Here is a 144,179-nt window from a genome sequence, read left to right as displayed (position 1 = left end):
CATTTTGGCGACCAGTATGCTTATAATAAGGTGCTGTGAGGGTTATGCAGGCAGGAGAGCAGCACTTCACACTTCCATCCAGCTCAAGCGCAGGCTCCGCACCCTCCCCATGGGTAGTTTTTAACCTCATGTGTATATAGACGCAATAGGCATCCCAAGAGGGGTCCCCGATGAATTCAAGGCCAGAGGTCAGGTGGCAGCAGGATTTGAATCCATAATTCCCCACATAATAATCAACAAAAATGTAGACTGGATCAACTATATTTACTATAATCAACATAGGTTTGTAAACTAGACCAGGGATGCGTTACAGGGTGTAGCAGAACAGTTACAGACGGATTCCATTATGGCATTTCAAAACCGCATGGTACTCAATATGATACTTGCAGAAAGAGGTGGTGTCTGTAAGGTATTGACGGACCCCTCATCCTGCTGCACGTTCATAGCCCTCAACACGGGCCCTAATGGTAAGGTCACACTGGCAATAAAGAAACTCGAGGATTTATCAATCGAGCTCAAAAGAAACTCAGGTATCGATAACCCTTGGGATCAGTATTTTGGCTGGTTCACTAACTGGAAACAGGCTCTTGTACAGTTGGGAATCATTATCCCGATAATTATTATAGTAATAGCAATAATTGCAACATGTATCATACCATGTGTACGGAAACTGATAATGAAAGGAGTATCAAATATGTCATTTAATGAGACTCTGCTGCCTAATCCTGAAGACAACTCACATGAAGGATATAGAAAATATCTGGCGGTATACAGGGAAAAGGGCAAGGGTAAGAACCATATTATGTAAGAAATTTGGTTCTAAGAGGGGATTGAAGAGAAATGTGTCTCCATCTTGTCTTCTCTAAATATGTAAAGAATTGTTATAACATCTCACCCACGCACTGTTTCACCTTCCCCCACTGTGAGTTAGGTTCGCTAATCTGTGTCCCAGGACAAGATTCTAGGAATCTCTTAGAACTAGAACAAACATTCTTGCTTTATTCAGAGTCATTCGGCACAACTGCGTACATTCTTATATGTGACTGATTAAAACCTATTCTTTTTACTTACTGCACGTATACATACCATAAAAGGATTTTCCGGTAGTATGTGTGTGAGCACCAATGTTTGTCTTTTATGATTGGTTAAAATGCTGTTGTTATGCAAACTTTTCTACTGCCTATATAAGGCCAAGTGATAGCATAATAAAGTTAGAGTATTTCTCAGTGATACCTGTGTGTGTCTGTTATTGCCAACTGAGAAACATCTCTCCTGACGTCAGTGTCTCAAACCAAGGTTGTCGTAGAGGTCCAGAAAGGTCCAAATCCTTCAATGTGCATGAGCCCTGAAGGTGGGGAACAAGCAACTAAAACAGGGTTAAAACAGGACTGGGCAAAACATTATCATGGCGAAAATCTGTCCTGCCAACAGTGTTTTGCTTCCTGCCACTTATGAATCTGTTGGCTGGGTATCTAGCTCCACCACACCCTGCAGAAGCAATCAGAGGCCACTCCTGCAGGGGCATTGAGTACAAGGCAGCTATCATACAAGGTCACATACATTTTAAGACCCATGCATCCTCGATAGCAGAACGCCTGTTTTTTTTTTAATGTGCAGTAATTGCTCCTCATCTGAGTTGTGTAGATTCAACCTTGCAACATCAATTTGCTGGCTCCAAACTTCTGGAGCTGCCTCCTAGATCTAGATTTGGCTGGATCTGATTTAAGAGCCTGCTGTTGGCACTAACATGTCTCAACTCTATTTAGTAGTAACTCTCTTTTATCCACATTCTGATTGTCCATATTTTTTTTACGTATCTTTTAGATATTATATATTACATATTTCTCTGAATAACACCATCTAGAGTGGTTTTTGCCTTTATCTGGATCAACTGGTGTTTGCAATTAATAAATGGTTAAACTGGATGGACTTAGGTCTTTTTTTTAGCCAACTACTTGTGGAGCTATGTAACTCACAAACTGTTCAGTCTATACATTAATATACTGTATACTAACTTCTAAAAGTTCTATTTCTAACTACATTTGGCTGGTCTAGTTCAGTTCTGCTACCGTTGAATAAAGTGCATTGAGTACCAACGGCGACTAAGTATGTTAATATAGCTGCATGTCACAAAACTTGGTAAAAAAACATGTGGCCCTTACTATTTCTCCACATCGATCTGATTTCAGACAGTTTTCTGACCTATTCAGAAAAAAAGCAACGGGAAAAAAAACTGCATGTGCAGAGGCATCTCGGTACATACGTCACTTAGCATACTGTAGTATGTACATTATGATAGCACCTGAGGTGGTTACTCCTCAGTGTACTGATGTAGAGTCTGTGTGACTAATTGTCAAGTACATCTTACTGTCAGCAAATTACACTAATCACTTTGGTTTATCCTCAGAAGGAAAAAAATAACTATTCTACCTAAACATAGGTCACTAAGGAGCTCAGGACTTTTTCTAAGAATTAACATAAAGCAAATAACATCTTCACATAATAAAATAAATAAACTCATAGCAGTGCTACTTACAAGATGACTTGCATCAGTTCCATACACATTACACATTCAAAACAGTATATCCATGTGTAGAGGCTTTATATAGCCGTTGCTCCAATGATAGACTGTACTGGATTTATATCAATGTAATTCACATAAAAAATGAAATCATCAAGTATAATTTTCCAGGAAACAAAGAGAAACAAAGTGAAAGAATGCAAATTACACAGAGTGCATGTGCAAACTGATGACCATGGGTCCTTGTTCTCGTGATCGGCGGTGGTCCCATCGGTTCGACCCCTGACGATCAGACACTTATGCCCTGTCCTATAGATAGGGCATAAGTTGTCTTATTGAGACAACTCCTTTAAATAAACCTGAAAGTAAAGTCTAAATATTACACTCTAAAACTATGATTCCAATATGTATTCATTTTCCTCCAGACTGTGGCCAGATGTTGTTTGCCAACTCTAGTCAGTGCCAGTGCACATGTTGCAGCTAAATATTCATTACCCTGGAAGGGCAGCCCACATTGAGGAAATGAAAGCTGTTTATCCTGAATGCGTGCTAGTTAAGTAACTGTCAAGTGAGCTGAAAGCCTCTGCCTTTTAATGACAGCTTTTCTCTTGGAAGTGGACATCGTCTCTTCTTCAGAACTCATAATGTGGCTGTTGCAGTGTCTGAAAAGTGTCCAGAACAAAAGAGAGTGGAAAGAAATCTAGATCTGGAGATAAATGGTACAAATAGCTTCAAGAGCTGGCTGCATTTCCTCTGAGTCTTGGCCATAAAAAAATGTCTTGGAATAGCAAGAGGCTCCTTTCATATGCAGCTATTGCCAGGCTCTATGGCAGCAAGTTCGAATTTCCAGCTCTGCATTGGATAAAGATTGATGGAGTTCTGTGTTTCATGGAGGACATGAGCAGGGATTTATCAAAGTGTAACAAGCAGAAGAACACTTCATAATTTCCTTTATGTTCTAATGACCATTTCCATTGTTAAACGCAAAGCCTTAGGTACACACATAAGATATGGGACAATATACTTTAATAACATGAAAAGCTCTATATAACTAACCTGAGAATATAAATTTGACGTCAGACTGATGTGTTATAAACTACATTAACATATATTATACAGATTAAGTAGAGCTAAAATTGACTCTGATATCATGTCACAGTGTTATCTCGTGACAAAAGCCATCGAAATCCATTAAAAAGTCAGATAACATTTTCTTGCCATTTTTTACTTAATGCATTAACCATCAAGTTTAGCTCAGCTGCATCTGTAAGTTGCAGTCTCCTGACAAAAATACTACTACCCTGAGTGATTGCTCTAGGCAAGTTTTACCATAATATTAATGTGTTAATATACGGGAGAGTTCTTTTGCTTAAAATCACTTTTTTCAAGCAAACAAATCCATAGTAGATGTGCCATATATTTCTCCAAAGAAAAAGGGGGTCAGTAAGCACATCCCAATGCGCTGATGCACGCTGCCATGGCTAGAAACACAAAGAAAAAAACACAATGCAACAGCTCTCTGCAAACCAAATAAAGTACAATAATGCCATAATAATAGAAAATATTCTGGTGCTAATGCTGCGCTTATTTTGTAAATTTGAGATTCTTGGTAAATACATTTTGTACAGAATTATTTGAGCCCGTCTGCCACATGTCAAGGCGATCTCGGTAAGACGGGAACCTAACACTAAATGCTACCTGTTATGTGCTATAACGGGCACAATAAATTCAGGGAGTGTATGTTCCACATGCATGCTGGGTCCACTCTGCTTTTTTTCATTTTTGGTGCCAAAATGGTCTCCATTAAATTCAGGGGATATAGGTAACAACATGCATGCTGAACCCACTCTATACCTCTCCTGGTGCCAGACAGCTTCCAATTAATTCAATGAGAGTCCACTCTATACCTCTCCTGGTGCCAAAAGGGTTCCAGTGATTGAGGGAGAGCAGGCTAAGCTATATACTCACACTAATTAAAATCAGCCTATGAGGCAGACAGGCTGGTCAGGGGTGCAAGACTAAATGGAGTCAGCCACAACTCCAGTACAAACTGCAAAGAAAAAGAGGGTAAATCAGCACATCCCAATGCGCAGGTGCACGCTGCCATGGCTAGAAACACATAGAAAGAAAAAAAACACAATGCAACCGCACTCTGCAAACCAAAAAAAGTGCAATAATGCCATAGTAATAGAGAATATTCTGGTGCTAATGCTACGCTTATTTTGTAAATTTGAGATTCTTGGCAAACACATTTTGTACAAAATGTACTTGGTTTGCAGAGTGCTATTGCATATATTTCTCCAAAGCATGCAGTGCTGAGAAAAAAGCATTTTACCCCTTCCCAATTTCTACTATTTTTGCATATTTGTCCCACTTGAATGTTTCAGATCATCAAACTACTTACATCCCTATCAAGCCATATATCAAAAAGTAATTGCCCCCAAAGCTACTAAATCAACCAGTTAACGAAATCCAATTGAGAATTGGGTTCAGTTTCAAAAGGCACACCGAGTCTTGATTACTGCCAGACCTGTTGACTCTAATACTTAAATAAAACTTGTCTGGCAGTGTGAAGTAGACTGAAAGGTCTCAAAAAGCAGCATACGATGTCACGTTCTAAAGAGCTGAAAGTGGTTTTCCAAGTATTTTTACTGGTGACCTATCCTCTGTATCTGATCAGTGGGGTCTTACACCTGGGAAATACCCCGATCAGCTGCTTGAGAAAGCAGCAGAGCTCATAGTAGCACCACGGCCTACTCTCTGCTCACCAATCACAGCGCTGTACATTGTATAGCAGCTGTACTTGGTATTGCAATTTAGCCTTATTCACTTCTATGGGGCTGAGTTGCATCTAGGCCATGTGACCGATGAACGTTCTGTCACACGACCTAGAAAAAGCTGGAGAAGGCCATGGCACTACTGCAAGAGCCACTGCCTTCTCAAACAGACCTGTTACAGGCATAGCACTCTGACATAGAGGTGCTGTGTCAAGGAAAAAGGCCTCATTCACACTTCATTGAATCATGGATGGGTGCTGTACTTGTTCTCCACGGACAGCACACATACTTGACTTTTAATGTATTTGCTCACAGGTCAGTAGTTTTCCACTGACCATGAGTAAGTGGAAAAATTACGAAGTCATGCCCATTGAAGTCTTTAGATCCATGAACAACTACTGACACAACAAAGATGTCATCTGGTTCTGTCAGTGTTTTTTCACCGATCATTGGTAGGAGATGCTCTGGAAATAAATTTTCAGCTAGGCTATGTCCGTGGAATATGCATGGAAGGCAAAAAATGGACCAAACACAAATTCTTCAATGATGAAACAGGTATGGATTTTCTGCGAACATCAAAAGGACATGGAAATGTGAACGAGGTGAAACTCTTGGTCAAGTCTGAGAGTAATGAACAGAATTTTTAACAAAATAAAAGCACAAATGATTAGTAAAGCCTTCAGACCCTTTATGTTTTTTAACATTTTGATATGTTTCGGCCTTGTTCTAAAGAAAAAAATAAATAAATCTTGTTGTCCCCCATCAATTTGGACTTAATACCCCATAATGAGAAAGTGAAAACAGAATTTTGGACATTTTTGCTAATTTATTAAAAGGAAAAACTAAAATTTCACATGGACATAAATATTCAGACCCTTTACTATGACACTTGAAATTTAGCTCTTGATTTCTCTTGATTGGAGTCCATCTGAGGTAATTTCAGTTGACTGGAAATGATTTGGAAAGACACCCGCCTGTCTATATAAGGTCTCACAGCAGACAATGCATATGTATACACCACTGTCTACATAATGTCTTACAGCTGACTAATGCATATCAGAACAAAAACCAAGCCATAGGAAGGAAAGAACTGCCTTGTAGAGAACAGAGACATAATCTTGTGGAGGCACAGATCTGGAGAATACTATAAAAAATTCTGCTGCACTGAAAGTTCCCAAGAGCACAGTGGCCTCCATAATTCTTAAATGGAAGAAGTTTGGAACAACCAGGACTCTTCCTAGAGCTGGCTGCACTTTAAACTAAGTAATGAGGGGAGAAGTACCTTGGTAAGAGAGGTGACTATCTTGCTTCAACCATCACTGCACCACTCTACTATCAATCTGGGCACCTAAAAGACTCCTAGGCTGTGAGTAACAAGATTCCCTGCTCTGATGAAACAAAGATTGAACTTTTTGGCCTTAATTCTAGGCATAGTATCTGGAAAAAACTAGGCTGGGACATGGAGACTTGTCAGTGTTGAGGGAAATCTGAATGGAGCAAAGTACAGAGATATTCTTAATGAAAACCTGATCTAGAACGCACTGGACTGTGCCAAAGTTTCATCTTCCAACAAGAAAATAGCCGTAAGCACACAGCCAAGACAACACAGGATTGGCTTAGGGATAGGAATCAGCGGACCTGTGGACGTGGAACTTTGACCCGAACTCGAACTTGAAGTCAATGGGGGCCTAAACTTTGGTGAACTAAAATGGCTGTAAAATAGTCGTAGTAAGGGCTGGAGGGCTGCAAAAGGAAGCAAAATGGGGGTAAGAGCAGGACAGTTGCCCTGCAAACAAATGTGGATAGGGAAATTACTAGGAGGAGGAGGTCAAAGTGGAGTAGAAGGTTGAGGAGGCGGTGGACGTGGTGGTGTAGGTAGAAGTGGAGGAGGTAGCTAACACAGTTTTTTTTTTTTTTCCTTTATTTATTTATTTTTATAAATTTGGGAAGACCCCAAAACATTGGGAAATAGAAAAGAGAATCCAAAGAGAAAGTGCGCTGGAGTATAACAATAGCTGGGTGCGGCCGGTATACTTGTCTACTCAGCACAAGGTACGGACAAGTCTTGTGGTTCATTTTAATGAAGTGAGCTTGTCCACATTGGCTGTGGACAGGCAGCTGTGCTTGTCTGTGATAACCCCCCTGTCGTGCTAAGCACACGTTCGGACAATACACTGGCCGCAGGGCAGGCCAGCACCTCCAAGGTGTAAAGGGCAAGCTCAGGCTATGTGCCCAATTTGGAGACCCAGAAGTTGAATGGGGCAGACCCATCAGTCAGTAGGTGTAGGCATGTGCACACGTACTGTTCCACCATGTTGCTGAAATGCTGCCTCCTGCTAAGACGTTCGGTATCGGCTGGTGGTTGTTGTGGCGTGCTGACAAAGCTTTTCCGCATTTCGGCCATGCTAACCCTGCCTTCTGAGGTGCTGGCGGTGCCCCAGCTGCGTTGGCAACTTCTTCCTCATCTGCCTTCGCCTTGTGCTTTCACTGAACCCTCGCTGTCAGGTGTAAATGCCATCAGCAGTGCGTCTACCAGAGTGCGCTTGTACTCGCGCATCTTCTGATCACACTCCAGTGACAGAATTAAGGACAGCACGTTGTTCTTGTAGCGTGGATCCAGCAGGGTGGCCACCCAGTAATCAGCACTGGTTAAAATGTGGGCAACTCGGCGGTCGTTGCGCAGGCACTGCAGCATGAAGTCGCTCATGTGGGCCAGGCTGCCTAGAGGCAACGACAAGCTGTCCTCTGTGGGAGGTGCATTGTCTGTGTCCTCTGTATCCCCCCAGCCACGCTCCATTGATGCCTATAAGCTGCTTTGGGTGCCACCCTGCTGTGAACAAAGTTCCTCCTCCTTATCATCCTCCTCCTCCTCATCCTGCAGAACTGTGCCCTGGCTGGACAGTTGTGTACCTGGCCTCTGTTGGTGCAGGAACCCACCCTCTGAGCCACTTGTTAATGACTGGCCTGATAACCGTGGAAATGATCCCTCTTCCTCCTCCTATTCCTCCTGTGCCTTATCCTCTTCCATCATCGCCCGAAGTGTTTTTTCAAGGAGACATAGAAGTGGGATAAAATTAGAGAAGAGGTATAGTGGCTCACCCGTCTCAATTTCTGGTATTAGGTGCACTGTTATAGGCCTACCCCTCGGCCTTTTAATAACAATGGTCTATATTGCAAAGTATTAACAGGCACTCAATCACTTAGGACTGCGTTGAGGATTCGTTCTTTAATACTTCAAATATATTGAATATAAATGAACAATAAGGTCAAATATACACTACAAAAACAATAAAAAATATGTAAAAAATCTTAGAAAAAAAAAAAATTTCAAGGTAAAAAATGCAAAAGACGTGTTCGCATCAAAAGTTCATAAGGTGGTTAGTCAACTTTTAATTATATATATTTGTAATCCTTAATTAGGTAAGTATAAACATGATTCCTATTTTATATACAGTATATAATTGAGGTGTCTTCCCAGGTTTTGTCATCTGTGCGAGCGCTGTGTATTGCTCTCAGACGGATCTCCTGGCTCCCCGTGTATCTGCTTGTGCGATCCCTTTACTTGGCGTCTCACGTGGCGTCCCACTTGTTTAAGCTCCTCGCTTACCCTCCGATACTGCGTGCTGTTTGTTGAGGAGTATTAGATTCGGTGTCCAACGATTTAGTTCTGTTCTCATATATCGCAGCTATAATGATAATGGGGATGTCTTTTGGATTACAGTAATTACACCATACGTGTTTCGTAGCTGCCGGCTCCTTCTTCAGTGAACTATATAACTATATTAATTTCCCAGTCACGTATGCAGTGCAGGTGTACCCAACACCAAAAATGGGAATATGTCACCCACCGAACTCACAGATGGATTAACTATATTAATTTCTCTGTCACATATGCAGTGCATGTGTATCTCACACCAGAAATGGGTATATGTTACCGGCCGAACTAACATTTAGATTAACTATATTAATTTCCCTGTCACATATAAAATGCACGTGTATCTCACACCAAAGATGGGAATATGTCACCAACCGAACTAACAGACGGATTAACTATATTAATTTCCCTGTCACATATGCAGTGCAGGTGTATCTCACACCAAAAATGGGAATATGTCACCCACCGAACTAACAGACAGATTAACTATATTAATTTCCCTGTCACATATAAAGTGCATGTGTATCTCACACCATAAATGGGAATATGTCACCCACCGAACTAACAGACAGATTAACTATTAATTTCCCTGTCACATATAAAATGCACGTGTATCTCACACCAAAGATGGGAATATGTCACCAACCGAACTAACAGACGGATTAACTATATTAATTTCCCTGTCACATATGCAGTGCAGGTGTACCTCACACCAAAAATGGGAATATGTCACCCACCGAACTAACAGACAGATTAACTATATTAATTTCCCTGTCACATATAAAGTGCATGTGTATCTCACACCATAAATGGGAATATGTCACCCACCGAACTAACAGACAGATTAACTATATTAATTTCCCTGTCACATATGCAGTGCAGGTGTATCTCACACCAAAAATGGGAATATGTCACCCACCGAACTAACAGACAGATTAACTATATTAATTTCCCTGTCACATATACAGTGCATGTGTATCTCACACCATAAATGGGAATATGTCACCCACCGAACTAACAGACAGATTAACTATTAATTTCCCTGTCACATATAAAATGCACGTGTATCTCACACCAAAGATGGGAATATGTCACCAACCGAACTAACAGACGGATTAACTATATTAATTTCCCTGTCACATATGCAGTGCAGGTGTACCTCACACCAAAAATGGGAATATGTCACCCACCGAACTAACAGACAGATTAACTATATTAATTTCCCTGTCACATATAAAGTGCATGTGTATCTCACACCATAAATGGGAATATGTCACCCACCGAACTAACAGACAGATTAACTATATTAATTTCCCTGTCACATATGCAGTGCAGGTGTATCTCACACCAAAAATGGGAATATGTCACCCACAGAACTAACAGACAGATTAACTATATTAATTTCCCTGTCACATATAAAGTGCATGTGTATCTCACACCAAAAATGGGAATATGTCACCCACCGAACTAACAGACAGATTAACTATATTAATTTCCCTGTCACATATGCAGTGCACGTGTATCTCACACCAAAAATGAGTATATGTCACCGGCCGAACTAGCAGTCAGATTGTCATAGTGCAGTTCATGGGGACGTTTTCCGTGTCGGTTGGCTGCATGCACCCTTGTGTACTGGCTGCAGGCCGAAATCCTATGCAGGCTGGTTTGCTAGGGTCTGCGTCCTGGCTGCGGGGTCTGTTGTGAACCGCCTGTGTATGTTTGCTCTTCCCATTTCTGCGGTGTCAAGGGAGGTTGGTTCCCCGTGATGCTTCTGTTTGTCTGTGGTGCCGGGTTGGTTGTGCTCTGGCGTACTGACTGCGGGTGTTTCCGTGTATGCTGTACCCGAACCCAAACTTTTCTGGCAAAGTTTGGGTTTGGGTCCAGGTAACCGAACTCGCAAAGTTCGGTACAGATGTGAACTTTACAGTTTGGGTTCGCTGAACACTACTTAGGGACAACTCTGTGATTGTCCTGACTTGAACCTAATTGAACATCTGTGGAGAGACCTGAAAATGGATCTCCACTTACAGTCCCTATCCAACCTGACAAAGTTTGAGAGGATCTGCTGAAAAGAATGGAAGAAAATCTCCAAATCTAGGTGTGCAAACCTTGTGGCATCATACACAAGAAAAGTGAAGCTGTAATTGCTGCCAAAGGTTCCTTAACTAAGTCTGAATACTTATGTCAATGCAATATTAAAATTTTTCCTTTTCAATAAATTATTAAAGATTGCTAAAACTCATGGGGGAAATTTATAATGAGTGAGATATTTGAAATCAGTTTTGTTTGAGTCTGCGTTGGCATACTTTGTCACACTTATAAAATGTGATATTTTTTTTTTTTATAAATCCTTGAATCTTTGTCGAGAAAAGCTATTACAGTTTCCTACTACTGGAATGACATTGCAACTTTTTAAAAAAGTCTCAGTGATCGATCTCAAGTGCAACTCATTAGCATAGCTAACAACACCCAGTTTCCCACCCATATTTCAAAACTGTTAAATTTTTTTATGCACAAATCACAAAAACCTCATTTTGCAACTTTTTGAAGACAGAATTTTAAAGTGAAGGCATGGTAAATCAGGCCTCTGTTTTTACTTTATTGAGTACAGATTGATGGCGAAAAAGGTGAAAGGGTCTGAAGACTTTCTGAATGCAGTGTATAATATTTTGGCAGCCTTATTATGTTAGCCACTGGTCATCAAATAGTTTTTATTGATAATATCCAGTTCATTTACGAATTGGGAGATGCGGAGGAATGAACAGGGCCTCAGATTATGGAGGTCTGATTTACCCCCTCCCCTTATAATCCAACCCTGTAAGGTACCATGGAGTATAAATCTAAAGAGTGATAGATCAGGATCATGATAAAAAAAACTGCAAACAATCTTAAAAAAAAGCAGGCTCTATCAAAGTAATGCATGAAACAAATTTAAAGTTAATTTTTTAATGAGCGACAAAATATTTTTTTTTTTATATCAGTGACAAAAGAGAACAGGGTTGTTTGATAGACTTATTTGTAAAATAACAAAGGAACAAGCCTTTCAAAGCATATGATAGACAACTTCACACAATAAGACTAGAAATGAATACAATATTACTGAGCGTACACCGCTGAGGCCATTTATTAGCTGCAGCAGTATATGGAATGTCACTGCTGCAGGCAACACACTAGAGCACAGCCGGGGGCGTAACTACCATAGCGGCAGACAATGCGACTGCTATGGGGCCCAGGGCAAGAGGGTCCAGTTGGGATCATCACCTCTTCTACTGGGGCCAAAAATTTTAATCGGAAACCCTTCTGTCCTGTGTGGGGGGCCTGGTTTGATCTTTGCTACGGGGCTCTTACTTCTCTGATCACAGCTGTAGCTCAGCAAACAGAATGAAGGGGCAGGGTTAGATCAGATAGGTACGTTTTATATATTTTTTCTAGTTATTTTAGCTATCTCCCTGCAGTTTTGTTATAAAAAAAATCGAACTTCTGCAACCCCTTAAATGTTTTGCAACTATATTATCTGTGTAGCCCTAGCCTTCGTCTGCCAGTGACAACATTTTGCTATGCGTCAGCACGTCACATCACAGAAATATTTATTGGGTTAGCATAGAAAAACATATATTTTACAATCTCTCTTCACTACAAACATTAATGAAACGGTTCTTTGATTTCTCCCCAGTGTTCCAGGTGGATATAATTTATCCAAATTTTTATAGCGTATAGATTTGCAGATGTCTCTTCAATGACATATGTTTCTAGCAACTTGGCAAATAAACACGTACATACTCTGTTATCATCACCTCAGCATCATGAATGATGAATATTTCTGCACACTCTGATACCTTTTTGGCATGTACTCAGCATTCTATTCCCTAAGAGAAACCTTTGTTTATAGTCATTCTTTATAGATCGACACGCCTAATCATAGCAAGTGCTCATATTGCTGTTTTCCTGGATGAAATGTGTACCTAGTTATATATTGTACTTTTTCCCTAGTAACATTGTTTATAAGGCCGAAAAAAGACATTTGTCCATCCAGTTCGGCCTGTTATTTTGCAAGTTGATCCAGAGGAAGGCAAAAAAAACTGTGAGGTAGAAGATAATTTTCCCCACTTAAGGGGGAAAAAATTCCTTCCCGACTCCAATCAGGCAATCAGATAACTCCCTGGATCAACGGCCCATCTCTAGTAGCCATAGCCTGTTATATTATTACGCTCCAGAAATACATCCAGGCCCCTCTTGAACTCTTTTAGTGAATTCACCATCACCATTCCTCAGGCAGAGAGTTCCATAGTCTCACTGCTCTTACCGTAAAGAATCCTTTTCTATGTTTGTGTACAAACCTTCTTTCCTCCAGATGCAGAGGATGTCCCCTTGTCACAGTCCTGGGGATAAATAGATGATGGGAGAGATCTCTATACTGACCTCTGATATATTTATACATAGTAATTAGATCTCCCCTCAGTCGTCTTTTTTCTAAAGTGAATAACCGTAATGTTGATAATCTTTCAGGGTACTGTAGTCCCCCCATTCCAGTTATTACTTTAGTTGCCCTCCTCTGTACCCTCTCTAGCTCTGCTATGTCTGCCTTGTTCACAGGAGCCCAGAACTGTACACAGTACTCCATGTGTGGTCTGACTAGTGATTTGTAAAGTGGTAGGACTATGTTCTTATCACGGGCATCTATGCCCCTTTTGATGCAACCCATTATCTTATTGGCCTTGGCAGCAGCTGCCTGACACTGGTTTTTACAGCTTAGTTTGCCTTTTTAAGACTTAATTTTGTAGATCTCTTTAATTGAAATAATGGATTTTCATCATTAGTTTATTTAACCACTTACAGACCCCTTGATGACTTAAAGGGCATTTATAAGCACATTTGTACCTATTATTCTTGCTGACCTGTTACATGTGCAATTGGCAGCTGAAGCATCTGTGTTGGTCCCAAAACGACAAAAATAGGTTAAGTTCTATAATTTGTGGCACAGTCACACGGATGCAAACAGCACAAGGATTTAGAAATAAATGGGTCCGAATTCAATCCACAAAAATGCGGAGCGAAAATACAGTTCTATGCATGATGCCTTAAAGACATATCTGGATGGACATTACATACAGCGCTATGAAACATACAGGTTAATACAGCCCCACATACCTCTTACATTAAGTGATGTCCCCTCCTCTCAGACATTCTCTTTCCTCATCTTCTCCATTCGGAGATCAGACCGCCATGGTAACTTCTTTCATCTCATCTCTGCAGAGACTGTCACAAAGACAACTTAGGTTCCTCACTTTTCCATTATCCTACCCCTCCTGGTGACCCAACATTGTCTCCCCCCAATAGCTCAAAGACTTGACTCAATAGTAATAGTGCCCCCTACAAAACCCCTAATAGACCTCTATATTGTGCCCAATAATGATACCCTCATAGTACTCCCAATATTAATAATGCCCCCATAGGGTATTAATGGTACCATATAGTGCCCCCATCAGTAATAAAGCCCCTCTATAAGGCATCTCCTAGTAATAATAAAACCCCCATAGTGTCCCCAAAATTTATATTTATAATGTACCCTGTAGTAGCCCCAGTATTTATAAAGCCCTGATGCAGTACCCCCCCTGGGTTATAATAACCACCTGTAGTGTACTCTGTATTACTATACAATGCCCTCTGTAGTGCCAGTACATATAATACATCCTCTGTAGTGCCCATTTGTATGATGTCTCCTGTAGTGCTCTGATTTGTATTATAATGTGCCCTCTATAGTGCCTCCTGTATTATAATCCCCCATTTATTATAATAACCATTGTAGTTGTCTGGCCTGTATTATAATGCCCCCCATAATCCCCCCTGCAGTATATTATCCCCCTGTAGTGCCAGTATGTATAATAACCCCCATAATGCCCCCTTCCCCCCGTAGTGCTAGCATGTATAATGCTGTCATCAGGCACCCCCTCCTGGAATTATAATTCCCCTGGTAGTGGTAGTATACATAATGCTCCCTCCCCAATAGTGTTCCCATAGTATAATGCCCCCTTCAGCAGTAGAATATATATTCTCTCCCTTTGTAGTATAATACCCCCCTACAGTGGTAGTACTGTATATATAATCTTATCCCTCCTGCAGTATAATGCCTCCGTTTATATATTGTCCTGAATATAAAATGCTCCCCCTGTAGTATAATGCCTCTGTATATATAATGCTCTCTATATAACGACCCTTCTCTGTAGTATAATGCTTATATGTATATATATATATATATATATAGGCCTGAGGTCTGTGGGGCTCAATGGTGGCAACAGGAGACAGAGGCTTCCCTGCCCAGTGACAAACTGACACCCCCCTGAGAGTCAGGAATGCTGCTGTTGCCTGAGGCAAGATTCTCATCTGGCTTCATGGCTGAAACGGGCCTGCATCTAATGATGGGTTACAGTTGCAACGTATCCCAAGTACATGTTGGAGTATTGGCAGTAGGTTGCAAGTCACAGACAACTTCACCATTGCAGACAGCAATATAAGTGAAGTGCAAATGTAATTTGCCTGCATTCTGAGTTTTGGACTTTTTTTTTTAAAATATGGTTGAAGAAATCCAGCTCCACTCCACGGGTGTCATGAGTAAGGGCGCGAATTGTCTTCAGTAGCCCGAAACGCGTAGACAACGACTTTGTAACTGTAACTGGATGCGATTTTACCGCAAGCAAAATAAATTTTTTCTTTACCGAAGTGGAGCTGGATTTCTTCAACCATATTGCAATACGTTACCCGGGCCTGACACGGGTCCTCCGTGCTCACAGGTGAAGGTGGGGCAGGTGAGAGCTGCTGAACTTTCTTTTTTTTTTTTAAAGCCAAATTACAACTCTGAAACAATTGTTGCACAAATTGGTCGCTGAGATGTACCCTGTAGCCCAAGTCTAAGGCCCCTTTCACACGGGCGAGTATTCGGCGCGGGTGCAATGCGTGAGTTTCACTTGTGCGTTGCGTGAAAATCGCAGCATGCTTCTCTTTGTGCGTTTTACACGTAACACAGGCCCCATAGAAATGAATGGGGTTGCGTGAAAATCGCAAGCATCCGCAAGCAAGTGCGGATGCGGTGCGATTTTCACGCACGGTTGCCAGGTGATGATCGGGATGGGGACCCGATCATTATTATTTCCCCTTATAACATGGTTATAAGGGAAAATAATAGCATTCTGAATACAGAATGCATAGTAAAATAGGGCTGGAGGGGTTAAAAAAAAAAAAAAAATAATTAACTCACCTTAATCCACTTGTTCGCGCAGCCGGCATCTCTTCTGTCTTTATCTGTGAGCAATAGGACCTTTGATGACGTCACTACGCTCATCACATGATCCATCACCATGGTGCTGGATCATGTGATGGACCATGTGATGAACGCAGTGACGTCATCAAAGGTCCTATTGCTCACAGATGAAGACAGAAGAGATGCCGACTGCGCGAACAAGTGGATTAAGGTGAGTTAAATTATTTTATTTTATTTTTTAACCCCTCCAGCCCTATTCTACTATGCATTCTGTATTCAGAATGCTATTATTTCCCCTTATAACCATGTTATAAGGGGAAATAATACAATCTACACTACAACTAACCCAAACCTAAACTTCTGTGAAGAAGTTCGGGTCTGGGTACCTCAGTCGGTTTTTTATCACGCGCGTGCAAAACACATTGCACCCGCGCGATAAAAACTGAACATCGGAACGCAATCGCAGTCAAAACTGACTGCAATTGCGTACCTACTCGCGCGGGTTTGCCGCAATGCATCGGGACGCATCCGGACCTAATCCGGACACGCTCGTCTGCAAGGGGCCTAAATGTTGACCAATTGTTTGTACATAGCTACAGTATCTAGTTCAGTATCTGGTCCAAATTGAAAGATAGAAAGGAATAGTTAATGGTATATTTCTTAATCAACTAACTTTATATTGAACATAAAAAAACTTTTTTCTGATGCCAAAAGGTTCAAATCGCTGTTCACTGCCGTAACAAATCATCAATGTATCCTTATCTCCAGTGTTTTCAGACTCAGGTTCAGATTTTTCTGTAAATATACAGTACAGACCAAAAGTTTGGACACACCTTCTCATTCAAAGAGTTTTCTTTATTTTCATGACTATGAAGGCATCAAAACTATGAATTAACACATGTGGAATTATATACATAACAAACAAGTGTGAAACAACTGAAAATATGTCATATTCTAGGTTCTTCAAAGTAGCCACCTTTTGCTTTGATTACTGCTTTGCACACTCTTGGCATTCTCTTGATGAGCTTCAAGAGGTAGTCCCCTGAAATGGTCTTCCAACAGTCTTGAAGGAGTTCCCAGTGATGCTTAGCACTTGTTGGCCCTTTTGCCTTCACTCTGCGGTCCAGCTCACCCCAAACCATCTCGATTGGGTTCAGGTCCAGTGACTGTGGAGGCCAGGTCATCTGGCGCAGCACCCTTCACTCTCCTTCATGGTCAAATAGCCCTTACTTTCAAAGTTTTCCCAATTTTTCGGCTGACTGACTGACCTTCATTTCTTAAAGTAATGATGTCCACTCGTTTTACTTTACTTAGCTGCTTTTTTCTTGCCATAATACAAATTCTAACAGTCTATTCAGTAGGACTATCACCTGTGTATCCACCTGACTTCTCCTCAACGCAACTGATGGTCCCAACCCCATTTATAAGGCAAGAAATCCCACTTATTAAACCTGACAGGGCACACCTGTGGAGTGAAAACCATTTCAGGGGACTACCTCTTGAAGCTCATCAAGAGAATGCCAAGAGTGTGCAAAGCAGTAATCAAAGAAAAATGTGGCTACTTTGAAGAACCTAGAATATGACATATTTTCAGTTGTTTCACACTTGTTTGCTATGTATATAATTCCACATGTGTTAATTCATAGTTTTGATGCCTTCAGTATGAATCTACAATTTTCATAGTCATGAAAATAAAGAAAACTCTTTGAATGAGAAGGTGTGTCCAAACGTTTGGTCTGTACTGTATATGTTGGCTTTCACTTGTTGTTATTAATTCCATGGCCAACTCTTTCTTTTTGGATAGAGCTGTGCATGATTTCATATTCCAGCGATGAATTAGCTATGAATTTTATTAATGTCTTTTTTCATGATGCTCTAATTGTTTACTCAAACCATGACATTTCTGTATATAATACTACACTAATACTTGTATAGGACATTAAATACATTCCAAGATGAAGTCATTGTCAAAAAAACACTTGGAGAACCTTGTTATCAATGATCTTAGCCACAGTGGTCAGGACTCAGCACCTTTAGGTTGTAGTACTAGGAATTCTAGAAGTAGACCAGCATTGACATGAATCTTGTATGTTCTCCTTAAACTTGCTTGGGTTTTTCTCAGTTAATATAGTTTCCTTTTAAAGAGCATATGTACACTGCAAGCTCCATTCAAGTAGAACAAACATATTGTCAGTGACAAGAACTTATGCAGAAATAGACTGGCCATAGACCTTACAGGGAATTTTCCTGGTGGGGCGATGCCCCATAGGGTCACCTGAGCCATTGGCCAGGTATATGCTACTGGGTAACTATAGAGTTAATCATTAGAGGAAGTCCAGGCAGCATGCTAAAGGTAGGGCTGGCTTGGTTTTGTAGCCCACATCTCACCTCCTAAGCCCCCTGATCCATATCCATATTATTAGAGACAGTCGGAGGAGGTGAACAGAACATGGAAATGATTGATGGCCACCACAGAGGTACAGCTTCTGTGGCTGTATTTTGTGCTGCACTGTGGTATTTGGTTCTGTAGGATGGTATTCTGTGATGCACTATTGTATTACTTAACCTGTCAAGTTGTATTGGCCCCATCTACTTGTGTTGCCCCACCTTCTGTCAATTTGGAACCACCTACAGTACAACATTGGGTCTACTTTTATTTTATTTTTTTCCACTGGTCACTATTATTTGGTAGCTGAACATACTCTTTAAGACTTTTCTTACACATATTGGTATCATCAGTTGATGCCAGAAGGAATGGTATTGTCATAGAATTGGATGTGATGAATGTTTATCCACAGGTTCTGTCAAACACTTTATTCTGTTGTGTAAATCTGCACTTAAGAAATGATAATATGGCAGCAATAAAGAAAACATGAACAGACCTGGACAGAATTATATTCATTTAGCTATTAAACGTCACAGTACTTGGTAAAAGAAAAATCCAGTTAGTGTCATAACATAACGTAATTTATGCTCCACAGGATGCTGTAAATATTACTTATGAGTATAAATGCGTTGGTTTTAATGAGAATGCAGAGAAAAGGAACAAACCATGTCTGTTCAAATAAATTTGGAGGAAAGTTGGGCACGCAAATCTTTATTGAAGAGTTTAGCTAGTATGAGAGTAGAGGGGCCCAATTTATGTGGAAGCAATCTTCATCCTTTGACATCCTTAAGGTTGCACATCAACTGCTTCTGCTAAAAAGGGTGCCATTGGTTGTCTGATACCTACAGCTTCTGTTATAAGATTTATTTATGGGACTATGATTTTGTCACTGTATGTTGATATTATTTGACCACTGCATTGTAATATCTCCTTAGGTATTGTCTGGCAATGTACAGTATACTATTTTGAGTGTATAGTAGTGGCGGTACTGTATAGTATTGTTATTTAGAAAACTGTATGGAAGAGTTTTTGGATCCTCTTATGGCACTACTATGTAGACACTATACTATATGACACCTGTTATTAGGCACTGTATGGTCTAATCAGTTGTGCACACTGCATGACAATATAACCTTTCAGGGGTTCCAACAGAAGGTATCATACAGTGAATCATCAATCTTAAGGCTGGTAGTGTTCACATCTTAACATACACATAGTGGTAATGTTTAGTGAATTTAACAAATCCACAAATACGGTAGTTTGTCAGTTAACAGCTGCACAGGTGCGGATATCAGAGAAAGCCAGAAGAGAAGCAAAACATCCGGCAATGGAGGGGAAACAATAGCAGGCCATGACGGGGACGAGCCTCCCTAGCATCACCCGCGATTGTAGGGAGGCTCTTCTCTGACACGGCCTGGTATTGTCTGTGCCCCCATTGCCGGATGATTTGATCCGCGAGATGGGGGGATGCAGTGGCAGCTGTGCGGTGATCAGAAGCGAAGCGGGTGCCGGTAAGTGGGGTAAGTATAATCTATATGAGGGGCCCGGGCATTGCGGGGGCCATTATAGAGTTGGATAACTCTTTTCAAATGTGATTAGCTATTGAACAGATCTCAAGGAATAGCCTAACAAGAGTGAAGAATCAGGCTGTACGGCGCTTGTTTATAGTCTGTAAAAATAGACACAAATCTACATAAGAGACTGAAAATGGGAGCAGATTTATAATCAAACATTGGTTGGTTGTTCTGTTTTAAATATAAAGGGGCAAAAAAAAAAAATATGGTAGTAAATCAAGGTTCCTTTGTGTGAGCCCAGATAAACAAAACTTGTTAAACTTGTCCTAGTTCTGTCCTTGAGAAACTGATGATTTTCCGATCTGTGTGGCATCAGTTGTCATCATTTTTTTTTTACATGAGTTAAAACTGAAGAATGTACACCGAATCTCGCCTAGTAACCAACAGTGAAAAACGGTCTCTTCCTCATAGTCCCAAAACGCGTTATGGTACATCCCCCATGAAAGATTAAGAAGACCCACTCTTCAAGCATTCCTGGTCTCATTCATTAAGAACTCTTTGCGATTTAAAAAAAAAAAGCATTGGAAAGAAGCCTCCCTACTTCCTTAATATAGACTTATCTACGTGCAAGAAAGCTTCGGTCCTAAGTGAACCGGCACCGGAACATGAACCAAGGTCAAAGTGCGGTGCTAGCTAAGCGTGGGAAAAAGAAGTAGCGAGGACGCCAAAATTGTGAGTTAAACAAGTACACTTAAGTGTGTTATATATCTCTCACGAAAACATATATCACATGCTATATTATTCAAGAGTGTCTTCGATATTATATGAGAAGGAAACCAGCAAAAGGAATTTATTAAGAAAGAGTATTTGGAAATTAGGACGCCATTTGCATGTCTAGAGTAGCGGGACGCCGCTAACTCGTGTGAACTTTTTCTAATCATACGAACCTATTTCCTCACATAAATATCCTTGAATGTTGAAGATATTCTTTAAAGAACTTTCAAAAGGATTCAAATATTCTGAATATTCTTATGTACCCAGATACATGGTTCTGATGCAATTAGCCTTTGGTCCCTGTTTATCTTCTGTTGATTTACTTACTTTGCACAGACTTTCGAACTGCTTCAAGTAATAATCGATTTTATTTTATATCCGATTCTTGATTTTATTGATTTTTTGGGGAGTATTCTATGCTGCTAGTGATTTTTTGCACTTTAGAGATCCTCTTTTGAAGGACTGCTGCTATCTATTGTACCCTATTTTATTTGTATTTTACCTTATTTGTTCAGTGTTGAAATAAATTAATTGCTCTTAATCTTTCTCCATTTTCAGTGAGTGCCCAGTTTTTACTTTTAGATTTTTTAACTTGTGTAGAAGGGGTGATTCTATTTGACTGTGAGCACAACATCGTGACCCTTGACGCATTGGTGCAGCTTTATACCTTTTCAATTTTTACATAAATAGTATTAGTTATACACTAATTGGCTTTCACTTGCTCCCTGTTGACCCTTCCATCATTGCTGTTGTAGTTGAAAATAAATAAAAGAATCATCATAATGACATCATAATTGTTAATTTCAGCCAAACAGCTGAATGTGAGTCTGAACAAATGAACAAGTTGTTTAGACTATTAAGAAGTTTATAAAGTGCCTGTTTATCTTAAAAAAATATTTTGGTTATGGTTTATTTACGCTCAGAATTCTTTGTTCTGCTGACAAGGCAGTGTAACTTTAAAATATGCTCTCGACAGAATGGATTTTGTCAATTTTGACAATTTATCATTTGGTTATAATAATCTATATTTTGGTGGAACCAACGATGCAAAGAATGCAAATTGTTGCCAAATAAACATTTTGGCATCAGCTTGGGTCCCACTGAAATGAATGGAACACTAAACACAGAAAATGAAGAAAAGCATAAAAATAAATATCCAGACACGTCCCCTCTAGCTCTCATCCTTAGGCCTCCTGCACACGACCGGTTTTTTTCCCCGTTTACTGGCTGTTTTTTGCTTTCCGTATATGGTCCGTATACGGAACCATTCATTTCAATGTTTCCGCAAAAAAAACTGAATGTACTCCGTATGCATTCCGTTTCCGTATTTCCGTTTTTCCGTTCCGTTTAAAGATAGAACATGTCCTATTATTGCCCGCAAATCACGTTCTGTGGCTCCATTCAAGTCAATGGGTCCGCAAAAAAACGGAACACATACGGAAATGCATCCGTATGTCTTCCATTTCCGTTCCGTTTTTTGCGGAACCATCTATTGAAAATGTTATGCCCAGCCCAATTTTATCTATGTAATTACTGTATACTGTATATGCCATACGGAAAAACGGAACGGAAAAACGGAACAGAAACGGAAACACAACGGAAACAAAAACGGAACAACGGATCCGTGAAAAACATAATGCAAAACACTGAAAAAGCCATAAGGTCATGTGCAATAGGCCTTACCCTTGATCTTTTTTTGTCTCATATTATAGTTGAAACTGATTATATATAAAGCAATGTCCTTGTGTCCCAGGAGGTCATCCATATTCCCCCTCTTACTCCTCATAGTCCTGTGACAAGTTGCTGCAGCAGGAGCCTCACTGTTGTGCTCAGTCTGCAGTAAGAAAAAAGATATTTAAGCCCCACCCCTTTACCAGTCCCGTTCCTCAGCTTATGTATATCTGAATATGGAGCAGATCAGCAGAAGATTTGCCCCTTTGTTCTCTGCAGAATTTCTTCAAGGCCTTGTGTCAGGTTCAGGTGGAAAGTTCTGCAGTATGACTAAGGCCTCTTGCACACGGCCGTTGTGCGGCCGTTCCGTGCATCTGAGACCACAATTTGTGGTCCCCAATGCATGGGCTCCATCCATGCGGCAGCCACGACAGATCCAGGCCCATTGAACTTGAATGGGTTCGTGATCCATCCGCACTACTTTTTGCGGTGCAGAGGCATGGACAGAAACCCCACGGAAGCACTCCGTAGTGCTTCCGTGGGGTTCTGTGCCTCTGTTTCGCACCACAGCTCTGGATTGCGGACCCATTCAAGTGAATGTGTCCGCATCCGTGATGCTGAGAGCACACTGTGGGTGCCCACATATTGAGGACCCACTGTTTGCCGGCCGCAATACTGGCCACAGCCGCCGTGTGCATGAAGCCTAACAGTGAGGGCAACTATATTTTATTGCTTACTTTCTAGGTTTATTGTTCCTCTAAGTAAATATCCTGCACACTTTTAGTTCCTCTAAATCCAACAGCTGCCACAGATGATTGCACTAGGACGTTGAAATACTGATACACAGCGGCGTACCTCCAATTGAGGCATGGCACACAGCTGCCATGGGGAAGGGGGCCCAACAGTGGATGAAAGGCCTGTCCCCTAATTACTCTTCTATAGCTACCAGTGCAGAGGAAAAGACGGGTTGTGGAGAAGGACCTTTGATGATGTCATCACTATGTGACCAGAGCAGGAAGCCGGAGCATAGCAGTGCAGATGAGAAATCTGAAGGACCTGTGATGATGTCATCATCATGTGACCAGTGCAGAGAAATGGTGAACGACCTGTGGGATGTCGATGTGAGGGGGAGGAGCTTCTGTGCTGTGCATGGAGGAGAAGTTAGTGGTGTCCTGGGATAACCCATAATAACATCCTAGAAAAGCTGGGAGTTTAAGTTCTATGCTTTTATATCCCTCTCCATGTAATTTCAATCGATGCCCTACAACAACAGTCTGGTAATGCTGGGAGTAGTAGTCTCTCCTCTTATACCTATCTCTCACTCATGTATACTGTGACACGTAATAACTGTCTGGATGTGCTGGGAGTTGTAGTTCCCTACTCTTATAGCCCTCTCCCTGTAATGTATATTGATGCCAAATAATAACAATCTGAGCATGCAAGGGGTGGTAGTTCTCTCCTCTTAAAACCTTCACGCAGTAATGTCAGCTGATGCCCTATAATAACAAGCTGGACATGTTCGGAGCTGTAGTTCCCACCTCCTATACTTTCACCCTGTAATGTTCACTTGTGTCCAATAATAACAGCCTGTAGGTGCTGGGAGTTGTAGTTATCTCATCTTTTACACCTCTATGTAGTGCCTTCTAATTGGTCATGATTAGTGATGTCGCGAACATAAAATTTTCAGTTCGCGAACAGCGAACGCGAACTTCCGCAAATGTTCGCGAACTGGCGAACCGGGCGAACCGCCATAGACTTCAATAGACAGGCGAATTTTAAAACCCACAGGGACTCTTTCTGGCCACAATAGTGATGAGAAAGTTGTTTCAAGGGGTCTAACACCTGGACTGTGGCATGCCGGAGGGGGATCTATGGCAAAACTCCCATGGAAAATTACGTAGTGGACGCAGAGTCGGGTTTTAATCCATAAAGGGCATAAATCAACTAACATTCCTAAATTGTTTGGAATAACGTGCTTTAAAACATCCAGTGTGTGTATACGATCAGGTATGATGTTGTATCGATCAGGTAGTGTAAGGGTTACGCCCGCATCACAGACATTGACAGACCAAACTCCCCTTTTAATGCACCGCAAACAGTTCATTTGCACAACCGCAAACTCCCCATTTGCACAAGGTTGGATACCAAGCTAGCCACGTCCCGGTGATGTCATTGAAGGTTTCTTCCTCCACCCAGCCACGTACAACACCAAGGGTCCCCGAAAGGTCAATTGAATTGATTTTTCGAACGGGGAGATGGTTAAAAAAACGCTGGCTCCCTCCCCTTTGTTTTTATCCACGGTGACTGCGTCTGCGCCGTGCAATTTACTGTCACACCCGATATGAGTGGTATTTTCTGTAGTACTATTCTCATCAGTTTAATCCCTCTAACGTCCCCGACTCCCCAATCTGGGGGCCATTTATTAAACAGATTTTTCGGACGGGGAGATGGTTAAAAAAACGCTGGCTCCCTCCACTCTGTTTTAATCCACGGTGACTGCGTCTGCGCCGTGCAATTTACTGTCACACCCGATATGAGTGGTATTTTCTGTAGTACTATTCTCATCAGTTTAATCCCTCTAACGTCCCCAATCTGGGTGCCATTTATTGAATAGATTTTTCGAACGGGGAGATGGTTAAAAAAACGCTGGCTCCCTCCCCTTTGTTTTTATCCACGGTGACTGCGTATGCGCCGTGCAATTTACTGTCACACCCGATATGAGTGGTATTTTCTGTAGTACTATTCTCATCAGTTTAATCCCTCTAACGTCCCCGACTCCCCAATCTGGGGGCCATTTATTAAACAGATTTTTCGGACGGGGAGATGGTTAAAAAAACGCTGGCTCCCTCCACTCTGTTTTAATCCACGGTGACTGCGTCTGCGCCGTGCAATTTACTGTCACACCCGATATGAGTGGTATTTTCTGTAGTACTATTCTCATCAGTTTAATCCCTCTAACGTCCCCAATCTGGGTGCCATTTATTGAATAGATTTTTCGAACGGGGAGATGGTTAAAAAAACGCTGGCTCCCTCCCCTTTGTTTTTATCCACGGTGACTGCGTCTGCGCCGTGCAATTTACTGTCACACCCGATATGAGTGGTATTTTCTGTAGTACTATTCTCATCAGTTTAATCCCTCTAACGTCCCCGACTCCCCAATCTGGGGGCCATTTATTAAACAGATTTTTCGGACGGGGAGATGGTTAAAAAAACGCTGGCTCCCTCCACTCTGTTTTAATCCACGGTGACTGCGTCTGCGCCGTGCAATTTACTGTCACACCCGATATGAGTGGTATTTTCTGTAGTACTATTCTCATCAGTTTAATCCCTCTAACGTCCCCAATCTGGGTGCCATTTATTGAATAGATTTTTCGAACGGGGAGATGGTTAAAAAAACGCTGGCTCCCTCCCCTTTGTTCTTATCCACGGTGACTGCGTCTGCGCCGTGCAATTTACTGTCACACCCGATATGAGTGGTATTTTCTGTAGTACTATTCTCATCAGTTTAATCCCTCTAACGTCCCCGACTCCCCAATCTGGGGGCCATTTATTAAACAGATTTTTCGGACGGGGAGATGGTTAAAAAAACGCTGGCTCCCTCCACTCTGTTTTAATCCACGGTGACTGCGTCTGCGCCGTGCAATTTACTGTCACACCCGATATGAGTGGTATTTTCTGTAGTACTATTCTCATCAGTTTAATCCCTCTAACGTCCCCAATCTGGGTGCCATTTATTGAATAGATTTTTCGAACGGGGAGATGGTTAAAAAAACGCTGGCTCCCTCCCCTTTGTTTTTATCCACGGTGACTGCGTCTGCGCCGTGCAATTTACTGTCACACCCGATATGAGTGGTATTTTCTGTAGTACTATTCTCATCAGTTTAATCCCTCTAACGTCCCCGACTCCCCAATCTGGGGGCCATTTATTAAACAGATTTTTCGGACGGGGAGATGGTTAAAAAAACGCTGGCTCCCTCCACTCTGTTTTAATCCACGGTGACTGCGTCTGCGCCGTGCAATTTACTGTCACACCCGATATGAGTGGTATTTTCTGTAGTACTATTCTCATCAGTTTAATCCCTCTAACGTCCCCAATCTGGGTGCCATTTATTGAATAGATTTTTTGAACGGGGAGATGGTTAAAAAAAACCTGGCTCCCTCCACTCTGTTTTAAACCACGGTGACTGCGTCTGCGCCGTGCAATTTACTGTCACACCCGATATGAGTGGTATTTTCTGTAGTACTATTCTCATCAGTTTAATCCCTCTAACGTCCCCAATCTGGGTGCCATTTATTGAATAGATTTTTCGAACGGGGAGATGGTTAAAAAAACGCTGGCTCCCTCCACTCTGTTTTAAACCACGGTGACTGCATCTGCGCCGTGCAATTTACTGTCACACCCGATATGAGTGGTATTTTCTGTAGTACTATTCTCATCAGTTTAATCCCTCTAACATCCCCAATCTGGGGGCCATTTATTAAATAGATTTTTTGAACGGGGAGATGGTTAAAAAAACGCTGGCTCCCTCCACCGATATGAGTGGTATTTTCTGTAGTATTATTCTCATCAGTTTAATCCCTGTTACGTCCCATATCAGGAATTGCCTTTTATGAAAAAAAATTTAGGCCGGGTACCTTCGACTGCCTTCACAGTGACAGACCAAACTCTCATACACTAAACTGAATTGATTTCAGGAACCGGGAGATGGAAAAAGCAGCTTGGTCGGTCCTCTTACTCCCAAATTGGGGCACTGCGCGTGCACAGAGCAATGTGCTGTGACACCCTATATGAGTGGTGTCTTAACTAGTACTATTGCTATCAGTTTAATCCCTGTTACGGACCCTATCCGGTCGAATTGATTAACCATTGTCGAATCCCCCATTGACATCCCCCTTATAAGCTGTGTAAAGCATATTTTTTAGTTTGGTTTTGAACTGCTGCATCCTTTCCGACTTTTGGTAATTTGGTAACATTTCTGCCACTTTCTGCTTATACCGGGGGTCTAGTAGCGTGGCCACCCGATCGCTTTTGGTCTGACCATAATGAAGCAACGGCCTTATCATCTGGGGTGTGGCAACATTGCCAACACACTTTTATAGAGGTGATGATGATTGCTTCATTGTGATACGCAAGCCCCTTCACCACAACAAGGTAACGATCACGAAGGGGAATTGACACTTGTATGTGCCTTTTTTTTTTGGTTTGTTTTTGCAGCCACAGTGCTGCACCATAGGACAGAAAAATTAGGCATGTACACATGCCTGAAAAATAATGGCACTGTTGCAGACGCTATTGTAGCAGCGGCCGGAAAAATTTATGTTTTCCAGGCAGAAAAGTGACTAAAACATTACGGCTTGAACCCTAGTTGGTGGTGGAGAATTCACGAAAGTCATCCGGTATGCAGACATTAAATACAGCAGCGTGGGGACCATTTTGAGGCCAAGGCATGTAATCAGGCCTTTTGTTAGTCAAACGTATCCCCCACTGTCAGTCCCTTCGGGATCCATGCCTCATTCATCTTTATGAAGGTGAGGTAATCAACACTTTTTTGACCGAGGCGACTTCTCTTGTCAGTGACAATGCCTCCTGCTGCACTGAAGCTCCTTTCTGACAGGACACTTGAAGCAGGGCAGGCCAGAAGTTCTATCGCAAACTGGGATAGCTCAGGCCACAGGTCAAGCCTGCACACCCAGTAGTGAAGGGGTTCATTGCTCCTCAGAGTGTCGATATCTGCTGTTAAGGCGAGGTAGTCTGCTACCTGTCGGTCGAGTCGTTCTCTAAGGCTGGATCCCGAAGGGCTGTGGCGATGAGTAGGACTGAAAAAGCTCCGCATGTCCTCCATCAACAACACATCTGTAAATCGTCCAGTCCTTGCCGCCGTGGTAGGAGGAGGATTACACTCACCTCTTCCCCTGTTAGATTCCCGTTGTGCTGTGACATCTCCCTTATAAGCTGTGTAAAGCATATTTTTTAGTTTGGTTTTGAACTGCTGCATCCTTTCCGACTTTCGGTAATTTGGTAACATTTCTGCCACTTTCTGCTTATACCGGGGGTCTAGTAGCGTGGTCACCCAGTACAGATCGTTCTCCTTTATCCTTTTTATACGTGGGTCCCTCAACAGACATGACAGCATGAAAGACCCCATTTGAACAAGGTTGGATGCAGAGCTTCTCATTTCCCGTTCCTCGTCCTCACTGATGTCATTGACGGTCTGTTCTTCCCCCCAGCCACGTACAACACCATGGGTCCCAGATAGGTGACAACAACGAGCACCCTGGGGTGCCTGCTGTGGTTGGTCTTCCTCCTCCTCAAAGCCGCCACATTCCTCCTCTGACTCCTCTTCCTCATACTCCTCTTCCAGCGTTGCTGCAGGTCCGGCAAGCGATGATGACAAGGCTGTTTCTGGTGGTGATGGTGACCACAACTCTTCCTCTTCCTCTTCACGCTCATCTACAGCCTGATCCAGAACTCTTCGCAGGGCACGCTCCAGGAAGAAAACAAATGGGATGAGGTCGCTGATGGTGCCTTCGGTGCGACTGACTAGGTTTGTCACCTCCTCAAAAGGACGCATAAGCCTACAGGCATTGCGCATGAGTGTCCAGTAACGTGGCAAAAAGATTCCCAGCTCCGCAGAGGCTGTCCTAGCACCCCGGTCATACAAATACTCGTTGACGGCTTTTTCTTGTTGGAGCAGGCGGTCGAACATTAGGAGTGTTGAATTCCAACGTGTCGGGCTGTCGCATATCAAGCGCCTCACTGGCATGTTGTTTCGCCGCTGAATATCGGAAAAGTGCGCCATGGCCGTGTAGGAACGCCTGAAATGGCCACACACCTTCCTGGCCTGCTTGAGGACGTCCTGTAAGCCTGGGTACTTAGACACAAAACGTTGTACGATGAGATTCAACACATGTGCCATGCACGGCACATGTGACAACTTGCCCAAATTTAATGCCGCCAACAGATTGCTTCCATTGTCACACACCACTTTGCCGATCTCCAGTTGGTGCGGGGTCAGCCACTGATCCACCTGTGCGTTCAGGGCGGACAGGAGTGCTGGTCCTGTGTGGCTCTCTGCTTTCAGGCAAGTCAACCCCAAGATAGCGTTACACTGTCGTATCCGGGATGTGGAATAGCCCCTGGGGAGCTGGGGGGAATCAGTTGATGTGCAGCCAGACGCCGCAGCAGAAGAGGACTCAGCCGAGGAGGAAATTAAAGAGGATGGAGTAGGAGTAGAGGAGGTGGCAGTAGGTCTGCCTGCAAGTCGTGGTGGTGTCACCAACTCCGCTGCAGAGCCACGCATTCCATGCTTGTCAGCCGTCAGCAGGTTGACCCAATGCGCAGTATACGTGATATACCTGCCCTGACCGTGCTTTGCAGACCAGGTATCAGTGGTCAGATGGACCCTTGCCCCAACACTGTATGCCAGAGATGCCATGACTTCCTTTTCAATGACATGGTAGAGGTTTGGGATTGCCTTTTTTGAAAAAAAATTTCGTCCGGGTACCTTCCACTGTGGTGTCCCAATAGCGACAAATTTTTTGAAGGCCTCAGACTCTACCAGCTGGTATGGTAAAAGCTGGCGGGCTAAGAGTTCCGTCAAGCCAGCTGTCAGTCGCCGGGCAAGGGGGTGACTTTGTGACATTGGCTTCTTATGCTCAAACATGTCCTTGACAGACACCTGACTGTGGGCAGATGAGCAGGAACTGCTGAAGGTGAGAGATGGAGTGGCGGGTGGTTGAGAGGGGGCAGGGAGGACAGCAGTGGTTGACGTGGCTGAAGATGCAGGACCAGGAGGAGCATGGTGGCTTTGAGTTTGTGTGCTGCTTGTACTCATGTGTTGATCCCATAGGCGTTTGTGATGTGAGATCATGTGCCTTCGCAAAGCAGTTGTACCAAGGTGGGTGTTGGACTTCCCACGACTCAGTTTCTTTTGGCACAGGTTGCAAATGGCATTGCTTTTATCAGAGGCAGACACACAAAAAAAATGCCACACTGCTGAGCTTTGCAATGACGGCATTCTAGTGGTGGCAACAGCATGCGTTGACTGGCGTGCTGTCTGGCTGACCCCAGGTGCCGATACATGCTGTCTGACTGTGCCACTAACTCCTTGCGACGACCTCCCCCTGCTTCCAACTCGTCTCCTCATTCTCTCTGTCTCCCCTTCAGAACTTTCCCCCTCTTCTTCTCTTCGAGCAGGCACCCACGTGGCATCCGTGGACACATCGTCATCATCAACCGCTTCACTTGTATCTGACACCTCAGCAAAGGAAGCAGCAGCGGGTACAACATCATCATCATCACACTGTACGTCCATGTGTGTAATCCTGCCTGACTGAGACATATCCCCGTAATCTACATCATCTGGCAATAATGGTTGCGCATCACTAATTGCATCCAACTGATGTGTAAATAACTCCTCTGACGGATCAAGTGAAGCGGCTGTGGTGGCTGTGGTGGTAGTGGCGACGGGCGGGTGCGTGGTAACTTGAGAGCAGGTGACCGAAGCTGAGTTGGAGGAGGATGGTGCGTCAAGGTTCTTAGCGGAAGCTGTTGAAGATTGGGTGTCCTGTCTAAGCCAGTCAACTACGTCCTCTGAATTTTTCGGGTTCAGGGTACGTGGCCTCTGAAAACTGGGCATTATTCCAGGGACAGTGGAAATCACAGCACCACGACCACGACGGCCCCTGCGGGGTGGCCTGCCTCTGCCTGTCATTTTTTTTTTAGATAAGTGGTACTACGCGTGCTAGGTACTGTGCCACCCGGTATGAGTGGTTGGCACTGGCAGTGGGCACACTACAGTCTGTGGAAGTGGGCCTGACACACACTGGCAGCAGGCAAGCAACTGAATTTAGACTACTGTCTAAAAATTAAATGCCTTATTTATCGGCAAGCTACTGTGCCACCCGGTATCAGTGGTTGGCACTGGCAGTGGGCACACTACAGTCAGTGGAAGAGGGCCTGACACACACTGGCAGCAGGCAAGCAACTGAAATTACACTAAAGTGTAAAAATTAAATGCCTTATTTATCGGCAAGCTACTGTGCCACCCGGTATGAATGGTTGGCACTGGCAGTGGGCACACTACAGTCAGTGGAAGAGGGCCTGACACACACTGGCAGCAGGCAAGCAACTGAATTTAGACTACTGTCTAAAAATTAAATGCCTTATTTATCGGCAAGCTACTGTGCCACCCGGTATCAGTGGTTGGCACTGGCAGTGGGCACACTACAGTCAGTGGAAGCGGGCCTGACACACACTGGCAGCAGGCAAGCAACTGAAATTACACTAAAGTGTAAAAATTAAATGCCTTATTTATCGACAAGCTACTGTGCCACCCGGTATCAGTGGTTGGCACTGGCAGTGGGCACACTACAGTCAGTGGAAGCGGGCCTGACACACACTGGCAGCAGGCAAGCAACTGAATTTAGACTACTGTCTAAAAATTAAATGCCTTATTTATCGGCAAGCTACTGTGCCACCCGGTATCAGTGGTTGGCACTGGCAGTGGGCACACTACAGTCAGTAGAAGCGGGCCTGACACACACTGGCAGCAGGCAAGCAACTGAAATTACACTAAAGTGTAAAAATTAAATGCCTTATTTATCGGCAAGCTACTGTGCCACCCGGTATGAGTGGTTGGCACTGGCAGTGGGCACACTACAGTCAGTGGAAGAGGGCCTGACACACTGACTGGCAGCAGGCAAGCAACTGAATTTAGACTACTGTCTAAAAATTAAATGCCTTATTTATCGGCAAGCTACTGTGCCACCCGGTATCAGTGGTTGGCACTGGCAGTGGGCACACTACAGTCAGTGGAAGCGGGCCTGACACACACTGGCAGCAGGCAAGCAACTGAAATTACACTAAAGTGTAAAAATTAAATGCCTTATTTATCGGCAAGCTACTGTGCCACCCGGTATCAGTGGTTGGCACTGGCAGTGGGCACACTACAGTCAGTAGAAGCGGGCCTGACACACACTGGCAGCAGGCAAGCAACTGAAATTACACTAAAGTGTAAAAATTAAATGCCTTATTTATCGGCAAGCTACTGTGCCACCCGGTATGAGTGGTTGGCACTGGCAGTGGGCACACTACAGTCAGTGGAAGAGGGCCTGACACACACTGGCAGCAGGCAAGCAACTGAATTTAGACTACTGTCTAAAAATTAAATGCCTTATTTATCGGCAAGCTACTGTGCCACCCGGTATCAGTGGTTGGCACTGGCAGTGGGCACACTACAGTCAGTGGAAGCGGGCCTGACACACACTGGCAGCAGGCAAGCAACTGAATTTAGACTACTGTCTAAAAATTAAATGCCTTATTTATCGGCAAGCTACTGTGCCACCCGGTATCAGTGGTTGGCACTGGCAGTGGGCACACTACAGTCAGTTGAAGTCGGCCTGACACACACTAGCAGCAGGCAAGCAGCTGAAATTACATTAAAGTGTAAAAATTAAATGCCTTTTTTAAGCAAAGTCCTGTGCCAGCCGGTATGAGTGGTGGGCACTGGCAGTGGGCACACTACAGTCAGTGGAAGTCAGCCTGACACACACTGGCAGGCAACTAACCTTAGATTAAAGTGTAAAAATTAAGTGCCTATTTTTTAAGCAAAGTCCTGTGCCACTCGGTATGACAGGGGTGGGCACTGGCAGTGGGCACACTACAGTCAGTTGAAGTCGGCCTGACACACACTAGCAGCAGGCAAGCAGCTGAAATTACACTAAAGTGTAAAAATTAAATGCCTTTTTTATGCAAAGTCCTGTGCCAGCCGGTATGAGTGGTGGGCACTGGCAGTGGGCACACTACAGTCAGTGGAAGTCAGCCTGACACACACTGGCAGGCAACTAACCTTAGATTAAAGTGTAAAAATTAAGTGCCTATTTTTTAAGCAAAGTCCTGTGCCACTCGGTATGACAGGGGTGGGCACTGGCAGTGGGCACACTACAGTCAGTTGAAGTCGGCCTGACACACACTAGCAGCAGGCAAGCAGCTGAAATTACATTAAAGTGTAAAAATTAAATGCCTTTTTTAAGCAAAGTCCTGTGCCAGCCGGTATGAGTGGTGGGCACTGGCAGTGGGCACACTACAGTCAGTGGAAGTCAGCCTGACACACACTGGCAGGCAACTAACCTTAGATTAAAGTGTAAAAATTAAGTGCCTATTTTTTAAGCAAAGTCCTGTGCCACTCGGTATGACAGGGGTGGGCACTGGCAGTGGGCACACTACAGTCAGTTGAAGTCGGCCTGACACACACTAGCAGCAGGCAAGCAGCTGAAATTACACTAAAGTGTAAAAATTAAATGCCTTTTTTATGCAAAGTCCTGTGCCAGCCGGTATGAGTGGTGGGCACTGGCAGTGGGCACACTACAGTCAGTGGAAGTCAGCCTGACACACACTGGCAGGCAACTAACCTTAGATTAAAGTGTAAAAATTAAGTGCCTATTTTTTAAGCAAAGTCCTGTGCCACTCGGTATGACAGGGGTGGGCACTGGCAGTGGGCACACTACAGTCAGTTGAAGTCGGCCTGACACACACTAGCAGCAGGCAAGCAGCTGAAATTACATTAAAGTGTAAAAATTAAATGCCTTTTTTAAGCAAAGTCCTGTGCCAGCCGGTATGAGTGGTGGGCACTGGCAGTGGGCACACTACAGTCAGTGGAAGTCAGCCTGACACACACTGGCAGGCAACTAACCTTAGATTAAAGTGTAAAAATTAAGTGCCTATTTTTTAAGCAAAGTCCTGTGCCACTCGGGATGACAGGGGTGGGCACTGGCAGTGGGCACACTACAGTCAGTTGAAGTCGGCCTGACACACACTGGCAGGCAACTAACCTTAGATTAAAGTGTAAAAATGAAGTGCCTTTTTTTTAAGCAAAGTCCTGTGCCACACGGGATGACAGGGGTGGGCACTGGCAGTGGGCACACTACAGTCAGTTGAAGTCGGCCTGACACACACTAGCAGCAGGCAAGCAGCTGAAATTACACTAAAGTGTAAAAATTAAATGCCTTTTTTATGCAAAGTCCTGTGCCAGCCGGTATGAGTGGTGGGCACTGGCAGTGGGCACACTACAGTCAGTGGAAGTCAGCCTGACACACACTGGCAGGCAACTAACCTTAGATTAAAGTGTAAAAATTAAGTGCCTTTTTTTAAGCAAAGTCCTGTGCCACACGGAATGACAGGGGTGAGCACTGGCAGTGGGCACACTACAGTCTGTGGGCCTGCAGCTCCTCACACACAGGCAGGCCAGGCAACTGCAATATGTATATAAAGGAAAAAAAAAAAGCAGACTAATGTTGCAGCCCTAAAAAGGGCTTTTTGGGGTGCTGTCAGGATGCTGTCCTTACAGCAGAGATCAGATGAGTCTTTCAGGACTGGAGTGGACACTGAATTCACTAGCCTAGCTATCGATTTCCCAATTAAATCAGCAGCAGTTACAGTCTCCCTCCTCTCACTAAGACTGCAGCTTCAGAATGAATCTAAAATGGATGCTGTGCAGGAGGTGGGAGGGTCTGGGAGGGAGGGTATGCTGCTGATTGGCTGGAATGTGTCTGCTGACTGTGAGGTACAGGGTCAAAGTTTGCTCAATGATGATGTATAGGGGGCGGACCGAACATCGCATGTGTTCGCCCGGCAGAGGCGAACGCGAACAAGCTATGTTCGCCGGGAACTGTTCGCCGTCGGATAGTTCGGGCCATCTCTAGTCATGATGAGACTTGTAGTTCTCTTATCACTATCATGATGTTCTGAAGTATCTGCGGTGTGTTTTAGGCTTTGTTGATATTTGTTCCACTGAGTCATAGGAGCAGAATTACAAAAAATCATGGAGGAGAACACCTGATGGATCTAATTGAATATGATGAGATATGATGGGTTTTCATCATGGGGGCCTGGCAGACTGTAAAATTCTGTCCAGCATGTGTGACCTGATCTATGACTGAGGCCCCTAACGCACATGTAATCAAAGACTTATGTGTTGTGTAGCATCAGATTATCATGTTCTTCAGCATCCAAGATGTGTATTTTGAGGTTCCGCAACAGCTGAAGTATGTATTAGGAAGTTCTGCAGCAGTCAGAGAAACATCAGTTGTGCCTGGATTAAATATTGTAGCATTCTGTGTCTGCACTTTGTAAAATATTCTGCCTCAGGTTCTGACTGCACTGTGCTACAGTGACAGCCGGCTACAGAAGCACGGTAAGTCAGCATTGGGGGAGGGGTAAAAAAGCAGCCGGCACAGATTAAGGAGGGGTATGGCACACTATACTTTACCAAAATTTGTCCGCTAAACAAATCTGACGTTTTGGTCATTTGTTTTGGACAAATCATGCAAAAGCAGCTCCCAGCATTTTTCTACTGTGAAAATTGGTGAGGAAAACCAGGAAGGAGGAAGAAGATAGAGGATCACATGACACTGCAAGGAAGTGGGAGGCTAGGCTCACAGACTGATAGAAAGCCTGATCAGCCAATCAGGGGCAGGATTCAGGAGGATTCTTTTTGCTGAGAATGTCATGGAAGGCCATGCTGTGTTCAACTTGTTACCTGAAAAGATGTTTGATGGCAGTGTCTGACAAAAAGCTATCACAGACACAGAGAACAAATGCAGTGTGATAGGGATAGCATAAGTAGAGTAAAGAGGCAGATATAATTGAGTTATTTCATGCAGCCTGCTGGCAACTATTTTTGCATTACAAAATCCTGCAAGCAACTCATGTTTTTCTGTATAAACAGGCAGCCACCTTATTTTTTTTCATAAAAAAAAAAGTTTCTACAGTCCATAGACTTATTACCTGCACCCCAATGGCATACATTCTCTTGCAAACGCTTAACAATTGCACTTATTTTTTTTTAAAAAAACTATTTATATGTACTAGAGCAGTGTTTCCCAACCAGTGTGCCTCCAGCTGTTGCAAAACTACAACTCCCTGCATGCCCGCACAGCCTTTGGCTGTGCAGGCATGCTGGGAGATGTAGTTTTGCAACAGCTGGAGGCACACTGGTTGGGAAACACTGTACTAGAGAGTGAATTTAAAAAAAATGCAATTTTCCGGTTTGCCAAATTTTTGGGGGAAAATTTGGTTCGATCCGAGTATATTCGCGGTGAATTACGTTAAAAAACAGCTTTTTCCTGGCTGCTGAGAGCCTTTATAGTGGTGTAGAACACTATGCCTTGTAGTAACATGCATAGGGAGTCTACTTTGGTAGTGAACTAATACTGTGAGTCCATATGACATGCAGATGACAGGCGTCGCTCTTAGAATCACTGCACAGTTTACTTATTAGGGCACTCACATGGCCAAAACTGACCAAATAACTCAAGTATGAACTCAGCCTTACAGGTTGATGTTAGTGCCAAGAATAAGCGCACTCCTTTTACACCGTCACCAGCTGAAATCCACATAGATGTTATTAAACGCTTATACGAGTAGACCCCCCCTCCCGACAGAGTGGAGAGGGTGTCAGTAGTAAGTTAGTGTAGACGTCACTGATTATTTTGCCCTTTCTCTGATCCGTCAGAACAGTAATCCACAAAAAACGGATCCTGTCTGTGGAGCATACACCTTCACTTGGTCAGCATTTGCTCAATAATCCATCAGTATTGCTAATGCCAAAAAAAAAAAACAGGAGTGGATCGAAAACAGAGATTACTGGAATATTTGCATGTCTTCTGTGTTTTGTACTCACTCCTGCTTTTGGCTACCAAATCATAGCCAGGCCGAAAGGCAAAATAGTGGCCCTAGTCATGAAGTGGGGAGGGTGGGAACAGCATGAGAAGTCCACAGAGTTGACCTATGAAATATTGATGAGGTGCAAGCAGCATGAGGAGACCACAGAGTGGCGCAATGACAGAGTCTGGAGGAGGTGACAGCAGCAGCCTTAGGAGGATACCACAGAGTGGCAAGGTAATATAGTGTGGAGATGGCAGCAGCAGAAGCAGAATACCACAGAGTGGCAAGGTGACATAGTGTGGAGATGGGGGCAGCAGCATCAGGAGACCACAGAGTGGCAAGGTGTTCCAGGACATGAAGCAGTAGAAATACGTTGTTTATTCCGTAGTCCTGGCGACTGACAAATAACCTGGCCTCTTCATGGGCCTGAGCAAACGGCAGGTGTCACGCATGAGCTTCCACTGGCTGACATCGAAGCTACACAGGGGAGTACTCCTATCCTATCAAGAAATCGATGATGGCATTTCTCTGTTCGTATAGTCGGTCCAATATATGGAGGGTGGAATTCCAACGGGTGGAAACGTTGCATATAAGCCTATGTTGGGGGATGCCATTCTGCCGCTGCACTTTGGCAGACTCCGACAGGCTCAAGAACTGGCCCACCTTCTGTTCTACATATGTGTGCAGGGCTGGTACTGCCTTTTTGGCAAAGAAATGATGGCTTGGGACTCTCCACCTCTGCTCGGCACAAGCCATCAGTTCTCTGAAAGGTGCAGAGTCCACCACTTGGAAAGGGAGGTACTGCAGCACCAGCAACTTGGCCTGGAGCACATTCAGCTTCTGCGCCGTTGGATGAGTGCACGCATACTGTTATCTCTTGGCAATTGCTTTAGTGATCAATTGCTGACGGAATGACTTAAACTGAGTAGAATGGAGGAGCAGGAGCATCCAGACCAACAAATGATGGGAAGGACTGACAGCTCCCTTTGGCTGAGTGGTGGAGCCTTGACTGCCTGCAATCAGGTGTGTGCCACTGGGTGATGCAGCAGTTGCTGCAGAAGGCTGGACCAGCACATTGGAGCCATGGTTCTCCCAGGCCACTTTATGGTTCCATTGCATATGTTGACGCAGGGCCATGGTGCCAACATTGGCACCCTGGCCATGCTTCACCTTCTGCCCACATATACTACATATGGCCATGTTAACCTCCTCCGGCGGCTTAACAAAAAACTGCCACACCACCGAGTAGGTGATTTTACACCCCAACAGTCCGCATTGACTGATTGCTACCGCCGCTGCCTCCACGAACCCCTAGACCACTACTTCCCGGGCAAGTAGGCTACTGCAAAGCAGGTGGTCTACCTCGGGCACGTTTGGCTCCTGACCTGCAACCAGTGGTGTACCGCCAATGGCGGCAGACCACTCAGTTGCTATGGGCCCCGTGAGGTTGGGGGGCCCAACCAGGATGAATGGCCCGCCCCTCACTGCGCAGCCTAGTATCAGTTAAAGAACATGGCACGTGCTGCTCTCAGTGCGCGCCATGTTCACTTCACTAGTACTGTGACCGGCTGCCGCTGTCACTCATGAGGAGAAGAGCAGGGAGGAATAGGGGCGGGACTGTGGCCAATGTGCCACCAATGAATGTAAAACACATTAATTCAAGTGTAGGCAGCGGGTGCCGGCAGCGGTATTACATACCCGGCACCCGGCCTCAATGACAGGGCATGTGATCTGCCGAACCGTGGCAATTAACCCCTCAGGTTCAGCGGATCACATTCCCTGTTATTGAGGCTGGGTATGTGATACCACTGCTGGCACTCGCTGCCTCCTATACTTGAATTAATGTTTTAATTACATTCATTGGTGGCGCAGTGCGCCCCCCCACCCCTGTATTATAAATTATAGCCATTGGTGGCGCAGTGTGCCCCCACCACAGGCGCCCCCCCCCCTGCCCATTGTTATATTCTTTGGTGGCAGTGGCCACAGGGTCCCCTCCCCTCCTCCTCATTGCTGGTACAGTGGCAGTTCCCCAGCAGTGTAATCGCTCTATTAAGGTGAATAGACAAGGGTAAAAAAAACACCTAAATACTTTCCCAATTTTACAGATAAAATTTACAAACAATAAAAAATAAACATATTACATATCGCCACGCCCGAAAAAGTGTGAACTATTAAAATATAAAAAAATAAGTGAGATGCGCTGATGCTGTCTCTGCTTATTGGCATCTAGTCTCTGGCGGGGCAGAGGCGTGTCGCCTGCTGCCGGCGCCATTGCAGTGAGGGGACAAGAGGCCTGTAGTTCTTGAGGATGAAAGTTTTGAAATCGCCCTCCAGTGTGACGACCATGGCCATGCCCAGTGACTTCCTCAGTGACCGGCACGTCGTTGACCTCAGTAAGTAGAAGAGGCTGCAGGCCTGGTGCAGCTGTCTTCATCACGTGTGTGATTGACTGTTAGTGTAATAATTAGTCAGTCACACACTGTGCTGCAATGTGTAGGGAGCTGTACACTGTGGTCTCTGGGTGGTATATATATATATATATATATATAGTACCTTTCATTGGCCTAGTACTGTTAGTACAAGCCACAAAGGCTATTAGTAATAGGACAGTGAGAGGCAGAGAATGAAACCCCCTTAAATTCCTGCATTTCCCCCATAGACATATGCTTTAAGTTCTAATGGGGGTTCAGTCTCTGACCCTCAGTGCACTATTAAGCTAATAGTCTTTGTGAATTGCACTAAATAATAGAACAATGAGATCTTGCTGGAGGCATCGGCGCTCTGGAGTATCGCCACCAGTGGTGTTGTGAGGTGGGTGCGGCGGGTGCGGGCCGCACCAGGTGACACCAGTCTGATGGGGTGTCACCCACCGGACACAAGTTCCCAACACCACTAGCACCCGCCCCCTTGTACTTGTGTCGCTGATCTGATCCTGTACTTGCCGGCTGCGCGGGCATGAGTTCAGTCACTTCGGCGCGCAATCCCGTGAGACCCGTGACCTAGGATGGGATTGCGCCATAGGATGGGATTGCGCGCCAAAGACACTGAACTTAACTGAACTCATGCTCGCGCAGCCGACAAGTACAGACTGTACAGGATCAGCAAGTATGGGGGGAGAGGCAAACTACATGATGGAGGGCAGTCTGTGGGCAAAATTAACTTGTGTGGGGGCAAAATTACTTAGTGGGGAGCAAATTACATAATGGAGGGCAGTGTGGGGGCAAACAACATAATGTGGGGCAGTGTGGGGGGAAAATTTATGTGAGGCAGTGTGGGGGTAAATTACATAATGTGGGGCAGTGTGGGGGGCAAATTACTTAATGTGAGGCAGTGTGGGGGCAAATTACATAATGTGGGGCAGTGTGGGGGGAAAATTACTTAATGTCACAGAGCGCCCTCACGCTGTGTGCAGCCACTGCAGAGCTGACAGCCGAGGACCAGCAAGTGGTGAGTACAGAATCTTCACCGCTTCCTGGTCCTCCGGTACGAATGAGCGCTTCCATATTGGAAGCGCTCATTTGTATTTGCCCCATAAGACGCAGGGGCATTTTTCCCCCACGGGCAGTGAGGAGCGGCGGAGTCCAGGAGCAGGAGAGGTAAGTGGGTTTTTTATTTTATAAAACATGCCAATATGGGGCTGATCTGAGGCAATATGGGGCTGATCTGAGGCAATATGGGGCTGCTGGGGGGTAATCTGAGGCCATATGGGGCTGCTGGGGGGGTAATCTGAGGCAATATGGGGCTGCTGGGGGCTGATCTGAGCCAATGTAGGCTTCTTTGAGAGGCAATGGGGGCTGCTGGGGGCTGATATAAGGCAATGAGGGCTCTTATCTGAGGTCTGATTGGGGGTCATTCACATTGATAGCAAAAGAAAACAGAGGTGGTGCGCTCAACTGGGGCCAATAAGAGGAGGCACGGACAACGCCGGGAACCTGGGCGTGAAGGTACGTATCCAAATAGAAAAGAGAAGGAGTCCAGCTTCCAAATGTACGTGGTAACTTTAATAATTCAGTGCAGTAAAAACCAGAGACAATCCATGACATGTTTGTAGTGGAAAATGAAAGACCCATGCCTTGTCATCCAAGAGTCAGAATGTGGGTAGTAGCAGGAGAAGTTTTTCCATGTGCCGCTCCAGTCTGACTCAAATAAGCAAACGGAGACGTACTGTCTGAAAAACCAGGATAAGTCCAACCTGGACTCTCGCCTTTTTCTGGCACATACCGTGTGCCCTGATTCATTGGACTTCTTGGCAGCCAGATTGGAAGAGTGACTGGAACTAGCCCAGTTTGCTCTCTCTGTATTATCTTGTCCAGCCTTCAGTACCATCTCAGTCCAGCAGGTGGCGTCATCACATCCAAACGGACAAACTTGTTCTTTGCCAATGTACAAAACATTAATTTGGTCAAAATGAACCAGACATGAATCTGTGAGGATTTTCACACACCTCCAGCAGAGGCCAATAAATAGATCTGCCATTGCTAAAGATGCCCCATCATATCACTGCCGCTGTGCAACTGTCTACCATATGGCTACCACACCATATGGCTGCTGCAGCAACTGCTGCAGCTGCTACTCCCTGTTTCCATTACCCCTACTGCCACTACAATTACTGCTACCCAGCTGCCATTACTACTCTAACACAGCCACACACACATCTACTGCCTTGTCTGTTCTGTGCTGTGCTGGTGGTACTACTGCTGCTGATACTATTGTGGCCATATGTCACTATTACTCCTACACTCCTTTCCCTTTCCATAACCACACTGTACTGGTGCTGCTCCCAAATAAAAGGGAGAATTTATCCAAGCTTATTTAGAACAAGCCATGGTTAATTCTGACATTTATTCTGACAATGAACACGTGTGTATAAATGGGGACAGGAATTCAGCCCCATTAACACATAAGTTGTGGATGCTTGTGCAGAACAAGCCACTGTTTCTTGTGATATTAGCATGTGTGTTTATAAACAGAGGCAGGAAATTACTCCCATTAAAGCATAGGTTTGGTTGCTTTGTCCCAACAACCCATGGCCTTTTCCGATAATACTGTGGGTGTTTAAATACCATCTGTCCCCAAAAGGGACAATTTTTGAGGCAGCGTGCATTCAAATGTATACACTAATGGGACTATAACTGCTGCTACTGTTTTTTACTCTGACTTTCATCTCTCCTGCATTTCAGATTGCCTCTCATGTCCCTGCATGTGATGTCTAAAAGACAAACTGTTTGTTGCTCACAGAAACCAATGAGCATGCCTTTCACTTTACTACAGTACTTCTTACAATACTATAGTCCTATGTTTATAACCTGTGGCTCTCGAGCTATTGCAAAACTAACTCCCATCATTTCCTGATGGCTGTAGGCTGTCATGGTATGATGGGAGCAAAACTTGGTCTTGTCAGATGGTCACAGGATGTAGCACCAAAACTTATTACTTTAAGCCCTTCATGCTCTATGATGTAACTGTACCTCTTAAGCATTAAGGCAAAATATGGAGCAGGCTCACACACTAAACTCGCTCCTACATGGCAGCTGCCAGATGTATAATACATCTGACATCAGCCAGCAATGAATGACAATGCTCCCTCTGTCCTCCAATCAAAGCCTTACTGGTAAAATTGTGGAGCTATAGTCAGTTGCTATGACAGACTGGGGTCTGGTGAAGGCTCCCGAAGCCTGTCATAGTGAGCTGCTTGTGAAGCTAAGTCTGAGACATGGCCTCACAGGCAGCCTGAAAAATCCCATAGACTGTAATAGTGTTCTATTGTCTATACTACAATCAGAAGACGTACAAGTCCCTTAAAGGGGCTGTCTCACTTCAGCAAATTGGCATTCATCATATAGAGAAAGTTAATACAAGGTATTTACTAATATATTGTGATTGTCCCTATTGCCTCCTTTCCTGGCTTAATTAATTTTCTATCACGTTATACGTTGCTCACATCCAGGGGTTACTACCACCCTGTAATCGATTAGCAGCAGCCGTGTTTAGTCACTACAGGAAAAAATGCCAAGCCATCCTCTCTAGTGGCTGGGATCATAGGAGTGCGCTTAAGGCTACTTTCACACTAGCGTTCAGAGCGGATCCGTCTGCTGTCTGCACAGACGGATCCGCTCCTATAATGCAGACGTTTGGATCCGTTCAGAACGGATCCGTCTGCATTATAGCTTAGAAAAAATTCTAAGTGTGAAAGTAGGTCAGACGGATCCGTCCAGACTTTACATTGAAAGTCAATGGGGGACGGATCCGTTTGAAGATTGAGCCATATTGTGTCATCTTCAAACGGATCCGTCCCCATTGACTTACATTGTAAGTCTGGACAGATCCGCTTGCCTCCGCACGGCTAGGCGGACACCCGAACGCTGCAAGCAGCGTTCAGGTGTCCGCCCACTGAGCGGAGCAGAGGCTGAACGCTGCCAGACTGATGCATTCTGAGCGGATCCGCGTCTACTCAGAATGCATTAGGAAAGTACGGATGCGTTCGGGGCCGCTTGTGAGCCCCTTCAAACGGAGCTCACAAGCGGAGCCCCGAACGCTAGTGTGAAAGTAGCCTTAAGCCTGCTTTCACCTGTAGCGTGCAAGCTTGACTACTATTGCTAGATTGCAGGGTGGTTGTAACCCCTGGATATATGAGCAGTGTATAATGTGATGGAGGAATGAATCAAACCAGCAAAGGAGGCCATACAGACAATCACAAGACATTAGTTAGTGCCTTGTATTAACTTTGTCTACATGATAAATGCCATTTTCTGAACCTCTTTAAGGGAACTTAAAAGTACAGTAAAAAGAAAAGTGAAAAAAAATACTTTTAAAAATATAAAAAACACACAAAAATCTAAGAAAATTTAAATCAACCCTTTTCGGAATTTTAACTGAGAAATAAACGATAAATAAACAACATTGGTATCGCTTTGCCCGAAAATGTGCAACTATTAAAATATAACAATATTTGTCACGTGTGGTGAAGGTCGTAACAGGAAAATGAGGAAAAATAGACATTTTTCTACTGCTCTCCTGCAAAAAATGAGCCCTTACATATGGTTATGGTTTTCAGAATATGGAGACGTAAAAAAAAAAAAAATTTTTTTTTTAAAAGTAATAAAACATAATGAAAAGTATTTACATTTGGTAGCACCAAAATTGCACTGAACCGCAGAATAATGTTGTCATGCCATTTTTAGTGGACAGTGAACGTCATGAACGCAGAACCCACAAAACCATGGCAGAACCCACAAAACCATGGCAGAAATTAGGTTGCATACTATACAAGCACCATGCACTAATGGCCGATTACAAAATGCAATTATCCTGCAAATAAATAAGCCTTGTATGTTTATGGAAATGTAAAAATGTAAAAAGTTATGGCTCTTGGAAGGTGGGGAGGAAAAAATTCAAATTGGCTGGGTTAAAGTAGGGGTGACATACTGGTCTCAGGTTGATAAAAAATACTTGGTGTAAGGACAAACAAAGCAGTCAACATGTGCCAAGGCCATTGTCCATGGGTTGGCCCATGGTAAAAATGTTGGGAGTCACTGATAAAAAGTTCTCTACAGTTTGAGGTATTAAAAAACCCAACTGTATAGGGAAATACATTTACTATAATTACATTTTAATTAATCTATTCCTATTTTGTATAATTATATATTTTAGTGTAAATATCTTGCAACGCAGTAAAAGCAAATGACAAATTTGATTGAGAAAAAATTCGAAACTGTAGTGATATGAGATCTAAGCTTCTAGTTATTTCCTATAACTTTTAAAATAATATTTTTTGCGTGCTTTAAAGTCTCTTTAATGTATTCTGTATCTGAATCATTACAGAGCACTCTTTCCAGCATTAGTCACATGTTCCTTGCAAACTGTATTGTAATTTTACTTTGCTGAGCCCATCAGTGTGATAGCAATTTAAACTTCACTTTGGAAATACAGCTCACACACTTTCAATGCTCACCTTCAATTATTTGACTTCAGAAACAAAGATGTCTTTTATAAAGTCTTTTAAAACTTTTCTACTTGTAAAAAGATTCCTTGTTGCATTAATAATTTTACATTTGTAATAAGTAGTTTAGATACAGGTGGTATTAAATTATGTTTACAGTTCATATGCGCTGGTTTAATAACTTATGTTTTTTTTTTGCCTAATAAGAAAATGTCAGCAAAAGGAGGAAATGTCTCCCTGCCATGGTCCCTTTTAAGCAGGCCATCAACTGCCCAATCCTTTTATTCTTAGGGAGATAAGCTACTGCCACACTCCTCTGGCAGTATTCCCCCCCCCCCCCCCCCCATGCATGTGTATGGGGGGATTGAGAAAGATAGCTATTAACCAAACTGAGCTGGCCTTACTCAATTGAGTGCTGTAGAGCGGCAGTGCTGCTGGAGAGTGTCAGTACAACTCTGCAATTCTGCAGGGGATGTTTACTATATTGGAGATCCAATATAGTCACACAGTGACTGTTTTTCCTGTTTCTATGCAACCACCTAACACGTAGTGTTGAGCACGAAAATTCGAAAAGCAAATTTTTATCGCGAACATCGGCACTTCGAGAATTCGCGAATATTTTGAATATAGTGCTATATACAGTACAGACCAAAAGTTTGGACACACCTTCTCATTCAAAGAGTTTTCTTTATTTTCATGACTATGAAGGCATCAAAACTATAAATGAACACATGTGGAATTATATACATAACAAACAAGTGTGAAACAACTGAAAATATGTCATATTCTAGGTTCTTCAAAGTAGCCACCTTTTGCTTTGATTACTGCTTTGCACACTCTTGGCATTCTCTTGATGAGCTTCAAGAGGTAGTCCCCTGAAATGGTCTTCCAACAGTCTTGAAGGAGTTCCCAGAGATACTTAGCACTTGTTGGCCCTTTTGCCTTCACTCTGCGGTCCAGCTCACCCCAAACCATCTCGATTGGGTTCAGGTCCGGTGACTGTGGAGGCCAGGTCATCTGGCGCAGCACCCCATCACTCTCCTTCATGGTCAAATAGCCCTTACTTTCAAAGTTTTCCCAATTTTTCGGCTGACTGACTGACCTTCATTTCTCAAAGTAATGATGGCCACTCGTTTTTCTTTACTTAGCTGCTTTTTTCTTGCCATAATACCAATTCTAACAGTCTATTCAGTAGGACTATCAGCTGTGTATCCACCTGACTTCTCCTCAACGCAATTGATGGTCCCAACCCCATTTATAAGGCAAGAAATCCCACTTTTTAAACCTGACAGGGCACACCTCTGAAGTGAAAACCATTTCAGGGGACTACCTCTTGAAGCTCATCAATTGAATGCCAAGAGTGTGCAAAGCAGTAATCAAAGCAAAAGGTGGCTACTTTGAAGAACCTAGAATATGACATATTTTCAGTTGTTTCACACTTGTTTGTTATGTATATAATTCCACATGTGTTAATTCATAGTTCTGATGCCTTCAGTGTGAATCTACAATTTTCATAGTCATGAAAATAAAGAAAACTCTTTGAATGAGAAGGTGTGTCCAAACTTTTGGTCTGTACTGTATTTGTAATGACGAATACTATATATATTTTTTTTAACACAGTACACATCAGGTGATCATCCCTCCCTTCTTCTAGCTTGTGGGCCAATGAGAAGGCTTTGTCACAGCTTAGCAACATCCCTAGAAACTAATAGAAAAGTTGCCTGCCCCTTACTATACAAGTTGCACGTATTGCGAAAAAATATGCGCATCATTAATTGCCGAAAATTGGCAAGCGCAAATATATTGGAGCACTCTTTCTGCATATAAAGCTATTCTAATGTTCTGTCGTGTCAACCATTTTCTCCAGTCTCAGGAAACTTACACTAGCTTGAAAAATGTAGCATAAGTGACCCACGCCAGTATTTTGCGCGCATTGTGCAAATAATACATTGCCGATTTTTACAATCAAGAATATAATCTCAAATTCTCGAATTTACGAATATATGAGGAATATTCTACAAAATATTCGCAAGATATCGCAAATTCGAATATAGCCCCTGCCGCTCATCACTACTAACATGTATAGCCCTTGAAAAATATATCCATTAGGACTTTTAAATGATTCTGTTGTGAATACCGACTATGGGAAACTTTTTTTTAAACTAGAATTCTCGTACTCTCATAAGTAATAAGAAGGTACTTTATGAAGAATAAAATTGATTGTTTAAGAATGCCTTTTGTATATATTAGGAATTGAGCTAGAAACGGAGCTCATCCATTGAGCCCATCATTTCTATACATTTACTGTACATGTTAATAGGAAACAGCAATTTGCTGACAGTGAATAGATTATTAGAGAGTGGGAGAAAAAGTGCCATCAGCCCGAGGGCATAACTGTAATTTTAGCTTGCATGGATAGAGTGGTAACCTGAATTATACAGAAGTGTACATTTGATACATAAAGAAAATACCTTGTGTACAGCACAGACACTTCAGCATTATGCTTTTCAGTTTTTTTTTTCTACAAACAAGACTTATCCCCTATCCACAAGATAGCTTATACGTGATCAGTGGGGGTCCAAACACTGGGGTCCCCAACTGATCACAGGAACAGGGGTACCATGTTTCCCCATTTGACCAGAGCAGGTGATGCATATTTCCAAAACTGGTGGGACTGTCAGCGATGTCTTAGTACTGCACTCAACTGACTCCAGGCAGATTGGCCAGTGAGTGTCCTGCAGCACAGAGAAACATTTGTCCTCTACTGTGTGAGTGACCACTACCACCAAGTCATTAAGGCTACTTTCACACTAACGTTTTGGCTTTCCGTTTCTGAGATCCATTCATGGGCTCTCACAAGTGGTCCAAAACGGGTCAGTTTGCCTCCATTCAGTCTCCATTCCGCTCCGTCCCGCATTGACTTTCAATGGTGTTCAAGATCCGTCATGGCTATAGAAGACATAATACAACCGGATCCATTCATGACGGATGCATGCGGTTGTATTATGGTAACAAAAGCGTTTTTGCGGATCCATGACGGATCCACAAAAAACGCTAATGTGAAAGTAGCCTAACAGTTGAGAGAGATAGGGAGCAAGAAGAGGAGGTACTCTGCTCTTCATAGTAAGTAAGCATTTGAGTGAGATTTATTTTGAGTCCATCAAATGTCTTAGGCTACTTTCACACTAGCGTTCGGGGCTCCGCTTGTGAGTTCCGTTTGAAGGCTCTCACAAGCGGCCCCGAACGGATCCGTCCAGTCCTAATGCATTCTGAGTGGACGCGGATCCGCTCAGAATGCATCAGTCTGGCAGCGTTTGTCCTCCGCTCCGCTCAGCAGACGGACACCTGAACGCAGCTTGCAGCGTTCGGGTGTCCGCCTGGCCGTGCGGAGGCGAACGGATCCGTCCAGACTTACAATGTAAGTCAATGGGGACGGATCCGTTTGAAGTTGACACAGTATGGCTCAATTTTCAAACGGATCCGTCCCCCATTGACTTTCAATGTAAAGTCTGAACGGATCCGTTTGCATTATCATGAACAAAAAAAAAAAAAAATTTTTTTTTTTTGTTCATGATAATGCAAACGGATCCGTTCTGAACGGATCCAAGCGTTTGCATTATAGGTGCGGATCCGTCTGTGCAGATACCAGACGGATCCGCACCAAACGCAGGTGTGAAAGTAGCCTAATTCTGTGATTTAAGGACAGCATGCTAACATTTGCATGAAGTTTGTGTTCTTATATTTACAAGGGTTTCCTCTTGGCACTATTTTTTCCTCCCAAACAAAAAAAAATGCAAGTTTCAGGGCAAGAAGTTCTTGGCAAAATTAGCGCTTACCTCAATCCAAAAATTTAATTTGCAGTTGAATGTTAAATGTGTGGTCATACATATTAAAAGTATAATGGCAAAACCTGCCAATTTCAGCAAAACGGGCCAACCATCTAATGTGTAGAGGCTTCCCAAATCTCTCCCAACAGCAGATATTGGCTGGACTGTTGGATTTTTTTAAACTATAATTAGTAGAGGTGGGACGAATCCAATTTTTTTCGAATCCGAATCCGAAAAGGTTCTCGAATATATTGAATCTTTCGAATCTCGAATCCTACGAATCCTGTACATAATTGTGTGAACGCAATGTGTAAGAAACAAAGTCAGACCGCGTCAGTTTGTCTGAACCTCCACCACCCAGTCACGGTCGCACCCTATATGACCGCGATGACCCCTGCTATGACCCCTGCTCCTATCACTACAGAACATACAGGGTAATACAGCGCCACAAACCTCTTACATCCAGTGACGTCTCCTTTGATGTAGATGTTCTCTTTCCTCATCTTCTCCTTTCAGACCTTCAGACCAGACACCATTTTTCGGCCATTTTTCGTCTCCGCAGTTTGACAAAAAAAAATCCTAGTTTACTACTTTTCCATCATCCTCCCATCTTCTGGACAAATCATCCTAACACCCCCAATACTGTTCCGCTGTGCTCCCCAATACTATACTGCAGAAACAGATAATACCCCTGATAATACTAGTACCACACAGAGCCCCCCATATAAAATACCCCTTCTTTGTGGCCTCAGTAGATGCCCCCATAGTGCCCCCCAATAATGTGCCAATAAGAAGTGGCCCCACAGTGCCACCCAATAATGTGCCAGTAAATGTCCCCATAGATGCCCCCCTAATCATGTGCCAGTATCAAGTGCGGAGTGCCTCTCTCCTCCCCCTCATGTGCCGGTATCATAGTGCCATCTCCCCCCCAATGTGCCAGTATTATAGTGCCATCTCCCCCCATAATGTGCCAGTATCATAGTGCCATCTCCCCCCATAATGTGCCAGTATCATAGTGCCTCCCCCCCCCAATGTGCCAGTATCATAGTGCCTCTCACCTCTCCCCCTGGCATCCACAGATCCCCCATCCTATAACACTGCCATCCACAGACCCCCCATCCTATAACAGTGCCATCCACAGACCCCCCCACCCCATAACAGTGCCATCCACAGACCCCCCCACCCCATAACAGTGCCATCCACAGACCCCCCCACCCCATAACAGTGCCATCCACAGACCCCCCCACCCCATAACAGTGCCATCCACAGACCCCCCCACCCCATAACAGTGCCATCCACAGACCCCCCCACCCCATAACAGTGCCATCCACACCCCATAACAGTGCCATCCACAGACCCCCCACCCCATAACAGTGCCATCCACAGACCCCCCCACCCCATAACAGTGCCATCCACAGACCCCCCCACCCCATAACAGTGCCATCCACACCCCATAACAGTGCCATCCACAGACCCCCCCACCCCATAACAGTGCCATCCACAGACCCCCCCACCCCATAACAGTGCCATCCACAGACCCCCCCACCCCATAACAGTGCCATCCACAGACCCCCCCACCCCAAAACAGTGCCATTCACACCCCATAACAGTGCCATCCACAGACCCCCCCACCCCATAACAGTGCCATCCACAGACCCCCCCCCACCATAACAGTGCCATCCACAGACCCCCCTACCCCATAACAGTGCCATCCACAGACCCCCCCCACCCCATAACAGTGCCATCCACAGACCCCCACCCCATAACAGTGCCATCCACACCCCATAACAGTGCCATCCACAGACCCCCCCACCCCATAACAGTGCCATCCACAGACCCCCCCACCCCATAACAGTACCATCCACAGACCTCCCCCCCCCACCCCATAACAGTGTAATCCACAGACCCCCCCATTGCCGCTCCAGTACAGTTATAAAGTATGTAATTTATTTAATTAATAATGAATGATTCATGCTGCCCCCTCTGTCTGTAGTACATTCAATATATCCGACTTACAGGGCTACTGACATCGTAATGCAGGCCGGCCGGGCAGACGAGCGGCAGAGTGACTGACTGACGTCACCTGCCTGCGCCGCCTGCTTTATGAATGAAGCAGGCGGTGCAGGCAGGTGACGTCAGTCAGTCACTCTGCCGCTCGTCTGCCCGGCCGGCCTGCATTACGATGTCAGTAGCCCTGTAAGTCGGATATATTGAATGTACTACAGACAGAGGGGGCAGCATGAATCATTCATTATTAATTAAATAAATTACACACTTTATAACTGTACTGGAGCGGAGGGGCCGGAGCACAGTGAACGCACCGGCCCCCAGCTCCTCCTCCCAGTCCCTCCCACCGGATTCGTATCAGGTAAATTACGTCGGGATTCGAGTCCACGAATCTCATGAATCCAGCAAGATTCGAGGGATTCGTGGATTCGACGAATCCCCCGTCCCATCTTTAATAATTAGCTTTCCAAAATGCTTCCTGGTTCTCAGGTACCCCCAAGATTTATAGTAGGGAGGAATTGCACAACAACTAGACAGTCATAAGAATCATATATGAAGCAAGTATCAGCACTGGCAGACAACAATGTAATAAAACAAGCTCACTGACACATGGCAGGAACCTAATGATGATATAGATGGAGGAGGTGGCAGTCCAGCAATAGAGTAGCTGAGAGATAGTAATTGCAACCTGGCGACAAATGAAGAGCATGGACTATCCCCAGCATCAATAGAATAAAATCCCTGGAAATATAAAGGGTAAGCAATCAACAGCTCCACCCTACATTAATAAGGCTGAGCTACGCAGTAACCTAACCCAGACTTAGATGAAAGGCAGGTACATAGCAATTTTGCCTCAATAGTTCAAGTAAATAGGTGAGCATGAGGCAACAGGGAAATCCCTCAGGCTCTTAACAGTCCTACAGATAAATATCTGATATCTGTGGGTAGCTTAAAGTTACCTATACATATTAGATGTAAGTTGAATTAATGATATGGTTGGGACGTGCAGACTATCTACTGTGTATAGTAGCCAGCCTACTATCCCTCCATGGCAGATGTTTAGGGAAAGAAGGTTGGAACATATTGGATTTCACCATGCCTGATCCTTGCTTTTACTTATCAATTTGCAATGGGAAAACACCTTATGTGGTCTAAAATATGTTCTGTCAACCAGTGGTTGTGGTTGTTTGGTCTCATCCACATGGCAGCCATAAGACTGCTATGTGCCTTAATATGACACCATATTATGGACGTATTCTCCTGTTGCAACATTGCAACATGATGCCTTTTTTGCAGATTCCTTAAGGGTATGTTCACATGGCAGATTTTTGTGAAGGATTTCAGTAAATTGTGTGTCATCTACACTGAAACCGGCTCCCATTGTTCTCAATGGAAGTCCGCACCGCCGTTCAAGTGGCTGAGGATATTTTATGTAATGGTTTTCCAGACTGCATTGAGAAAAGACATGTCCATTTATGGCGCGGTTACTGCGGACATCATTGGAAGCTGCGGAGGGAGTCTGCTTGCAGTTTAACTCTATTAGACTAACATAGAGCTAAATAACCAGTGGGACTGCTGAATTTCAAGTGAAAAACCACTGCCGAAACCTTGGTGGTTTCTGCCATGGTATATGAGATGGACTTTGACATTGTCAAAATATGTTGTGTGAATATGGCCTATACTTTCAAAAGAAAAAACCTGCGTTTCTCTGTTTGAAATCTGAATCATACAGAGCTGCATTAGGGACCCACAGATTTGTATTCAATTTGATTTCCACTGCTGTTCTTATTGACTTATCTATACAATGATTTTATGACAAAACACGGAGGCTCCTATTGCATTAACTCCTCTTTACTGTTACCATAGCAGCAAAGAATGAACAGTCAATCATAAAGAAAACCATAGTAACCAACTCCTCCCCTCCATCCCTGTATATAATGGCTCAACCCCTGGGATCTTCCTCTTTCTTTGCTGCTACCATGGCAGATAAGTACCCTTGTCACTAATTGTATATTTATGATTTATGCATTTCACGTTTTTTCCTTTAGCTCTCAGGGTTAAATTACCCTGGTGTTTATTTAATTACCTGTTTACCTTGCCCCCTTCTGGGTCGGGCTATTATTCCTTTTTTTTTTATATATATATATATATATATATATATATATATATATATATATATATATATTTTCCCCGACTTTGGTGCGGCGTCTCGCCATCACCTTATCTTTTTCCCCTGTTCGCCTTCTGGTTTCACTGCGCTTACCGTTTTTTTGTTCCGGCCTTTCTCCTATATAGTCCGCCTGTTCCCGCGCTTCGTCCTTCCCGCCCGAGCTCTCGCGAGTGCGAGACTTCGGGCGCCATCTTGGGACTCCCTCATTCTTCCTTCCGCGTTCTCGCGGGATTTCGGAATTACGACGGCTGTCATTTTGTCGAGATCTCGTGAGATCTCTGCGCCATTTTGTCCAGGATCATACTCCAGTCACACTTGCTTCAGGAGTATCGATCTGCTCTCCGTTCTGGCCTTTGGTGAGTCCCCTTACCTTTCTTCACTTTGCCCTCCTTATTTTTATTCTGGATTAGTTCCTCATTAGTTTTCTTTCTTCCTTTACCTTTCAGGTGTCTTTTCACTGCACTGTGCTCTTGTGGTCTGGGGTGAATTACTCCTGCCACAATTCATCATGTCACACCGTAGCACTGGTACTACCCCTAGACAGGATAACCCCTCTGCTATTCAGGGTTCCCCTAACTTAGATAGCCAGGCAGATGTCCTCCCTATTGACATGCAGAATGCCTCACTGCACCAATCCATCTCAAACGCTATCATTTCGGCTATGGGCTCTATGTCCTCAGCCCTAACGCATTCCATCTCTCAGGCCCTATGTTATCAGTCAGCCATGACTACTTAGAGTTTAGGTGCGGATCTTAATATGCCCTCTGCCTCCAGAACATCTATGACGGATGGTGAAATTCCATCACATGACCACACGGTTGTTCCGCGTAAAAGAGCCTGCCCGCGACAGGCAGAAAAATCTTGCGCTTGGAAGACGGCCAGGTCCCAGCTTGAGCCAGTGTCAGATTCAGAAAGGGAATCTATGGAGGAGGCACAGAACGAGTCTTACTATGACTCTGATGAGGAGCTAGCAGATGTCACAGTTGATCCCCTAGACCTAGTAGCAAGCCCCATACCCTCTAAAACTGTGGCCTCTCCTCGAGAGGGACAGTCATCACGAGAAGACCTTTTGGTCGACCCACTGGGGGAACCCTTGTTCAACCCCCCCCCCGACGAGCTTCATCACCCCCGCTTTGTGGAATGGTTCCCGGCCACTCACGTGGCACATTATTTAGAATGCATTATTTAGAATGCATTATTTAGAATCTAAGATCCGCACTCCTCTAAGCAAGGAGTCACGTAACAAGTTACGGGCAGAGTGCCCACGGCCACTTATCCCTCACAAGGTGTATGAGACACCCACTGTGGACCCAAAGATGGTTCAGTTTCTGTCCAAAACGGGGTTCAACCCCAAGAAAGGGTTAGATTCAGCTCTTAGAGCCGTCCAAGACAAGCTCCTAGACATTACGGGTCCTCTTGCCAGAATATTTGATATGGCTGAGTCCGCCAAAGCAGAGGGTAGATCTGTGGACCCCATAGAATTAGGGGGGTGGATCCAGAGGGCCATTTGCATCACAGGGAATGTGAACACCTCCCTGGCCATAGAAAGATGCAAAGCCATTTTAATAAAAATGGAACCCAAACTCTCCAACCTGGCCTTATCGGAGGCGGGCAAAGATGCCAAGGTCCTTTTGTTTGGAGAATCATTTATAAAAGAATTAGGCAAATATGTCGGAGCTTTCACAGCTCTGGACAAAGCCCAGACGTCCATGAGAAAGGTCTTTCATCACCGTTTCTCCAATAGGGCCAGCAGCTCAAGGGGCCGCCTGTCCGGCCGCTCTAACTTCCACCCCCGTGGCACGGGGAGAGGCTCCTACAACTACAGATCCTCACTTCAGGATCCCAGACACCAGCCTTCCTTCTTCCCCTCAAGGGGCACCCCAGGACGTTCCAGAGGTTTCCGTGGAGCTCCCACCTTTAGACGACCAGTCGGTAAGTCCCTACCCTGTTCTTCCTTTACCTTTTTCAACAGGTTGTGTCGGGGGCAGACTCCGTCTCTTTTTTCATGCTTGGTCCGAAATCACCTCAGACCTGTGGGTGTTGAACACTGTCAGAGGTTTCACAATAGACTTAGTAGCCTCCCCGAGCCTGGTACCTACCCCCCCACCTATACGCTTAGCCGGTTCAGTCCAACAGCACCTTCAACTGGAGCTTATGGAACTGTTCCACAAGAGAGCAATAGAACGCACCACGACCCACACTGCAGGTGTCATCAGCAATATGTTTCTGGTGAAGAAAAAGGGAGATCAGATGCGCCCAGTCATCAACTTGAAGCCCCTCAATGCGTTAGTCCAATATCGACACTTCAAGATGGAGGGCATCCATCTTCTAAGGGACATGCTCCTCCCAGGCGACTGGATGGTCAAATTAGACCTCAAAGATGCGTACCTCACTGTTCCGATAGCTCTGACCTCCAGGGATCTGCTCCGTTTTCGTTGGGGAGAACAAATCTGGCATTTCACTTGCCTACCTTTTGGCCTTTCGTCCGCCCATTGGTGTTTCACCAAAGTGATGAAACCAGTGGTGGCCTGGCTACGCAGCAGGGGGGTGCGCATGATAATTTATCTAGACAACATCCTTATCATGGCACAAAGTCCGTCCCTCCTTCGCAAACACCTCTCTATGTCCGTCAATCTCCTTTCAGGCCTAGGGTTTATCATAAACCAAGAAAAGTCCTGTCTCAAGCCGTCTACCTCGATAGAATTCCTCGGTTTCAGAATAGATTCCATTTCTCTGACCCTCTATCTTCCCCTATCCAAAATCCGGGCGATCCGCAAAGAACTTCGTCATGCCTTGCTACGACCACATTTAACTCTGCGACACTTGGCGCGTCTAATAGGGCTCCTGGCATCTTCTATCCAGGCAATATTTCCGGCTCCTTTACACTACCGGGCCCTTCAGCGGCTCAAGATTGCCCATCTGCGGGCCAGAGCCACTTATTCAGACATTGTCGTACTGGACAGAGAGACAAAGGACGAGTTGCGGTGGTGGATCCAGAACCTCTTGGTTTGGAACAGCAAAGCCATATTTGGTCCGCTACCGGACCTTGTCATAGAATCGGACGCCAGCTTGCACGGATGGGGAGCACACTGCAATGGGGTGTCTACAGGAGGTCCTTGGTCCCCAGAAGAGGCTCACCTCCATATCAATGGCCTAGAGTTGTTAGCAGGGTCACTGGCGATTCGCAGTTTCCCCAATGGCACAGTCACAACTTGTATCAGACTGCGGATGGACAACATCTCTGCGGTCTGATACATCAACGGTATGGGCGGAACACGTTCTTCAGTTCTGACCCACCTGTCGAAGCATTTTTGGGAGTTCTGCCTCGCCAGGGGTATTATGGTAGTAGCGGAACATCTCCCTGGTCTCCACAATGTGTTGGCAGACTGGAATTCACGTTACATCTCAGATTCCAGCGACTGGAAGCTAGATGAGAGGGTATTCCTAATTTTGTCATCACGCTGGGGTCCACCCTCTATAGATTTATTTGCGACCTGTTTGAACACTCAGCTGCCCAGATTCTTCAGTTGGCGACCAGACCCTCTGGCGGAGGCGGTGGACGCGCTCCTTCAACATTGGGGAGGAGCTTTGATGTACTCATTTCTCCCATTTGCAATGATCCCTCGGGTTCTCCTGCAAGTTCAGCGTCAATCTGCGGAGCTTATCTTGATCCTACCCCTTTGGAGGTCGCAGCTTTGGTTCCCACAGGTGCTGGAACTATTGGTGGATTTTCCACTTCTCCTTCCGGACCACCTCTCTCTGCTTCAGGGCCCGACAGGGGAGTCTCATCCCCTGCTGCTGGCGGGGTTGCTACGCCTTATCGCTTGCAGGATCTCGGGTGTTCCGGCACATTGTCAGAAGTTTCGGAGACAGCTGTTTTCTTACTGGAAAACGCATGGGGCCCTGGAACCAGACATGCTTATAGAGCCGCCTGGGACACTTGGGCTCGTTGGTGCGGAGAGCGCACTTTGGATCCCCTTCGTGCCCCTGTAAAGGCGGTTTTGTCCTTTTTGTCTTCCCTCTACGATGCGGGGAAGGCCTATCGTACAATTAATCTTTACAGGTCAGCAATCTCTTCTAGACACGAGGGTTTTGAGGGATGTCCTGCGGGCCAACATCCTCTTGTGTGTCGTTTACTTAAAGGATCTCGCCTGTCTCGGCCTCCCAGACCGCGTTTTTCTGCTACCTGGGATGTGGGGTTAGTGTTAAATTTCATATCTAATTGGTCTCCTAACACACAACTGTCCCTTCGTCAATTATCGGCGAAACTGGTGACATTATTGTGTCTAATATCTTGTAAGAGAGTCTCGGACGTTCGGGCCCTAGATTACAATGCTCGCTCCTTCACCCCGAAATGAGTCCAATTCAGCATTTCTAGGCATACCAAAACAAATATCCGCTCAGTGACTTATCCTTATTTCCAACAGTCGCCTCAACTTTGTCCGGTAGTTTGCTTGCAGGAGTATGAGTCCCGTACTACTGCTTTACGCTCTCCCGAATTTCCTCATTTATTTATCTCTTTTTGTAGACCCTACGCTCCCGTTTCCAGTGTACTTTGTCGCGCTGGATTAAGTGGATTCTTGACCAGGCGGGCATTGACACGAATATTTTTACGGCTCACTCGGTCCGCAGTGCTTCTGCTACTTCCATGACTGTCTCTGGGGCGCGCCTGGAGGATGTCATGCGCTTAGCGGATTGGTCTAGAGTATCCACTTTTCGAGAATTCTATTTTCGTCCCCTGTCGCATGCTTTTGCTTCAGTCGTTTCTCAGCTTTAAACTTGCAGTAGGAGCCTCCGTGTCTTGTCATAAAATGTCATGATTTTCCTATTCCATGACGTAAAGTCATGATTTTATTAAAGACACGGAGGCGAGTATTGCCCTCCCTTTCCACGCTTGTTTTTAGGTCTGTATATTGGTTGGATTGTAGGATTTTATCTTTTTCATCCTTCTCATATGTTTTGTTTCGAGTTCTTATGTCTCGTTAGCGCTCATGTACACCTTGCACAATCTATTGTTTCCTATTTCTGGATTCTCTTTCTACTCCACAGGTTGAGATGTCGGTTCGGTTGAGGATTCATGTCCAGGTGCACGACCAAGTTTGTTTTCAACACCAGTTGGCGTTCTCCTTCCGTTGAGGAGTTCAGTTATCTGAGATTATCAAGCGTGTTGGTTCCAGGCCGGAGTGGACAGTTTCGGAGTGCTCTGCAGTTTGGAGTAGCTGTACAAAGAAAGAGGAAGATCCCAGGGGTTGATTCTTTGCTGCTATGGTAACAGAAAAGAGGAGTTAATGCAATACTCGCCTCCGTGTCTTTAATAAAATCATGACTTTACGTCATGGAATAGGAAAATCATGAAATTTTACACACACTACAGTGCATCCTGATGAAGAGCAATAGCTCCAAAACAATATGGCACTAGAGAGAAAGTTTTCTCCCTTCTTTAGGAGAAGCATTCTGCACATTTCCCAAGGAGCATTTCCCTAACGATTCTTTACCAGCTGGATCTCTGAGAGGAACTTTTTCATTTGGCTATACACTGTAATGTATTAAAAGTTATATTTTCACAGTAAACTGTTGGAATCTTGGGGTAGATGTTGTGAGGGAAATTATAAGGCATCCATTTTGTATACTGTACATACACAAGAGGGGGATTTAGTCTTGGGAGGCAAGAGTACAAATTCCACAGTAGGCCCCTACTCCCCCTATGCTGACCATTCTTTTTCTTATTAGTGATGAGCGAGCATGCTCGGCCGAGTACTGGTTCGGCTTGAGCATCGCTATGCTTGGCACCTGGCGGTACTCGGCCGAATACCACGTGTGCTTGTCGCATTGCTCGAGTCTCCGCCCTGCACATTTGGCGCCTCCTGAAGCATCCAATCAGCATTCAGGTAAGTAATTCCCTCCAGTGTAATGCCATAGCCATGTTAGCTATAAGCCTTACACTGGTTAGCTGGCCAGAACACGTGGTACTAGTTTATATAGGAGCCGACGTCCCACGCTCGGATTATTCAGCGTCAGGGAGAGCCGACAGTAGGTAGGAACATATAGCGGTTTGCTGAAATTACAACTATTGAACTCCCAAAAATCTCTTGAAAGACAAAACAGTCCGCTTCAGGACTAAAGTGGGTGTTTGACAGCAGTGCAGCATTTTTTTTTTTAACAAGGGTTCAATTCAACAGTATTAGGGACTGGCATCTGCAGGAAGTGACAGTTCGTGCAGGGCTGGAAAATCGCTGTGTTCAGTACCAAAAAGCTTTCAAAAGAAAGAAATATTACATATCAGTGAGATCTACAGTACACCATCAGAAAGCAGTGTGTTTAGCAGAAATTCTAAAAAGGGGCTCATTCACTAGAGTGTGCCTGCTAGTGAGATACACACCGCTCCATCATAGAAATTAATTTTTCTCGGGAAATTAACCTAATTTGTGCCACATCTGTGTGTGCGCTCAATCCACAAACGTTATATACAGTATTCCAGCCTAGAATCATTTCTATTTGGGACAAATTTCACTAGTTTGGGTCACATCTGTGTCTGCATTTAGGCCGCAACCATATATACAGTAATTCACCAGAGAATTCTTTCTATTTGGGACAAATATCCCTAGTTTGGGTCACATCTGTGCGTGAATTTAGTCCGCAACCATATATACAGTAATTCAGCAGAGAATTCTTTCTATTTGGGACAAATATCCCTAGTTTGGGTCACATCTGTGTCTGCATTTAGGCCGCAACCATATATACAGTAATTCAGCAGAGAATTCTTTCTATTTGGGACAAAAATCCCTAGTGTGGGTTTTATCTGTGTGTGAATTTAGGCCGCAAACAATTTATACAATAATTCAGCCCAGAATTCTTTCTATTTGGGACAAATTTCCATAGTTTGGGTCACATCTGTGCGTGAATTTAGTCCGTAACCATATATACAGTAATTCAGCAGAGAATTCTTTCTATTTTAGACAAATATCCCTAGTTTGGGTCACATCTGTGCGTGAATTTAGTCCGCAACCATATATACAGTAATTCAGCAGAGAATTCTTTCTATTTGGGACAAAAATCCCTAGTTTGGGATTTATCAGTGTGTGAACTTAGGCCGCAAACAATTTATACAATAATTCAGACCAGAATTCTTTCTATTTAGGACAAATTTCCATAGTTTGGATCACATCTGTGCGTGAATCTAGTCCGTAACCATATATACAGTAATTCAGCAGAGAATTCTTTCTATTTGGGACAAATATCCCTAGTTTGGGTCACATCTGTGTCTGCATTTAGGCCGCAACCATATATACAGTAATTCAGCAGAGAATTCTTTCTATTTGGGACAAAAATCCCTAGTGTGGGTTTTATCTGTGTGTGAATTTAGGCCGCAAACAATTTATACAATAATTCAGCACAGAATTCTTATTTTTTTTGGGGGACAAATTTCCATAGTTTGGGTCACATCTGTGTGTGAATTTAGTCCGCAACCATATATACAGTAATTCAGCAGAGAATTTGTTCTATTTGGGACCAATTTCATTATTTTGGGTCTCATGTGTGTGTGAATTTAGTTCGCAAGCATATATACAGTAATTCCGCAGAGAATAATTTATATTTGGGACAAATTTAACTGTTTTGTGCCAAATATACTGTCCATGTACTGTGGATTCATGTGACAAATACTCTATCACATTTGAAAAGAGTGCCTGTTGCACCAATCTAAATAATCTGTGCATAATCTAGTGTCCATATTCTGTTCATTACTGGGGCATATACTGAGTCAAATTTAAAATTTGTGTAAATAAATAATTTGTTCAAAATCTAGTGTCCATAGCGCGTGGCTCTCTGTTTCAAATACAGTACCACATGTGAAAACAGTGTATTTTTGTGAGAAGTAAAATATTTGTGCCACATCTACTGTGTGCGCATTTCATACATATTACTAACATATACTGTACTTCATCCGCAGACGGTGCATGGTAGTCTGTGACATTATCAGAGCTACATCCCCTATGTAAAGTGTGCGCATCCAAAATACCTGTTTTAATTGATTGGCGCGTACACGTACATATCCTACAATACTGTAGGTGTTAGATACTTTTAAGCATATATAACATTTCATATTAAGAAGGCGGCCAGTATGGGACGTGGAAGTGGCCGTGATGCTGATGGTTCACGCAGAGGCTGTGGCCCTGGGCTCAATGAAACTGAGTAAAATAATGTAGATGAGGGCCTCCAGGTGCGCTAACCCTCTAAAACAGTGAAACCGATGGCAAACCTTTTAGAGACTGAACCAAACAGCAACCACAAACACACTTATTTATTGTAAAGTGCACACACGATCATTTTTTTTTTAACAAATCTTTATTTAAGATTTTCTTCAATTTACAAGGCAGAGAAAGGTGCATTACATATTTTAGAAATATTAATAAACATGAACAATACATCCTTGGTCAGTGCATATCATATAAGATATTTAAAGGTATAAGACAATACGACTCGTATGGTAGGCTTGAGATGGCATATAAATTATAGCATGCATGCAATCATAATAGCAGAACAATGCGTAGGGGGAAATGCTGATGAGCATATGATTTTGGTGTGCACATGTTGCCTATAGGAATGGAAGGTCAGGGGCAAAGAACTCCACCTCCATCACTCCACCCACAAGTCAGATCACCGTCCCTCTGATGGTAAGAAGCACAATACATAAAAATGTAATAAACATTGTAATAAACATTAGTCACTACTGTTAGGATCAGATGCCACTCCCAGTGCCCAAGCATTTCGGTTTTTAGCCTGCCATTGCAGCCAAGGAGCCCATATTTTCAGGTGTTTTTCGTGTGATAGAGATTCCCAGCTGGACAGCTCTTCTAGTAATTGAATCTCCTGAACTTTGTTTACCCATTCCATATTTGTTGGGATTTTATTGGTAAGCCAATGGACTGGAACCAGAAGTTTTGCTGCAGCTACTAGGGATGATAATAGTGAGTGTTTGGTAAGAATGAGTTTATCATTAGGGAGATTTAACAGGACCACTAAAGGGGTCAGTGAGGAAGAGGAAGGGATGATTTCCAATATGTTCCTTGAAATCATCTCCCAATATGGTTTTATCGAGGGGCAGGTCCACCAGATGTGCAATAATGTGCCACTAGAACTTTTACATCTCCAGCATTGTTCCGTATGCGAGGGGTCCATGGCATGCAATTTTGCTGGCGTGTTGTACCACCTGGTTACCAATTTGAATGCATTTTCTTGGATCCTGATGCACCGAGAGTATCCATGTGAATGACACAGAATCCTATCTACCGTTCTCTCATCAAATGTAGTATTAAGGTCCTTTTCCCAATGGGAAATAAACCAAGGTTTTTCATGGCCTTCCTCCTCCAATAACTTATTATATACTCTAGATATAGCTCCTTTCTTGTTCCCCTGGCTAAGCAGACAAGTGTCATACCATGTAGGGTCTAGTTTACTAGGGGTACATGCCAAATATAGAGTGCATATCTTTTGAAACTGGGAATATTGAGTGGACGACCAAGGAATATGAGGAAAGCTCCTTGATAAACTTTGAGCAGAGGGGATTGCCCTTTCTTTCAAGATATCCCCAATTGCTACACTACCCATTGCTTTCCATAAACCCAAATCATCCTGAAATCCTTGAGTAACCAAATACGGGATGTAGCAAATGGGAGTGTACGGAGACATGCATGGGGGGCTACGCAGGAATGGCGATATCTTTGGACAAGTGACCATAACCCCTTTTAGAGGATCTAGTCCCCCTTTACCTATGGTACGGTTCATTGCTAGTTTCGGGTCCCATAATGCTGCCATTCCTCTAGGGCCTAGTAAATTCCTAGCTATCCTGCATCCGAGCTTTGTATTCATAGGACTGCAAATTTCAGAATGCAGCCTAAGTTGTACAGCTCTATAATATGCTGCAACATCAGGAAGACCAAATCCTCCCTTAAATATGGGTTTGGTGAGAATCTTATAAGCTAACCTGGGACTACAACCTCCCCACACAAAAGAAGAGAAAAGACTCCGGACTCTTGCTAGGAAAGACTGAGGAAGGGGTATGGGCAAGGTCTGGAGAGTGTATAATATTCTAGGAAGTACATAGGTCTTCAGTAAATTTTTCCTCCCCAACCAAGATAAGAAGGGAATTTTTATATCAACTAGTTGTTGTTTTATACTATCAAATAATGACGTGTAGTTTTGGTGGAATAATAAGTTAGGGTCTTTAGTTATGGTAATACCCAGGTACTTAATATGGGAATTACTCCACTCAAACGGGAAATCCTTTTCTAATTTCATGACAGATGAGTGGGAAATGTTAATACCCATTGCCGTACACTTAGAAAGGTTAATCTTGAAATTGGAAAGGGCTCCATATACTTCTAACTGTCGTAAGAGCGATGGGAATGCCTTTTCGGGGTTGGTCAGAAATATAAGCATATCGTCTGCAAATGCGGCGATAGTATGTAAGTCCTTGCCTATTGTGAGCCCCTGAATCTCAGGATCTTGCCTCAGAGATTGTATAAAAGTCTCTAAACACAGGATGAATAAGGTGGCGAAAGCGGGCATCCCTGGCGTGTCCCGTTTAAGATTTTAAATGGTGGTGACAAGATGCCGTTCACCTGTACTTTTGCGGAGGGGTTAGAATACAGGGACAGCACCGCCCCCACGAATTGGGGGGGGAGGCCAAACTTATGCATAGTGGCTTCCATATAATCCCAAGCCACTCTATCAAACGCCTTTTCGGCATCAGTGCTGAGGAACACAAGCTTCTTCCCCTGTTTTAAAGCGAATTGTTGAGCTTGAAGCACTCTAAAGGTGCTGTCCCTGCATTCCCTGCCGCCCACAAAGCCTGATTGTTCGGGGGATACAATCCTTGGGAGTAGGGGTGATAGCCTATTGGCCAATACCTTGGCCCATAGCTTGACATCTGCATTTAGCAGAGAGATTGGCCTATAGCTAGAGGGGATCTCGACATCTTTACCTGGTTTAGGCAATACAATTATATGTGCTTCTAGTGCTTGATTGGCTATGTGGGAACCACTTAAAAGGGCGTTGAAAAAAATTAACTAGTTGTGGGCCTAAATCCGGGAAAAACTTTTTATAATAGGCCACTGTGAACCCATCAGGGCCTGGGCTCTTGCCTGATGGAGTTGAGTTCAGGACTTTTTTTACTTCTGCTAATGAGATGGGGGCCAGTAGTGATAATTTGGAAGCGTCATCTAGGGTGGGGAGGTTTAATGTCTCCAGGAATTGCTCAATCTCCCTTTTGCGGTCTATCCGTACCTCCTCCTGTTCCTCCCCTCTGAGGTTGTATAGATTATGGTAGTAATCTCTAAAGATCTTTGATATATCTCTTGAATCAGTTTTAACCAATCCTGCTTGTGACTTCATACGTTTAATGAAAACCTGGCTTTCTCGTTTTTTAATAAGTGCAGTCATTATTTTCCCTCCCCTGTTTCCATGGACGTAATGCTTGTGTTTCACTTTTAGATAGGCTTTAGACGCCTTAATGTTTAACAGCTCCTGCAGTTCACGTCTCACTATCTTCAACTCCTCTAGATCTCTAAGTGCACCAGAACATTTATGGGATGATTCTAGGCTAGCAATATGAGATAAGAGGTCTGACATTTTACGCTTTCTTAGTTTGCTGATATGGGACCCCAATGCAATAAATTCTCCCCTAATCACCGCCTTATGTGCCTCCCATATTATTGCCTGGGATATATCGGGCGTTGTGTTGGTAGAAAAGTAAGACCGCAGCTTCTGTGATATGGAGTCAACCCTAGACTGCGAATCCAAAAGGGTGTGATTTAGCCTCCATGTCCACTCCCTACTACATAGTTCTGGTAAATTTATAGCAAGGGAGACCGGCGCATGGTCAGAGACCGTGATGTTGTGGAGAGTGGAGGACTTAATAGCCGGCAGGTATTTATCCTGCACAAACATGTAGTCCAACCTCTGGTATGATTTGTGAGGATTAGAATAGAATGTGTAATCACGCCTGTCACCATGCGCCGACCTCCAGACATCACTAAGGTGCAAGGATCTCAGACGTGACTGGATTGTTTTTAGGGCTCGGAAAGAATCGGCAGATTTCTGGGCAGAGGAGTCAAGTAAAGGATTCAGGGTTAGATTAAGATCACCACCGACTAACAATAGACCCGCTGCAAATGGACCAATTTTGTCCAGCACTTCTGTCATCCAGCCAACCGTCCTCACGTTTGGAGCATAGAGATTACATATTGTGACAGTTAAGCGTCCTATCTCTCCCTTCAATAATAGGTATTTCTCTTCCGGGTCCTTTACTGCGGATTGGAAGGTAAATGGTGTGCCCCGCCTAAAGCCTATACTGACTCCTCTAGCCACAGAACTACTGGAGGTAGCATGATACCACACATTAAAAGGGCTATGTTCTAAGTTAGGAATATGCGAATGAGAAAAATGGGTCTCTTGGAGTAGTATTATATCCGCACCAATTCTCCTGAGAACCTGAAACACTCTACTACGTTTTTTAGGGCTATTACAACCATGTACGTTGAAGGTGGAAAGACACAGGGTTAATGGAGCCATCTCATAGAAGTGACATTTTGTATAATTAGGTCGTTTGTCTTACTAGGCCACTTGGATGTACCAAACAGGCTAAAGAACCAATTAAAACAATAACAATAACTTAAAGGTAATAGCAAAGAAGTACGGCCTTTTGGGCCGGGGGGGGGGGTGAAGAATCGCACATGTGAAAACCATGTGTATCCCAACCAGCCCAGAACCCCATTTCTAAACCTCGTGCACATTAGTATATAGTTCAGCTATAATAAAGCTAAAACAAAGCTAAATCCAAGCTATGCTAAAGCCATAATAAAGCTAAAATAAAGTTATAATAAAGCTATAATAAAGCCATAATAAAACTATCCTTGACCAACATTTTGTTAAATAAGGAAGGCACAATACACAGCAGCCTGGCAGAGCATAGCAATAGGCCCCTTAGCCACCCAGCTGGGCATGCGCCCCCCTCCAGACAAGATGCTAGTATACTAAAGAATGTCAGTGGTACTGACTACCATGGGCATTATAATAGGCAAGGTACTCCTAAGTAGGATAGCCAACATCCAACAGGGACGCAGCGCCACTATGCCAACAATGCTATACTGCTATAGGAGAAAAAAAAGATGCATTAACAGTGAACCCTTAGTCCGGGACTCCTTGCGGCCTTGCTCTTTTATTCTTCCCGGATCTCTGGGGCTTTGGCTTCATCCATCCAGACGTCTGGGGGAGCGGTGGTAGATCCTCCGCGGGTAGGACGGGTAACCAGGAGGGAATCTCGATCGGAGGCTGTTGGAGTGCCTCCCAAACAGGTGGTAAGTCCTCAGGCGATCGAACGGTATAACGGCGATTCCCTATCGTGATTGAGATCCCAAATGGGAAGAGCCATCTGTATGGGAATTTGGACGACCGCAGTAGATCAGTGAGAGGCTTTAATATACGCCGTTTTTGCAGTGTGGATGCAGCTAGGTCTTGGTAGACTTGAACTTGGGCCCCTTGGAGCTTCACTTCCCCTTGTTTCCTTGCCGCCTGGAGTATTAATTCGGTATCTCTGAAGCTTAAAATACCGCAAATTATATCTCTTGGATTGTCCCGTGACGCTGGCTTCAGTTTTAATGCTCTATGCACTCTCTCCACAGTAATATGTGACGCTTGCTCTGGGCCTAGAAGCATACTAAAGAGGGAGTCCATGACCTGAAAAAGGTCTTCTTTATCCTCCGCCTCTGGAAGCCCCCTGAGCCTGATGTTCCGTCTTCTATTCCTGTTCTCCTGGTCTTCCATTTGAAGCAGGAGTGTATTCATCGCCCTGGCATGCGAGAGCAAGGAATCCTTTACAGACGCATTGAAGGTAAGTATGGCGTCCTGCGACTGCTCAAGCGTCTCAACGCGGTCACCTATATGGTGCACGTCCGCTTTGATCGTCTCTAGATCCGCGGCTATAGGTGCCAGGGCTCGCTGTAAAGCCTCTTCAAGAATCTCCCTAGTGAGACCTGACCTTTCGCCACTGTGCGATGTTCCGTCTTCTCCTGGAATCTGGGTGGAAGCATGGTCTCCTGTAGCCGAGCCGGGAGGTTTCAGCGCCATCTTGGGAGGCCGCGCCGACGGCTGTGCTGCCGATTTACTCAGGAATCTATCCATCTCTAGGCTGGAGTTCGGGTCCTCTCTGCGTCCCGGTGCAGTCTGCATGCAGTCCTTCGACTGGATCTTCATACCGAGGTCAGGATATCGCTAAGAATGAGGTTTAGATGGGTGCTGGTGGCGAGAGCTCTGCTAACAAGCAGCCGCCATCTAGCTCGGTCAGGCCACGCCCCCACACACGATCATTTACCCTGAATACTACAGTCCAATATAGTCTATCTTCCATGTTCCTTATTATTTAGCTATAGTGGCCTGCCTACAGTCAATGTGCTGCCTGTGCCATTCATGGCGTACCAGACGCTGATGAATGGCAGGGAAACTGTAAGGCATATATTGGTGCACCATAGACTTTTTCAAGAGTAAGGGTGCCCACAGAGATGGCTCTGAGTGTCGCCCCTGGCACCTGTGCAAGGGTTTCGCTGACCCTATAAAACATTATGAGTGAGGGTAGCCTAAAAAGCATCTTGATATGATGGAGGAGGAGGAGAAGGACGAGAAAAGGAAGATTGAACCATATAACCTTTTTGGTGGTGGCAGAGGTGCATGCGAATACAGTGCATTCAGTACTTTACAAACAACACATTTAAAGTGCCTTATTGTTCACCAGCTTTCCTCTGGTGGAGTAGAGAAGTCAGGGGCAATCCAGGCCTTGTTCATTTTTTTAAGAGTCGACCTGTCAGCATTTTCAGTTAACAGACGGATGCACTTATCAGTTATTATGCCCCCAGCAACACTATATACCCGCTCTTACAAAACGCTGGCTGCAGGGCATCCCAGCACCTCTGAGGCATAGAGTACAAGTTTGTGCCACGTGTCCAGCTTGGACACCCAATAGTTGTAAGGCACAGAGAGATCACCGAGGACGCTGACACGGTCTGCTATGTACTCCTTAACCATCTTCCACAATGTTTCCCTCCTTGTGACACTAGGCCGCGCATCCGGGTGAGGTTGCTAGCGGGCTGTCATGAAACTGTCCCAGGCCTTGGAGAGTGTTGTCCTGCCTCTGTTGGAACTGCGGTTTGTGTCCCTCATCTCCCCTCCTGGGTTGGTCAAGGAACTACGTACTCTGCCACCAGCGTTGTCAGCTGTAAATATTTCTGCAATGACATTCTGTTCTGTTACTATTATAGTTTTTTGTATGTATTATAGTTGGTATTATAATTGTTATTATGGTTTATGATTGTAAAATATGTTATGGTTATTTATGTTTTAATTAACAGGCCCTGCCATTGGTTTACCTCCACTCTCTGCCTCCATTGTTGTCATATGGAAATTCTCAAAGCAATTTTTAAACAAGGACATTCTGTTATTGCATCGTTTTGCTCGTCCTCTCCACCACAGGAATGAGAGATGAGAAGTTCCCTTTGTAGGGGGGGTTGATAAGGGTTAACAACCAGTAATCCATGTTGTCTAACATGCGTGTAACGCACGGGTCGCAGGAAAGGCAGCCTAACATGAAGTCAGCCATGTGTGCCAGATTCCCAAAAGGCAAGACTTTGCTGTCATCATCAGGAAGATGACTCATATTCTCCTTATCCTATTCCTCCTCTCCTGCCCATCTATGCAGAACAGATGGAATAAACCTGCTATTGCTACTACCCTCTGTAGCATAGGCAACTGTCTCTTGCTCCTCCTCCTCCTCCTCATCCAATTCACACTGAGAAGCCGAACTGATGGCTATCACCCTGTGTAATGTCTTCCCCCTATTTCCACCTCTTCCACATGTGAGGCGTCTGCCTTCATCGTTAGCAGCCAGTGTTTCACTAGACACAGAAGTGGTATGGTTCGGTTGATAATGGCGGCATTGCCACTCACCATCGGTGTTTATCCCTCGAAGTTGCGTGAAACTTCACAGAGGTCAGACATACAAGAGCATGTTGCAGCTGGTATTCCACTACTGCCCTCTGCTGCTCACAAAGCCTGGACCACATGTAGAACGTAGAGTTCCAGCGAGTGCTCACGTCGCACAATAGTCTGTTAGCTGGCAAATGCAAGCGCTGCAGCAGCATTGCCAAACCGACGGCAGCTGTAGATGACTTTTGGAATTGGGCACACAGCGCACCTTCACTAGTAGCTCAGGCAAAATGGGGGAGGTTGGGAGAAAATTGAGAACAGGTGGCTTAGGCATGTTATGGCCGGATCCCGGACATTAAAGTGGGATCCACATGGCCATATCAGCATTTGCCCCATGTACAATTTTACCTTCTTCACTGGGCAGAGGTTGTTTTCTGCCCCTGTTATGGCCCTGATTCGCTGAGGGCTGGGCCTGTTATGTTCTAGGGTTTCATGTTTTTATTGTTATTGTTTGAGTTTGATTTTCAGACTAGGCTGTAAAATAAAATATGTTATGGTTATTTGGTTATTTATGAGTTCTTAAAAAGTTCATGCCATTGATTTAACTCCACTCTTGTTTGTTAGGTTTTTAGTTATATTAGTGTATAAGTTTGGGATGTTTGTTGTGCATGGTACATATATGCTGTATGATTGTCATGTGTGTGAGCTTGCTGAGCTACAAAGCTGCCAACAACTTATGGCCATTATCAGACACAGCCAACCTGGTCCCTTATACTGCTTTTTGTCACCCAAGCAAATTAATTTCAGCGGGGCCTGTTGCCGCTTCCCCATGAGAATTCAGAGTTTACAGTGGAGGAGGAGGTGGAGGCGGAGGAGAAGAAGGGGGGGTTGCTGCCACTAATGTAGGTGGTGGTAGAAATCCTGATGGAAGTAGTGCCCTTTCAATCCTTGGTGTCGGTGGCACCTGTGCCATCCCAGGGTCCGACTCGCTAATGGCCTACACAAGGTTCACCCAGCGTGCCGTAACGGAAATGTAGCGTCCCTGGCCAAAAGCACTTGTCCATGTGTCCGTCGTTAGGTGGACCTTCCCAATAACTGCATTGGTCAGGGCACGGGTCATGTTACGGGACACACACACAATTGCTGGTGTAATACGGGGACGGCACACCGTGAAAAATAGCGGCGACTGTGGACTGAGTAACGAAGGACGGCCGCCGCCATGAGGCTGAGGAAAGCCTCAGTGTCCACAGGTCTAGATGGTAACATTTCCATGCCTACAAATTTTGAAAGGTGCGCATTTAGTGCTATAGCCTGTGGGTGGGTGGCGGGGTATTGGCGCTTACAATCAAAGGCCTGGGGACATCTGTACGCTGTGCTTGGACACAGAAAGGGGTGTGCTAGCCGATGGTGCGAAGGCCCAGCTGCAGGGCGGGAGTAATCCAGGCCTGCTTCTAGGACAGAGGATTGGCCAGCACATAACACAGGGGAGGAAGAGGAGGCAGTGGTGTGACCCACAGACACTGATTGTGGACCCAGGGGTTCAGCCCACCGATTAGGGTGCTGTGATGCCATGTGGCGGATCATGCTGGTGGGGTTGAGGTTGCTACTGTTCCCACCCCTACTCATTTAGCCTCCAGTGTACAGTCTTCCCCCATTATGTTCCCGTGTATGAGTGTTTATTGTTATGTTTTTAGTTAGTTTATTAATAGGATGTAAATTATGTTATGGTTATTGTTATTTATGAAATGTTGAGTTCTTATTTAGGTATAGCACAGTTACAGTTAGCAAATTCCAATTCTTTTATCGTCCCCACCTTCCTCAATAAAGCCCAAGACTGCGGAACACCTACCCCTTGTCAAGGGAGATTTGCACAAGGGGGAACAGTTGCGGGCCTGCTTATTGTAGCCCGCCTTCTCCCTTTTGCCACCACACAGCCTCTTACAGCCTGTTGTGGTGCTGTGGATCCCTCCCCCTCTGTCCTGCTGTCCTCGCTTGGCTTTCCACCGTCCCAGGTTGGGTTAGTGATGTCATCGTCCCCCATCTCCATATCCACTTCCTCACTCTGGTCATCCTCCTGACTTGTGTTGACCTAACAAGACCCTACTTATTGACAACTGTGTCTCTTCCCTATCATCCACCAAGTGAAACACTAATTGCCATTCCCCCTTGTCATCTTCTTCTGACTTTGGAGGCTTAAGAGTTTGGGGATCAGTGCATAGGATATCCTCATGTCCCTCTTCAGGGAGGGTCAGCTCACCTGCAGGCCCTCACCTACAATTATTTTTGGGGTCAGCTGGCATGGTATATTATTTTCTATGTTACAGACTTGGAAGGAAACATAATTTGGTTTCCTTCAGTGGTGAATCTTTCACGCATGTGTTTTTTTACAGGATTCTGGTTTTTATATAGTGGCACAGGGGTAAATATTTCAATGTTTTTTTAAAAAATATGTCAGACTTGACTCCATTTTCTCCTCTCTCCTTTGCAGATGCCTTTTCAGGAGATATTAGACCCTTTCACATTTGGGGCCTGGAGGAATTACAATTGTATTCCTTTTTTTCATTGTATGTGCTACTTTCCCTAGATCTTTCTTTGGGGTAGACAATAGAATTCCAAGATAGTCAGATAGCAGCTTGTAATTGTGGTACAGTTCCATAATGTAAAGAATGCAACAAAGGCTGACCGCCATTCCCTGCGCTAACTCTGCTATGTGACGTTCTCTGGAACCCAAAGGAACATTACGATTAGAAATTGGTCATTCTTTCTTGGTAGCCTGTGTTGACCGGGTCAATTAACTTCTTAGGTGGTCAGATCAGCAGGCCCTTACTCCTAATGTTTTTGAGGGTCACCAGCAGGCGATCAATGATAATTTTTAAAGGGTGTGTATAATGCCCTCCTTTATGTGTAATAAAGGGTGCATTGTAGTGCCAGTTCCTTGTAAATTTTGCCAGCCCTTTCACTTAGTGCATAGGCTTTATGAGTGTAGGAGTCCCACTACCTGAACAATTGTAGCACCATGTGAATGAGGCCCTCCTTTATGTGATATACAGGCTGTATCTCTTCTTCCTTGTAATTTTTGGCAGAACTTACACTATATATACAATTGAATCTACAGGAAAGAATGTTTCCTAACAATTTTTCCTCTAAAAAGGATTTTGTTTTTGTGGGGGCAGGGTTTTGTCGATTTTTTTTCCTCAGTCTGTTAAAGTGGCGTACAACTTGGACAACATGGTTCCCAGCAGCGACATTGGTGTCCAAGAAGCATCCAGACATGGTCCCCCTGCTGTTCCTGATCGATTTCAGAGGTGTTTCCATCACTTTCAGACCTTTTCCTATGGTCCAGGCACCCTCCCCTCATCCTAGCAGGGGGTGCCTGGTTGTCTCCCATTGACTTCCATTATAATCGGGTGCTCGGCCGAGAGCACGAATATCGCGATGTGCTCGGACCGAACACCCAAACACTTTGATGCTCGCTCATCACTATTTCTTATCTGAAACCAAACATAGAAACTCAAAGCTTGTGTACAATAGGACAGTTTGTATTGTGTCGGTCTGTGTATAAATATGTGCACTGCTCATTTCAATAAAGAGGCCATTATGAGAAACCCAGGTTGTTGTGTCTTTATGTTTTGACCTCGAGCCAGCTCACTCAATTTCAGAAAAATTAGGACTCCGCATCACATCAGAAATGTCGGTTTGCAACAACAATGTATAAGATTTGCAAGCATATAAGTGATAAAGCCTATTAATTGGGGCATATTTGTTAGAATAGTGTTATACTTGGCACTATGTAGAATGTCATTTATATTGATTTAAAATAGTTACTGGCAATAAAGACAAGTGACTAATCGAAATTATCTCATTTGGAGCAAATCTGTTCCCTGTCCTTTCCATTCTTCTAATGCAATGATTTTTTGGACATGAACAGCAATTAGCAAACATGACTTTCCAAAATATAAAGGGGTTCATTGCACAGTTCTTTAATGTGTGTCCAGCAGGCATAAATCACTGTGCACACAGTTGAGGTGGTGTCTACAGTATATAGCCAGATGTATGGTCTTCATTTTTTTTTTTTTTAAACATAAATCAAATATAAAAGGAAATCAATATAATCTGCCACAATGAAAGCAGCTTTCTTTGGGAATATGTCTTGTAAAACAATTTCAAGAATTTTAAATAAAAGCAACTCTCTAGTTGGTAGCTTAAAATTATATGTAAATCAGTAACTACAATGGATGATTACCTACTATTTATTTTCCTCCAACCTTGTATCGTTTCTGTTTTTAACCACAGTTCCATAAAGGCAGACCTATGAGGATAGCTGTCCTTACATAAATTCTGGGGTGGTCCGAGATACATCCCCTATCTTATGATTGGCTGCTATGCACAACTACAATGCTCTCACAGACTCACAAGAAAGCAATGCTTGAATAGCTGTTGGCCATTATGGCAAGTGTCAAAGTATGGTACAGACTACACAAGTTTTATGTTAAATTCTATGCTAATTCTATGCTAATAAAAAAAGATGTCTGATATTCGGGACACATTTTTCCCATGAAAAACAATGGGATACTACAATGACAAAAATAATACACCATGGAATTGAATACAATTTTACTTTTATGAATGTAATGATGATAGATGTACCATAAGTGACTACAATATTAGTGTGAAAGAATACGTTTATTAGGAAAAAAGTACAACTGAAAGGAGGCTCTAGTACTGGGCCATCTCTAACCTGGATATAAGATGAAATATGGTTCGGCATGGAAGCATACAAGTTCCTTATAGTATCCTGCCATAGTTGTTGCACCTGGGTCTGTAGATCCTGCATGTTCATAGGTTGCAAAAGCTGGCATCCCAGCTGGTCCCGTAGATGCTCAATTGGCAATAAGGATGGGTTCACAACACGTTTTTCCCATCCGTTTAACGTATACAAAAATTGTATACGTTAAACGGATGCCTCAGACTGATGCCATATAGTGGCATCCGTTCACCATAGAGTTCTATTGTAATAAAAAAATTTATACTTTTTTTACCATTGTAAAAAAAGTATAAATTTTTTTTATCGGACTCAAGAACATGGTGTGCTGCGCTTTTGTATCCTTTTTTTTTTCAGAGGCATAAAGCGTGATATGAACTTAGCTTCAATCTAATTAACCGGCAGGTCAAGGAAGCATTGCAATTTAGTAGGGATGTTCCTGGAAGGTCCTTACTGTGTGTGAGTGAGCATTATCCTGCTGAAAAATGCCAGTTGAAAACCCTGCCATAAGAGGCAACACATATGGCCGCTGGATGTCCTGCACATATTACTGAGCTATTAATGTGACCCATTAGGGATGAGCAAAGTGAGCTTCGGATCCCAGATCTAAAGTCACTTTTCTCAAAACTTCGGATTAAAATGTACGGCCTCCTATGAGGTGAAGTCAGTTATTCCGGAAGTGAGTAACTTCGATATTTGATTTTTAAACTGGAAAACCACTTTAAAACTTGGATTCAAACTCGGCTTCAGATCAGACTGGTACCTTGGAACCAAAGCAGAGTTCAGATCCAAGTTTTAAAGTGGTTTTCCAGTTTAAAAATCAAATACCACAAGTAGAGATCAGCCAATTTTTCTAAAATTCGATTCGCCGGTTCGCCAAATTTTTCGGCAAAAATTTGGTTCGATCCGAATATATTTACGGCGAATTACGTAAAAAAAACAGCTAGTTCCTGGCTGATGAGAGCCTTTATAGTGGTGTAGAACACTGTGCCTTGCAGTAACACGCATAGGGAGTCCGCTTTGGTAGTGAAATAATACTGTGAGTCCGTATGACATGCAGATGACAGGCGTCGCTCTTAGAATCACTGCACACTTCAATAATTAGGGCAGTCACGGGGACAAAACTGACCAAATAACTAAAGTATTAATTCAACCTTACAGGTTGATGTTAGTGCCAAGAAAAAGCGCACTCCTTTTGCACCGTCGTCAGCTGATTCCACATAGATGTCTACAGAACCTGTTCTATTAAACGCTTATACTAGTAGAGCCCCCCCCCCACAGAGTGGAGAGGATGTCGGCAGTAAGTTTGTGTTGACGTCACTGATTAATTTGCCCTTCCTCTGATCCGGCAGAACAATAACACACAAAAAACGGATCCTGTCTGTGGAGCATACACCTTCACTTGGTCAGCATTTACTCAATAATCCATCAGTATTGCTAATGCCCAAAAAAAAACAGGAGTGGATCTAAAACAGAGATGACACATGAATGGAATATTTGCATGTCTTCTGTATTTTATACCCACTCCTGCTTTTGGCTACCAAATCATAAGCCAATTCTGATGGGACCATACAGGCCTTACAGCTGCTACACAGACAGGATCTGATGTGCGTCTCATTTTTCCTTCCTTCTGAAAGATCAGAAGAAGGGTCAAACAAATGATGATGTCAGCCAGGCCGAAAGTCAAAATAGTGGCCCAGTCATAAAGTAGGGACGGTGGGAACAGCATGAGGAGACCACAGAGTGGCCCAATGACAGGGTCTGGAGGTTGCGGCAGCATCAGGAGGTCACATAGTGGCGCAATGACAGAGTCTGGAGGTGGTGGCAGCATTAGGAGACCACAGAGTGGCACAATGACAGAGTGTGGAGGTGGCGGCGGCAGCAGCATCAGGAGGAAGCCACAGGGTGGCACAATGACAGAGTGTGGAGATGGCTGCGGCAGCAGCATCAGAAGGAGGCCACAGAGTGGCACAATGACCGAGTGTGGAGGTAGCGGCCGCACCAGGAATCCACAGAGTGGCAAGGTGACATAGTGTGGAGGTGGCAGCAGGATCAGGAGACCACAGAGTGGCAAGGTAACAGTGTGGAGGTGGCAGCAGCATGAGGAGGCCACAGATTGGCATGACGACGAGAGATTGCAGAGGTGGTAGGAGCATGAGGAGGCCAGAGAGTGACACGATGACGAGAGATTATGGAGGTGGCAGCAGCATGAGGAGGCCGCTTCATCTAATCATTTATAGGGAATATGGAACAGAACAGAAGGTTAAAATTTCTCAACTTTATAAAGTGTTGTCTAATAATACACATTCTCCGGCACAAAAGGCTTGGCAAATTGATTGTCCGTGAATTTTCCCTGAAGATTGGGATAATATATTGACAAATTTAAGTTTACTTTCTTATAATTTTAATCAAGTGTTCAGTGTTGCCTAAGACAGGAGAGAATCCGCCAGTCTTCTGTTTATTCAACGACGTGGTTACGATGGAGAAAGCATTCCAAAAAACAATTTCTCTCCACCTGGAGACGAATCCTGTCAAGATTGATGCAAGTGCGGTATCAGCTGCTCATTGACCCAGATACTTCTGGGGGAACCTGCCTTGCATGATCAGGCCTCTAGTAGCTACAGACAATGAGAAGACAAAGCGTCAAGATAGCTTTGAGCCTGGAAGAGTCGCAAAGTTCATCAAGATACGTCACTAAAGATTTTACTGCATATAACAGCAGCTCTGACCGCTGAATAAATTTTGTTTTTCGACCAAAATACTTCAATAAAGATTTTACCGCATATAACCGCAGTGTTGAACGCTGAATAAAATTCGTTTTTCGACCGAAATACGTCCGAAAAGGTTTTACCACATATATCTTCGACCGAAATACGTCAATAAAGATTTTACCACATATAACAGAGCACGGAGATGGAGAGGGTCTTCGGATTACCCCTGCATTATACGGACGTCTCATAAATGAACCGTTGCTCCCGACAGCAGCTCCTGGGAAGGTCCACTGAAGGATTATTTTGAAAGTATGTATAAGCCACACAGGGCCCCCACGCTGCAGATTTATCATGGAGACATCATGGAGATTTTACCGCATACAACCGCAGCGCTGACCGCTGAATAAATTTATTTTTCGACCATAATACTTCAATAAAGATTTTACCACATATAACCGCAGCTCTGAATGCTGAATAAAATTTATTTTTTGACTGAAATTCGTCAATAAAGATTTTACCACAAAAATTACTACAGCGCTGAACACTGAATATATTTTGTTTTTCGGCCGAAATGCGTCACTAAAGGTTTTGCCACCTATAACTGCAACAGTGAACGCTGAATATATTTTTTCTACCGAAATATGTCACTAAAGGTTTTACCACATATAACTGCAAAAGTGAACGCTGAAATACAGTCCTGATCAAAAGTTTAAGACCACTTAAAAATGGCAAAAAATCATATTTTACATTGTTGGATCTTAACAAGGTTCCAAGTAGAGCTTCAACATGCAACAAGAAGAAATGAGAGTGAGAAAAAACATTTTTTGAGCAGTCAATTAATTGAAAATAATGATTAAACTGAAACAGGCTGTTTTTCAGCTGAGCCAAAGTTTAGAACCACATGCCTTTAAAAGGCCAAATCTGTGCAAAGATGTGGATTCATTGTCATTTTCTGTCAGGTAGTCACACGTTGTGATGGCAAAGGCAAAAAAACTCTCCCTTTTTGAACGTGGTCGGGTTGTTGAACTGCATAAGCAGGGTCTCTCACAGCGCACCATCGCTGCTGAGGTGGGACGCAGTAAGACAGTCATTTGGAATTTCTTAAATGATCCTGAGGGTTATGGAACAAAACAGTCAAGTGGAAGATCCAAAAAAATTTCATCAGTACTGAGCCGGAGGATCCAATTGGCTGTTCATCAAGACACTGGACGATCCTCAACCCAAATTAAGGCCCTTACTGGTGCTGACTGCAGCCCCATAACCATCAGACGGCATCTGAGACTGAAGGGCTTTAAAAACAAAAAACGTCTTCAAAGACCTCCTTGAACGCCACAGAACTGCTCGTTTGGACTTTGCAAGAGAGCACCAAACATGGGACATTCAAAGGTGGAAGAAAGTTTTATTCTCTGATGAGAAAAAATTTAACCTTGATGGTCCTGATGGTTTCCAACGTTACTGGCATGACAGGCAGATCCCACCTGAGATGTTTTCTACACGCCACAGTGGAGGGGGCGCCATAATGGTCTGCTTATTCCTTCAGTGGAACAATGGAGCTTCAGGAAGTGCAGGGGCGTCAAATGGCCGCTGGCTATGTCCAGATGTTGCAGAGAGCATTCCTTATGACTGAGGGCCCTCGCCTGTGTGGTAACGACTGGGTTTTTCAACAGGACAACGCTACAGTACACAATGCCCGCAGGACAAGGGACTTCTTCCAGGAAAATAACATCACTCTTTTGGCCCATCCTGCGTGTTCCCCTGATCTAAATCCAATTGAGAACCTTTGGAGATGGATGGCAAGGGAAGTTTACAAAAATGGACAACAGTTCCAGACAGTAGATGGCCTTCGTGCGGCCGTCTTCACCGCTTGGAGAAATGTTCCCACTCACCTCATGGAAACGCTTGCATCAAGCATGCCGAAACAAATTTTTGAAGTGATAAACAATAACAGCGGAGATACTCATTACTGAGTTCATGTTTGGAAGTTGGATTTCTGTTTTGGGGGGGTTTAGTTTTTTTTTGGAGGTGTGGTCCTAAACTTTTGATCAGCTGAAAAACAGCCTGTTTCAGTTTATTCGTTGTTTTTATTAAATTGAATGCTCAAAAAATGTTTTGTCTCCCTCCCATTTCTTCTTGTTGCATTTTGAAGCTCTACTTGGAATCTTGTTAAGATCCAGGCATGCTAAATATGATTTTTTGCCATTTTTTAAGTGGTCTTAAACTTTTGATCAGGACTGTAATAATAACTGCAGAAGTGAAATGCGTATATATTTTTCTTTTTGTACTGAAATAGGCCAGTAAATGCTTTTAGCAGAAATAAATGCACCAGTGAAGTGCGTATATTTTTTCCTTTTTGTACTGAAATAGGACACTGAACGCTTTCACCACATATAACTGCAGAAGTGAAATGCGTATATATTTTTCCTTTTTGTACTGAAATAGGCCACTAAACGCTTTCAAGACATATAACCGCCGCTGACGTGAACTGAGAATATATTTTTATTTTTGTACTGAAATACAAAATAACACATATAACTGCCTCACTGACTGACTGCTACCGCCGCTACTTCCGTGAACCCCTGCACCACTACTTCCCGGGTAGGTAGGCTGCTGCGAAGCTATACGGATCTCCGTACAGCATTAATCAGAAGTTTTAAGTGAAGCGACTTTAGATCTAGGATCCGAACCTCGCTTTGCTCATCACTAACCCTATTACTACTGGGGGTGACCGAATGTCTTATGCTATGGCTCCTCGGTGCATCACACCAGCAGTTGGGGCAGTCTGTCATTTCTCATTGAAGGCAGGATTGAAGCGCTCACCACAAGGCCTCTATACTGGAACACTACCATTGTGGAATCCCAAACAGAACACGGATTTGTCAATAGAAGCTATATAGTTCCATTCCATCGCTGTCCAGAGTTTTTATTCAGGACACAGCTGGGCTATATTGGCTGGCTGTCAATGGAAGTACATGTAATGGGCACTATAACAGCAAATTTCCTTCTGCTAAGCTCCAGGAAATGGTCTGGACAGAGACAGGGGTGTGTAATTAAGGTGCCTCCTGTGTCTGGATGGTGGACAATGAAAATGTGAGAGCTGAAAATTTGCCTGTTGGCAGATCAAACAGTCTTCTCTACTAGTGGCCTGTCTGGGTTATCCAGAGCCTGTTCGCCATGTGTGTGCAAGCCCTTATGTAACTACAGTTCCCAACACCTCATTCCCAACATCAATGTGAGAATGGCTTAGATGGTGGGCAATTAGTCAAAATTGCCACCCTGCTTCTTTCAGTCTAATGATGCACTCGATCTCAAAGTCTGTCAACTGAGCAAAATTTTTTTTTTTTCTTTGAGTGCATGTAGAGGCATGTCTAGTAGTGATGATCGAGCATGCTCTGCCGAACACCAGTTTGGCTTGAGCATCGCGATGCTTGGCACATCGCGGTGTTCAGTCGAATACCGCATGTGCTCGAGCGCCGAAAGTCAAAATAGTGTGCGGGAGCTCCTCCTACTGATAAGTGACAGGTCATGTCACTTACCAGTAGGAGGAGCTCCCGGCCGGACCTGTCACTTACCAGTAGGAGGAGCTCCCGGCCGGACGCAGAGATCGCAGCTTGCAGTTAAGTATAATGGTTCTACAAATTGCTAAGTAACCATGGCAACCGGGACTGCAGTAGCGTCCTGGTTGCCATGGTTACCGATCGGAGCCCCAGCGATTAAACTGGGACTCCGATCGGTACACTCCGCTGCCACCAATGATAGGGGGGAGATTTTAATTAGGAGGGGGAGGGAGGGGAGAAGGCCCACTGGCCACCAATGAGTTAATTACAGGGGAGGGGGGGCCCACTGGCCACCAATGAGTTAACTACAGGGGAGGGGGGGGCCCACTGGCCACCAATGAGTTAACTACAGGGGAGGGGGGGGCCGGCCACCAATGTGTTAACTACAGGGGGGAAGGGGGGGCTGCCCCCTGCTGCCTGGCAGCACCTGCCAGGCAGCAGGGGGCAGTCATGTACACAGTTCTTTTAGTATATTCTAACCTGAAGCGTCCCCATCACCATGGGAACGCCTCTGTGTTAGAATATACTGTCGGATTTGAGTTTCACGATGTAACTCAAATCCGACAGTATATTCTAACATAGAGGCGTTCCCATGGTGATGGGGACGCTTCAAGTTAAAATATACCATCGGATTGGAGAAAACTCCAATCCGATGGTATATTAACTCCTGACTTTACATTGAAAGTCAATGGGGGACGGATCCGTTTGAAATTGCACCATATTGTGTCAACGTCAAACGGATCCGTCCCCATTGACTTGCATTGTAATTCAGGACGGATCCGTTTGGCTCCGCACGGCCAGGCGGACACCAAAACGACTTTTTTTTCATGTCCGTGGATCCTCCAAAAATCAAGGAAGACCCACGGACGAAAAAACGGTCACGGATCACGGAAAAACGGAACCCCGTTTTGCGGACCGCAAAAAAATACAGTCGTGTGCATGAGGCCTAAATATCAGTGACATTCAGTTTAATTTATTTGTCCATACACTTACAAAACCTGCGCTACTGTACGTGTGACATACTTGCAAGCATATATACCATTTAATATGCAGAAGGGGAGCAGTAAGGGACAGGGAAGTGGCCATGCTGCTGATGGTGCACGCAGAGGCCGTGGCCCTGGGCACGATGAAACTGTGCCTGCTGCCAGAGCACAAGAAACACACTCATCCACGATACCTAGCTTCATGTCCCAGTTTGCAGGGCGGCACGGGACACCACTCTCTAAGTCACACCAATGCGACAAGGTGGTCGGTTGGATTGCAGCAGATAATGATTCCAGTCAGTTAAGCACCACCCTGTCTTCCACAAAGTCCATTCTTAGTAGCCAAGAGTCTGCTCAACAGAATCCTCACCCTAATCCTCCTTCCTCCCACCATGGAGAGTCTTATCAAACAAGTGATCCACACTCGGATATTCCAAGGCACTCTTTTCATCGCCATTCCTTGATTTGGGCCTCTCGCCAAGCCCGCTTGAAGAGGAACATGAGGAGATCATGTGCAATGATGCCCAAACTCTTGAGCATCCACAGTCACAAGAAGAAGACGGTGGGGAAAGGCAATTAGTGTTTCACAAGGTGGATGATGATAATGAGTGTGGGGTTTCGCTCTGGTAGACGCTCAAGAGGTTGATGATGAGGATGAGACACAGTTGTCAATAAGTGAGGTTGTTGTTAGGTCAACAAGTCAGGAGGATGACCAGAGTGAGGAAGTGGAAGAGGAGGTGGTGGACGATGAAATCACTGACCCAACCTGGGAAGGTGGCAAGCAGAGCGAGGACAGCAGTACAGAGTGGGAGGGATCTGCAGCACCGCAACAGGCTGGAAGAGGCAGTAGGGTGGCAAAAGGGAGAAGGTGGGCCACACCAAACAGGCCCACAACTGTTTTCCCGAGCCCCCGCTTGCGGCAATCTCCCTTGCCAAGGAGTAGGTGTTCCGCAGTATGGCGCTTTTTTGAGGAAAGTGCGGATGATAAAATAATTGTCATTTGCACCCTGTGCTGTACCAAAATGAGCAGGGGCATGAAAACTAGCAACCTCACCACCACCAGCATGATCCGCCACATGGCATCAAAGCACTCTAATAGGTGGGCTGAATGCCTGGGTCCACAATCAGTGTCTGCGCGTCACAGCACTGCCACCTATTCCCCTGTGTTACCTGCTGGCCAATCCCCTGTCCAAGACGCAGGCCCGGATGCCTCCCGCCCTGCCCCTGGACCTTCACAAGGACCATCAGCACCTTTGAACGAAAGCGCAAATACTAGCCACCCACCCACAGGCCATAGTACTAAATGCCCACCTTTCTAAATTGCTGGCCCTGGAAATGTTGCCATTTAGGCTTATGGACACCGGGGCTTTCCTCAGCCTGATGGCGGCGGTGGTACCTCGTTACTCAGTCCCCAGCCGCCATTATTTTTCTCGGTGTGCCGTCCCCGCCTTACACCAGCATATGTCCCGTAACATCACCCGTGCCCTGATCAATGCAGTTATTGGGAAGGTCAACTTAACGACTGACAAGTGCATTTGACCCGGGACACTACATTTATTTCCCTGACGGCACACTGGGTGAACGTTGTGGAGGCCGGGAGCGAGTCGTGCCCTGGGATGGCATAGGTGCTACTGACGCCAAGGATTGCGGGCCCTACTTCCATCAAGATTTCCGCCACCACCTACATTAGTGGCTGAAACCCCCCCCTTCTCCTCCTCCACTTCCACCTCTGAATTCCCATCTTGCAGCACCAGTCAGCCATCAGTCATTAGCTGGAAGCAGTGTAGCACTGCAGTGGGGAAGCGGCAACAGGCCCGGCTTAAACTAATATGTTTAGGTGACAAAAAGCACACCGCCTCAGAGCTGTGGCAGGGCAAAAGGGAACAGACTGAGCTGTGGCTCTCACCACTCAGCCTAAAACCAGGCATGGTTGTGTCTGGTAATGGCTGTAACTTGGTGGCAGCTTTGGAGCTTGGCAACCTCACACACATACCATGCCTAGCCCACATGCTCAACCTAGTGGTTCAGGGGTTTCTCAAAACCTACCCAAATTTGCCTGAGCTACTGGTGAAGGTGCGCAGCGTGTGTGCCCATTTCCGAAAGTCATCTACAGCTGCCGCCGGTCTGGTAACGCTGCATCAGCTCTTGCAATTGCCAGCTCACCGACTGTTGTGCGACGTGAGCACGCGCTTGAACTCCACGTTACACAAGTCGCCTTTCCAGTCAGCTTCTGCTCTTCACAAGCGACGAGAGGGCATGGATGTCTGACCTCTGTGAGGTTTTACGCAACTTTGAGGAATCAACACAGCTGGTAAGCAGAGATGCAGCTATTATCAGCGTAACCATCCCACTTCTCTGTCTACTGAAATTCTCGCTGCTCACAATGAAGGAGGACGCTTTGCATGTGGAAGAGGTGGAAATGGGGGAAGACAGTACACAGGGTGATAGCTAGACCACCCTCCGTTCATCTTCTCAGCGCGAATTGGATGATGATGTTGAGGAGGAGCAGGAGATGGTTGCCTCCACTACAGAGAGTAGTACCCACAGCAGGTTTATTCCATCTGTTCAGCATGGATGGGCCAAAGAGAAGGAAGAGGATGAGGAGATTGATAGTCATCCTCCTGATGAGGACAGCGAAGTCTTGTCTGTTTGGACTCACATGGCTGACTTTATGTTATGCTGCCTTTCCCGTGACCCTCGCGTTATACGCATTTTGGCCAACACCGATTACTGGTTGTTCACCCTTCTCGACCCCCGCTACAATGAGAACTTCTCATCTCTCATTCCTGTGGTGGAGAGGACTAGCAAAATTGTGCAATACCAGAAGGTCCTTGTGGAATAATTGATCCAAAAAGTTTCAGCTGACAACGCTGGCAGCAGAGTACGTAGTTTCTTGGGCAATGGAGGAGGGGAGACAAGAGGAACACACAGCAGTTCCAACAGAGACAAGGCAACACTCTCCAAGGCCTGGGACAGTTTCATGACCCCCCGCCAGCAACCTCACCCTGATGCACGGCCTAGTGTCACAAGGAGAGATGAAGGAGTGATGAAGGAGTATGTAGCAGACCGTGTAAGCGTCCTCAATGATCCCTCTGTGCCTTACAACTATTGTATGTCCAAGCTGGACACGTGGCACGAACTGGCGCTCTACGCCTTGGAGGTGCTGGCCTACCCTGCTGCCAGCGTTTTGTCTGAGCGGGTATTTAGTGCTGCTGGGGGCATAATAACTGATAAGTGCATCCGACTGTCAAATGAAAATGCTGACAGGTTGACTCTTATCAAAATGAACAAGGCCTGGATTGCCCCTGACTTCTCTACTCCACCAGAGGAAAGCAGCTGAACATAATGGCACTTTAAATGTGGCTTTTATGGTGTATTGAATACACTGTATTCCCATGCACCCCTTCCACCACAAAAAAGGGTATATGGTTCAGTCTTCCTTTTCTCGTCCTCCTCCTCCATCATATCAACATGCTTATTAGGCTGCCCTCGCTCCTAATGTTTTAGAGGGTCAGCTCAGCAGTAGGCCCTCAACCATAATTTTTTCGATGGTCCGCTCAGCAGAAAGCAATCAACCATAATTTTTTCGATGGTCAGCTCAGCAGCAGGCCCTCAACCATCATTTTTTCGACGGTCAGCTCAGCAGCAGGCCCCCAGCCATAATTTTTTTTGATGGTCAGCTCAGCAGTAGGCACTCAACCATAATTTTTTCGACGGTCAGCTCAGCAGCAGGCTCTCAACCATAATTTTTTTCGATGGTCAGCTCAGCAGCAGGCATTTGCCCTTAATGTTTTAGAGAGTCAGCTCAGCAGCAGACCCTCACCCCTAATGTTTTAGATGGTCAGCTCAGCATCAGACCCTCACCCCTAATGTTTTAGATGGTCAGCTCAGCAGCAGGCCCTCGCCTATAATGTTTGAGATTGTCAGTTCGGCAACAGGCTCTCACCCCTAAAGTTTTAGATCAGTGATGCCCAACCTACGTCCAGCGGGCCAAATCCGGCCCGCGAAACTGTGTCATGCGGCCCTTGCGACTCTAAGGCGTACCAATACGCCTTATTATGGGCAAGTGCCTGCTGCTGAGATGACCATCTAAAACATTATGGGTGAGGGCCTGCTGCTGAGCTGACCATCTAAAACAGTGGTGCCCAACCATTTTTCGTCTGAGGGCCGCACTAGATGTTTTAGATGGTCAGCTCAGCAGCAGACCCTCGTCCATAATTTTTTCCATGGTCGTATCAGCAGCAGGCCCTTGCCCTTAATGTTTTAGAGAGTCAGCCCAGCAGCAGACACTCAAATATAATTTTTTCGATGGTCAGCTGAGCAGCAGGCCCTCGCCAATAATTTTTTCCATGGTCAGATCAGCAGCAGGCCCTTGCCCCTAATGTTTTAGAGGGTCACCAGCAGACCCTTGCTCATAATGTTTTTGAGGGTCACCAGCAGGCCATCAATCATATTTTTTCAATGGTGTGTATGATGCCCTCCTTTATGTGTAATAAAGGGTGTATTAGAGTGCCGGTTCCTTGTAATTTTTGGCAGCCCTTTCACTTATTGCATAGGCTTTATGATGTGATCAGTGGGGGGGGTCCAACATCTGTACGAGAAGGCAATGATGGTGCTCGCAGTAGCACCACAGCCTTCTATCAGCTTTTCCTAGGTCAGTGACAACAGACTCGTCTATTATTTGGCCTTGGCGCAGGTCAGCCTCTCAGAAGTGAATGGGGCTGAGATCGATACCAAGCACAGCCACTATACAATGTAAGGCGCTGTGCTTGGTAAGCTGCAAGAAGGCCGCTTCACTCACAGGATCGCTGGTGTCTTCTCAAACAGCTGATCAGCGGAGTCCTGGGTGTTCGATATCTGATTGATGGGGGTCTATGACCTATTCAGTGGATAGGTCATCAGTATTAAAGTCTTGGAAAACCCTTCAAAATCTCCATAGATTAGACCTCATTTTCCATCATATACCACAGAGGCTCTATCAGAGTGACATCAGGGAAATTGGGAGGCTAAATTAACCATTATTCTTCTGAAAGAGGCCACTGCCATTAGGGAATACCACAAAGGGATGTACTTGGCCTGCAAAATGTTTAGGTAGGTGGTTGATGTCAAAGTAACTTGCACATAAATGACAGGTTTCGCAACAGAATGTTATGTTGAGCATGACACAGTCTTTGTTGGTTTGCTTCCTTGCTATAGCACATCTTGCTACCTGTTCCCTAGGTACAAAGGTGACACACAAACACCAAACACATCCACCATGATGTAAAAGAAAGAGTGTGCAGGGGCTAGCTTAGATACTTAGACCACACACTTAAATCACATACACAAGGTGGGATGCACTGTGTTCTGACACCTTTCTGTCATAACCAATATTAACTTTATTGCCCTGCTGTCCCCCCCCCCATCCCCCTATGCCATGCCATGCCATGACCCTGTCACTGTTTCATCATTTGTCCCTCCATGGACAACTTTTGGTATTTACTAACTAGAAATTAGCAAAGTTCTGGAAGTTAGATTTGAGTCTGATTCTAGTGAATCAATAAGATAATTGATTTGAATAAATTTGACCAGAATTGAAAGTTCTCCAACTGACCTTAGAATTGGAGCATGACAATCTGATGTTTCCTAGAACTCATATTTTTTTCTCTTTTGTCTTTCTCCCTTTTTTCAAATGCTTTCTCTCTCCCATTTCAAACTCCTTAACACGAAGACAGCAATAGTAAATAATGTCAGAGTGACACTGACATATATAGCTATGAGTAAATGTATTGTTGATACTGTGAACAAAAATCCTGCACTGTTAAATTTGATATGCTTTTTAAAATGTACAAATGTCACAAAAATTGTCCCTTATTGGGTGCAGATGCCTGCTGGTGCTTAAACATAGTGGTATTGGAAAAAAACTGCAATTTTTTCTGAACATGCGGTCCAGATGCCTGCCCGTGTTTATACACATACACATGATTGTATCAGAAGAAGCAGTGGCTTGTTCTGAAGAAGTGTCATGAATTTCTATTTTTTTGGGGGGAGCAGCAGCAGTACAGTGTGGATATGGAACCTCACAGGCAAGGCAGGAGATGTGCAGCTGTGGAGGGGACATAGCAGTAACAGCAGTACAGTGTGGAACCTGACAGACAAGGCAGGAAATGTGTGGCTGTGTAGGGGTAGCAGTAGTAGCAACAGCAGTAGCGGCAGTACAGTGTGGAACCTGATGGACAGTAGATGTGCGGCTGTTTAGGAGTAGTAGTAGTGGCAGTAGAGGAAGTAGCAGAAGAATGGTATGGAACATGATGATCAGAAAGACACTGGCAGTGGTATGACTGAGCCAGTGATAAATACCCACTGTTAGCAATGGCAAATCTATTCATTGGCCTCAGCAGGAGGTGTGAAAATCTTCACTGATCCATGCTTCATTTATTTTGACAACTTTTGAAAGTTTTGTCTACTTGGGTTTGACGACACCACTGGTCATGCTCTCTTACAGTACACTGGAGGCTGGGCAAGACACTACAGTGACAGCAAACTAGGCCAGTTCCAACCACTGTTCCAGTCTGCTTCCCAAGAGATCCACGAGGGCAGGGAACAGGGTAAGTGCAGGAGAAAGGGCACAGTCCAGGTAGGACTGAACCTGGCTGTCCAGTCTGTGTTTATCCATTTGCTGATTATGTCAGCTTAGTCCAGCACTTGAAAAAAATTCTCCATCATGTTCAGCAAACTGAAATTGCTTCTTCTGGTCTGCTACTGCTTCTTCTTGAGTAGCAAGAGGTCGGTTACTCAACAGGGGGGCATCCTGCTCAGACACATGGGAAGTAAGTGTCTACATAGAGAAACCTGTGACAAGCTGTGTGCAAAGTGTATCCTGTTAATACAGCAATTTTGCCTACCTTTCAGTATCTGGAAAACATTCACCCATTTTGCTTTGATAGTGAGGGTCTAATCCATGGCTATTCAGTAGTCATCACTTTGCTTAAGGCTAACAATGCACATGTCTGCATGCCAGCATTCCCAAGGACCCAGTTCTTACAGTCTCTGCCCCCCACAGTGATGGTTGATCACGATCAGTGTCGTTGTCATCAGTAGCACCTAACAAGTGTGAGGCTCATTCTCTAGCTGTGCCTGGGAATACTCCATTGTTGCATCTATGTGAGCATTTGATTTAATATAAATATGAAGGAGATCGCATAGCAGCTGCTGCCGTTGCTCCTACTCACAAATCTGGTGGCCTCTTCAAAGGGGTGGAGTATGTGGAATGCCTTCCTAATGAGCTGCCACTGCCTAAACTCAAACAACACATGCTCCATGCTGTGGTGGTCTTGTGCATGATTTAATGTTTAATGACTTTACGCTGCTCGAACAGACGCTCCAGCATATACAAGATAGAATTCCAGTGAGTTACAATGCTGCAGATCAGGCGATGCAAAGGCAGACCATTCTTTATTTAGCAGACCACAAGGGTGTTCTTAGGCGCATAAGAATGGCTGAAATGCACAGACACATTCCTGGCCACAGCCAGAACCTTCTGCAAGCCATGATACTTTTTATCATGTGCTCCATGCAAAGAGCATGTGTTATTTCCCACAAAATGCAGCACAGCCGCAATGTTCCTGCCATGGTCGCTGACCACGTTGCCCAGTTTTAGTTGGTGGGGAGACAGGAAATCTGTGCTTAATGCAGATTAGCAACTGATCTGCTGTGTGACTTCTCTTGTCCAGGCTCAACAGTTTTAACACAGCGTGGCAACACTGAATTTTACACATATGAAAGAAGGAAGGTGGAGTAGAAGATGTACTATGCCCTTTTCCAGTTGGGGGTGGGAAGAAGTCCATTGAGATGGACGTTGAGGCAGGAGGTGGATAAACACCTGGTATGGAATCCAGTCTGGTACAAACATAGAGGTGTCAATAGGAGACCCTGCAGACAGTGATAGTTTGATATACAACCAGGTCCATAAATATTGGGACATCAACACAATTCTAACGTTTTTGGCTCTATACACCACCACAGTGTACTTGAAATGAAACGAACAAGATGTGCTTTAACTGCAGACTGTCAGCTTTAATTTGAGGGTATTTACATCCAAATCAGGTGAACGGTGTAGGAATTACAACAGTTTGCACATGTGCCTCCCACTTGTTAAGGGACCAAAAGTAATGGGACAATTGGCTTCTCAGCTGTTCCATGGCCAGGTGTGTGTTATTCCCTCTTTATCCCAATTACAATGAGCAGATAAAAGGTCCTGAGTTCATTTCAAGTACGCTATTTGCATTAGGAATTTGTTGCTGTCAACTCTCAAGATGAGATCCAAAGAGCTGTCACTATCAGTGAAGCAAGCCATCATTAGGCTGAAAAAAACAAAACACACACATCAGAGAGATAGCAAAAATATTAGGTGTGGCCAAAACAACTGTTTGGAACATTCTTCAAAAGAAGGAACGCACCGATGAGCTCAGGAACACCAAAAAAAACAGAAGACCATGGAAAACAACTGTGGTGGATGACTGAAGAATTCTTTCCCTGGTGAAGAAAACACCCTTCACAGCAGTTGGCCAGATCAAGAACACTCTCCAGGAGGTAGGTGTATGTGTGTCAAAGTCAACAATCAAGAGAAGACTTCACCAGAGTGAATACAGAGGGTTCACCAAAAGATGTAAACCATTGGTGAGCCTCAAAAACAGGAAGGCCAGATTAGAGTTTACCAAACGACATCTAAAAAAGCCTTCACAGTTCTGGAACAACATCCTATGGACAGATGAGACCAATATCAACTTGTACCAGAGTGATGGGAAGAGAAGAGTATGGAGAAGGAAAGGAACTTCTCATGATCCTAAGCATACCACCTCATCAGTGAAGCATGGTGGTGGTAGTGTCATGGCGTGGGCATGTATGGCTGCCAATGGAACTGGTTCTCTTGTATTTATTGATGAGGTGACTTCTGACAAAAGCAGCAGGATAACTTCTCAAGTGTTTTGGGCAATATTATCTGTTCGTATTCAGCCAAATGTTTCAGAACTCATTGGACTGCGCTTCACAGTGCAGATGGACAATGACCCAAAGCATACTGCAAAAGCAACCAAAGAGTTTTTTTTAAGGGAAAGAAGTGGAATGTTATGCAATGGCCAAGTCAATCACCTGACCTGAATCCTATTTCACTTGCTGAAAACAAAACTGAAGGGAAAATGCCCCAAGAACAGGCAGGAACTGAAGACAGTTGCAGTAGAGGCCTGGCAGAGTATCACCAGGAATGAAACCCAGCGTCTGGTGATGTCTATGCATTCCAGACTTCAGGCTGTAATTGACTGCAAAATATTTGCAACCAAGTATTAAAAAGTGAAAGTTTGATTTATGATTATTATTCTGTCCCATTACTTTTGGTCCCTTAACAAGTAGGAGGCACATATGCAAACTGTTGTAATTCCTACACCCTTCACCTGATTTGGATGTAAATACCCTCAAATTGAGCTGACAGTCTGCAGTTAAAGCACATCTTGTTTGTTTCATTTCAAATCCATTGTGGTGGTGTATAGAGCCAAAAATTTTAGAATTGTGTCAATGTCCCAATATTTATGGACCTGACTGTATGCAGACACCCTAGTGAGAGCGGATTTTTGGGAAGACAGTTTTCTTTTCAAATATCTTTTTATTGAAAATGTAACAACTTCGTGCACAACATATCAATGAAGATAGAAGAGATTACATATGTAACGTGTCCACTAAGCAACATGATGAAAAACTGATCTACAAATGATTATACAGTTCCTGATAAGTAGAGTTAACAATAAAATAAAACTTCTCTAAAGTGGCAAATGGCATAGTTTTAAGTGCAAACACAATTTAAACAAATAACTAAAACCAAAAGCCAAAAGTAAGGGGATGGGGAAAAGAAGAGCATAGGAATGTTTCAAAGTGCTTAATAATATTATCAATATGCCAGCCAAAGGCGAGATTGGTGTCCCCCGCTGACATATATAGACATGTCCTAAACAAGGACCAGTGTGGCCATATGTGCAAAATTGATGGGAACAAACCTCCCAAAATGACAGTTACTCCAATCTAGCAATTTGATTTACCCTGTTAACCCAATGTACAACAGAAGGGATTTCCTTAAATTTTCATGGCTCTGAGATTGTGTGCATAATGTTTCAAACCAAGAGAGAGTTCTAAATTCACCAGTGGGTAAGAGAGAAAAGTGTGATGTGAACAGTTTTACACAAATAATTATATTGTGGTCAGGACCTAAACGAGTGGAAGATGCCCAACCACCACCCCCCTACCTAAATGGCCTGAGGTGTGCCTTGGCCTCACTAGGTCGGTATGCCTGAAAAAGGGGGCATACCCTGAATGTGATGGTTGAATGACTGAATGAAGAATGTGAATGGGTGGGCAGGGGACGTCCGAATGCCGACGTGCTGCCTGGGAGAGCCAGACTGCTTAAGACAGGTACCGGCCCCTCCCACAAATCCAGGCTGCCTGGGAGAGCCAGACTGCTTAAGACAGGTACCGGCCCCTCCCACAAATCCAGGCTAGCCTGAGGCCAGCCTTAACACTTGTGGTCAGGACCTAAACGAGTGGAAGATGCCCAACCACCACCCCCCTACCTAAATGGCCTGAGGTGTGCCTTGGCCTCACTAGGTCGGTATGCCTGAAAAAGGGGGCAAAACCCACCAGTGAGGGAAGGATAGGCCTGAGGTGCTAGGTGCTGAATGCTTGGACCAGCTCCGCTTGTGGCTCCGGGATATACCGTACAAAGCACCCCGAGCGCCAGCGCCCCAAGTGTTTAATGATATGCACAGGGACTCCATGCTTGGACGCTGCGGATGCCGCACCGATGCGGAAAGAATGCCCCGAGAATTGAGCCGGATTCAATCCTACACTGGTCAACAGGATGCGAATATGTTTGATGAACTGGCTGGACGTCAGTGGACCAACAGGGAATGGAAGTAATGGGTCGGTGGGGCTGTGAAGACTAAGGGCCAGCAAGAGGTTGTCCAAGACTGTCACTGGACACCATGCGTTTGTGGTCTGGAAGAACTTAACTACATGGCCGGGACCTACCTGCCTTGTTTTGTTGTGAGGCAACTGCAATGAGTTACTGCCCATCCTGACTAAATCTCCCTTGCGGAGAGCCACCGCCCCTTGTCTGGCCTGTGTCACTTCACCTGGTCTTAAAACCCGTAAAACGCCAAGTACATCGCCGCCTTGATCACCAGGCTGGGAAGGACTCTGAATGGTGAGAATGTGAGAACTTCCGACAGGCTAAGAAACGTGTCCCCCTTAATAGGTCGACGGACCGACTTGACCGTGACCTGGCTCTTTTGAATGCCTCTGAGGATGGCCTTGATCGGGTGAGCTGAAAATATAGAGGGTCTGTCTGGCTCTTGAAGTGCCAAAAAATGCAGCACCCCAGCCAAATATAGCCTAATGGTGTTGCAGGATAAAGCCAATACCGAATGACAATAAGGTACGAAAGCCACCATATACTTGACCTGACCTGTGTCACCTCTAGGATATGGCAACTTAAAGTTCGAAAAAAAAACACCCACGCTCGGCGGTACGACCGCAACGTACTGGCCGACAAAGACTTGGTAATGAGTGAACTGGCGACCACCATCAGAGAGTCTAATCCAAGACCAGCAGCCGCCAGTCCGGTACCGGGGTGCCCACTGAGTCTGCTTCTGGGTTCTGTAAGAAAAAGCGAGAAAAATCAAAACGAGATAAAGCATCAGCTGCAACGTTGCTGACCCCGTCCAAAAACCGGGCATGAAAATGAAACCCCCGTTCCAGAGCTATCCAGGTCAATCTACGCATGAAAGACATGATAAGTAACGATTTAGATCTGCCCTTGTTAATGATCTCTGCGGTCGCCATGTTGTCAGTGTGGAAACCACCGTGTGACCCGACCACCTATGCCCCCAGACTATAGCAGCTGCTACGATAGGATAGATCTCGAACAATGCCGACATCTGAGAAAACCCCGGCAACTGTAGCACGTGTGTGGGCCATGAGCCGGCGAACCAATGTGAGCAGATATGGCCGCGAAACCTACCGAGGCAGCTGCGTCTGAAAATACGTGTGGAGAATCAGAAGTGGCCCTCGGAATAAACATGGAAATGCCGTTCCACCCACTGAGAAATCTGTCCCACATAAACCGATCTTCTCGGGCGTTAGCATTAAGATGCACTGATGCGTCCAAATCACTGGTCTGTTGTAATAGACTAGCAATCTTGAAATGAATGATCTACCCTGAGGAATGATCCTCATGGCAAAGTATAACATGCCCAACAGAGACTGCAATTCTCTCTTGGTGCAAACCTGAGACATGAGCAAGGAACGGACACCTGATTTGATTCTGTCGCGTTTGACTTGTGGCAGACTGGCTGACATGGCACGTGAATCCAGAGAGATCCCCAAGAACGTGACAACCTGCGCAGGCCCTTCTGTTTTGTGTTCGGCCACTGGAATGTTTAACTCCTTGAAGACCTGCAAGAGAACCTGCAAGTCAACAGGTGCCTGAGAGGGTTCTTCGATCAACAGAAAATCATCCAGGTAGTGAATGACACTCTGGCAACCCTGTTCCAACAAAATCCATTCCAGTGCCTGCGCTAACCTGTCAAACAGACTGGGGCTGCTCTAGGAACCAAACGTCAACTTGGTGGTGAAATAGTACGCATCTCTCCATTTGATGCCATGCCACTGCCAGAGATATGGGCTAATGGGCAGCAGTTTGAACGCATCAGAGACATCTGCTTTGGACAGCCAAGCCCCATGCCCGTCTTGAAGAATGACCTGGATAGCCTGGTCTACGGAAGTATACTTCAAGGAAAATTCCTCGGACGGAATCAACGAGTTGAGACTAGGAACGTGGGAAGAATGTGGAGCAGACAAATCATAAATCAAACGAAATTTATTGGAATATTTTCCCTGCACCACCAGGGCCGTCTTTTCGAATGGGCACGCTGGGCAGTTGCCCGGGGGCCCCACTTGCCTGGGGGCCTGCCTGCCCAGTGAACCCACCAGCCAACTTCCCAACCGTCATTTAGCAGCGTTGCCGCCAGGGCCGTCTTTACCAAGGGGCAAAAGGGGCAGCCGCCCCGGGCCCAGTTGCTCCTGGGGGGGCCCAAGGCAGCTGCCTCCTGAGCCCTGCCAGCTACTGCCCCGGGTGTCAGGCTGTCGGCTACACAGGCATCATGATCGTACTGTGTTAATGATCTTAATTCTAGGACCTTAAAAAAAACAACCTGTTAACCCTACGACCTGCTGCCCGTAAGCTGACAAACAAGATGACGGAATCTAAGCCCCTCCCCTTCCCCCCCCCAGCAGCGTGAAACGATTGAACGAAAAGCCTTCGAGGCTGACAGGGAGTATGATAGTCGTTTCCACTGACGTATGAAGCGAGCCCGAGTTTGTGTGAATCTGTGACGTGGCAGATTAATTAAAAACGAATACTGCGGGCTAAAGAACCTACAGACGTGGTAGGTGATGTATGTAAGTATAGGATTTGTGGAAAACAGACCGTATGACGTATGACACTAGTCTACGAGATGAAACGGGGTGTGTATGTCGTGCGAGCGTGTAGCTGTATTGGCGGATGAACCTGTGCTAGAGGTGTATGGATGAAGCTTGGTGGATAAAGTTTTTTTTTTTTTTTTTCTTTATTTGAACAACCCACTTTTTTTTTTTTTTTTTTACTTTATTTAACAATCCACTTGTACCCTTTTTTTTTTTTTTTTTCGTCAAACTGCCTGATGTGCGAACTATGTGTCTAAGGTATGTATTTAGTGTATGATGAGTGTCAAACATGTGCACAAGCAGCAACCTTGTAAGTAATCAACTCAGTAATGGCACCAGGACCCAGCTGACGGAATCTAAGCCCCTCCCCTCCCCCCCCCCCCCCCCCCCAGCAGCGTGAAACGATTGAACGAAAAGCCTTCGAGGCTGACAGGGAGTATGATAGTCGTTTCCACTGACGTATGAAGCGAGCCCGAGTTTGTGTGAATCTGTGACGTGGCAGATTAATTAAAAACGAATACTGCGGGCTAAAGAACCTACAGACGTGGTAGGTGATGTATGTAAGTATAGGATTTGTGGAAAACAGACCGTATGACGTATGACACTAGTCTACGAGATGAAACGGGGTGTGTATGTCGTGCGAGCGTGTAGCTGTATTGGCGGATGAACCTGTGCTAGAGGTGTATGGATGCAGCTTGGTGGATAAAGTTTTTTTTTTTTTTTTTTTTTTTTTTCTTTATTTGAACAACCCACTTTTTTTTTTTTTTTTTTTTACTTTATTTAACAATCCACTTGTACCCTTTTTTTTTTTTTTTTTTTCGTCAAACTGCCTGATGTGCGAACTATGTGTCTAAGGTATGTATGTAGTGTATGTGATGAGTGTCAAACATGTGCACAAGCAGCAACCTTGTAAGTAATCAACTCAGTAATGGCACCAGCACCCAGCTGCCAGAGTTTAACCTGCTGAGCCCAGATGACTCGCAGCCCCTGTATGAACTTAGATACAGGTTATGCTGAGACAGGCAATGAGCTCCAACTATGTGACAATGCTGCCCATTGGTGCCAAAACTTGAATTGCATGTGCCTGAACGCAGTGAGGAGAAGCGATCCTCCGGCACACTTCCCCCTCTCTACACACCCTCCTACCCTCCTCCACGTTGCCACGCTCCCCAAACAAAGCAGTTATCATGGAAAACGACCTGAACAGCTTGCAGACTGAAGTGAAAGGTACACCCGGCTTCTCTGAGATCCGACTCGTGCAGGACGCTTGCTGATGACGTCACACCCGGAAGTAGCAGACGTCCGAATGCCGACGTGCTGCCTGGGAGAGCCAGACTGCTTAAGACAGGTACCGGCCCCTCCCACAAATCCAGGCTGCCTGGGAGAGCCAGACTGCTTAAGACAGGTACCGGCCCCTCCCACAAATCCAGGCTAGCCTGAGGCCAGCCTTAACACTTGTAGGGTACCAAGAGTACCACATTTTAATCAGCCACTTAAAGGGCATATATCAGCAGATTTGTACCTATGAAACTGACTGACCTGTTACATGTGCACTTGGCAGCTGAAGGCATCTGTTTTGGTCCCATGTTTATATGTGCCTGTATTGCTGAGAAAAATGATGTTTCAATATATATAAAATGAAGGTCTAGAAGCAACAAGGGAGTGGCTGTTACACCTGGAGGCTCAGCTCTCTCTGCAACTGCTGTTCCCTCTGCACTTTGATTGACAGGGCTAGGTGTGATGACATTTACACTGCCTGGCCCTGTTAATCACAGTGCAGAGGGTGTGGCAGTTGCAGAGAGAGCTGAGTCTCTAGGTGTAAAGGCCGTTGCTCCTTGAGGCTCATTTGTATATTTAAAACATCATTTTTCTCAGCAATACAGGCACATATGAACATGGAACCAACACAGATGCCCTCAGCTGACCAAACGCATATGCAACAGGTCACCCGGTTTCATAGGTATAGTAGAAATCTGCTGACAGATCAAATTTTCAGAGTCCAGAGTCCAAAAGTTCTTTGAGACAGCAGTTGTTATGTTTAACAGACAAGGGAAGCATCTAATGGAGATAGGCAATCACACTGTTTTACGAGCAATGAGGAAAATTGGGAGCAAAATCTAAGCGGACGGTCTAGGGAGAGTGGTGATTGGTGAATCTAAGGCCTCATGCACACGACCGTTGTGTGCATCCGTGGCCGTTGTGCAGTTTTCCGCTTTTTTTCGCGGACCCATTGACTTTCAATGGGTCCGTGGAAAAATCGGAAAATGCACAGTTTTGCAGCCGCATGCGTGATCCGTGTTTCCTGTCCGTCAAAAAAATAGGACCTGTCCTATTTTTTTGACGGACAACGGTTCACGGACCAATTCAAGTCAATGGGTCCGTGAAAAAACACAGATGCACACAAGATTGGCATCCGCGTCCGTGATCCGTGGCCGTAGGTTACTTTCATAAAAGCTTTTTCAGAGCTGAGTTTTCACTTCGTGAAAACTCAGATCCGACAGTATATTCTAACACAGAGGCGTTCCCATAGTGATGGGGACGCTTCTAGTTAGAATATACTTTAAACTTTTTTACATGACTGCCCCCTGCTGCCTGGCAGCACCCAATCTCTTACAGGGGGCTGTGATCCGCACAATTAACCCATCAGGTGCTGCACCTGAGGGGTTAATTGTGCGTATCATAGCCCCCTGTAAGAGATCATGTGCTGCCAGGCAGACCCCCCTCCCTCCCCAGTTTTAAATTCATTGGTGGCCAGTGCGGGCCGGCGGCCAGTGCGTGCAGGCCCCCCTCCCTCCCCTGTAGTTATCACATTGGTGGCCAGTGCGGCCGACCCCCCTGCCTCCCCTGTAGTTAACACATTGGTGGCCAGTGCGGCCGCCCCCCCCCTCCCTCCCCTTTAGTACTGTAGATTCATTGGTGGCCAGTGGGCCCCCCCTCCCTCCCCCTCCTAATTAAAATCTCCCCCCTATCATTGGTGGCAGCGGAGAGTACCGATCGGAGTCCCAGTTTAATCATGTTCCCAAACAGGATTTGCCCACGCCAGGGCCTCCTCCGACAGCAGGGACACGATGAAGGCAACCTTGGACCGCTCAATGGGAAACTTCTGCCCATGCAACTCGAAGTGGATCAAATACTGTCAAATCCACAAGTAGTTGCAGGGACCGCGCTGATACCAGCAGTAAGGCCCCTTTCACACGGGCGAGTATTCCGCGCGGATGCGATGCGTGAGGTGAACGCATTGCACCTAGGGTTGGACGATATCAAAAATATTCAGACGATAACGATATTAAAAAATTTATCGCGATAACGATATATATCGCGATAAATACCCGTTTAAAAGAAAAAAAAACACAAGGAGACGTTATACTGTATGGGGGGCCACAAGGAGACGTTATACTGTATGGGGGGCCACAAGGAGACGTTATACTGTATGGGGGGCCACAAGGAGACGTTATACTGTATGGGGGCAGCCACAAGGAGACGTTATACTGTATGGGGACAGCCACAAGGAGACGTTATACTGTATGGGGGGCCACAAGTAGACGTTATACTGTATGGGGGGCCACAAGTAGACGTTATACTGTATGGGGGGCCACAAGTAGACGTTATACTGTATGGAGGCAGCCACAAGGAGACGTTACACTGTATGGGGACAGCCACAAGAAGGCGTTACACTGTATGGGGGGGCCACAAGGAGGCGTTACACTGTATGGGGGGGCCACAAGGAGGCGTTACACTGTATGGGGGGGCCACAAGGAGGCGTTACACTGTATGGGGGGCCACAAGGAGGCGTTACACTGTATGGGGGGGCCACAAGGAGGGGTTACACTGTATGGGGGGGCCACAAGGAGGCATTACACTGTATGGGGGGGCCACAAGGAGGCGTTACACTGTATGGGGGGGCCACAAGGAGGCGTTACACTCTATGGGGGCCACAAGGAGGCGTTACACTGTATGGGGAGGCCACAAGGAGGCGTTACACTGTATGGGGGGGCCACAAGGAGGCGTTACACTGTATGGGGGGGGCCACAAGGAGGCGTTACACTGTATGGGGGGGCCACAAGGAGGCGTTACACTGTATGGGGGGGCCACAAGGAGGCGTTACACTGTATGGGGGGCCACAAGGAGGCGTTACACTGTATGGGGGGCCACAAGGAGGCGTTACACTGTATGGGGGGCCACAAGGAGGCGTTACACTGTAAGGGGGGCCACAAGGAGGCGTTACACTGTATGGGGGGCCACAAGGAGGCGTTACCCTGTATGGGGGGCCACAAGGAGGCGTTACACTGTATGGGGGGCCACAAGGAGGTGTTATAATAAGGTCTTGTGGCCACAGGCCACCATACATGCAGTAATACTTTGCGATATACCTTTCCCGCGGCTGCCTCGCTTGTGTGCTCTGATTCTGACATCAGATGCCGGTGGGCAGAGATTTGAATATGGGAGCAAGGAGGAGGGAGAGCCGGGGGCGGCCGCTGCGGGAAGTAGTAAGTTTATAATTTCGTCACCAGAGCACACACTAGTGAGGCAGCTGCAGGAAAAGTCTCTCCAGAGACAACAGTACTCACACAGGGGATCGATTCGCCATCTCCACATATACAATAGAGCCGGTGGGTGACGACGGTGATGATGTCAGATGGTGGGTGGAGACTTGACTAAGGGAGGCGGAGCAAGAAGGAGCCAGGCCAGGAGCGAGAGGAAGTAATGTTACTCAGCGGCAGCGCTATGCAAGGTGCAGCGGCGGGCGGGCGCACGTTTAGAAGCGGTCAGCGCACAATGTGAGCTGACCGCTTTGATGACGTCACAAAATACCGCGGTATTTTGGAAACAGCGATATCGCCATATCGCCGTTTTTTTAATACCGCGGTATATCGTGATACCGGTATATCGCCCAACCCTAATTGCACCCGCACTGAATACCGACCCATTCATTTCTATGGGGCTGTTCAGATGAGCGGTTATTTTCACGCATCACTTGTGCGTTGCGTGAAAATCGCAGCATGCTCTATATTCTGCGTTTTTCACGCAACGCAGGCCCCATAGAAGTGAATGGGGTTGCGTGAAAATCGCAAGCATCCGCAAGCAAGTGCGGATGCGGTGCGATTTTCACGCACGGTTGCTAGGAGACGATCGGGATGGAGACCCGATCATTATTATTTTCCCTTATAACATGGTTATAAGGGAAAATAATAGCATTCTGAATACAGAATGCATAGTAAAACAGCGCTGGAGGGGTTAAAAAAATAATAATTAACTCACCTTAGTCCACTTGATCGCGTAGCCCGGCATCTCCTTCTGTCTCCTTTGTTGAATAGGACCTGTGGTGAGCATTAAATACAGGAACAGGACCTTTGATGACGTCACTCCGGTCATCACATGGTACGTCACATGATCTTTTACCATGGTGATGGATCATATGATGACCGGAGTGACGTCATCAAAGGTCCTGTTCCTGTAATTAATGCTCACCACAGGTCCTGTTCAACAAAGGAGACAGAAGGAAATGCCAGCTACGCGATCAAGTGGACTAAGGTGAGTTTAATATTTTTTTTATTTATTTTAACCCCTCCAGCTCTAGTTTACTATCCATTCTGTATTCAGAATGCTATTATTTTCCCTTATAACCATGTTATAAGGGAAAATAATACAATCTACAGAACACTGATCCCAAGCCCGAACTTCTGTGAAGAAGTTCGGGTACAAAACATGCGATTTTTCTCACGCGAGTGCAAAACGCATTACAATGTTTTGCACTCGCACGGAAAAATCGTGGGTGTTCCCGCAACGCACCCGCACATTTTCCCGCAACGCCCGTGTGAACCCACCGTAATAGACACAATGCAGACTTCAACACACGCTCCAGCAGGCAGCTGTTATAAATCCACTCCTATGGACGTCTCCTGCAGCGTCTTGATACCAACTGAAAACTTCAATGTACGGCACCAATTCCTTCAAAAGACAAAGAGACACATAGCGCAATACCCAAGTGGTAAAAGTAAGTATCCAATTTATTGTACTTACAAAGTCCATGTGATAAAAGACATTTCATAAAATCACACCCGACCCGGGTTTCGCCTTAGGCTTCGTCAGGGGTTGAGGAACTGAATTCCCTCAGACTCAGTGTTAAATATCCTTCCTAAATTGCTCTAGGGCAACACCTAACTTCCGATTTGTCCAGAGGGCGGGTGACATGCATTAAATACAAACACTAAAAACATCCATAATACAAAAATAAATCATACACAATATCAGATAAAAAACTAATTGCAAACATTATCCACATGCGCTTCGCATGGGCAATGCAAAAAAGTTAAAATGACAGAGTTTGCGCAAACTGTGCAGCCTGCAATTATGACATGCAAGCTGCCTTAATATCCCATTCTATGTTAAGGCCGTGTGGTAGGAGGGTACACATCTCATATATCCACTCTGCTTCTCTTTTGTTTATCTGTTTAACAGGGTCTCCCCCTCTCCAGTGTCTCCGCACCAGTTCAACGGCGCAGAATCTTAAACCGCTCAGATTTTTCTGGTGCACTTTTTTGTAATGTGTCGAAACACTGTGGGTCTCCAGACCCTTCTTAATGTTTCAGACGTGTTCAGCAATGTGGGTTTTTAATTTTCTTAGAGTACGACCTATATATTGTGTCTTGCAGGGGCACTCTAACAAGTAGTTATTCCAACTGTTAGGAATAAGATCGTACATGGATGTCCTAATAAAGAAAAGGGATCCCGCATCCATCGGGATGTGTTCACATGGTGCGGCTTTTGCATAGGATGTAAAAATAGGGCCAAGGAAGACAAGAAAAACATCAATACAAGTATGGTGATGTCAACATCAAAACATAAGGAGTGTAAAATAAAAGGGAATCTGTCATGTGAAACAGCGGGGGTAATCTACTTGTTAGAGTGCCCCTGCAAGACACAATATATAGGTCGTACTCTAAGAAAGGGGTCCATGGCCTCAATGTACTGTCACGGATCAGCAGATGTAAACCCACTGTGCCACTGACTGGCTATGCTCTGGATGGGCGTGTCTAAGCAACTACCTGGTATTCACCAGAGCCTCAGATGGTGAGGATGGACTTGAACCGTTAGGGTAGTTGCTAGGAGCTACTCTAGAGCAACCACTTAGTCAGTGGCAGCTGGTTCAGATGGAGCAGGGAGTACCTTAGCAGGTACCTGAAGTATAAGTAGAGAGAGACATAACCAGGACCAAGGGTGCAGGATCAAAGGATAAGGCAGAGGCATCATCAGACAGGCAGGAGGTCGGGGCAGGCGGCACAGGTGCAGGTCAAGCACTGTACACAGTGTCCTCACCGCGTCAGTATGTAGTTCATATAGGAGCGCACTATGACCTGATGCTGTGTGATGTAAGTAGTGTTGAGCCGAATATTCGATTAGCGAATTTTAATCTCGAATATTAGTTGTTCCCACTTCCCAAAAGCAGTTCTTCTTACATGTCCGGAGGACTCTGTGCTCCTTGCCCGCTCCAGTCAGTGCCCATTGGCACGTCTCCCGAGTGCCAACTTCCTGTGCACATGGAGCGTCCCCATCACCATGGTAATGCCTCCATGCTAGAATGTACTGTCGGATGTGAGAATCACGGTCATCTAGACCACGCTCAAAGTTGGATGCGCAATGCGAGTAAAATTACGCATTGAGCATCCAACTTAATTTTGTGTATAGGCAACGTTCCTAATGGTTGGTTTGCTAGAATTAACGAATATAGAGAATATAGCGTTATATTCGTATTCATTATATTCATTAATTCTAGAAAGCCAACCATTAGGAACGTTGGCTATACACAGAACTTTGCCTATTTTTTGCAATAAATAGAATACTGAGTCATTATTCTATTTATTGCAAAAAATAGGCAAAGTTATATTCTCACATTGCGAATCCAACTTAGAGCTGTCCATATGCAACTTTCCTATTGGCTTGCTAGAATTAACGAATATAGAGAATATAGCACTATATTAGTTATCTTCGTTAATTCTAGCAAGCCAAACAATAGGAAAGTTGACTATACCCGCTCTAAGTTGGATTCGCAATGCGAGAATATTACTTTGCCTATTTTTTGAAATAAATAGAATACTGAGTCATTCTATTTATTGCAAAAAATAGGCAAAGTAATATTCTCGCATTGCGAATCCAACTTAGAGCTGTCCATAGGCAACTTTCCTATTGGCTTGCTAGAAATAACGAATATAGAGAATATAGTGCTATATTCGTTATCTTCGTTAATTCTAGATAGCCAACCAATAGGAAACTTGCCTTATACATTTAAACTCGCAATACGGGAATAATTAAATCGCATATTATTCGCGATAAATAGAATAATGACGAATATTTGATTTTGACGAATATTCAATCGAATATTCGCAAAATATCACGGAATCGAATATGGCACCTCCCGCTCATCACTAGACGTAAGGTCACAAGGGCCGGAAGAAGCGGGGCAGTGCAGGGAGTGGTGAGTCCTGGATCTGTAGCATAGCTGTGCCATCCAGAGCAAGCAAGGTAACTTTTATTTGCTTTAATGTCTGATCTGAGATCTGAAAGGGGTCTTAAAGGTAGATGGGCTCTAATCTGAGGCTGGTTGGGGGTCTGATCAGAGTCTGATGGGGGCTGGGGGGTCTGATGGGGGGCTGATCTGAGGCTGATGGAGGTTGGGGGTCTGATCTGAGGCTAATTGAGCTTGAGGTCTGATTTGGGGGTCTGATGAAGAATGGAGGTCTGATTTGGTGGTCTGCTCTGAGTTCTGATGGAAAATATATTTTTTCTTATTTGACTCCTCCAAATCCTAGATGTGTCTTATATTTCAGTGCATCATATAGTCCGAAAACTATGCTACTTGGGAGGTCTGTATGATTAATGAGTTTAGGATATTCTTCCTACTAATCCAGGAAAGGAAGGAGGGAACCATGAATGTAAGATGGAAGGGAAGGAATAAAGGTTTGTAGTTAAAGGGGTTGTCTCACTTCAGCATGTGGCATTTATTGTGTAGAGAAAGTTAATACAAGCCACTTGCTAATGTATTGTTATTGTCCATACTATTTGTTGCCATGGTTACAACCACCCTGAAATCCATCAGTGGTGGTTGTACTTGCACACTGTAGGAAAAAGCGCCAGCCTCTCTGGTGGCCGGGACCGTGAGAGTGCACATAGGCTACCGCCTTTTCCTATAGTGTGCAAGCATGACCATCACTGCTGGATTGCAGGGTGGTCGTAACCATGAAAATGAGCAGTGTATAATATGATGGAAAATATGATGGAAGCAATATGGATAGTAACAATACATTAGTAAGTGCCTTGTATTAACTTCCTCTACATAATAAATACTATTTGCTGAAATGAGACAACCCCTTTAAGGCTACTTTCACATTAGTGTTTTTTGCGGATCCGTCATGAATCTGCAAAAACGCTTCTGTTACAATAATACAACCGCATGCATCCGTCATGAACGGATCCAGTTGTATTATGTCTTCTGCCATGAACACCATTAAAAGTCAACGGGGGACGGATCCGTTTTCTATTGCGCCAGATTGTGTCAGAGAAAGGGGATCCGTCTGTCAGAACGGATCCGTCTTGCTCCGCACCACATCCCAGACAGAAAAATGCTGCTTGCAGCGTTTTTTGTGTGCGATGGGGACACAACCAAACAGAATGGAATGCATTTTGGTGCATTCTGTTTCGTTCAGTTGAGTTTTGTCCCAATTGACAATGAATAGGGACAAAACTGAAGCGTTTTTTTCCGCTATTGAGATCTATGACGGATCTCAATAGCGAAATTGAAAACGCTAATGTGAAAGTAGCCTAAGATGATATCATTGTTTTACATCTGTGGGAATCTTAATTCCAAGAAGTTTATTACACTGCACTGATCATTTAAAATGATTTAAAATGAGAATCTTTTTTTAAGCTTCCACATAGAGGAGAGTGACAGAGTGATAATCAGGGTGTGTGATTTGGCAGCATTTACTTTAAAGTTGGAGATAGATCTGAAGAGATCTAGTGTAGATTGTAAAGCCCGAAAAGCTTGCTCGGGGTTAGATATCAAAAGAAAAAGTTTGTCTGCATATGCAGCTAGTTTGTTTTCTTCTTTCCTACATACCAGACCTATAATCAAAGGGTTTTGATTAATGGTTTGTAATAATGTTTGTATAAATGTACGGTATTTTTCGCTCTAGGTTTTTGAGGACGAAAATAAGAAAAAAAATTTTTTGAACCAATAGGTGTGCTTTTGGTGGGTTTTGAACTAATTGTGGTCTGTGGATGGCGCACTGTTATGGGGGATCTGTGGATGGCGAACTGTTATGGGGGATCTGTGGGTGACACACTGTTATGGGGGATCTGTGGGTGACGCACTGGTATGGGGGATTTGTGGGTGACTGTTATGGGGGATCTGTGGGTGACTGTTATGGGGGATCTGTGGGTGACGCACTGTTATGGGGGATCTGTGGGTGACTGTTATGGGGGATCTGTGGATGACTGTTATGGGGGATCTGTGGGTGACACTTATGGGGGATCTGTGGGTGACACTTATGGGGGATCTGTGGGTGGCTCTTATTGGAGTCTCTGGATGGCACTGTTATGGGGATCTGTGTATGACAGTTATGGGGGGGATCTGTGGATGACACATATATAGCATCTTATGCTATGTGTCATCCACAGATCCCCTCCATAACAGTGCCCCTGTAGTGAATGACCCTCAATACAGGGGGTGGGGGTCGCATCTGCTTTTATAATAAACAGCGGGGCCTGTGCAGTGACTGTATTCTACTACACGGGCCCCGCTCACTGTATAATCGTATCTGTATTCTATAATAGTTAATTGTGTATATAATGTAATCGCATAATCAGCGCTACTTACAACTACAAGCGCTCGGTAGGTAGCAGAGAGGAGGGAGGAGGCAGGCCGGGAGGACGGCGCGTCACTCACTATGTCACGCGCCTGCGCCGCCCACTTTATGAATGAAGCAGGCGGCGTGGGCGCATGACGTAGTGACTCACGCTGCCAGCGCCCGTCCTCCCGGCCTGCCTCCTCCCTCCTCACTGCTACCTACCGAGCGCTTGTAGTTGTAAGTAATACAGGCGTTGATTATGCGATTACCGGTATATACATAATTAACTATTACAGATACGATTATACAGTGAGCGGGGCCCGTGTAGTAGAATACAGTCACTGCACGGGCCCCGCTGTCATTATAAAAGCAGATGCCGGCCCCCAGCACCTCCTCCCTCACAGCTGATACACCCGGCGCGTGGCATCGCGGTGGGTGTATCATTGAAAATATGGGAAAATAAGCAGCATTTGCCCCATAAGACGCACTGCTATTTTCCCCCCACTTTTGGGGGGAAAAAGTGCGTCTTATAGGGCGAAAAATACGGTAATAATAAGGAGGATAAGGGGCAAACCTGACGAGTACTGTTATTAATTGGGGTCGAGTCTGAGAGGGAGTTCTTAATTCTGATAAAAGCCTTAGATTTGAAGTATATAGTCATAATTAGAAATGCGCAAATTTTGAAAAATTGGATTCAGCAATTTCACAGAAGTTAGCCAAGAAATTTGATCCGTTACGAATTAATTTGTGATAAATTGCTACAAATCAGGTATACCCAGGCCACTCTGCCTTAGGGTACGGCCACATGGAGTGGGTGTAATGTGGGCGGGTTGCAGCCATACTGTGGTGAAAAACTGCGTGCACAATTACCCGGTAGCTGCCTTTTATTTAATAATGAAGACCGCACTGTATATGTCTTCTTCATTGTTAATGGCCATGTGGCACCTTTAAACAGGAGCTGTTGCTGGTATGGGGTTTGGCTGGTTAGGTGGGGGACATATGCATATTATTGCTGTTCTTGCCTATTATCTCTTGCAGGTTATTTGACAGTAAACACAGAATATAAATCAGCTCTGGCATACCCACTTCTCCAACCCCAGTTGGCATACCCACTTCTCCAACCCCATAAGCTGCCATTTTAGGAAAAACTTGTTCATTACCACGAAGCGTGAGGAAATTCAGATTTGTTGCGAATCAAAGTTTTTCTAAACTTCGGACCAAGTGCCGCTTTGAATGCTTCGCTTTGTTCAACACTAGTCATAATATCCTGAATAAAGTGGAATGGGAAGCCAAATTTTGTCAGAGCGCCCTTCATAAAAAGCCAAGCCATCCTGTCAAAGGCTTTTTTCAGCATCAGTGCCTAAAAGGAGCAGAAGCAAGTTCAGTTTCTAAGCAAGGGATATAGTATTAATAACGCCATGTTCCCCTTCCCTCTCTCCTTGGCACATAATCAGTCTGATCGGGGTGAATGAGGTGCAGAAGTAAAGATTGGATTCTACACAATTTACAGTAGCTTTAAAAGAGAGATGGACTGACAACTCAAACAATTGGGAGGAACTTTTTTCAGGTTTATGCATTAGTGTGATATGGGCTATATGTGGCCACTAAAAGCATGGAACTCAGAAAGTGAGGTGTCAAGGCAGGGGCGTTGCTAGGGTCTCAAAAGATCCGGGGCCCAAGGCCCAATGAATATGGCCCAATTCTCTAAGCTACCCTCCCCCCGCACACCGCATTGTACTGTATTTGCTATACAACAGCACATACCTGTCACATCCAGGGCCTCCCAGGTGACGTCTCCTCTGATATAGATCTTCTCTGTCATTATCTTCTCCATTTGGTCCAGACATCTTCTCTCAGCCACCTAATCTCTGCAGAATATGACACACAGACATCTTAGCTTTCTCACTAGTGTTGAGCGAGCATGCTCGGTCGAATACCTGTTCTGCTCGAGCATCGCTATGCTCGGCACATGGCGGTACTCGGCCGAGTACCGTGTGTGCTCGACCGCCATGCTCAAGTCTCCTTCCCGCACGTTTTGCGGCTGCTAAGCAGCCAATAAGTATGCAGGTAAGTATTGCCATCACTGTAATGCCAGTAGCCATGTTGGCTACTGGCATTACAGTGATTGGCTGGCCGGAACGCGTCATCGGGTTCTATATCGCAGAGGGGGCAGAGTGCTGTAGAGCATGTGTTTTTAGACAGTGTAAGCCTGCACCTTACAATTTACAAAATTTTAAGTAAGTGACAGCTAGATAGGGAGAGTGTGTGGTGTGTGGAGTGAGAGCTCACCAGCTACCGTATGAGACCCAGCACTGTGGAGTAACAGTGCCGGTACCAGTAACAATCTGCACTGGCTGCTAAACATAAAGCAGCCTAGCAGAGTAGGGGAGCAGGGCGGATAGCAGCACCTCCACACCTATCCGAAGGCGCCATTATCATCATATAAGATTCAACAACATTTATTATCCATATAGCAGTGGTGTGGTGTTTTATTTATACACAATAATAAATGTTACGTTTTAACCTAGAATATTATCACACGTGTCAACCTAGAGACAACTATTGGTCTCACTGACCATTTGAAAATAAAACTATATCGCACCCGATGACGCTGGTTCGGCTCATTGTGAGTCAGGGAGAGCTGCGCTTAGGAAGGGACAGATAGTTTCGGGAGTGTGATCCCAATATATTCAAAATAAAAACGTTTCAAAGACCCAAAAGTCCTTTTAAGGACTATTGTGTGTGGTGGCAGGCTGGCAGCAATATAATTTAGCCAGCAATTTTTTTTTTCTATACTTTACAATACTTTTTCAATAGAGCGTGTCTGCAGCGACTTCTGTGTGTCAGGGCGAGATACTGGGAAAAATATTATTGACAACAAATATATTTATTTTCCATAATTTATCCACACTTTGCCTATAAACGGTGTCTGCAGTGAATTGTCACATCCGCGCTGCAAGCGCGTGTGTTAAGGCCAGATATTGGGAAAAATATTACTGACAACAAATATATATTTTCCATAATTTATCCACACTATGCTTATAAACTGTGTCTGCAGTGAATTGTCACATCTGCGCTGCAAGCGCGTGTGTCAGGGCCAGATATTGGGAAAAATATTACTGACAAAAAATATAGATTTTACATAATTTATCCACACTTTGCCTATAAACAGTGTCTGCAGTGAATTGTCAGATCTGCGCTGCAAGCGTGTGTGTCAGGGCCAGATATCGGGAAAAATATTACCGACAACGAATATATATTTTCCATAATTTATCCACACTTTGCCTATAAACGGTGTCTGCAGTGAATTGTCACATCTGCGCTGCATTGTGTGTGTGTCAAGGCCAGATATTGGGAAAAATATTACTGACAACAAATATATATTTTCCATAATTTATCCACACTATGCCTATAAACTGTGTCTGCAGTGAATTGTCACATCTGCGCTGCAAGCGCGTGTGTCAGGGTTAGATATTGGGAAAAATATTACGGACAACAAATATTTATTTTCCATAATTTATCCACACTTTGCCTATAAACAGTGTCTGCAGTGAATTTTCACATCTGCGCTGCAAGCGCGTGTGTCAAGGCCAGATATTGGGAAAAATATTACTGACAACAAATATATATTTCCCATAATTTATCCACACTTTGCCTTTAAAACGGTCCCTTATAACATATAACATTTAATATGAGCATTAAGGGACGGGGAAGTGGCCATGATGCTGATGGTGCACGCACAGGCCGTGAACCTGTGCGCGGTGAAACTGTGCCTGCTGCCAGAGCACAAGAGCACAAGAAAAACAATCATCCAAGATACCTAGCTTCATGTGCCAGTTTGCAGAGCGGCGCAGGACACCACTCTTGAAATCAGCCCAGTGCGAGCAGGTGGTCAGTTGGATTGCAGCAGATAATGCTTCCAGTCAGTTAAGTACCACCCTGTCTTCCACTAAGTCCAGTCTCAGTAGCCAGGAGTCTGGTCCACACAATCCTTACCCTGATCCTCCTTCCTTCCACCATTTCCAGTCTGGCCAAACAAGTGATCCCACATGATCCAATGTGATCCAATGACCTCTTTGCATCGCCATTAATTGATTTGGCCCTCTTGCCAAGCACGCTTGAAGAGGGACCTGAGATCTTGTGCCCCGATTCCCAACCTCTTGAGCATCCAGAGTCACAAGAACATGACGCTGGGGAACGGCAATTAGTGTGTAATGAGGTGGATGATGATGAGACACAGTTGCCAATGACTCAACCACAATTACTGTCTCAACCGGTTAAGGAAGAGGATGACACACAGTTGTCAATCACTCTGGTTGTGGTTAGGTCAACAAATCAGGAGGATGATCAGAGTGAGGAAGTGGAAGAGGAGGTGCTGGACGACGAGATCACTGACCCAACCTGGGAAGGTGGCAACAAGCTGAGCGAGGAGAGCAGTACAGAGGGGTAGGGATCTGCAGTAGTGCAACAGGCTGGAAGAGGCAGTGGGGAGGCAAAAGGTAGAAGGTGGGCACCACCGAATAGGCCCGCAACTGTTCCACGGAGCACCCCCTTGCATAAATCTCCCTTGCCAAGGGGTAGGTGTTCGGCAGTATAGCACTTTTTTGAGGAAAGTGCAGACGACAAAAGAATAGTAGTTTGCAACCTGTGCCATACCAAAATGAGCCGGGGTGAACACTAGCAACCTCACCACCGCCACATGTCATCAATGCACCCTAATAGGTGGGCCGAACGCCTGGGTCCACAATCTGTGTCTATGGTTCACACTACATCCTCCACTTCCCCTGTGTTACGTGCTGGCCAAACCCCTGTCCAAGACGCAGGCCTGGATGTCTCCCGCCCTGCAGCTGGACCTTTGCAAGCACCATCAGCGACCACATCCACTTCCCTGTCCCAGCGCAGTGTCCAAATGTCATTACCCCAGGCATTTGAACGCAAGCGCAAATACCCAGGCACCCACCCACAGGCCAAAGCAATAAATGTGCAGCTTTGCAAATTACTGGACCTGGAAATGTTGCCATTTAGGCTTGTGGACACTGAGGCCTTCCGCAGCCTCATGTCGGCGGCCATCCCTCGTTACGCAGTCCCCAGCCGCCACTATTTTTTAAGGTGTTCCGTGCCAGCCTTACACCAACATGTGTCCCTTAACATCACACGTGCCCTGACCAACGCAGTTACTGGGAAGGTCCACTTAACCACGGACACATGGACAAGTGCTTTCGGCCAGGGATGCTACGTTTCCCTGACGGCACACTGGGTGAATGTTGTGGAGGCTGGGAGCGACTCGTACCCTGGGATGGCACAGGTGCTACCGATGCCAAGGATTGTGGGCCCTACTTCTATCAGGGTTTCCGCCAGCACCTACATTAGTGGCTCCAACCCCCACTTCTCCTCCTCTGACTCCTCCTCCACTTCCACCTCTGAATTATTCGCGTGCAGCACCAGTCAGTCATCAGTCGGTAGCTGGAAGCAGTGTAGCACTGCAGTGGGGAAGCAGCAACAGGCTGTGCTGAAGCTGATCTGCCTAGGTGACAAACAGCACACCGCCGCAGAGCTGTGGGAGGGGATTAGAGACCAGACTGAGCTGTGGCTCTCGCCACTCAACCAATAACCAGGCATGGTTGTGTCTGATAATGGCTATAACTTGGTGGCGGCTTTGGAGCTGGGCAACCTTAGACACATCCTATGCCTTTCCCACGTATTCAACCTTGTGGTTCAGCGGTTTCTCAAAACCTACCCCAATTTGACTGAGCAACTGGTGAAGATGCGCTGCATGTGTGCACATTTCCGCAAGTCACCGACAGCTTCAGCCGGTCTATCAGCACTGCAGTAGCGCTTGAAATTGCCAGCTCGCCGGTTGTTGTGCGACGTGAGCACGCGCTGGAACTCCACGTTCCACATGTTGGCCAGGCTTTGTGAGCAGCATAGGGCAGTTGTGGAATACCAGCTGCTACATGGTCGTTGCCTTTCCAGTCAGCTTCTGCTATTCACAAGCGAGGAGTGGGCATGGATGTCTGACCTCTGTGAGGTTTTACGCAGCTTTGAGGAATCAACACAGATGGTGAGTGGCGATAACGCTATTATCAGCGTCACCATCCCACTTCTGTGTCTTCTCAAACGCTCGCTGCTCACATTTAAGGACGACTCTGTGCATGTGGAAGAGGTGGAAATGGGGGAAGACATTACACAGGTTGATGATAGCCAGACCACCCTCAGTTCGCCTTCTCAGCGCGAACTGGAGGCTGAAGAGGAGGAGGAGGAAGAGGAAGGACGTTGCCTCAGCTACAGAGGGTAGTACCCATGGAAGTTTATTTCCATCTGTTCTGCATGGGTGGGCAGAAGAAGAGGAAGAGGATGAGGAGATTGGGAGTGATCCTCCTGATGACGACAGCGAAGTCTCACCTTGTGGTACTCTGGCACACATGGCTGACTTCATGTTAGGCTGCCTTTCCTGTGACCCGCGCGTTATACGCATTTTAGACAACATTGATTACTGGTTGTTCACCCTTCTTGACCCCCGCTATAAAGAGAACTTCTCATCTCTCATTCCTCTGGTGGAGAGGACGAGCAAAATGGTGCAATACCAGAAGATCCTTGTTGGAAAATTGCTCCAAAATTTTCCATCTGACAACGCTGGCGGCAGTCTGTACTTCCTTGGCCAACCAAGGAAGGGAGACAAGGAGAACGCATAGCAGTTCCAACAGAGGCAGGGCAACACTTTCCAAAGCCTGGGACAGTTTCATGACATCCTGCCAGCACCCTCACCCTGATGTGCGGCCTACTGCCATAAGGAGAGAATAATTTTGGAAGATGGTGAAGGAGTACATAGCAGACGCTAACAGCATCCTCAATGATCCCTCAGTGCCTTACAACTAATGGGTGTCCAAGCTGGACACGTGGAACGAACTGGCGCTCTATGCTTTGGAGGTGCTGGCCTGCCCTGCCGCCAGTGTTTTGTCTCAGCGCGTATTTAGTGCTGCTGGGGGCATTATAACAGATAAGTGTATCCACCTGTCAACTGAAAATACTGACAGATTGACTCATATAAAAATGAACAAGGCCTGGATTGACCATGACTTCTTGACTCTACCAGAGGAATGCTGATGAATAGGGATGAGCGAACCCGAACTGTATAGTTCGGGTTCGTACCGAATTTTGGGGTGTCCGTGACACGGACCCGAACCCGAACATTTTCATAAAAGTCCGGGTTCGGGTTCGGTGTTCGGCGCTTTCTTGGCGCTTTTTGAAAGGCTGCAAAGCAGCCAATCAACAAGCGTCATACTACTTGGCCCAAGAGGCCATCACAGCCATGCCTACTATTGGCATGGCTGTGATTGGCCAGTGCACCATGTGACCCAGCCTCTATTTAAGCTGGAGTCACGTAGCGCCGCACGTCACTCTGCTATGATCAGTATAGGGAGAGGTTGCAGCTGCGACGTTAGGGCGAGATTAGGCAGATTAACTCCTCCAAAAGACTTCATTCTGTGATCGATCTGCAGCTGTGGATCATTGAAGTGCTATTATTGACTTGCTCACTTTTTTGAGGCTGCCCAGAGCGTTTTTAGATCACTTTTTTTCTGGGGTGATCGGCGGCCATTTTGTGACTTGTGGTGCGCCAGCACGAGCTATCACCAAGTGTATTTAACCATCGATAGTGTGGTTATTTTGTGCTATATCCTACATCAACTGCAGGCTGAGCCTGTGTCACCGAAGTGCATTTAACCATCAACAGTCTGGTTATTTTTTGGCCATATACTACATCAGCTGCAGGCTGAGCCTGTGTCACCCAAGTGCATTTAACCATCAACAGTCTGATTATTTTTTGGCCATATACTACATCAGCTGCAGGCTGAGCCTGTGTCACCCAAGTGTATTTAACCATCGATAGTGTGGTTATTTTGTGCTATATCCTACATCAGCTGCAGGCTGAGCCTGTGTCACCCAAGTGCATTTAACCATCAACAGTCTGATTATTTTTTGTCCATATACTACATCTGGTGCAGGCTGAGCCTGTGTCACCCAAGTGCATTTAACCATCAACAGTCTGATTATTCTTTGGCCATATACTACATCTGGTGCAGGCAGAGCCTGTGTCACCCAAGTGCATTTAACCATCAACAGTGTGGTTATTTTTATTAGCTGGTCAAGTTATTTGTATTGACCGTAAAAGCACACTTTTTTTTCTAGGTTGAAAAAGCATTCCCAAATTTGCCATTCTCAAAATAACTAGTTTCTGGTATTTGAGGCCTACTTGAAATCTATCCCAAAAAGAAAATCTTACATTGAAGGTATTGATAGTGTCATTCAGAAAAACCTAAGACACACGCTAGCGTGCTGATAGAAGTGTGATTCTGTGATTAAACCTATACCTGTCACACAGCGCAAAAAAAAACAGTTCTCACATCTCTATTCAACCAAATCTGCACTGTTTTAGCTGGTCAAGTTATTTGTAGTGACCGTAAAAGCAGACTTTTTGTTCTGGGTTGAAAAAGCATTCCCAAATTTGCCATTCTCAAAATAACTAGTTTCTGGTATTTGAGGCCTACTTGAAATCTATCCCAAAAAGAAAATCTTACATTGAAGGTATTGATAGTGTCATTCAGAAAAACCTAAGACACACGCTAGCGTGCTGATAGAAGTGTGATTCTGTGATTAAACCTATACCTGTCACACAGCGCAAAAAAAAAACAGGTCTCACATCTCTATTCAACCAAATCTGCACTGTTTTAGCTGGTCAAGTTATTTGTAGTGACCGTAAAAGCAGACTTTTTGTTCTGGGTTGAAAAAGCATTCCCAAATTTGCCATTCTCAAAATAACTAGTTTCTGGTATTTGAGGCCTACTTGAAATCTATCCCAAAAAGAAAATCTTACATTGAAGGTATTGATAGTGTCATTCAGAAAAACCTAAGACACACGCTAGCGTGCTGATAGAAGTGTGATTCTGTGATTAAACCTATACCTGTCACACAGCGCAAAAAAAAACAGGTCTCACATCTCTATTCAACCAAATCTGCACTGTTTTAGCTGGTCAAGTTATTTGTAGTGACCGTAAAAGCAGACTTTTTGTTCTGGGTTGAAAAAGCATTCCCAAATTTGCCATTCTCAAAATAACTAGTTTCTGGTATTTGAGGCCTACTTGAAATCTATCCCAAAAAGAAAATCTTACATTGAAGGTATTGATAGTGTCATTCAGAAAAACCTAAGACACACGCTAGCGTGCTGATAGAAGTGTGATTCTGTGATTAAACCTATACCTGTCACACAGCGCAAAAAAAAAACAGGTCTCACATCTCTATTCAACCAAATCTGCACTGTTTTAGCTGGTCAAGTTATTTGTAGTGACCGTAAAAGCAGACTTTTTGTTCTGGGTTGAAAAAGCATTCCCAAATTTGCCATTCTCAAAATAACTAGTTTCTGGTATTTGAGGCCTACTTGAAATCTATCCCAAAAAGAAAATCTTACATTGAAGGTATTGATAGTGTCATTCAGAAAAACCTAAGACACACGCTAGCGTGCTGATAGAAGTGTGATTCTGTGATTAAACCTATACCTGTCACACAGCGCAAAAAAAAACAGGTCTCACATCTCTATTCAACGAAATCTGCACTGTTTTAGCTGGTCAAGTTATTTGTAGTGACCGTAAAAGCAGACTTTTTGTTCTGGGTTGAAAAAGCATTCCCAAATTTGCCATTCTCAAAATAACTAGTTTCTGGTATTTGAGGCCTACTTGAAATCTATCCCAAAAAGAAAATCTTACATTGAAGGTATTGATAGTGTCATTCAGAAAAACCTAAGACACACGCTAGCGTGCTGATAGAAGTGTGATTCTGTGATTAAACCTATACCTGTCACACAGCGCAAAAAAAAACAGGTCTCACATCTCTATTCAACCAAATCTGCACTGTTTTAGCTGGTCAAGTTATTTGTAGTGACCGTAAAAGCACACTTTTTTTTCTGGGTTGAAAAAGCATTCCCAAATTTGCCATTCTCAAAATTGTGGTGAACGGGAACAATGAGGAAAACATCTAATAAGGGACGCGGACGTGGACATGGTCGTGGTGGTGTTAGTGGACCCTCTGGTGCTGGGAGAGGACGTGGCCGTTCTGCCACAGCCACACGTCCTAGTGAACCAACTACCTTAGGTCCCAGTAGCCAGCAGAATTTACAGCGATATTTGGTGGGGCCCAATGCCATTCTAAGGATGGTAAGGCCTGAGCAGGTACAGGCATTAGTCAATTGGGTGGCCGACAGTGGATCCAGCACGTTCACATTATCTCCCACCCAGTCTTCTGCAGAAAGCGCACAGATGGTGCATGAAAACCAAGCCCATCGGTCTGTCACATCACCCCCATGCATATCAGGGAAACTGTCTGAGCCTCAAGTTATGCAGCAGTCTCTTATGCTGTTTGAAGACTCTGCTGCCAGGGTTTCCCAAGGGCATCCACCTAACCCTTCCCCAGGGGTGGAAGAGATAGAATGCACTAACGCACAACCACTTATTTTTCCTGATGATGAGGACATGGGAATACCACCTCAGCACGTCTCTGATGATGACGAAACACAGGTGCCAACTGCTGCGTCTTTCTGCAGTGTGCAGACTGAACAGGAGGTCAGGGATCAAGACTGGGTGGAAGACGATGCAGGGGACGATGAGGTCCTAGACCCCACATGGAATGAAGGTCGTGCCACTGACTTTCACAGTTCGGAGGAAGAGGCAGTGGTGAGACCGATCCAACAGCGTAGCAAAACAGGGAGCAGTGGGCAAAATCAGAACACCCGCCGCCAAGAGACTCCGCCTGCTACTGACCGCCGCCATCTGGGACCGAGCACCCCAAAGGCAGCTTCAAGGAGTTCCCTGGCATGGCACTTCTTCAAACAATGTGCTGACGACAAGACCCGAGTGGTTTGCACGCTGTGCCATCAGAGCCTGAAGCGAGGCATTAACGTTCTGAACCTTAGCACAACCTGCATGACCAGGCACCTGCATGCAAAGCATGAACTGCAGTGGAGTAAACACCTTAAAAACAAGGAAGTCACTCAGGCTCCCCCTGCTACCTCTTCTGCTGCTGCCGCCTCGGCCTCTTCTGCTGCTGCCGCCGCCTCGGCCTCTTCTGCTGCTGCTGCCGCCGCCTCGGCCTCTTCCTCCGCCTCTGGAGGAACGTTGGCACCTGCCGCCCAGCAAACATGGGATGTACCACCAACACCACCACCTGCGTCACCAAGCATCTCAACCATGTCACACGGCAGCGTTCAGCTCTCCATCTCACAAACATTTGAGAGAAAGTGTAAATTCCCACCTAGCCACCCTCGATCCCTGGCCCTGAATGCCAGCATTTCTAAACTACTGGCCTATGAAATGCTGTCATTTAGGCTGGTGGACACACACAGCTTCAAACAGCTCATGTCACTTGCTGTCCCACAGTATGTTGTTCCCAGCCGCCACTACTTCTCCAAGAGAGCCGTGCCTTCCCTGCACAAACAAGTGTCCGATAAAATCAAGTGTGCACTGCGCAACGCCATCTGTGGCAAGGTCCACCTAACCACAGATACGTGGACCAGTAAGCACGGCCAGGGACGCTATATCTCCCTAACTGCACATTGGGTAAATGTAGTGTCGGCTGGGCCCCAGGCGGAGAGCTGTTTGGCGCACGTCCTTCCGCCGCCAAGGATCGCAGGGCAACATTCTTTGCCTCCTGTCTCCTCCTCCTCCTACTCAGCTTCCTCCTCCTCTTCTTCCACCTGCTCATCCAGTCAGCCACACACCTTCACCACCAACTTCAGCACAGCACGGGGTAAACGTCAGCAGGCCATTCTGAAACTCATATGTTTGGGGGACAGGCCCCACACCGCACAGGAGTTGTGGCGGGGTATAGAACAACAGACCGACGAGTGGTTGCTGCCGGTGAGCCTCAAGCCCGGCCTGGTGGTGTGCGATAATGGGCGAAATCTCGTTGCAGCTCTGGGACTAGCCGGTTTGACGCACATCCCTTGCCTGGCGCATGTGCTGAATTTGGTGGTGCAGAAGTTCATTTGCAACTACCCCGACATGTCAGAGCTGCTGCATAAAGTGCGGGCCGCTGCTCGCCTGTCTGCGCTACAGCGTAACTTCGGCCTTCCCGCTCACCGCCTCATATGTGACGTGCCCACCAGCTGGAACTCCACCTTGCATATGCTGGACAGACTGTGCGAGCAGCAGCAGGCCATAGTGGAGTTTCAGCTGCAGCACGCACGGGTCAGTCGCACTGTGGATCAGACCCACTTCACCACCAATGACTGGGCCTCCATGCGAGACCTGTGGGCCCTGTTGCGCTGTTTCGAGTACTCCACCAACATGGCCAGTGGCGATGACACCGTTATCAGCGTTACAATACCACTTCTATGTCTCCTTGAGAAAACACTTAGGGCGATGATGGAAGAGGAGGTGGCCCAGGAGGAAGAGGAGGAAGAGGGGTCATTTTTAGCACTTTCAGGCCAGTCTCTTCGAAGTGACTCAGAGGGAGGTTTTTTGCAACACCAGAGGCCAGGTACAAATGTGGCCAGACAGGGCCCACTACTGGAGGACGAGGATTTGGAGGAGGTGGAGGAGGATGAGGATGAAGCATGTTCACAGCGGGGTGGCACCCAAAGCAGCTCGGGCCCATCACTGGTGCGTGGCTGGGGGGAAACACAGGACGATGACGATACGCCTCCCACAGAGGACAGCTTGTCCTTACCTCTGGGCAGCCTGGCACACATGAGCGACTACATGCTGCAGTGCCTGCGCAACGACAGCAGAGTTGCCCACATTTTAACGTGTGCCGACTACTGGGTTGCCACCCTGCTGGATCCCCGGTACAAAGACAATGTGCCCACCTTACTTCCTACACTGGAGCGTGATAGAAAGATGCGCGAGTACAAGCGCACGTTGGTAGACGCGCTACTGAGAGCATTCCCAAATGTCACAGGGGAACCAGTGGAAGCCCAAGGCGAAGGCAGAGGAGGAGCAAGAGGTCGCCAACGCAGCTGTGTCACGCCCAGCTCCTCTGAGGGCAGGGTTAGCATGGCAGAGATGTGGAAAAGTTTTGTCAACACGCCACAGCTAAGTGCACCACCACCTGATACGGAACGTGTTAGCAGGAGGCAACATTTCACTAACATGGTGGAACAGTACCTGTGCACACCCCTCCACGTACTGACTGATGGTTCGGCCCCATTCAACTTCTGGGTCTCCAAATTGTCCACGTGGCTAGAGCTAGCCTTTTATGCCTTGGAGGTGCTGGCCTGCCCGGCGGCCAGCGTTTTGTCTGAACGTGTATTCAGCACGGCAGGGGGCGTCATTACAGACAAACGCAGCCGCCTGTCTACAGCCAATGTGGACAAGCTGACGTTCATAAAAATGAACCAGGCATGGATCCCACAGGACCTGTCCATCCCTTGTGCAGATTAGATATTAACTACCTCCCCTTAACAATATATTATTCTACTCCAGGGCACTTCCTCATTCAATACTATTTTTAATTTCATTTTACCATTATATTGCGGGGCAACCCAAAGTTGAATGAACCTCTCCTCTGTCTGGGTGCCGGGGCCTAAATGTGTGACAGTGGCCTGTTCCAGTGGTGGGTGACGTGAAGCCTGATTCTCTGCTATGACATGAATACAGATTCTGCGCTGACATAAGGCCAGATTCTCTGTTACGGGACCTCTCTCCTCTGCCTGGGTGCCTGGGCCTAAATGTGTGACAGTGGCCTGTTCCAGTGGTGGGTGACGTGAAGCCTGATTCTCTGCTATGACATGAAGACAGATTCTGCGCTGACATAAGGCCAGATTCTCTGTTACGGGACCGCTCTCCTCTGTCTGGGTGCCGGGGCCTAAATGTGTGACAGTGCCCTGTTCCAGTGGTGGGTGACGTGAAGCCTGATTCTCTGCTATGACATGAAAACAGATTCTGCGCTGACATAAGGCCAGATTCTCTGTTACGGGACCTCTCCTCTGCCTGGGTGCCTGGGCCTAAATGTGTGACAGTGGCCTGTTCCAGTGGTGGGTGACGTGAAGCCTGATTCTCTGCTATGACATGAAGACTGATTCTGCGCTGACATGAAGCCAGATTCTCTGCTATGGCATGAAGAGACTGATTCTCTGCTGACATGAAGCCAGATTCTTTGCTATGGAATGAAGAGACTGATTCTCTGCTGACGGGAAGCCAGATTCCCTGCTATGGGACCTCTGTCCAATTGATATTGATTCATTTTTATTTTTTTTATTTTAATTTTAATTCATTTCCCTATCCACATTTGTTTGCATGGGATTTACCTACATGTTGCTGCCTTTTGCAGCCCTCTAGCTCTTTCCTGGGCTGTTTTACAGCCTTTTTAGTGCCCAAAAGTTCGGGTCCCCATTGACTTCAATGGGGTTCGGGTTCGGGACGAAGTTCGGATCGGGTTCGGATCCCGAACCCGAACATTTCCGGGAAGTTCGGCCGAACTTCTCGAACCCGAACATCCAGGTGTTCGCTCAACTCTACTGATGAACATAAAGGCACTTCCATGTGTTGTTTTTAATGTAGTTAATAGACTGTATTCCCAGGCACCCCTTCCACGACAAACAAGGGTATATGGTTGAATCTTCCTTTTCTCATCCTCCTCCTCCTCTTCCGTCATATCAACATGCATTGCTTATTCATCATATATAATACCCTCGCATATATGGCCTTCGAATATAATTTTTTAGAGGGTCCGCTCACCAGCAGGCCCTCATATATAAATTTTTAGAGGGTCCGCTCACCAGCAGGCCCTCACATCTAATTGTTTACAGGGTCCGCTCACCAGCAGGCCCTTACATATAATTTTTTAGAGGGTCTGCTAACCAGCAGGCCCTCACATCTAATTTTTTACACGGTCCGCTCACCAGCAGGTCCTCACATCTAATTCTTTACAGGGTCTGCTCACCAGCAGGCCCTCACATATAATCTTTTAGAGGGTCCGCTCACCAGCAGGCCCTCACATCTAATTTTTACAGGGTCCGCTCATCAGCAGGCCTTCACATCTAGATTTTTTACAGGTTCCGCTCACAAGCAGGCCCTCACATCTAATTTTTTACACGGTCCGCTCACCAGCAGGCCCGCAACTCAAACCTTTTACAGGGTCAGCTCACCTGCAGGCCTGCAACTCAATGTGAATAAGGCCCTCCTTTATGTGATATACTGGTTGTATCGGAGTGCCTCTTCCTTGTAATATTTGGTGGCACTTGCACTTTATATACAAGTAAATATACAGGAAAGAATGTTTTCAATCATTTTTTCCTATAAAATCGATTTTTTACTTTGGATTTGTGTGTAAAACCTTAATTAGATTGTGGGCCTGGTGATCACTTTAAGGCATTTTAAGCAGCATCAGCAGCAGAATGGTGATAAAAATGAGTGGCAAGGTGACATACTGTGGAGATGGCAGCATGAGGAGGCCACATAGTGGCACAATGACTGAGTCTGGATAAAAGACTAAGGCCACAGATTGTTTAGAAAGATGCAGATGGAAACAATGTATGACGGTCACCTGTAGATTCATGCAGACCAGGGGCGTAGCTATAGGGCAGGGATGGCCAACCAGCGGCTCTCCAGCTGTTGCAAAACTACAACTCCCAGCATGCCCAGACTGCTTGCAACTATCAACCTACAGCAGGGCCTGGTGGGAATTGTAGTTTTACAACAGCTGGAGAGCCGCAGGTTGGCCAGCCCTGCTATAGGGGAAGCAGAGGAAGCTGCAACTTTGGGGCCCTGACCAGAAAGGGGCCCATTCAGGAGGAGGAGGACTAAAGGATTTGGTCAGGGCCGCCTCAACAGTATTACACAATAAAATTATATGCAGTGACAGTATGGACAGTGTATAAAATGGATGGAACAGCTGCTCTGAGAGAGCGATCTTTACTAGCCACAGGAATGTGGGGGGCGGCATTTAAGGAAGGGGTCGCTAAAAAATTACTGTGGGATGGAGCCCCATTCAAAAATTTGCTGGGGGGCCCAGTCATTTCTAGCTACGCCACTGATGCAGCCCACAAAAGCAAGTTGGGTTTATCGATTCCAAAACTTTAATTAAATTGTTGGCCTGGTGATCAGTTTAAGGCCTTTTAAGCAGCATCAGCAGCAGCATGGTGATGAAAATGAGTGGCAAGGTCACATTATGTGGAGATGGCAGCATGAGGAGGCCACATAGTGGCACAATGACAGAGTCTGGATAAAAGACTGAGGCTACAGATTGTTGAGAAAGATGCAGGTGGAAACAAATCTGTAGAGCTGTATGACGGTCACCTGCAGATTAATGCAGCCATCAAAATCAAGTTGGGTTTGTCGGTTCAACCTCAGCTCACCAGCAGGCCCACACCTAAGATTTTTTACTGGGTCAGCTCACCTGCAGGCCCGCAACTCAAATCTGTTACTGGGTCAGCTCACATGCAGGCCCGCGACTCAAATCTTTTACAGGGTCAGCTCACATGCAGGCCCTCACATAGAATTTTTTAGAGGGTCAGCTCACCCGCAGACACTCGCATATAATGTTTTACAGGGTCAGCTCACCAGCAGGCCCGCACCTAAAATCTTTTACAGGGTCATCGCAGCAACTCATGCTGCCTTGCTTTGAAGTAGTAGCCGTAGCCGTTTATCAGGCTCCCTCTCCAAAATCTAACAATGTTTCCCCGTTACCGGTGGTCACCATGTTAGGCGCATAAGAGAACATCGAAAGTTAATAGGGAAGATATCCAAATGGATCGTGGACGTCACAGGGATGTGCGATCAGGCAGAAGTTATCTAGAGTCAACAAAGCGACAGCAGGGCCTCTCCTGTATAACGTTTCCTCATCCAAAATACCACAGTGACATTCCCTGTAATTTTTGATTACTCATTCCAATAACAAGGCATCTTAAGAGCCCTGTATTGTTATTTATCGTCACTACCTCCACGAGTCAGGAGTGTGTGATTTGAGCGACACCCGCTTGCTTTCCTTGGATGTGGTAGCCGTTTCTCAGGCTCCCTCTCCGGAATCAAACACTGATTCCCCGTTACCCGTAGTTTACAATGGTTTTGAGCTGACAAGTACATTGAAAGTTGATAGGCCAGACATCCGAATGGATCGTCACCGTCACGGGGACGTGCCATCGGCCCCAGGTTAACTAGAGTCACCAAAGCGACAGCAGGCCACCGCCCATAATATTTTAGATGGTCAGATCAGCAGGCCCTTGCTCCTAATGTTTTTGAGGGTCACCAGCAGGCCATCAATCATAATTTTTAAAGGGTGTGTATGATGCCCTCCTTTATGTGTAACTAAGGGTGTGTTAGAGTGCCTCTTCCTTGTAATTTTTGGCAGCACTTGCACTTTATATACAAGTAAATACTCAGGAAAGAATGTTTTCTATCAATTTTTCCTCTAAAATCCATTTTTTTCCCCCTTGGTTTTGTGCGTATTATTGTCATTATTATTGTAAAAGTGGCGTACAATTTGGACAACATAGTTCCCAGCAGTGACCAGCGAGTCCAAGATGCATATGTAGTGTCCCACTAGGTAAAGGTGGGCGCTACACAAGGGTTAACATGTCTTTTGCATTAATGTGATGTTTAATATGCATTTCCCTGTGTTATCTGGGTGTCAGGCCTGTTAGGGTGTAGTTTAGCCTCCTAGATGTTAGAGGGAGCTAGAGAGCCCTAAGTATATATAGGTAGGCCCAGACAGGGGAGAGTTAGTTCATTCCAGGTGGCTAGAAGAGTAATGTAGTCAGCCTGAAGCTCCTGAAGCTAAGCTTAGCTCAGTAGAGTCACCCCAGAAGAAGGATCTTCCTCCTGGGAGAAACCTGCAGTTAAAACCAAGTAGCGTCCTTGCATCCTACTAAGATAAGTAACCTGATGAGCAGAGGTACTATAAGTTACAGTCAAGAGTCAATACTGGAGGAAGATTCATATACCAAGGATTAAAGCCAGCATTTAGGCATCCGGGCCTTGGGATCCAGCCAGCTAGAATAGCTGAAGGGGATAGTGCAGCATAGTTCTGCTAAGCATTAACTGTATACCCTCCAAGTATCTTGCAAGATTATACCTGCCATATTGTGAAGTAAACCTGCTTGTGGAATATTGTTATAAGGGACTGCATCATCATTATCAACTGTAAACTGTCTGTACAAAGTTGGACTGTTTTCCAAAGTAAAGCAACGTTTGGTTTACCATACCAGCTGTGTACCTCTATTACTACTCCTACAAATCGGTGTGCCACCGTTACAGGCACTGGCGTCACGATCCTTAAAGGGACCTTGCCTCAGGCACTCAAAATACCTGCAACACCCAAGGCACCTCATCCACCATCAGGTCTGGTCCCTACATCCAGAGTGTGCCCCAGAGGAACTTGTGTCTACCTCTCCTTCACTGCCGCATGCCTGCCCAGGGTCCTCCAAAAAGTGAGTAACCCTCGATTGCCCATAACCGTGACCTCACTATCGTAATACCCTGCAGGTCTGGCGTGCTGCACATCCATACATCCTCCCCATGCTGTTACAGAACCATTTCAGTGGTGTTACCAACAACCTCTGACATTTTCTTATGAACCAGGCACCCTCCCCTCTTCAGAGCAAGGGGTACCTGGTACCCGGTCAAGCACCCGAATTTCACGATGTGTTTGGCCCAAGCCCCCAAGCATCTGAGCACTACTGTGCTCGATCAACACTATTCCTCACATTTCTATCATCATCCCCCAACCTGGAGTCCCCACAGTGTTATCCTGCTGATCGCTGTGCTCCCCAATACCCCCAAATACTATCCTGAAGAAAATTTAGTGCCCCCAGAGTAATAGTGCCCCCAACCGTGATAACGCTCCCCAAGAGTGCCCCTATAAGTAAAACTGTCCCCTACAGTGCCCACAAGAGTGATAATACTCCCCAAGAATGCCCCCATTAGTAATACTGCCCCCTACAGTGCCCCCAACTGTGATAACACTCCCCAAGAATGCCCCCATTAATAATACTGCCCCCTAAAGTGCCCTTAACCGTGATAACACTCCCCAAGAGTGCTCCCATTAGTAGACGATCCCGCCAGTATTAATAATACCCTCACAGAGCCCCCAATAGAAATAAGGCCCCCTATTGTTCCTCCAGTGGTAATAAAGCTCTCTACAGACGCTCAGTTGTAATAAGGCCCACATAGTGCTCTTAGTAGAAATAAGGCGGATCTATAAGTCCCTCCTATAGAGCCCCCAGTAGTAATAAGATCACCTATAATGTCCCCTGGATTTGAGGTGCCCCCTGTAGTTATATTCCTCCTTCCACCATACAGTCCCATGTAAATAACATCACACCATCTCTCCTGCCCCCTCAAAAATACAGTCCTATGTAAATAACACTACTCCCCTCCATTCAGCCCCTCCAACATACAGTCCCATGTAAATAACACTATTCCCTCCCTCCGCCATGGAGTCGCATGTAAATAACATCACTCTCCAGTCCCCTAAAATATACAGTCCCATGTAAATAACATCCCTCTCTGTCTACCGCCCCCTCTCCAAAATACAGTCCATTGTAAATAACATTACCTCCTCCCCAGCCCCCTTCAACATACAGTCCCAAGTAAATAATATAACCGCCTCCCCAACCACCTCTAACATTCAGTCCCATGTAACATCATTCCCCACACCAGCCACCTTCAACATATAGTCCCATGTAAATAACATTGCCCCCTCAACATACAGTCCCATGTAAATAGCATTACTCCATCAGACCCCTCCGACATACAGTCCCATGTAAATAACATCACTCCTTTCTACAGCCACCATCAACATACAGTCCCATGTAAATAACATGATCCCCTCCCCAGCCACCTCTAACACACAGTTCCATGTAAATAACTTCCCTCCCTAACATACAGTCCCAGTTAAATAACCACAACTCCCAGCATTGCTCTGCCTCTCCCTTCCCTTACTCCTCATGTACAGACATTACCACAGCTTCTTCTACCAGGTCTTCTCCTCTTCATTGCTGTCCTCTCCTGCATTGGTCACATGATGGTGACATCATTGCAGGTCCTTCTCAACCACTGCCTGTTTTACTGGTCACATGACCTGTGATGTCATCACAGGTCCTTCAGCTCTTCCAGCGCATTAAATGCAATTGTATTTCCCAATTGCAATACAGTTGCATCTAGCTGGCAGGCAGTACATTCGGGGCCTGGGACAAAACATCAGGGGCCCAGGCCCCGAATTTTTTAAACTAGCAAGGTGTCAAGGTATCTTCAAAGGATAATATAATGAAATAAGCTTTCCCCTTTGGAGTGGATTTTATGGCCTGGGTGAGCTCTTGGGAAGAAAAGACAATTTATGTATCTCAATTACTAACCACTGCTTAACTTCAACACCCCAAAAGATTTGCCATTTTGGAAATAATCTGACCCAGTTGTCTAACCATCCCAATTTGGCCCTTGTGAAGTGGTTCGGATCCTTGCACATGGTTATTTTTCCTGCCTCCAAACATCAGCTTCAAGGACTGAAATGTTTACTTGCTTCCTAATATATCCCACCCTTGACAAGTGCCATTGTGACAAGATTTTCACTTTAACTGTCTTTAGCCTACTTGCTCTGTATTACATGTTGACACTAAGGCTGCTTTCACACTAGCACACTAGCTAGCGGGGTTCAGCAAAAATGCTTCTGTTACTGATAATACAACCATCTGAATCTGTTATGAAAGGATCCGGTTGTATAATCTTTAACATAGCCAAGATGGATCCTTCATGAACTCCATTGAAAGTCAATGGGGGAAGGATCCGTTTTCTATTATGTCAGATTGTGTCAAAGTTAAACAGAGTGTATCCACATTGACTTGCACTGTGGGTCATGACAGATCTGTCTTGCTCCACATCCTGTGCTGCAGTTTGCTCTCCGGTATGAGAACGCAACCTAACGGAACAGAATGCATTTTGGAGCACTCTGTTCTAGTCAGTTACGTTTTGTCCCCATTGACAATGAATATATGAAAATAGAAACTCTAGTGTGAAAGTAGTCTTAGTAATATTGCAGGCTTGAACAGCCCATAGCATTAGACACATTGGATGCAAAACCAGGCACTAGAAATTCATCAAGATATCAGAGATGCACAAAAGTTGTGATGGCTTCTTTGTGTTTTGTCCCTAGATTGCTAGGATTGGTAGCAAGCAAAGGAGTGGGGAAATGGCACAAAGGTCATGCAAAAGGCATGAAAGGAAAAAATAAACATTAAGCCCATTTTACTCTTTACAATGACGCCCCTCTTTTCTTTGCATGTCACTAAAAACACACATAAATTATATTTTTGTGGAAGTACTGTTCTTCCCATGACTGCATGCCAATATAGAACAGATGTAGAGCTCTCCATTACCTGTTACTCTGGAGAACCTGTCTGTTGGCCCCATGTCCTTTGTCTTGAGGAATTCTATAAAGCAATTCCTTTCATTCTAAACATGTCTCATGTTAAAGAACTGTATTTGTATTTCCCTATATTTAGCTTTTCCCTTCTTCCTGAAAATTCAGATTGGATTTTGTCAGACATAATGCATTTCTTGTTTTTAGCCGTCAGAATTAATTTGCCCTTCACAGAGGAACATGATGTTGTTTTCTGTAACAGTTAAGACAGAAACCTGATTTATGGCACAACAAAATTTCATGAATATTTTAAGCATCTTTCATTGGCTATGTTTGTAGATTATTTGGTTTTATGTGGCTGAATTCCAAGCTTTTTTATGGGAATGTCTAGGCAGAAACACATAAGACAGATCAGCTGTTACTGTGCGACAGCAAAATGAAAAGACGTTCTCAAGAAACAAAAAATCTGGAAGTGAAATGAGTATGCACTTTCTCTGGTTTCTCACATTTTTTTTTACTCTTATGCAAGTTCTCACACACAGGGAGATATTTATTGAGTGACATCCACCATAATAGTGGCGTATTGAAGTCGCAGATTTTGTTGCACACCATTTTTTGTGGCAAAATCTGTGACTTTTTTCACTTTCAAAACACTTTTCAGAAGTGGGGAGAAAAGGGAATGTAGCGTGTGATGATTTACAGTTGAGAACTGCCCGTCTGATTAGAATTCACAGGAAGCACAAATTGGGTCCATACTTTAAATGTGTTGCATGATTCACATTGTGTTCAATACTGTGTTTGTTATATTTTTGATAGGTTTGTAAGTTTATGTGCATTACCCCAGACCTGGGGTTATCTGCAAATGTTTTATTATGTATTGTTATGTTATTCTTAGGCCTCGAATTCCAGCAGAAGAGGTATGGTTAGCAGGAATAGGCTAGCCACCTGTTTTTCCTCTCTTGGTAGGAGTTGGCTTGTCCTACACTTTCTGCCAGGAGGGCGAGTTTGAGGTAGAGAGTATAAAGGAAGAAGATGCTTGAGCTCCTACTCCAAGAGCCTGTTGCTATTCTCCTGTGAGACCATTACTCCAGCATGACTGCCAGAGTTAATATACAGCTTTCTGAAGAGGTACAGCAGATACATTTAGCGTGTCTCCAGCAAGATTAAGTTTCACAGACAATGCTGCTGGTGAGGAAAAACAGGTCAGACACCCATCACCTAGAATAACCACCAGGTTATACTAACTTCAAGCTTGTATCACACAATAGATGTGTATATCCACAAGTGCCTGCAAGTGACCTTAAATTGACATACAATCAGCCACTGTACCTCATCATCTGTTGACAATAACTGTACTTTGCATCTACTATTGATGGATGTGCCACAAGTTATATTTTATAACTATTTTATATTTTGCACCAAAGTAAAGAGAAACTTTTATACTTTTACTTCTGGCCTGCTTCTTCAAAGCACCTTTCCACTGCACCGATCCCCAGGGAACAATAGCCTGAGGGAGTCTCATTAGGGCCACTACCGCTACCGTCCCCTGCACTAGCTCGTCAGGGGCTTAATGCACATGAAGATTTACACAAAATCCCATTACCTGGCAACCTTATAAATTGTTCTTGCCTTAAATATCATGCTGTGATGCTTTGGCTATATATGATATAAACAACTGCATTATTCACCCTATAACCACTGTGCCTGATCACTGATAAAGTTGTATGTGGGAGCAGGTACCTTTTGAGATATTTGACCTCAAATCACAGACTCACATGCACTCTACACATTTAAAAAATGATATATTGCTGCAGATTTGTAGGTTAGATGAAGTAGAAACTTGGCAAAATTCATTTTTTTACATGTTGGGTCCAATCTTCATTATGGACTCAGCTTTTCTTATTTTTAGGATTGACAGAAATTTCCAGATTTAAATGATTCAACTGTAAGCTCCACGCGGTTATTGTTTTTTTTTTCATTAGAAAATTAGCTATTGTTTAATTCACATTTTTATTTTAAACACATTTATTTCTTTAGAATTTTGGTTGATTTTTTAAAATTTTCCATGTAATTAGGTAAAAAAAATCCAGCAATTTTTCTGTCCTCTACACCTAAAATATGTTGACTTCCTTTCTTTTGGCTACATTGGTAATACACACAATGTATAGCAGGAGGCCTCATTGTCTTATATGGGAGAGTTTTCTAGGCATGCTCTGTGAATTGTGCAGAGGTCAGAAGGGAGTAGATGAGCTGTAATTTAACCTATTGTATACAGGGGTGTTAATTGTCATTGTAGTTCTGCCTGTGGTGATCATAAAAGCTACTGAAAAGTTTCCTATACAAAGCAGGAAATCATGACCTATTTTTAGAGCTAGTGGCCAGTGTGAAAACTGCAGGAATATATACATTTTTTAATATACAGTAGATGCTGACATGCAAAATTTAAAAAACACTAAGAAATATGTTTAACATAAAAACGTTATCTAAAGAGGACCTTTCACCTGGATATCTATAATCTAATTATTATACTACCTTATAGTGCGTCCCTCAGTGATGTCTTGGCAAGTTTTTTTTTTTCTAAAGAACCCCCCGTTCGTCGCTGTGGTCCTCGTATCTTTTGGAGCCTCATATGTAATGAGGCGACTTGGTTATACTAGGCGTGGAAGTTCTCCTGGGTGCGATTATCTTCTCCCTGGCTGTGAGCGCATCCAATCAGAGCGCCCCACGCTCTTAGCGAGGGGGAAGGAGCTCACATTCTCGTGATAACCATGCTACGCCCAGTACAACCAAGTCATCTCATTAGCATATGGGGCCCAAAAAGATACGGGGGCCACAACGGACGAACGGAGGGTTCGTTAGGAAAAAAAATTGCCAAGACATCACTGGGGGGACGCACTATAAGGTAGTATAATAATTAGACATATTACTAGCGATAAGAAGTTTTGAAAAATTTCATTCAGCAACGATTCACTTCAAGTGAATGAGTCCGCATCCATAATGCGGAATGCACACAGCTGCGGGCCACAATACAGCCACCAGGGACACACGGCCATGTGCAAGAGGCCTAATATGCAAATTATTGCTGTTCCTGTCTGAAATCTCCTGACAATTATTTGACTGTAAACACCGAATATTAATCAGCTCTGACATATCCCCTTCTCCAACCCCAGCTCTCTCCTGCCCTACAGGTGGGAGCCCTTCTTCTGCCATCTGCTTTGCCTCCTTTTCCACATCATCTAATATCGATGAGAATATGTCATCAGGAACATCCAGCTCCTCCTTTCTCTGCATCTTGCTGACTTTTCTAGGACATGTAGACTTTGAAGGATGATTTGGAAGAAGTAAAGCCACCAAAAGATGAGGATGGTTATCATTAAGACCGGGACCCCCTAACGGGTGCAGACTGGATGATATTGGTTGGCACGCTGGCACCTGAATAGTGAAGACTTCCATCTTATTGGTATTGAATTACATATCTTGGTTTACGCCTGATGTTGGAATAAGTAAATGTAGTAATAAATAAATAAAACTGATGCAGCATAAGTCTCCTTGCCCTCTCTCTGCACTCTACCTCTCCAATATTCTTCTATTAATCATTTTCAGCAACACTGTCTCCAGCGCATGAGAGCTTGACACATCTCTCTCTATGCTCAGCTCACAGGACAATGGCAGAGACCGCGCAGGATGAGGGTTTTATAGGGCTGTGACACCACAGGGGATGGCTATCGGCAAATTATGCATTGACTTATTCCACAGAGCTTTGCAGACATTATCATCACTCCCAGCCAGACTCAATATCACTGTGAGTAGGACTCTGTGGGGGTCATCCTTCTTTATGCCGAAGATAGTTCTTAATGACATTGGCTGTATGTTTGAGGTTAGTGTTGAGCGAATCATTTGAAGTGGAATTCAGTCCGAAGTTTAGGAAAACTTAGATTTGCAACTATTCTGAATTTACTCAAGCTTCATGGTAACAAATCAGGTTTTCCTAAAATGGCGGTTTCCCCTGTGACAAAGCGAAACTAAACATAGTGGAGACAAGCCCTGGAAGGCAAGATCACCCATAATGCCGTGCAGCCAATTTATCTGCAGATAGCAATCCCCTGTGATGTCACAGCCCTATAAAATCCTCATCCAATACGGCCTCTGCCATTGCCCTCTGAGCTGAGCATAGGGACAGATGTGGCAAGTGTTCATGTGCTAGGAACAGGGTTGCTGAAAACAACTAGTAGAAGAATTCAATACCAAAAAGCCTTTATTATTCCAGTGCCAGCATACTAACCAATACCATCCAGTCTGCACACCTTATGGGGGCAAGGTGATAATAATGACCATCCTCATCTTTTGCTGGCTTAACTTCCTAGAAAAGTCAGCAAGATGCAGAGAGAGGAGGAGCTGGATGTTCCTGATGACATATTCTCAGCAATATTAGATAATGTGGAAAAGGAGGGAAAGCAGATGGCAGAAGATGGACTCCCTCCTGAAGGGCAGGAGTGTGCTGGGGTTGGAGAAGTGGGTTTGCCAGAGATGATTAATATTCAGTGTTTACAGTCAAATAAAAATCACAGAAAAAGCTACAAAACATCCTGCACGATATGATAGTAAATATGCGGATGTGTATGGCTATATTTATAAAATCACGGAAAATAATGACTAAACAATAGATAATGAAATCTGAGACTCTCAGCCAATATATTTTGATTAAAACACATCTGTGCCCGCCTACCCGCGCCAAGGTGGTTTCAGTTAGGCAGGTCCTACTCTAAACCTACCTTTACCTTTGGGCATCTACATTCAGGAGAGCAGATACTACACATATAGTGTGCTGCTAATAGCTACCTCTGTAACTAGGAGCAAAAGACGCTCCAGAACTGTTATTTCATTGGAATTCATATATTTACCAAGACATGTCAGAAGTGGTGACAGTTGTTGACAATAACTAATACGTGTTAAATTTAATTAATCAAAATCAGTGCCTTCCTCTGTGTAGTTTGTTAGGAAAATAAATATTAACAGAAAAAAAGGACACTATATATTTTCCCTTGCAAATACATTTATGATACACATTTAGTCACACATTGATTTGGCTTTCCCTCAGGGGAAAGATGTGGTCAGACTTGGTACAAATGTAAGCTTGACATCTGGGAAAAAGATGTCCTAGCACAAGAAAGACATTGTTAAATTAAGGAATGTGATATTCAGTTCTGGCTAACTTCCACTAGGAATATGACCAATATACCACTGATCTGAAAATACATTTTGTAGCTAGAACAAAAAATATATAAAAGTGCAAACCAAAGACTCAAAAATGTAAAAACAAATATATAAAATAATTTCAGATTTAAGCATTTTTTAAATGTCTTGCTGTAGCATTCCCCCTTTTCCCTTATCTCTTTGATATATGAGGTGTGAGACCTGAAAAAGCAGTTTGGGAGGAGCACTTAGAGCCTGATACTGACTTTCACGGAGCAACTGTCTGCAGAAAAATCCTAACAAGCCAAACACACAGCCCAAATGCGAATATCAGTACTTTAGTTATATGCTTGATATGACCTAAATAATTTCCCATGCAGTTTATATCAAATGTTAACCTATTAGCTCAAATATAGGCCTAAAAGTGTAGTCCCAACTCTCTCAGCTAATTGGGAGAATGGTGGCTATGTCATTAATGTATAAGATGGGAATACACCTATAAGATCTTACTACACTTTTTTAGATGTACATTTATTTTAAAAAAAAGTTGATGAAAGCTACAATTACTTTACTTAGATTTTTTGGGGAAAATACTGAGATAAAGAAAGAAAGAATATGCTAAACGTAACATGGTGCATCTTAATAGTATAGTTAAAAATTAGAGGTCATCAGAACTTGACAAATTTTTTCAGACTATGAGAGCACTAAACTGTAAAACATACCTTGGTTTAAAAACAACAAAAATCCAAAATATTTTATGCTAATCAAAGCTTAAACCCTTCAAGACTGGGCGTTTTTCTTTTTTTTTTTCCATTTTTTTTCCTCCCAGCATTCCCAAAGCCATAACTATTTTATTTTTCCATTCACATAGTCGTTTGAGGGCTTGATTTTTGTGGGATAAGTTGTACTTTATTATTTTTATTTTTATAATTGTCTGTTTTATTAAGTATTTCCAACAATAAAAGAAAATACAATTGTAGTGTCATATTGCATACAACAATTAGCAAAATTACACATTGGAAAGCAAAATGTACATTCTATATCCAGTGCTATCGTACACAGTAAGAAGCAATGATGCCAGAGCGATAATTACCATAAAACATACAATCAGTCTTCCACAAATATAGATCAACAGTTCCGACAACCATACAGTAGCTTCCCTCAAAAGGTGTGGTTAATTACATGAATAACATGGGGTAAAGACATAGGACACGACACAGAAGGGAAAGGAGAGAAAAGAACAAAACCAGATGTCCGGTAGACTGCTATAAATAGGTGGCATAAGAATCATCCCATATCTGCCAAACTTATCAACCGTATTTTTAGCGTAAGCTGCTAAGTATTCCATTTTCCTAACCTCCATGATATTATTAATGAGGTCCGGCTGAGTAGGTGAGTCTGTCCTCAACCAAAACTCCGCAATTAGGCGTCTAGCTGCCGTTAGCACCTGTAAAGTTAGGAGCAGGAAACACTTTAACGACATTCTTGGCATATTTAATAAGTAGAAAAAAGGGTCAAAAGGAAATTGGATGCTGAGGAGTTGGAAGAGGACTGACCCCACCACCTTCCAAAAAGGTTCAATCATAGGACATTCCCAGAAGATATGTATATGGGTTCCCTCACCCGTTTTACACCTCCAACATCTATCTGATATAGCCGGGTTAAGGTGTTTCAGAAGTTGCGGAGTATGATACCAAAACATTAACACTTTATATGCGTTTTCCCTATGCGTGATACATGATGACGTCTTTGCAACTCTTTCCCATATCTGTGTCCATTCCGCACGTTAGATAGGGTTACCAAGAATTGATTCCCATTTAGTCATATAAGAGTGAGTAACAGATGAGGGCGATAAAATTAGATATATGTCTGATATGAGACCCCGTGTGGTAACCGACAGTTTGTACAGTTTCTCGAATAGTGTGGGGGCCTTCTAAGGTGTGTGGCCCAGTAATATTTTTTAATATCAGGAGCCGCTAATCCTCCCTGTGCTTTGGGTGACATTAGAGTTGTACAAGCTATGCGGTGTCTCTTCCCATTCCATATGAACCATAGCATACACGATTGAAAATTACGTAACTCTTTTTCTGGAACAGGAATTGGAAGAGTCTCTAACAGATATAGCAATTTAGGCAAAATAATCATCTTGACCGATGCTATACGGCCTAATAGGGAGATGGGTAAAGACATCCACTTAAGCATAAGGGCTTTAAGTTCTCGGAACACAGGGGGAAAGTTCTGGGCATATAAAGAGGAGTATGTAGGGGTTAAATTGACACCTAAGTATCTCAATGTCATATCTGTCCAATGGAAATGAAAATTGGATTTTAAAGTGGTCAAACTATCGGGGTGAAGGTTAAGGGGAAGAGCTTCCATTTTTGTAGTATTGATTTTGTAGCCAGACAGTTTCCCGTAGGTCTCCAACAATTTGAAGAGGTTGGGGAGCGTAGTATGTAAGTCAGTCAGCTTCAGCAAAATGTCATCTGCAAATAGAGATAGTTTAAATTCTACTTTGTTAACCTCGACCCCATGAATATCAGGATGGGAACGTATAGCCGCTGCCAAGGGCTTGATACAAAGAACAAAAAGCAAAGGAGATAACGGACATCCCTGCCGTGTACCGTTTTTAATAGGGAAAGCTAAGGAGTGGGCATGCGCCATTTTCACCGCCGCAGTAGGTTGGGCGTAGAGCATGTTCAGGGCTGTAAGAAATGGTCCGCTCAAACCAGAGGCCTTCAGGGTGGAGAACATAAATGACCAGTTTAAGCGATCAAACGCTTTCTCCGCGTCAAGACTTAGTAATAAAGCCCTGTCCCGGCGTCTATGTATGATATCAATCAGATTAATAGTCCGTCTTGTGTTGTCCCCACCGTGTCGGTCTCGGACAAAACCCACCTGATCTTTATGAATCAAGTGGGGCAGCCAGTCGGAAAGTCGATTAGCTAGTGTTTTAGTGAAGATTTTTTTAAATCCGAATTGAGGAGTCTATAATTTGCACACTCCAGCGGATCTTTGCCAGTTTTAGGGATCAGTGTTATATAGGAATGCGAAAGTAAAGTGGGAATTGGGGAACCTTGCAAAAAAGAATTAAACAGCTGTGTCATATGTGGTACTAGAATATCAGAAAATGTTTTATAATAGATGTAAGGCAGACCATCCGGTCCAGGGGACTTATTATTAGGCAAATGTTTCAGCACCTCCTGCAACTCCTCTACCGTGATAGGAGTATTCAGCGAAGAAAGGGCTTCCGTTGATAATTTAGGAAGATTGCATTGGGAGAGAAAGGAATCAAAGAGGTGCCGACATCGCCCCGGGTCAGTTGGCAGTTGCTGGGGAATAGAATAGAATGACCTAAAGTAATCATGAAATAATTTAGAGATAGTTTCAAGGTCATAGACTAATGCGCCGTCACCTCGCCTCACAGCAGTCGGAGTACCCGTAACGTTAGAGTCTCGCAACTGTCGCGCCAGAAGAGTGTGCGGTTTATTTTCCCACATGTAGAACCTTCGGCGTGAATACAGAAGCATTTTTCGGTCTTATAGAACATTAATTCCCTCAGTCTGGCCCGTAGGACAATGATGCGTCGGAGCAAATGTCGCGAGCGAGACCCCAACGTATGCTCCAAATCTGCAAGTTGGGTAGTAACGGCTTTTTGTTGCATAGTGCGGTCTTTTTTTAATCGGGATTCCATAGCAATACAGGTGCCCCTAAGAACAGCCTTATGGACTTCCCAAATCATGGGTACCGGGGGGCCAGAGGATTGGTTTAGAGTAAAATATTCTGTGAGGCTATCTCGGAGTTCTTGTCTAAGCGGTAATTGGTGCAATAGGGTCTCATTAAGCAGCCAGTGGCACACTCTTGTGTGATAGCCTGTAGTTTTAATGGTAACCGAAACTGGGGCATGGTCGGACCATGATATATGCCCTATATCTGCGTCAGCCAGCATCCGTAAAATTGGGACGTTTCCGAAAAAATAATCTATGCGGGTATGTGTGTTGTGCGGGTGGGAAAAAAACATAAATGATTTTGCAGTATGATAGTTAATCCTCCAGAGATCGTATAACTCATACTTTCGAATGAGGCGCCTAAAAAGGCGCGAGTTGCGACACTGATCTTGCGTAGGTACACCATCTCTAAGAGGCATTCTATCCATATGTTCAGAGAAAGATATGTTTAAATCTCCCCCCCCCCCCCCCCCACAAGCAGCGCTGCAGGGAGCAATCGAGACAGTTTCGAAAACACCTTGTTAAGGAAGGGGATTTGGGCCGAGTTCGGGGCGTACAATCGGACTGCCATTGAGGGTGGCCTTTAGAATAATATACCTGCCAGCAGAATCAACAATGGAAGTATCCACCTGTAAAGAGCAATCAGCGGATAAGAGGATAGCAACACCTGCCTTTTTTCTCCCCGATGTAGCAGATTAAATACGTGGGTATAAATGCTGTGCAAATTTGAAAGAGCCCTGATGATCAAAGTGGGTTTCCTGAAGAAAAACTATCTCAGCTTTCTGGGATCTGCATTCAGTAAGTGCCAGTTGCCTTTTCACATTAGAGTTAAGGCCTTTCACATTAAGCGAGATACACTTAATCATCATTAAAGCATAAAACAAATATACTTGCTATGTAGAAGTCGGCCTTCGATCTTGAAGTGGATGACAAGATTAGGAATAGTCCGCTGGTTCCTAGTACATGTAGGTTAAATTCTGAACGCCTAAGCATGAGAGATAGAAAAGAAAGACACAGGAAGGGGGGGGGGGGAGACACAAGACAACACATACAGTACAGACCAAAAGTTTGGACACACCTTCTCATTCAAAGAGTTTTCTTTATTTTCATGACTATGAAAATTGTAGATTCACACTGAAGGCATCAAAACTATGAATTAACACATGTGGAATTATATACATAACAAACAAGTGTGAAACAACTGAAAATATGTCATATTCTAGGTTCTTCAAAGTAGCCACCTTTTGCTTTGATTACTGCTTTGCACAATCTTGGCATTCTCTTGATGAGCTTCAAGAGGTAGTCCCCTGAAATGGTTTTCACTTCACAGGTGTGCCCTGTCAGGTTTAATAAGTGGGATTTCTTGCCTTATAAATGGGGTTGGGACCATCAGTTGCGTTGAGGAGAAGTCAGGTGGATACACAGCTGATAGTCCTACTGAATAGACTGTTAGAATTGGTATTATGGCAAGAAAAAAGCAGCTAAGTAAAGAAAAACGAGTGGCCATCATTACTTTAAGAAATGAAGATCAGTCAGTCAGCCGAAAAATTGGGAAAACTTTGAAAGTAGGGGCTATTTGACCATGAAGGAGAGTGATGGGGTGCTATGTCAGATGACCTGGCCTCCACAGTCACCGGACCTGAACCCAATCGAGATGGTTTGGGGTGAGCTGGACTGCAGAGTGAAGGCAAAAGGGCCAACAAGTGCTAAGCATCACTGGGAACTCCTTCAAGACTGTTGGAAGACCATTTCAGGGGACTACCTCTTGAAGCTCATCAAGAGAATGCCAAGAGTGTGCAAAGCAGTAATCAAAGCAAAAGGTGGCTACTTTGAAGAACCTAGAATATGATATATTTTCAGTTGTTTCACACTTGTTTGTTATGTATATAATTCCACATGTGTTAATTCATAGTTTTGATGCCTTCATAGTCATGAAAATAAAGAAAACTCTTTGAATGAGAAGGTGTGTCCAAACTTTTGGTCTGTACTGTATGTGAACAGTAAACCATAAAAGGTCATATCATTGGGTGCTAGCACCTAGGTACAGATCAGTAAGCAATAACATGCAAAGAAAGCATCAAAATACTGCCATCTCTCTATCTCGATCAACAGGAGAGGGAGAGAGAGGGCGAGAATACTGGTCCGTGTTGTGGAAGCATGACTGGGCAACCACAGAAAGGCCCAGCATTTAGAACAACTGAGAACCATGAGGAACGAAAGTATTGAATGAGAAACCAAATTAACGACCATAGTTCCTGGAACAGATAACTAAGTGTCCGTTGCATCAAGGCGAACAAATAAAATAGGAGACCTATAACTTGCAGATGTCAGCCATGCAGCATTCAGGGAGGATCATCTTGTGGTTCACAGGAGGGCAACCCTCCAGCAGGCAGTGATATTCTTCTCTTTTGTCTGGCTGTTTGCCAGATTGGATCCAGGGCAGGCTGCGGGTCCGGCACCTCCCAGTCTGTCATGGGCGGAAACTCAATGTCCAAAGCTGCACAAAAGTCAGGGAGGTCCGCATGTTGTCGCAATACAGAGGATCTACCATTTTTCGTAGCTATCAATGCGAAAGGGAACCCTCATCTATAAGGCGTCTTTTTCTCTCTCAGCAACTGCAACAGGGGTTGTAAAGCTCTTCTTTTCTGGAGCGTCTACCAGGAGAGATCTTGGTATAAATGAACAACAGTGCCATGAAAGTCAATGGAGCGCAGTGATCTGGCCTTAGACATTATGCTTTCTTTCAATTGGAAATCATGTACACAGCAGATGATATCTCTGGGCTGTGAAGAGGAGGATTTAGGACGCAATGCTCTATGAGCTCGATCCATCTTAATAAGCTGCGGTGGTTGGACGCCCAGTATAGTGTTAAAAAGTTCAGATAGTACCTCCTGTAGATTTTCCTCAGCAGTAGGCTCAGGCAGACCCCGTATACGGATGTTGTTTCTGTGCCCCCTGTTGTCGAGATCCTCCAAATGGCGAGTATTATCCCTGATAACTTGAGACTGAGAGCAATCACAGATTGCAAATGTGCAACACACTTGCGTGTATTATCATGATCCTTTTCTATAGAGTTCATTTGGCCCAATAGCTGCTTAAAATATTGCCTCAGGGAGGATATTTCAGATTTGCAGGCACTTCTAACCTCTGCAACAAGCATCTTAAAGTCATCTTTGGTAGGCAGATGTTGTAAAGTTTGTTGAAGGAGTGTAGAGCCCTGGGCAGACTGTACGGATCCATTATCCCCCTCATCCATACAATCAGACAACTGCTCCCAGGTGTTAGCTTCCCCCTCAGCTCCACTCATATGGCGGGCCTGATCAGAGAGGTCTCCAGAGAACTCAACCCAGTCCCGGCGCCTCTGGGATGGCGAGGCCGCTTGTCTGGCCTGCTTTTGGGCCGTTTTTGGCGGCATAATGGCGGCGCCTAATACTTGTGGCTCTAGAACTGTGCCCTTGTGCTCTATTAACTGCCCCCCAGCAGCGCTGGGAACAAAGATCGTTGTTGAGGGGGACAGGGAGGAGGATGTAAGTCCCTGATCCGGACTGCTCTCCGCACCTCGTTGTTGCAGGCGCGCGTGTGTCTCCTCCGCCTCACCCTCACCTAAGGCCGGAGGTGGAAGCAGGCGGCAGGAGCGGAGCGGTGCGGTCGGCCAAGGTAGGAGTCTAGCGTGGTATTCACCCAGATGGAAGCCCGGGGGGTGCTGGAGGGCTTAGCCTGCAATTTCTTCCCCATATGCTGCACGGATTCGGCAGTAGAGTCTCCTCAGTCTCTTCAAGCGGCGGAGCTCAGCCTTCACGCGGCCATTCCCGAAGACGCCCAGGCCACGCCCCATAAGTTGTACTTTCTAATGGCACCATTTAAGTTTTTCATTCAATGTAGTGGCAAGTGGGAAAAAACTCCAAATGGGGTGGAATCATAAAAAAACACAATTCTCCCACAGTTTAAAGGGAACCTGTCATCAACTTTGTGCTGCTCATACTAACGGCAGAATAAAGCAGAGACAGGTGAGTTGATTGAACCAACATCACAATCATTGCAGACTTGGGCCTGGAAAAGAGTCCTGGCCACCTGAGAAGAGTCCTGGTTATTCATAAATTCCTGCTCTCCCTGCCACCTGCTGATGACTGACTGTCTTCTACCTAGTTTTCTCCATTTCTCTCTAGGAGAGAACTTCCAATCATCAGCAGATGGGTGAAGAGCAGGAGATTATGAATAACCATTACTCTTCTCAGGTAGATTTGACTCTTTCCAGGCCTGTGCTGCAATGATTATGATGCTGGTTCTCGGCAACCACTTACGTTTAGCTCATGAGTGACACACCGCTGAAATCAGCATTTCTGTCACTATTTTATGCTGCCCTCAGTGAGGTTAGCATAAAGTTTATGACAGGTTCCCTTTGTTGGGTTCCTATGCGGTAAAACTGACCTGTTACTTTCATTTTCCAAGTCAGTTCAATTACAATGATACCACACATACCGCTTTTCTTAATACTGAAAAAAATGTAAAACTTTGGAAAAAACAATTTTTTTTCTTTGCATGTATGGAACTAATGTTCTGCAGCTTTGGATCATTCAGGAGATGTGTGGGGAGTGCATGCTCCCAGTTTTTGACATCCCAAATGCTGTGGTAATACTTGACCATGGCATTTGAGGGGTTAAATATGTGCAAGATGTTCTCATCGGTCGCATACATTAGTCTCGGGTGCCTGCTGTTTTCAAACATCAGTAACCAGCGGCTATGGCACCTGTTGCGCTTGTGAGTGGGCCCCATTTTTAAATACCTGTCCACCAATGTAAACTTACGTGAGGCAGCCGGGAAGGGGTGAAAAATTTAACCTAATTAAACTAGAGGGGTGAATATCACTATGTCTGGTGATCTAGGGTAGACGGGATCCATATTACAATCTCTGTGATAGGAAAATCACTTTCAGTCATCTTTGGTAATGTTACTTGATTTTTAGTAAATGCATATATCAGTAAGTGTCTGCAGTGAAAAAAAGCTTTGGACAGGAAGAAATGTCTCCTGCTCTGATTGTTCTATGCATTGTGACATAGTGACAGGAGAATTGATTGGGGATCGTTATAGTTCCAGAAGATTCCTCTCATATATGTACTAGGCTCCGGGAAGTATATATCTCTTCCAAGGAAAGCTGGATGAGCTATAAGGAATCCAGGAAAGCTGAGTATCCCTAGCAAAGGATGGTTTGCTCAGGGCGTTGGGAAGTCCTGTTTTGGCATGATGGGCAGGTTGGTAGTGGGGCATGTCATTCACTTTCTAACCAGTTCAAGCTTTCTTTGTAGCACAGTCTGGCTCATTACTGGGCTATCTTGGGTTAAGATCTGCACTAGAGAGGGAGAGCCATCTGAGGAGACAGAACCTGTCTGTGGAGACTGTTACTGAGGTTTCTAGACTCAAAATAGACATTTAGTTCTAGAGTGAGGTAAAACACGTTAATTTAATTTTGTTCAAGTGGTTGATAGCAAGCTTGAATGTAAAGGCTATGGGGGTCATTTACAGATGTACACCACTTTTTGACGTATATCTGTTGCAGATTGCAATCTGCGACCTATTCCCCTTTTCTGACACTCACGCTAGGTCTAAAAAAGGGGACATTTTGTGGGCTGGTTACGTATCAAGTAACCAAACATACAAACAAAGGAACCAATGGTCAACTGTTCCATGACCACTACATGCTTACTGTACTTGCTTGAGGAAGACATTGTGTGAGATACATTTGGGTAGTCAATAGATCTGTCCAATTTCTATTAGCTGCACAGAAGGGTGATACGTATACATAAGTGAATTTTTGTGAAGTTCATTACAGGTCCTATTTGTACTACTCAGTAGTGTTGATTGAGCACCAAAGTGCTCAGGTGCTCTGGTGCTCAAGAAGAACACTTTGGGATGCTCGGGTGCTCTACAGAGATCCAGAGCACAATGGAAGTCAATGGGAGAACCAGAGCATTAAACCAGGCACCCCCTGCTGTGAAGATGGGAGGGTGTCTGGTTCATAGCAAAAGGTCATAAATTGATGTAAACACCACTGAAATGGTTCAGGAATAGTGTTGATCACGAATATTCGAATTTCGAATATTTATCGCGAATATAGGTACTTCGAAAATTCGCAAATATTTTGAATATAGTGATATATATTCGTAATTTCGAATATTCGATTTTTCTTTTTATATATTCAATTATTATTTTTTTTAAATCAGTACACATGATCCCTCCCTGCTTCTAGCTTGTGGGCCAACAAGAAGGCTGCAATATACTTGACTTTAGGAGTAGTGTTGTTTGCGAATTTTGCTCTATATATTTTTTTTTTTTTGAATATTCGCTATATTGCTATATATTCTAGTTTTAGCAATATAGCGAATATTCGAAAAAAAAAAACGAATATAGAGCAATTTAGCTAATATATTGCTATAATCTTTTTTTTTTTAGTTGTCATTTTTTTCCAATCTGAACTTCAGATGAGAAAAAAATTACAACTATTAGACAAAGAAGATTATAGCACTATTTTAGCTAAATTTCTCTATATTCATTTTTTTTTTCGAAATTTTCGCTATATTGCTATATATTCTTGTTTTAGAATATTACGAATATTCGAAAAAATGAAGTTATAGCAATATAGCGAATATTCGAAAAAAAAAACGAATATAGAGCAATTTAGCTAATATAGTGCTATAATATTCTTTGTTTAAAAGTTGAAAAATTCGCAATAAAAATTCAAAAACTCGAAAATTCTAATAAGAAAATTTGCATATTACACGATCATTACCTTGCCGATTTTTTTTGTAAAAAAAATCGTAGAATATAACGAATATTCGAATTTCCGAATATTCTACGAATATTCTACGAAATATTCGCGAAATATCGCAAATTCGAATATGACCCCTGCCGCTCATCACTATTCAGGAACAGCATGGGGAGGCTGTCTGGATGCATCTTGGACTCACAGGTCGCTGCTGGGAACAATGTTGTCCGAGTAGTACGCCATTTTTACAGATGACAATAATACGCACAAAACGAAAGATAAAATCGATTTTAGAGGAAAAATTGTTAGGAAACATTATTTCCTGTATATTTAATTGTATATAAAGTGCAAGTGCTGCCACAAATTACAAGCAAGAGGCACTCCGATACAACCTGTATATCACATAAAGGAGGGCCTCATTCACATTGTGGTACAATTGTTCAGGTAGTGGGACTCCTACACTCATAAAGCCTATGAGTGAAAGGGCTGCCAAAAATTACAAGGAACTGGCACTCCAATACAACGCTTATTACACATAAAGGAGGGCATCATACACACCCTTGAAAAATTATGATTAATGGCCTGCTGGTGACCCTCAAAAACATTAGGAGCAAGAGCCTGCTGATGACCCTCTAAAACATTACGGGCGGGGGTCTGCTGCTGATCTGACCATCTAAAACATTAGAGGTGAGGGTCTGCTGCTGAGCTGACCCTCTAAAACATTAGGGGTGAGGGTCTGCTGCTGAGCTGACCCTCTAAAACATTAGGGGAGAGGGCCTGCTGCTGATCTGACCATCTAAAACATTAGGGGTGAAGGTCTGCTGCTGAGCTGACCCTCTAAAACATTAGGGGCAAGAGCCTGCTGCTGATATGACCATCTAAAACATTAGGGGTGAGGGTCTGCTGCTGAGCTGACCCTATAAAACTTTAGGGGTGAGTGCCTGCTGCTGATCTGACCATCTAAAACATTAGGGGTGAGGGCCTGCTGCTGGTCTGACCATTTAAAACATTATGGGCGAGGGCCTGCTGGTGACCCTCTAAAACATTAGGGGTGAGGGTCTGCTGCTGAGCTGACCCTCTAAAACATTAGGAGCAAGGGCAGCCTAGTAAGCATGTTTATATGATGGAGGAGGAGGAGGACGAGAAAAGGAAGATTAAATATACCCTTTTTTGTGGTGGAAGGGGTGCATGGGAATACAGTGTATTCAATACACCATAAAAGCCACATTTAAAGTGACTTTATGTTCAACTGCTTTCCTGTGGTGGAGTAGAGAAGTCAGGGGCAATCCAGGCCTTGTTAATTTTGATAAGAGCCAACTTGTCAGCATTTTGTTGACAGGCGGATGTGCTTATCAGTTATTATGCCCCCAGCAGCACTAAATACCCGTTCTGACAAAACAGTGGTGGCAGGGCAGGCCAGCACCTCCAAGGCGTAGAGCGCCAGTTCGTGCCACATGTCTAGCTTGGACACCCAGTAGTTCTAAGGCACAGATGGATCACTGAGGACGCTGACACAGTCTGCTGCATACTCCTTCACCATCTTCCAAAACTTTTCTCTCCTTGTGACATGCGCATCAGGGTGAGGGTGTCATGAAACTGTCCCAGGCCTTGGAGAGTGTTGCCCTGCCTCTGTTGGAACTGCTGTGTGTTCCCCTCGTCTCCCCTCCTC

Source organism: Bufo bufo, chromosome 4 (assembly GCF_905171765.1).
Source record: "Bufo bufo chromosome 4, aBufBuf1.1, whole genome shotgun sequence".
Taxonomy (NCBI): Eukaryota; Metazoa; Chordata; class Amphibia; order Anura; family Bufonidae; genus Bufo; species Bufo bufo.
The sequence above is the reverse complement of the archived record's forward strand: the minus strand, read 5'-3'. Positions refer to the sequence as shown.